Source organism: Triticum urartu, chromosome 6 (assembly GCF_003073215.2).
Source record: "Triticum urartu cultivar G1812 chromosome 6, Tu2.1, whole genome shotgun sequence".
NCBI classification, from domain to species: domain Eukaryota; kingdom Viridiplantae; phylum Streptophyta; class Magnoliopsida; order Poales; family Poaceae; genus Triticum; species Triticum urartu.
Window position 1 is genome coordinate 280,984,517 of NC_053027.1, and position 144,179 is coordinate 281,128,695.

Consider the following 144,179-nt stretch of genomic DNA (forward strand, 5'->3'; position numbering starts at 1 on the left):
GAGCACTAGTCGGCGTCGGTTAGGTGAAGCGAGAAGAAATGGCGGAACAAGGCCACGGAGGGGACAATGCCCACCATGGCCTCGCAAACAAAGGCGAAGATGGCGAGGAGAAGGATGGAGGTGCAGCGCGTGGACTTGGTAATGCGAGATTATGGCATTGAAGAAATCGGGAAAAGGGGGAATCAATCCTGCCAAGAGGGCGTGGAGATGAATGGGGATCTCAGTGGCCGCCATGTCGACCATGGTGCAAGAAACAGGCCAAGCCACCGTCGCGTTCCACTCGTTGGAATTGGCGGCGAGCGCCGGACGAACCTTGTCCAACATCTCCCGGTTGACCATTGTCGACCGCTCGAGGGCAGGCTCGAAGGCCGGCGGAGATTCGGCTGGAGCGTGGCTCTTCACCTTCTTCTTTGCCAAATTCGGCGCCATGTCTACAAGGGAGAGCTGAGAAGGTGGAGGAGCCAAGGAAGCACACGGCAAGCAACGAAGAAGGAGCTGAGCCGGTGGCAGCGGCCGCTGAGCCCGACGAATATCAAGGGTGCATGGGGAAGTGGGGGCACCCACGTCCCATTGATCACCACGCGTCAACCGAGGCCACAGGCGGTTGGGGCCCGTGGTGCTCCGCACTTGCCCTTTGGCTTCGCCTTGAAGCCAAGTTCGAGCACACCTTGGGCCCCGGGGCTACTGTCGGCGTCCTAGGAACGGGGGTACCCAGACTAGCCTGCCTGCGGCCCACGATGTGGTTCAATCGACGGCCCGGTATGGCCCAATTTCAGCAACAACAATCCAAGACCCTCGCGAGGTGGATGACACCAAGACCTCCCTGAGGGCGGCCTCACTAGGCTGGCTCCCGAGGAGCGGAGATATCAATGCAAGGTGCACATCGTGAGGTTCACATGACGTGAGCCATGACGACCAAGGCAAGGTGGGCGCCAGCGGGCGTAGTGTACTAGTTTCCCTTTTGGTGCCAAGGAGGCAAGCACAGGCGCGGATTCCCAAGGAATCAAGCAAAGGTTTCCATATTGGTGCAACGAGACCAGGACCGCCAGGACGGAGGTCATCGCAGAGCCCATTGCAGCGTCACCACCAGAGCCTTTGCAGGAGAACACTACTTTTGTCAGGATAGCTTGTACTAGCTGTCTCCCTTCAAATTTGGCCATTGTGGGATCCCTTCCCGCCAACATTTGGGAAGAGGAACAAAAGCCACTATAAATAGGACTTAGCTACCACCATAAGGACGAACCATTCAGGTCATCCTCTCACCCACCAGCTCATCGAGCTCAAGAACACCTCACCTCCCGAGGCTATTGAACCTCTGTACTAGCTAGTTCACCGTCAGCCCCCCGAGGCAATCCACCACAAAGCTGGAGTAGGGTATTACACTGCAAGGTGGCCCGAACCAGGATAAACTACTGTGTCCCTTGTCACTCGGGTTCGTGGAGCTAGGTTGTGGAATCGTTGAGCCGACAAGTTGGGAAGAGGGAGTTCTTCGCACACACACCCCAGTGTTCGAACCTCACAAGGGTCCACGGAACACCGAATCCGACAACCTATGGGACCAGAAGGCCCCTTGCTTGTTCGGCAGGGGGCGTCGCATTGCACAAAGAGCAAACGAGCGAGGGGCAGCATGGCAGAGATCACGCAGGCATTTTTACCCAGGTTCGGGCTGCCGCGAGGCATAAAACCCTACTCCTGCTTTGGTGGATTGATGGTGGAAAGGTGGTGGTGGACCGTGGTACACTTGCCAGGCAGGGGTTGCCTCAGGGCGGCAGGGGCTACACGCGTATGGGGGTGTGAGTTCTCCAACCTTCTAACCCTTTCTACTGTTTCCATGGGCCTCCTTTTATAGATCAAGCGGTTACCACAATGGCAAAGTAGTCATTATGCACTGATAAGGTAGCAAACAATGCTATCATACCTAACTCTATGGGCTGATAGGGTGCATTAAATGCACCGCTCAACGTCACATCATTGGTTTCCCGACAAGTCTTGTCGGGCTATCTCGCCAGCTCCATACCTGCTCGCTTGACACGTCGCAGGAAGGGTGTCATCTACAGGTATTTCCCGTAGGGAGAGGCTGCCATGTGGCGAATGGCTGCCATTTAGTCACTTCGCGGCTCGACACCGCACTGATTGACGACGTGGGTCGTGGCAGGGTAGTTGGTGAGGTGGTTTTGCTTCCGTGTGTCCTGGCAGGCCGTGCCGGGACATCTTGGACGTCTTCCTCCGGGGGTGGCCTCGCCCCTTGCTGAGCTCGCCTACCCGGCAACGGAGGCCCTTCTCCTAATGGTGTCTTGCTTCTCTGGCTTGATCTTGGTCCCTCTAATCTGCATGCTGGTCCTTTGGAGATCTTGGTATCTTGTACTCTGACTTGGGTTGGTGCTTCAATCTCGTCTCTGTGCCTGTGCACAGTCTGATCAACAGACCCATGGTCTGTTGCACTGACAGAAGCCCCCGGGCCTACCCGAAACACGCTGCTGAGCATCGTCGGGGTAGGGCCTAATAAGTGCACATGCGGGGTTGCCGAAGAGGCTGGTCTCTTGAGGTCTTCTTCGCTTCTTCATTAGCATTGATTCCAGGCTAGTTTCTAGTTTCTTCGCGCGTCGTGTAAAGCCAATAGTGGTGGGGCCGCTCCAGTAATGGTTCGTGAATGAGTTTAAAGCACGGGGTAGACACTGCCAATTCACTCTTCCCACCACGCCCTTATCCTTAGCCACGTATGCTGCATGCATCACGCGGGGTAGGTAATGGAGGCATGTGGCGTGGGAGAGCATCAAGGCGAGGGCCCGATCGTCTTGAATTGGAAGAGGAGGACGGTGGCCGCCCATTGAGGGAGCGGCTCCCCCAGCCCTCCTATAAAAGGAGGGACAGAGGGAGGTCAGAGTCATCCACCCTCGCATTCTTCCTCTTTCTGTCTTCTACTTAGGCAGGTTATGTTAAGAAAAAGATCCTCGGGCCATGCCTCGGGCCCCATCTTGAAGCCTTTCCTAACCTGAAAGGGGAACTCGGGCGGCGCGGCGACAAAGCTGGAGGTGCCAACTCCGACGTGCTCGCCGCTGGGCCGCCCGTGGCCTTGACTTCAGTGGGAGGGGAGGCGAACGACACCATGTCGAGGCTTGAGGCGGGCATGGTGCGTGGTAGTCGATTGCTCCTCATTCTTCTTCCCTTTGCGGCGCTGGGGAGGAGTCATGGAAGAGAGTCTCCTTTAGCAAAGGTGAACCCGACTCCTCCTGGGCACCGTCCTCTTGCCGTGCAGGAGGGCTCTTTGATCGTACTCACGTCCTCTGGGAGCATGGTGGCTTCCGATAGCATGGTCATTGGGGACGGCCATGCTCTTTGTGGGGAGTCCCTTGGAGAGCATGGCGCCCGGCACGGCTGCCGCGATGGGGTCTTCGAACGGCAGCGGTATGGGAGGTAGCAGCGACCCACGACATGCGGAGAACAAGGGCGGCTGTTCTGACGGCTCGTATTTGCCGGTGACTCCGCTACCCCCGTCTAGGCTCCATTAAACGCCGTTGTCCCTCCTGCCCTCTGGTTCCTCCCTCCCAGCTAGAGGGTGGCATCGTCTTGATCCTGGAGAGCTGCCGAATCCAAGATGGGTCCACCTCTTGCTTCTTTAGTCCCTCCCTGTAATACCCTGAAGGAGATGGACAAGGGCAAAGGCGTTGCTACCTCTTGAGCATGCGTTGGTTTTCCCTTGAAGAGGAAAGGGTGATGCAGCAAAGTAGCGTAAGTATTTCTCTTAGTTTTGAGAACCAAGGTATCAATCCAGTAGGAGACAACGCACAAGTAACCTAGTACCTGCACAAATAATCAAGAACCTTGCAGCCAACACGATAAAGGGGTTGTCAATCCCTTCACGGTCACTCGCAAAAGTGAGATCTAATAGAGATAGTAAACTAAATATTTTTGGTATTTTTGTTGTATAGATTGGAAAGTAAAGATTGAAAAATAGTAAACAAGATGCGATGTAAATAAAAGAGATGTAATATAATAGGAAAGAGAACCGGGGGCCATAGGTTTCACTAGTGGCTTCTCTCGAGATAGCATGTATTACGGTGGGTGAACAAATTATTGCCAAGCAATTGATAGAAAAGCGCATAGTTATGAAGATATCTAAGGCAATGATCATGAATATAGGCATCACGTCTGTGTCAAGTAGATCAAAAAAATTCTGCATCTACTACTATTACTCCACACATCAACCGGTATCCAACATGCATCTAGAGTATTAAGTTCATATGAACGGAGTAACACATTAAGCAAGATGACATGATGTAGAGGGATAAACTCAAGCAATATGATATAAACCCCATCTTTTTATCCTCGATGGCAACAATACAATGCGTGCCTTGCTGCCCGTACTGTCACTGGGAAAGGACACCGCAAGATTGAACCCAAAGCTAAGCACTTCTCCCATTGCAAGAAAAAGATCAATCTAGTAGGCCAAACTAAACCGATAATTCGAAGAGACTTGGAAAGATATCAAATCATGCATATAAGAATTCAGAGAAGAACCAAATAATATTCATAGATAATCTTGTTCATAAATCCACAATTTATCGGATCTTGACAAACACACCGCAAAAGAGTATTACATCGAATAGATCTCCAAGAACATCAAGGAGAACTTTGTATTGAGAATCAAAGAGAGAGAAGAAGCCATCTATCTAATAACTATGGACCCAAAGGTCTGTGGTAAACTACTCATGCTTCATTGGAGAGGCAATGGTGTTGATGTAGAAGCCCTTCGTGATTGATTCCCCCTCTGGTAGATCACCGGAAAAGGCCCCAAGATGGATCTGATGGGTACAGAAGGTTGTGGTGATGAAAAAGTGGTTTCGTGGCTCTCCCTGATGTTTCTAGGGTATAAGAGTATACATAGGAGAAAGAAGTATGTCAGTGGCACTACGAGGGGCCCACGAGGGTGGGGGCGCGCCCTCCTGCCTCGTGGCTTCCTCGTGGTGTTCCAGACTTCGACTCCAAGTCTTCTGGATTGCTTTCGGTCCAAGAAAGATCATCGCGAAGGTTTCATTCCGTTTGGACTCCGTTTGGTATTCCTTTTCTGCAAAACTCTAAAATAGGCAAAAAAATAGAAACTGGCATTGGGCCTTTGGTTAACAGGTTAGTCCCAAAATAATATAAAATAGCATATTAAAGCCCATTAAACATCCAAAACATATAATATAATAGCATGGAACAATCAAAAATTATAGATACGCTGGAGACATATCAGGCGTAACGGGGCACTTATCTTTTTTCAATCTTAAATCTGTAGGTACTTGCTAAATTTTAATTGAAATAATGTAATCTCTAGAGTCCATGTTTGTGTTCTATAATGCTTGTACTTGTATTAGCATATTAATGAAAAATATGAACCTTACCGGGAACTCGTACATGTGTATTTCCATGCAAAGGTGAGATGCCTCTTTAATGTAAATAAACGAGTTTTCCCCAGCAGGCTATCATCCGACACCCCTTTTGTCTGCCGGAGAGCTGCTTCTACCAGGAAAAAGACAAAGGGACCAGCCCCCCTCCAACTTCACCAAAGGCCACTGCGACCATCTTGACCGAAGAAACATTCGAGTCAGGGATGGGAGCACCTAAGTCTCAAAAGAGTGGCGAGGTTTTCTTATGCACAAGTTATAGCTTCATAGAACACTAACAGACAGGAGGTAGAACTTATATGTTTGGCTTGCCGGGGATCTTAGTGCCGGGAAATCTTCTCAACTCCTTGTCAAAGCCAAGTTCACGGCAGGAACCTGCAGCTTCATGCAGATGAGAATGAATGCAGAATGCGATCCTATCTATATGCATATGCAAATGCTCATGAAATGCTTATGCAGTGATCTTGGAATGCTTATGCATGCATGCAATCTTGGTCGCCCCCCCCCACAGTGCTTCTTTATTTTCTTTTGCACAGGGTCATCGCCCTGGCTTTGTACAAGGTGTTACATGCAGCTGAGGCAAGGCCTGTACAAAAGGGTGGCTGCCGGGCAGGGCCCGACAACCGCGCCTTACGGGGTAGAACTTGCGGAGATGCTCAATATTCCATGAGTTTTGCAACTCAATGCCATCTCTGGTCTCCAGACGGACTATGCCAAGTCTGGTGACTCGTACTACCCGGCAAGGGCCTTCCCACTTCGATGACAACTTGTTTGTACCCTTGGCGGACTGAACGCGCCAAAGTACAAGGTCACCTTCCTCAAAACACCGGGCGTGAACCCTGCGGCTATGATAGCGACGGAGGGCTTGCTGATAGCGTGCAACACGCGTAGCAGCCCAGAGACGGTTCTCCTCGAGTAGCACAGCGTCGTCACACCGGTGTTGATCTTGCGCTACTTCATCGTAGGCAAGCATTCGAGACGACCCATAAATGAGTTCCGTGGGGATAACTGCTTCTGCCCTGTAGACTAGGGAGAAGGGAGTCTGCCCGGTAGCTTGGTTTGGTGTAGTTCTGAAGGACCAGAGAACTACCGGAAGCTCCTCAATCCACTGCCTGCTATGCTTCTGCAGCGTATCAAAGGTTCTCAGCTTGAGTCCATGCAGCACTTCAGCGTTCGCCCTCTTAGCTTGTCCATTGCTCCGGGGGTGCCCCACAGAGGCAAATGAGATCTTGCATCCGAGGGCATGAACATATTGCATGAAGGCGCGGCTTGTGAACTGGGTGCCGCTGTCAGTAATGATCCTTGCCGGAACCCCAAAACGACACACCAATTCTTTCAAGAACTTGATAGCTGACTAAGCAGTCACCTTTCTCACGGCAGTCACTTTCGGCCACTTTGTAAACTTGTCGATAGCAACGAATAAGAATTCAAAGCCCTCGATTGCTCAGGGGAAGGGGCCGAGGATATCGAGCCCCCAGACCAAAAACGGCCATGATAGAGGGATTGTTTGAAGATCTTGGGCAGGCAGGTGGGTTTTCTTGGAATGGAACTGGTAGGCTTCACATTTGGTGACTAGCTCGACCGCATCTTGGAGGGCTGTGGGGCAATAGAATACTTGTTGGAATGCTTTCCCAACTAATGCCCTTGATCAAATGTGGGAGCCACACATGCCTTTGTGTATCTCAGCCAGCAGTTCCTTTCCTTCTTCTCGGCAGACACACTTCAATTTCACACTATTGGGCCTCCTTCTTTACAGAGTGTCATCGACAGACTGATACATACTGGCCCTCCGGGCTACTTTTTCAGCTTCATCTTGGTCAACAGGGAGCTCTCCGGTTTGGAGGAAGTGGACAATGTGCCTTGCCCAAGTTGGAGCCTGGGGCTCAGAAACGATGACTAGAGGCACCTCCTTTGCTGCGGGAGCACATGCCTCGTTCGCGGTGTCCATGGGCTGAGCTGGAGGGTGCTGTCCGGCAGGCTGCGAGGAGTTGTTTCTGGCAGGGTCTCTGCCAGGAGCGGACGGCTCTACCGGGAGAGGCTTACCGGAGTCAAACTTTCTCCTTTTCCAGGCCATTGTTGCTGGGGATACAGAGGGCTGAGTGAGATGGAGAACAAAAGTCCCTGGTTCCACAGGAAGCTTCTGCACAACACACTTTGACAGATGATCAGCTTTCACAGCCCTAGGTCAGCCCCTGTTGTCTTTGCTTGATCATCATGTCATCATGTTTCAAATTCAAATGAATTTGAATTGGGGATGATCAAACCCTAGTAGATAATTATTTCAACTAGGTTCAAGTTTAAATCTTTTCAATGAACCCATAATGCCCTTTATAAAAGTTCATGGTTTTTGATAAAGGTTAAAACCTCTGCCAAAAATGGTGCACATTTTTCTAGGCCATTCTGGATTTTTGAGCTAAATCATATTGTATTTGAATTGGAGCATTTAGTGACTATAAATATTTTAAATGCTTCAATAATTCTAAAATAATTGAGGGCTGTTGGAAATAATTCAAAAGATGTCCACAATTATTTTCAGGAGTTATGGAAATGGTTTAGTATTTTTGCTAAATCAGAAAACAAAGACTGAAAATAGGAAACAGAAACAAAATTAACAAAGAGAGAGAGAGAAGCCCCTTGGGCCAGCTTACCTGGCACAGCCACCTGGCCCAGCACAGGAGGCCCAGCCCACAAGGGCATCCTTGTCTTCATCCCCTGCCAAAAGGCAGAGGCGAACCAGCGCACGACGCCGAACATGCCAGCTCCTGCTTCACGCTGGCGAGCTCCCGTTCATTCCAACCGCGCCTAGAGAATGCGCTGGCCCCTCTCGCTTTCCCCTCCTCTCTCTGGACCTCCCTCCCCTCTCTGCTCTCTCTCCCACGCAACCACCTAGAGGTTGCCGGTGCCGCCGCTTGTCGTTGTCGTAGCCAGAGCCAGCTCCTCGCCCTCCATCTGTATCCAGAAGCACCGCCTCGTCTGCCCCATCCTCTCCGTTGACGTACGCGACGCCGAACGCCCCCAAGCGATGACCCCGAGCTCTCTTTCAACCTTGTGTCGCCGAGATTTCTCTCGCCACCCCACTCGCTCCGACACCTCCCCCGAGCTACTGACCTGCTCCTCAACCCCGCTATGAGATTCTTCTCCGGACCCCTCTTCTCCCTCTCTCGTTTAGGCCAGCTAGCCTCATCCCCAACCATGGCCAAAGCTCGCCTCCGCCCGAGCTCGTCGCCGGCGTTACTCCGGCGACCTATTGGTCACACCACCGTGTCCAACGGATTCGTGAGCATGCGTACGTCAAGCGTATGCCATTAGCTAGTTGATCTGCACGCTCTAGGAACAAAACCGCCGTCAACCGAACCACGGTAGCCGCAAACCTCGTCGCGAGCGTCGATTCCCAAAACCCCCGCGTCCAACTCGACCACTCCTTGATGCGGCGGAGCAAGGGCTATGCCCTGGTGCCCTCAGCGCTTGAACCTGCCGCCTGTAGCGCATTCCCGAGCGACACCGCCGCGTTTGTGTGCTCGCCAGTGTTCAACTCCGGCATGCTGATGTGGGAACGTCATTAGCCGCTAAGAGCCCCGCTAATTAACCCTGCTGACACTGATAGATGGGCCCCACTTCCTAACTAACCACAATTTAGTTCCTTTCTAGTTTTAATTAACCACAGTGGCCCCACGCGTCAACTTTGACCGTGCTGACATGTCCGTTGACCCGACCCCACCTTTTTGTGACCCTAGGCAGCGCTGAGTCACTGACTAGTGGGCCCAACTGGTCAGGTTTGACCTGGACCGGCTTCTGTTGACTTGCTAATGTCACACCGACGTCATGCTGACGCAGTAAGTAATTTATGTATTTAAAATAATTCAGAAATTCCAAAAAATAGTTAAAACTTCTAAAATTCATAGAAAATAATCTATAACTCAGATTGAAAAGTTTTATATATGAAAAATGATCAGAAAAATCCAATCTATCCATCTGTACCGTTTCCATGCATGTTAGAACAACTTATGACCATTGTTTAGGACAAATCAAATGAATGACATTTGAATATTAACATATGGAGTTTGAATTTGAACCTAGGGTTCAAACCAACTTCATTTAACATGTTTCTAGTTGCATTAGCTCAAACCACAACATATTGCCATGTCATGATCATGCATCATATTGTTTCATTGCATTGATTTTGTATCCTGCACTATAAAAAATACACTTCCGTGATGATACGTGTTTGTCATAGTAGGTCACATTTTCTGTCATGCATGTACATCAATGACAAATTTATGACAGAATGAAGATAGTCATACTTGTGTTGTCGTAGAAGTGTTCCATGACATTACCAAAATTATCATCACGAAAGTGTCCACTTCCATGACGATAAATCACGCGTCATAGAAGTGCTTTCGTCAAGGGTGACCGACACGTGGCATCCACCGTAACGGGACGCTGTTAAGCTATCGGGTCCGGTTTTGGATCCTATAACCCGCTAACAGCCACGATGAATGCCGATTTTCCATGTGTAAAATTCTCATTAGCCGACGGAACCACGCGTCATCTCTGCGTTGGCATAGGTGTCACTCATCCAACGGTCGAGATGGGCCTATGATATGTTGACACGTGGACGGGCCCAAAAGTGGCCCATAAAGTTTAAATGGGCCGGCCCAACTAAAGGCCCACAAGATTTAGCAGACCATAATGGGCCGGCCTAGCTAAAGGCCCACAAGCTTTTGCAGACCATAATGGGCCGGCCTAGCTAAAGGCCCACAAGATTTAGCGGACCACAATGGGCCAACCCAGCTAAAGGCCCACAAGATTTTGCAGACCATAATGGGCCGGCCCAGCTAAAGGCCCAACATTCTCAGTTAAGGCCCGTACGGCTAGTGTCAAATCGGCCCGTCAACGGCCTGTCCTAAACTTGTCATCATCGTGGCCCATGGTCACTTCTGGCCAGTTAACAGTCCGCTAAGTATATGGGCCGAATTATGGCCCGGTGTATTTCCGGCCTGTTAAAGGTCCTGCTTCATTTGGGCCCATTTAGAGGCATTGAAACTTTCGGCCCATAAATGACCGTGAAGGATCTGGGTCATATTCGGCCATGCCTGACATTCGGCCTGTTAGAGGCCCACTATGGATTTGGGCCACTTTCGGCCTGTTGTGATTTTCGGCCTATTAACGTCGGACGAAATCCATGGGCCATATGTGGCCCAATGTCACATCGGGCCCATTAACGGCCCATATAAAAATGATGATAATCTAGCCCGACCGAACTTCCGGCCTCTTAAAGGCCCGTGTATTAGGTCGGCGCATTTACGGCCCGTCTGAATTTCGGCATGTGAAAGATTTGCATCGTAAATGGGCCACCATTTCGGCCTACTAAGACCAGTGGGTTATTTGGCACAATCAGGGCCCAATATCACTTTCGGTCTATTGAAGGCCCATGTTTTTTATGGGCTCGAGATATTTACACTTGTAAACAGCCTATTGTTACTGAGGGTCCAAATTATGTTTAGGCATGTTAAAGGCCCACTATGGGCACATGCCTACCAGAAAAATATGAAAGCTTATGCTGATTTAGGCCCATATATTTTTAGTGGGCTAAATGCAAATTTTGGCCCATAATCGTTTTTATCCCAATTGGAATGGGATCTACGAATGTTGGCATGTTGGGCTCCTATGAAGCTTTCGGCCGAATACATCACTAAGATAAACCTACACTATACAAAAATAGCATCGTAATTACTGCAGCCTTTGGCAGCATCATAAATGCTGTATCACAACAAAATAAATCCCAACCATACAACAAAAGGCATGTTGGCATAAAGTTTACAGTCCTTGCAGATAAAAGCACCATCAGGTGTATAGAGGCACATATCATTTGACCTGAGTGCCAATGTTTCAGGCTGTAGAATCTGATGGAGCAGCACGATCTTCACCTTTTTCCGCCATTGCTCTTGAACAACGAAGCGAATGTCTGATAGTCTGGTTTCAAAACCATTCAGATCTTGACGACATTTTTCAACCACTATTCTTGTTTCCAAAACGACGTCCATTAGGGATTGGACTGGTGTCTGGAGCACATATATATCACTCTGTCTAGCAGGAAGATTTTGTTCAGTAGGCAATTTGGACGAGGTTACCTTGATAACCAACCCAGAATTACGCAGGAAGGTGCTTTTTGCACTGTTAGTGGAGAGATACTGAGGCACTGCAGCAAGAGGTGACATTGTGCCTGTGGTAGCCTCGTCACCTTCAGGTGGTTGTGGCTGTTCAATCATTTGTTCCATAGCTTCCTGAAAGTTTGAACTTGTAGATTAGTGTACCAGATAAGTTACTAATGAGACAAAAACAAACAAAGTAGGTTACACGTTTATACATAACTTATTTTGGTGAACTACTATAATACATTAGCATGTATTGTAGTTTCAACTACATAATAAAATCACTTTCGGAACATATGTCCATGTAGCATGCCTATTGTATTGTCTATTTCCTCACATTCATTGATATCTAAGGATAAAGAGACATGGTTTAAAGTAGGATGAACATAGTATGACATCATTCATATCATGGGCAAACAAATATAAAACAAACATGCTATTTTATCATTGTGTGCGCACATGAACATAACAACTAGATTACAGATCAAGACCAAAAGATTCATCTCTTTTAAACCATGTAAGGTGAAATGATACGTTAAGACAACTGTGTATAAAAGTGAACAGAATAACTGACATTGGCTGCAAACCAAGTAGTTAAATGAACACATCACAGTACCAATCAGTTCAAAGGCAGGAGGAGTAAGGACTTACAACAGCGGCTTGAACTGGTGTGCTCATGCCCTTCATCTTACTGGTGTGGCAATCCTTGCAGATTTGCACTGCATTCGGTTCAGGTTCTTTTTGGTCCGCACAGGCTTTCCTCTGTATTTGGAACAAGTCAATATAGATACAATAATATGGCACAAAAAAAGAATGAAGTAGCAGCTATTTACAAGAGCCTCGCATTGTGCAATATAGCTACGAGATCCTGTTGTCAGTTGGAATTTCACTTTAGAATGGTTGGTCTTATTATTCAAACAGTTAGCCTAGAAGAAGATACATTTGTAAGGCACATACATAAATACAAGTTCAATACGTGGTCTGATCAAATACTGAAAGTGCGTTATATCGACTAGAGGGGGGGTGAATAGGCGATTTTTATGGAAGTCTTCAAAACGTAGAAGTTTCGAAGACAAACGATAGAAATAAACCTATTACCATGCAACGGAAGGTAGACTACACTAGGCAAACCATAGTCAAGTATTCAATGAAGTGAAAGCACAATGACTAATAGCAGCTAGGTAGTAAGGATCAGGTAGGAAGATATTATGAAGCCAATCAGAACAAGCAGTCACTCAGTGAAGACAAAAGATAATGCAATCATACAATGACTTCACAAGGACCATCAGTAAGTAAAGGGAAGGGAAGGATGAAAACAGTGACTCGTTGAAGATAATGATTTGTTAGACCAGTTCCAGTTGCTATGACAACTGTATGTCTGGTTAGGGCGGCTAGGTATTTAAACCTGAGGACACACAGTCCCGGACACCCAGTCCTGAACACGCAGCTCAGGACACCCAGTCCTCACCGTATTCCCCTTGAGCTAAGGTCACACAGACCTCGCCCAATCACTCTGGTAAGTCTTCAAGGTAGACACCCAAACCTTCACAGACTTCGTTCACCGGCGATCCACAATGACTCTTGGATGCTCAGAACGCGAGGCCTAACCGGCTGAAGGATTCACAGTCCTCAAGTGTAATAAGTCTTCAGATCACACAGACAGGAAGACTTAAGTGATGCCTAACACTCTTTGGCTCTAGGTGGTTAGGGCTTTATCCTCGCAAGGAATTCTCTCTCAAAGGCTTCGAGGTGGGTTTCTCTCAAACGACAAAAGCCGTACTTTAACTTTGAGCAGCCAACCATTTATGGTTGTAGGGGGTGGGCTATTTATAGCCACTAGGCAACCCGACCTGATTTGTCCAAAATGACCCTGGGTCACTAAGGAACTGACACGTGTTCCAACGGTCAGATTTCAAACACACACGGCAACTTTACTTGGGCTACAAGCAAAGCTGACTTGTCCGACTCTGGACAAGATTTGCTCTCATAGTCTTCACTCGAAGACATAGGTTTTGGTTAAGCATCACTTCAGTCATTCTGACTGGTTCTCTTGGACCCCACTTAACAGTACGGTGGTTCATATGACTCAATAAAGAAGAAAAAGAACTATGAAAGATCTGAGTCTTCGAGCTCCATAGGCTTCATGCGATGTCTTCTCTTGTCATAGTCTTCAATGTGAATATCTTCACATACCACCTTTGATATCAATGTCTTCATACATTTTTAGGGGTCATCTCTGGTAGGAAAACCGAATCAATGAGGGACTTCTACCTGTGTTATCCTGCAATTCTCACAAACACATTAGTCCCTCAACTAGGTTTGTCGTCAATACTCCAAAACCAACTAGGGGTGGCACTAAATGCACTTACAATCTCCCCCTTTTTGGTGATTGATGACAAACTAGTTGAAGTTTTCAACGGGGAATATAATATGTGAAATTGTAAAGGATAAGGAATTGTCTTCATAAGTTGCAAGGGCTCCCCCTGAAGATGTGCATATAAGTAATTTGCTTTTGGAATGCAAATGCACATGGCAGGTTGTACTCGTGGAGATCCTCTTCAACTTATGATGACAATTCATTATGCATGTGAAGGTATGTGAAGATAATGACATGAATAATGGAAAATGGACGTCTGCAAAATGATCTAAGTGCGGAATTTATCGTCGCACATGTGGAATTTATCATCGCATCACAAAGTATCAAATAAGTAGCAGACGACCATCGAGTTTAGGTGTTACAACTCAACGAACCAAGTGTATCAAAACGAGAGTTGTAAACACTAGGAAAAATATAAAGCAACCGCCCATGTGGACCCGCTTGAAGACTATCAAACTCATATGCTTCTCCCCCTTTTGTTAGTAAGGACCAAAAAGGTTTGAAGACATAGAGCATCTACTCGTTCCCATGAAGAGTAGGTGAAGCAGCAGGGTCGTCGGTGGTGTTCGGCGGTGCAGAAGAACTTGGAGCAGTGTCGAAGCATGCTGAAGGAGGGGGCGGTGAAGTAGCATCGTCTTCGTCCTCAATCACTCGGGCATTCACAATTTTTGCAGAGGAAGAGAACTCAGAGTCTTCAAGAGATGGAGTTCGTCGCAGCACTGCCTGTCGGGGAGGTGTGGAGTCAAACTTGAAGCGTTCAGAGAAGCCATCCTCTTGAAGATCATCTTCAGAGCACATAAGCGTCAGCCCTTTCCATGTGCCTCGAGAGGTTTCATGGGCAACAAAGGCATTCTTGGTGGCAAGATTGCGAATGCGGTTGACATCCACCAAGAGGCTTTGCATTTGGCGCTTCAGCCAGTCATGATGCCTATCCTGTTTCTGATGAAGAGCCACCAGAAGCTCTCGGTCATTGAGAACCCGAGATCGCTTCTTGGGTCATTGGGCAATAGTGCTTTCGGTGGCTTCAGTAAGGGCATGATGAGGTGCACGTGTAGTTCCAGCCAGAGGATAAACACGAGTGACTGCTTCAACTCCTTCAATGTTCTGAGAGAAACTTTGATGCTCCGCATTCTGAAGACTAAGAGGCTCCTTGGCAGGCTCAGGATAAATGGCTTCAACGGACATATCCACATCAGGCAGAAAGATCCGATGATTGCGAGCAGATGGCTGATATGAGATAGCGTAGTGGAGTTTAATCAGCCGCATTATCCATGGAGCGTAGAACTTCAAGCCAAAAAGATTAGAGCCTGATGCAGCAAGTTGGCGGATGAAGAAGTCTTGTGCATTGAAGCATTTTCCATGAAGAATATAGAAGACCAAAGTCTTCATTGCACCTTCCAGCTTGGCATGTGGAGAATGTCCTTTGATGGGCCAAAGAGTTCACCTTATGATGTGATAGATAGTCCTTGAAAGATACTCAAGGTCTTCAACAAAGAACTCCTTAGGATATGCAGCATCTTGTGGCAAGGGCTTCATCATACTGAGCATCTGACTCATGTTCAGTTCAGGCTTCTGAAAGATGTTCTCCATAGCTTCACTGTGAAGCTGACAGCCAGGTTCATAGAGATCGCCAGGAGTGGGCAGACCAGTGAGCTCAATGATATCAAAGGCTTTGGCTTCGTGATGAACATTTCCTGTCATCCACTCTAGGACCCAAGTCTTCGGATCTCTGTTGTACCCACGGATGTGAAGTGTGGCATAGAATTGGAGCAGCAACTCTTCATTCCAGTGCTCTTGGTCGGTGACTAACGGCAACAATCCAACCTCTTTGAAGCAATCCAGAGCTTCTTCCAGACAGGGCAGACCAGCTATTGCTTCAGTGTCAAGATGCTTATGTGGGAATATGCGACCTTGATTGTACAGAATGCAGGAGTAATAGCTTCGCTGCGGATAGCTCCAGAACCGATCAGAAGATATTCTTTCCCTTGAGTAGGGGTTCTTGGAGCTATTGAAGAAAGTGTTTTCTGCTTTGAAGCCATTGACATTGAAGGATCTAGGTGCTGATGCAGGACCTGGAAACCTGGGCAACCTTGGAATTGGCTTCTGTACCTAAGGCCTATGCTCAACATGATAGTCAAACTGAGGACCAGCAGCAGGCGCAGGAACAGGAGTAGTAGCATCATTTGCTTCACTGACTTCTGGTTCTTGGGTTGGTGGAGGCTCCACATTTGCTTCTGCCATGACTGCGTCAGTGGCTTCATTGGTGTTGGTGGTGGCAGCCTCAAGATTTTCTACCTCCACTTGACGAGCTGGAGGGTCGGGCACAGACACGTTCTCCGTGAGAACAACTTCGTCAGTAGTTGGGGGAGTGGGGACATGTTCTTCTTCTTTGGTGTCGTCGGCTGATGCAGCCAGAATGTCTTCAACAGCTTTAGCTTCAGACTCGGAGACTGGAGGCCTTGGTCCTTTGCGAAGCCTGCGTAACGCTGGCGATGCCTGTGGAGTTGGAGTTGGCTGGGCCTCAAAGTCATCTTCCTCTTGTGCTTGTGGGTGATCAGCCCATGATGCATCCTGAGCAATTGGCGTCAGAGGATGACCAATGCTGATGAGTTCGCTATGTGTAAGCACAGGTGATGATACCTGTTGGTGCTTGATCTGAGGAAGAACTGCATCATCTTCAACATGGTCATGGTGACCAATGTCTTCAGCAGTGGTGGGATCAGCTGCTGGAAAGTCTTCAGCTTCATGAGCCTCTGTGAAAGCAGGCTCATGGACAGTCAGTTGGCGCTCTTGATGTTCAGTGGCAGGGCGAACCATGGAGATGGGTTCAACAATTAAGGGCTCTGTGGGAGCAGCCCGTTCCTTCTTGGTCTTCCGCTTCTTCTTGGAGGGAGCAGCAGCAGAGGCTTCAGGATGTTTCCTCTTTCTGGCTTCAGCCTCAACAGTCCTCGTCTTCTTCAGTTCTGAAGCGGTAGACCTGGCTTTTGGCTTCGAGCCAGTCATGCTGGTTGGGAAGACAATGGGATGTGCTTCCTGCCTTGGTGCTTCGGGTTCGGCCATAGAGGGCTTCTTCTTCTTCTGCTTTGTAGCCATCCTGGGGTCGATGCCAGGACGACCAAGGGCCTTGCGCTTCTCAGCCTCATTGTAGGCTTGCACACTCTTGTCAGCCAGGACCTTCATGCGCTCACGAGAACCTTGAGCTTCTGCATGTTTCTTGAGAAAGGCTTCTTTGAGCTCGTGCAGCATAATCTTGAAGTTTTTCACCTCTTGCATGCTGAGCTTGGCCATATGCTTCTTGAACTGAGCTTTCTCAAAGTCAATCTTTTGCTTCAGTTCGACGATGCGCTGAGCTAGAGCTAGCTTTGAAGCAATGGCGCCATGGAAGGCGACACCGAGGCCAATTGGAAGTTGCAGATCTTCGAAGCTGAGGTTGGGCGTGTCAAACCACTCATCAATGAAGTTGTGGATGATTGCCATGTCAAAGAGAGGCAGATCATTGAAGATTTCTGCTTCTTCTTTGCTCTTGATCAGTTGCTCAAGAGCATCATCTGCCAGATCTTCATCACTGGACAAATCAATGGCATCCTTGCGCAGAATGGCAGCAGCAGTCAGTTCTTGGCTGGTGTGTGGCAGAGGCATCTTGACTCTCTAGGGCTTGGAGATGCGTGACAGATCTTCAGACTACACACTGTCTTCAGGAGGTGCAGTAGCCAGTGGCTTCGCCCGTGATATTTTTGGTGCTGAGGCAGGCTTTGAAGCTTTAGGCTGCTTCAGTTTCTTTGGCTTCGGTGCTGCAGGTGCTTCATCTGATTCAACGTCATCTGCAGGCTCATCCACGGCTGTCCCTTGAACCACGATATGAGTGATGAGACCTTCCAGGTTGTAGAACAGACCGATGACATTGGGTTCTGCATCACGTGTGCCGTTAGTACGGGGAGCAGAGGGACCAGGGTTGAAGTCTAGTCCCAAAGACTTCTTGTTCTTCTTCGCTGAGTTCTTGGCAAACTGGAAGTTGCGCTTGAACAGATTGTCGTCACGACACCATAGTAGTGATGATGGATGTGCATCTGCAGGCTGTGGTACACGGACCATGCAGGGATAGAAGCCTTGTTCAATGGCTTCAGCTCTGGACCTGGGTTGAAGATTTTTGTATAGGATGTCTCCCCAAGGTCGCTTGATGGTGTTTTTCTCAGCATATTCCTTTGTCACAAATCTGTACTTGAACCACTGTTCTGCCCAATATCGTCGAATCCATTGGATTCGTGTCTTGCGCTGATTGTAATCCTCTTCAGGATCTGTCTTGTAAAGCTCTGAGAGGTCATCAGGCAAATCTCTTGATGTTCCCCCATGACGCTGTCTGCCACCCTTCCTTGCTGATTTCTCTACAGCCATGAACTTCAAACTGAATGGCTTCAACACGTTCAAAGGCTTTCGCTTGCTGGACAAACAGGAACTGGCTTCGGGAGAATTTATATGATACTGTAAGAATTCTGCAAATGAATGCAGACTATGAGAACCAAGGGATTCTCCCACGGACATGTACCTGTGACAGCATTAAGGTGCGAGGGAAGGGGAAGAGGTCATATGCATTCTCAGAAGATTTTGAAGATAAATCAATTTAGAAGACATTGACCTCATCGTGCGAAGACATTCACTCATAGATAAGGAGTTGGTTCCAGATTTGTACGAATCCACGGATCAGTACAAGTGAGGAATCTAACTACTTTGTGAAGCATAAGTGAATATACTAGGCATATTATGAGATGCAGTATGAAGTGGATCCAACATGTGTGAACAAAAACTACTTGTGGTAGAAAGTGACGAATCTGTAGGATCAAAGGGGCCGTAAAAAGGAGGTTTTTATTTACCACACAAGGAACTGCTAGACGGAGTGGAAGAGGAGGCCGAGCAGTTCAATCGTCCGTGCCCTAACTTGGCGCCGGAGGACACCTACGGCGACGGCGGAGAAGACGATGTCCGCGGTCGGCGTGAAGACGGCGTCGGAGAGGTTGCGGCAGCTAAGCGCTTCGTCGCCGGCATCATCGAGGGCTAGCGGTGGCGCTAGGGTTCGTGCGAGAGTGGAAGAAGAGATAATGACTATGGTGTGGCGTGTATTTATAGGGACAGGGGCGGCTCAGTGTTATTACACAGGTGCCCCTGGCGATTCACATCTGAGGAACACGTGGCCATCATGCAGCATACCGGAGGTTGTTCCACGTCCCACGCACGCCTGGATTGTCGGGTGGTCGTTCCCACTTCTTCGGGTTTCAGGTGAAGGAATTAGCATTGAAAGCGGACTTAATGTTTGTCTCTGTATCTTCTGCTGACAAGGACGCAGAGAAGACATTTGACAGTTTCAAAAGAATGCATATGATTTGGAGAGATAGAGTTTGAGATAGAAAGCATAGAGAGGTTAGGGTCCGATCACATTCACTTAGTTCAAAAGATTCAACAAGAAGACATAGCTATAAGTGAATGCTGTAGAGGACAGAACACTAGTATATATATATAATCAACATAGTGAAGATAATCATGAAGACATGTTGAGATTGAAGCCAAACCAAATGTGAAGACATAGCAAATGTAACGCCACGAGTGAAACACTTCAAAAAAAACATTTGGTGGTGGCGTTACCCACCGTATAGAAAGTATTAGACCCAGACACGGCGCATAATTATCGTGGCGCTCCGAAGTCAAATTCCTCATTAATGTATTCACACTTAGAATGCATGTCTTCATTGATTGAAGATATACTTTACTTCGTGTGTTGCACATCTAAGTCATCAATATGCATAAGTGTTAGGATGTGTGCCTGATCACAGGACATTTGAGGATTCCAAGATATTTAGCTCACACCGTAACTTGCAAAATCTCTTCTCATCCAAGGGCTTGGTGAAGATATCTGCCAATTGCTCTTTAGTGTTGACGTGTATGATATCAATATCTTCCTTCACAACATGATCTCTGAGAAAGTGATGACGAATCTCAATGTGCTTTGTCTTCGAGTGCTGAATTGGGTTGTTGGCAATCCTGATGGCGCTTTCGTTATCGCAGTAGAGTGGCACTTGCTTCAGATGAATGCCATAGTCTTTGAGTGTTTGCTTCATCCACAGAAGCCGAGCGCAGCAAGATCCAGCAGCAATGTATTCAGATTCAGCAGTGGAGAGAGATACACAGTTCTGCTTCTTTGAAGACCAACATACAAGTGATCGTCCCAGAAAATGACATGTGCCTGATGTAGACTTGCGATCCACCTTGTCACCAGCATAATTAGCATCTGAGAATCCAACTAGATCAAACTTTGAGCCCTTTGGATACCATAATCCTAGAGTTGGGGTGTAAGCCAAATATCGAAGAATTCGCTTCACAGCTAAGTGATGCGATTCCTTTGGTGCCGCTTGGAATCGAGCACACATGCAAACACTAAGCATAATATCTGGCCTAGATGCACATAGATAAAGTAAAGAACCAATCATGGAGCGGTATACCTTTTGATCGAACTCTTTACCATTGTCGTCGGGACCCAAATGATGTTTGGCTGGCATTGGCGTCGTGAAGCCTTTGTAGTCTTGCATACCGAACTTCTTCAGGCAATCTTTGAGATACTTATCTTGAGATATAAAGATGCCGTTGCGTTGCTGTCGTATTTGAAGACCAAGGAAGAACGTCAGCTCTCCCATCATGGACATCTGGTATTGCTCTTGCATCATATATCCAAATTTTTCACTGTATTTCTGATTGGTGCAGCCGAAGATAATGTCATCCACATATATTTGGCACACAAACAGTTCACCATCATATGTCTTCGTGAAGAGAGTGGGGTCGAGGGAACCAGGTGTGAAGCCTTTGCTCTTCAGGAAGTATTTGAGTGTGTCATATCAAGCCCGAGGGGCTTGTTTGGGGCCATACAGTGCCTTGTTGAGCTTGTATACCATGTCAGGATGTTTTGGATCTTCAAAGCCAGGCGGTTGTGCAACATACAATTCTTCTTCAATCTTGCCATTGAGAAAAGCGCTCTTCACATCCATTTGATATAGAAGTATGTTATGATGATTTGCATAGGCCAGCAGTATGCGTATGGCTTCAAGTCGAGCCACAGGAGCAAATGTTTCATCGAAGTCAATCCCTTCAACTTGAGTATATCCTTGAGCAACGAGACGAGCTTTGTTTCTGACAACTTGACCATGCTCATCTTGCTTGTTGCGGTATATCCATTTGGTGCCTATTATTTTGTGCTTCGAGGATCAGGACGCTTAACCAGTTCCCATACATTATTCAGCTCAAACTGTTGAAGCTCTTCTTGCATAGCTTGAATCCATTCAGGTTCCATGAAGGCTTCTTCAACTTTCTTGGGTTATGTTATTGAGACGAATGCAAAGTGCCCACAGAAATTTGCTAGCTGTGTTGCCCTTGAACGAGTGAGCGGACCGGGTGCGTTGATGCTATCAATTATTCTCTCAATCTGCACTTCATTGGAAACACGAGGATGTATAGGGCGAAGATTTTGCTCTTGCTGATCATTGTCATTGTTAGAGGGATTGTCTTCAGGCTGAGCATTGTCTTCAGGTTGATCAGGTGCGGAGATGATAAGTTCCTCTTCAGGTTGAGCTTCAGAGGGTATGATTTCTCCAGTTCCCATAAGTTTGATTGATTCACTAGATGGAACTTCATCTAGCACATTTGGCAGGTGCTCTGTTTGTGAACCGTTAGTCTCATCGAACCGCACATCCACTGTTTCAACCACTTTATAATGAAAGAGATTGAAGACTCTGTAGGAGTGCGAATCCTTTCCATATCCAAGCATAAAACCCTCATGTGCTTTTGGTGCAAATTTTGAAGTGTGATGTGGATCCTTGATCCAGCACCTGGCGCCAAATACTCTGAAGTAACTGACATTTGGCTTCTTGCCAGTAAGGAGCTCATAAGATGTCTTGTTCAGAAGCTTGTGAAGATAAACACGATTGATTGTATGGCATGCAGTATCAATGGCTTCAGGCCAGAATTTTCTTGGAGTCTTGTATTCATCAAGCATCGTTCGGGCCATCTCAATGAGTGTTCTGTTCTTGCGTTCGACGACGCCATTCTGCTGTGGCGTGTACGGTGCTGAGAATTCATGTGTGATGCCCAAAGTATCAAGATATGTATCAAGGCCAGTGTTCTTGAATTCAGTGCCATTGTCACTTCTGATGTGCTTTATCTTGGCGCCATAGTTGTTCATTGTTCGATTGGCGAAGCGTCTAAAGACATCCTGCACTTCAGTCTTGTAGAGGATTATGTGCACCCAAGTATATCTAGAATAATCATCAACAATGACAAAGCCATAGAGACAAGCAGTAGTAGTAAGAGTTGAGTAATGAGTGGGACCGAAAAGATCCATGTGGAGCAGTTCGAAGGGTCGAGTCGTTGTCATGATCGTCTTCGAGGGATGCTTGGCCCTTGTCATCTTTCCTGCTTCACAGGCACCGCATAAGTGATCTTTCTTGAACTTGACGCCCTCGATGCCTATGACATGCTTCTTCTTTGCAAGGGTGTGGAGATTCCTCATGCCAGCATGCCCTAGCCTCCGATGCCAGAGCCAGCATTCTGAAGCTTTTGCTAGAAGACATACGGCAAGCTATGGTCCTACTAAGAAATCTACCACGTACAAATCATCTTTCCGATACCCTTCAAACACTAGAGACTTCTCAGATTCCATTAGAACAAGGCAACGATGTTTTCCAAACATCACAATCATGTTTAAATCGCAAAGCATTGAGACAGACATTAAGTTGAAGCCAAGGGATTCAACAAGCATGACGTTATCCATGTGTTGATCCTTTGAGATTGCAACTCTACCTAGACCCAATACCTTGCTTTTACCAGTGTCAGCAAATGTGATGTGACTTTTGTCAGATGGACGTAAAGTTGAGTCCATGAGAAGGCTTCGCTTGCCAGTCATGTGATTGGTACATCCACTATCAATAATCCATTCTGAAGCTGCTGGTGTCGTACCCTACAGTGCAGTTAGGGGGATAGGCTTCATGAAGAGAATTGTGAAGCAAAAACATTTGACGAACTAGTGGATTATTAAAGCTTAGATCGAGATTAGGACTGATAGGGCAGGTAGCAAGCGACTCAGGAACAAAGTACATAATAAGACCATTTGTGCATTTGATCTTGCGCCCTACAAGATGTTTAAGGTCCCCAGCAATAGCGTCAGACGATTCTGGTTTTCGTCTGGAGACCTTTCCCTGCAAAAGAGAGTTAAGCTTTCTTAGCCACCCACATCTTCAAGGGTGGCTTCGAAGCAATGAGTCTAAGTGCAGCATCTGAGAACTTTGGCTTCGCAGCCCTAGCGAAAAGTCTTGCAGGAGGACAATAGTATTCATAAGAATAAGCAGAATAGTTCTTGGTCTTATGAACATGGCGGTTTGATGAACTGCGCTCATATTCACAGGCCTGAGTATGGCTTCCCTGCAAAACATTTGCGTTAGTTTGACTCCGGTGAGTCCTCTGTCTGTATGAAGCCTTTGGACCGTATGAAGACTGTGGTCTGGGGTTTGTCTTCTTCACCTGTGGTGTCATGATGACATTCACAGGAAGATTCTCCAAACACTTTTTGGGCACCCAGATCTTCTTCATAGGCGGTCCATTCCTGCAGTTAGTACCAATATACCTGGCAAACACTTCACCATTCTCATTCTTAAACAGTTTATAGTTTGCATCAAAGGATTCATCAATGACAATGGGGTTAGCACAAGTGAAGCCAGATAGAGTGGATGGATCTGCTGAAGGTTCCTTTGCAGCAACCCATGTGGTTTTGGGGTATTGCTCAGGTTTCCAGTAAGAGCCATCAGCATTCATTTTCCTTACGAACCCAACACCCTCTTTCCTAGGATTTCGGTTCAGGATCTGCCTTTTGAGGACAACACATAGTGTCTGATGCCCTTTGAGACTTTTGTACATCCATGTTTCAAGCAATGTCTTCAACCTAGCATTCTCATCAGCAATAGCAGTGGTATCCTCAGCAGAGGGGTTAGTTCCCACATCAACAGTTGAAGATATTGCAACAGTAGCAGCAGTAGAACATTCAACAACAGAAGTAGCATTATCACGCTCAATGCATTTAAGACATGGTGGTTCCAATCCTTCCTGAGCTGAACTGATCTGTTCGGCGCGAAGCGACTCATTTTTGTTTTTGAAGATCTTCATGAGCGGCTCTCAATTTCTCAAGATCTTGCTTCCTTTGAAGATAATCATAGGAAAGCCTTTCATGAGCTGTTGAGAGCGTTTCATGACGACTTTCAAGTTCCTCGTACTTAACGTGAAGATTTTTATGTCTTCAATTAAGGACCGAGATCGAGTCATTTCAGCGTCTAACAGATCATCGCTTTTGTCTAACAGTTTTTGAATGTGTTCCATGGTTTTCTGTTGTTCAGTTGCAATTTTAGCGAGTGTTTTGTAGCTGGGTTTGGAACCACAATCAGAGTCATCGTCACTAGATGTTTGATAGTGAGTAGTGCGTGTGTTTACCTTGGCACCGCGTGCCATGAAGCAGTAGGTAGGAGCGGAGTGGTCCTTGTCATTTGCATCAGTGTCGGTGATGGAGTCATTGTCTTCAGTGTTGAAGATGGACTTGGCAACGTATGTTGTAGCCAGATTCGCAACGCCAGAATCGGACTCCTCCTCAGACTCCACCTCCGCCTCCTCAGAAGCGGACTCCTCCTCTGAATCCATTTCCTTGCCAACAAACGCACGTGCCTTACCAGATGAGCTCTTCTTGTGTGATGAAGACTTTGAGGAGGACTTGGAAGAAGACTTTGAGTATTTCTTCTTCTTCTTGTCATCAGAATCATACTCCTTGCTCTTCATTTTCTTCTTGTTCTCAATGTCCCACCGCGGACACTCAGAGATGTAGTGGCCAGGTTTCTTGCACTTGTGGCATGTTTTCTTCTTATAGTCATGAGCAGAAGCTTCATCATTCCTTGAGCTTGATCGTGAAGACTTTCTGAAGCCTTTCTTCTTGGTGAATTTTTGGAACTTCTTCACAAGCATTGCAAGCTCCTTTCCAATGTCTTCAGGATCATCAGAACTGCTGTCAGATTCTTCTTCAAATGAGGAGATAGCTTTTGCCTTCAAGGCACGAGTTCGCCCATAGTTGGGACCGTAGATATCTCTTTTCTCAGAAAGCCGAAACTCATGTGTGTTGAGCCTCTCAAGTATGTCAGACGGATCGAGTGTCTTGAAATCAGGACGTTCTTGAATCATCGGGGCTAGGGTGTCAAACGAACTGTCAAGTGATCTCAGGAGTGTCTTGACGACTTCATGCTTGGTGATCTCAGTAGCGCCGAGGGCTTGAAGCTCATTTGTGATGTCAGTAAGTCGATCAAACATGAGCTGGACATTCTCATTGTCATTTCTCTTGAAGCGGTTGAAGAGGTTGCGAAGGACACTGATTCTCTGATCTCTCTGGGTTGAGACGCCTTCGTTGACCTTGGAGAGCCAGTCCCAGACTAGCTTAGATGTTTCCAAAGCACTCACGCGGCCATACTGTCCTTTGGTCAGATGACCACAGATGATATTCTTGGCAGTCCAGTTGAACGAACTTCTTGACATCAGCAGTAGTGACACCTTCTCTAGCCTTGGGAACGCCGTTCTTGATGACATACCATAGGTCGACATCAATGGCTTCAAGATGCATGCGCATCTTATTCTTGTAGTATGAATATTTAGTTCCATCGAAGACGGGGCACGCAGCAGAGACTTTGATTATCCCTGCAGTCGACATAGCTAAAACTCCAGGTGGTTAAACCGAATCACACAGAACAAGGGAGTACCTTGCTCTAATACCAATTGAAAGTGCGTTATATCGACTAGAGGGGGGGTGAATAGGCGATTTTTATGAAAGTCTTCAAAACGTAGAAGTTTCGAAGACAAACGATAGAAATAAACCTATTACCATGCAGCGGAAGGTAGACTACACTAGGCAAACCATAGTCAAGTATTCAATGAAGTGAAAGCACAATGACCAATAGCAGCTAGGTAGTAAGGATCAGGTAGGAAGATATTATGAAGCCAATCAGAACAAGCAGTCACTCAGTGAAGACAAAAGATAATGCAATCATACAATGAGTTCACAAGGACCATCAGTAAGTAAAGGGAAGGGAAGGATGAAAACAGTGACTCGTTGAACACAATGATTTGTTAGACCAGTTCCAGTTGTTGTGACAACTGTACGTCTGGTTAGGGCGGCTAGGTATTTAACCTGAGGACACACAGTCCCGGACACCCAGTCCTGAACACGCAGCTCAGGACACCCAGTCCTCACCGTATTCCCCTTGAGCTAAGGTCACACATACCTCGCCCAATCACTCTGGTAAGTCTTCAAGGTAGAGTCCCAAACCTTCACAGACTTCGTTCACTGGCGATCCACAATGACTCTTGGATGCTCAGAACGCGACGCCTAACCGGCTGGAGGATTCACAGTCCTCAAGTGTAATAAGTCTTCAGATCACACAGACAGGAAGACTTAAGTGATGCCTAACACTCTTTGGCTCTGGGTGGTTAGGGCTTTATCCTCGCAAGGAATTCTCTCTCAAAGGCTTCGAGGTGGGTTGCTCTCAAACGACAAAAGCCGTACTTTAACTCTGAGCAGCCAACCGTTTATGGTTGTAGGGGGTGGGCTATTTATAGCCACTAGGCAACCCAACATGATTTGTCCGAAATGACCCTGGGTCACTAAGGAACTGACACGTGTTCCAACAGTCAGATTTCAAACACACACGGCAACTTTGCTTGGGCTACAAGCAAAGCTGACTTGTCCGACTCTGGACAAGATTTGCTCTCATAGTCTTCACTCGAAGACAAGTTTTGGTTAAGCATCACTTCAGTCATTCTGACTGGTTCTCTTGGACCCCACTTAACAGTACGGTGGTTCCTATGACTCAATAAAGAAGAAAAAGAACTACGAAAGATCTGAGTCTTCGAGCTCCATAGGCTTCATGCGATGTCTTCTCTTGTCATAGTCTTCAATGTGAATATCTTCACATACCACCTTTGACATCAATGTCTTCATACATTTTTAGGGGTCATCTCTGGTAGGAAAACCGAATCAATGAGGGACTTCTACCTGTGTTATCCTGCAATTCTCACAAACACATTAGTCCCTCAACTAGGTTTGTCGTCAATACTCCAAAACCAACTAGGGGTGGCACTAGATGCACTTACAAATACATATAGCCTACCTAATACTTTGGATCAGACCAGTGTTTAATGAGGGCTGTCCAGTATTCATCTGTAATATATTCCACTGGAGATGTTTGGGCGATTTCATTGTTAGCCCTGCGTTCAAATGAGATTTTCTAAGGTGGTACCGATACTGTCGCAGAGCAGACTGAAAAACATGAGTGCATGTTTGTTTAGTTGCATCATCTTTCGGATCCAACTTGAACCTCATCTGTTGAAAAAAGAATGTGAGTCTTATTAGGAGGAAGCTAGAAAGTATGGGACAGAGCAAGACAATATTACCAATTGCGATGAATAACATTACTTACAGATAAATGGTCAAGGAAGGTGTTAAACTTGGTATTGTCTTTCTCATTCCTGTACTGGATCCATGTTGGGAGGATACGTGCATGACGCCTAACGGCAACGACTGCCTCTGATATAATAATGATATCCCAACAATATCCATGTCCGGATGGCGACTCCCACCTCTCGCCCCTCCCCTAAACCCTATCCCACCCACCGCCGGCGATCTCCATCTCCCCACGTGGGTTTTGGTTTTTGGATCCGGCCATCATGTCCGGCGTAGTCTCCTTTTTCTCCTGGTGGGCATCTCCATGGTTGTTCATGCGGCCATCTCCCTGGGGTTGGATTTCTCCCCTGGGATTGACATGGCTAAGGCGATCTGGCACTCCCTCCATCACACAGTGCATCCCTCGGATAGATCTGGCCACTTCATCATGGTGGTGTCTTTTGCACGCCACAACTTTCGGCTAGATGAGGAGAACGTGTCTTTGGCTCTGGAATCTGCGATTGGAGGATATTGTTCCTCCCTCAAGGTATCTTGTCTGCGTGATCAGGTTTTTGCCTTTAATGTTTCTTGCAAAGAAGTGGGGTTTTTCATCTTGCATCAACGATCTTTTGTCTGCCCTCAATTCAAATGTTATTTTCATCTTTGGGGCCATGGTGGCCCAGATTGGGAGAAAGAGTTTCGTCTTTGGCAAGTTGAATGCAAGGAGGAATGGACTCTAGTTAGTCCCTCCAAGCGCCGAGCACGTCTTGGACTGGAGGCCATGAAACAAGCACCAGCCAAATCCTCTTTGGGTTCATCTAAGCATGCTGTTAAGAAATCCCTACGTTTTGCCACCTTTCTGAACTATGATGCCTGCAAAGGTTATCGTTATCCGGCCACTGCTGAGGAAATTAAAGTTGTTACTCTAGATGCTGGTTATTCCGTTGATCCTCAAGAGTGTGCTGATCTCCCTTGGATGGATTCCATAACACCTCCGGCGCCAACTCCGGCCACCTCGCCGACGAGGAGTTTGCTATCTCTGGATGTCACGTTTGGATCAATATCTCCCTGTGATCTTCTACCGGAGTTTTCGGGATCAGGTACGTCACATGGTTTGGCCTTTTCCCATGCAAGTCATGTTGGGCCTATGTCACGCCTGCAGCCCAGTATATTAGGAACGGCCCAGCACCCTTTGGAGCTTTCGGATGATGATTCTGACCAAGAACAATATTCTTTGATCCGAACACATGAGTTAGTAATGTCTGAGGACTCTCCGCCTAAATCACCAGTTGAGATAGTGCGTGATTTACAAGGACTTGATCTTGTTGTGGAAGAGATGGCTGCTAGATTTTGGGATTGTTCAAAATGCCTTGGCATGGGACATGTTATGGAACATTGCACCAATTTGGTTAGATGCCGTAATTGTTTCCGGTCCGGTCACGTTAAGAAAGACTGCACCCGGTCTCCTCCAAATATTAAACTTTGGGTTCCCAAAACCAGAGCGCCTACCATCGAACCTCGTGCCTTCAGCAGGTATCTTGATGCTTCGAGCTCCACCGTCCCCTCCACCACCTCTGACATATCCCCACCAAAAACGCCAGCCTCCTCCGCTTCCCCAACAAAACCACCATCTCCATCGCCGCCACGTAGCCCAGTGCTAAGTCCGTCACCGATCCTAGCTCCAGCGCCACCTCCATCCATGGCAGTCTACGAGCTTGACCCCCGCCGCTTCCTTCCGGCGGGGCATGACATTGTCGATGGTGGGCCTTTTCGTGTCCCGCGGACTTTCTACACGCCGGCTCAGGCTCCTCCCTGGCGCCATGAGTCCTTCATGGTCGGCGTTGTTGACCCACCGCCACCACCTGAGGATGTCGCTATCCGTCAGCAGCAGGTCCATGCCTTCATCACCAACCAACTTGAGCTTCCGGTACGATCTACACAAACTTGGTTTCAGGGGGTAGGGCTGTATGAGATGCAGGATCCTGTCATCTGCGCTGCTTTAATTTCACACCCCCCTTGGCCACTTGGATTAGATCAGCATGGCAATGAGTTGTTTCTCAGATTTATCAGACATGATCATGGAGAGGGTTTCCGTGCTTTGCAAGGGCATAGAACGGGCTGGCTTATGTTTGTTGGAGTGCCTTTGGATTACCATAATGAAGTCAACTTAGCTGAGGTAGTGGGCACGTTTGGTCAGTTTCATTATTGGAATCATCAAGATGATAGGCTTGTCAGAGCCCTCGTTTATGCTTCTTTCCCTGATAATCAGTTAGTCCCACGGGATGTTGTTTTTCGTCAGTTTGCGAATATTGGTGGAGCTGTGATCTCATGGACTGCCTCAGTCTCTATCCTCACGGCTGACTTCGCTGAGCAATTGCCGCCTGATGAGGATGTAATGCCGGTCGATGGAAACCCACACCCAATGCCAGGGGAGTTGCACCCACCTGAGAACTTTTGGGTTTTGCCACCCTACCCTGCTCTTGGGTGGAATGATATCCCACAACCAGCTGAACCAGAGGAGCCACCACAGCCCAATCCGCAGGATCTGCATGGCTGGGGGTAGGAAAACAACGAGGAGGAGGTTCAACAAGTACAGCCACAAGTCCAAGAGGCTAATTCCATGGTTTTAAACCCTTCCATGGGTTCAAATGAGTCAGATGCTTTGGGCCCATTGGAGCCTGTTCCCCTTGTCGATGAGCCAAATAATGTTGTACATGGCCCTATACTGGTTCAGGATCATGCCATGGAAGGACTTCAACAAGAGCAGTTTCCTCATGACCAATCAGAACAGCAGCACATTCATGTCCAACAGGAGCATCACCATCTTCTGGAAAACCCTGACAATGATGTTGTGCCTGCAGATGTGCAGGATCCGGGCCACAACAATCTTGCAATAGTCCCATATAACCCAATTGTGGTTCAGGCACCCCCTCTACATGTTGGGCTTGTGAGAATTGTCATGGGACCGGCTCTGCCGCCCGATTTCATCTGGCGGAGGTCTTTCGAATCACTCATGCCTACTTTTCTGGCTGCCAAGATCCCTAAGGCCATGCCTCCACCTGGTTTGTCCCAGTATAAGAGATCTTGGACAATGGCTTTTGAGACAACGCTGTTTTTCTGCTTCCCACCTCCTGACCAGCCTCAGCGCACGGCTAGGAAACTTCTCTTGGAGAGCCCATGCACCAAGACTGCTGCACAGGTGTCAGAGGACAATGTGCCCTTCTCTCAAGCATCTGCTCAGGAAAGTCAAGCAGACACATTGGCTTGCACTTTCTCCTCTGCAGTGCAACCAATCAGAAAAGCTCGTGCCAGAAAGAGTAGACCTTCAGTTGTTCAGGCTGCTTCTGATTTTTCTGACAGAAGGGTGACCAGGAGTGCTGCCAAGTCCCAGGGTTTCAAACCCATATCTCCGATGTCTCCTAAGCCCAAGCCTCTCAGGAGGCCCAGAGCCAAGAAGCTAAAGACTGACTCCACTCCAGCTTCGCAGGCCAAGTCAGATGATAATGCACCTCAAGACCAGGCCCCTCCTCCAACCCCAATTGCCACACTGCAGATGATTGGAGCAGCTCTTGGTGTCCCGGCTGAGAAGCTGACTGCGGAGAAGCTTATGGCTTCTTCTGACACTGCCCCCACGCCAGCAGTTTCCCATGATGATTGAGACTCTTATTTGTTTTACAGGGAGGCATGTCCCTTGTCATGCCAGTTATCTGAACATTGTCTTTCTCTTGTTTGCCGTCTGCGCTGTGGTCTGCACTTTGGTTTGTGTGGATGGTTTTATCTATGGCCTTTTGTTTCACTGTTACGCAGTGAACTATTATCTCTGTCTCCTTTTATTGTCTCCTCATGAATGCACACCAAACTAGAGATTGGAAGGTTCTCTGTTGGAATGTGAGAGGTTTAAATTCTGAAGATAGGCAGAGAAGTGTTAGGGCGAAAATTGAAGAAAGCCAGTGCTCTATCATCTGTCTACAAGAAACTAAATGTGATTTCTTTGATCAACGTGCGATTAGAAAGTTTTGCCCGCGAAGGTTTGACAATTTTGTTTTTTCACCCTCTTCTGGTGCCTCTGGTGGAATTCTTGTGCTGTGGTGTTCCAACATGTTCACTGGCACATTAGTGGATATTAAGCCGTTTGGTATTATAGTATCATTCACTTCTGCCCATAATGCAAGTCGATGGACCTTGGTTAATGTTTATGGGCCTTGTCAAGGACAGCCTAGAGATAATTTTGTTCAATGGTTGTATGATCTGGATATTCCTCCTGATGATAAATGGCTTCTTGTGGGAGATTTTAATTCCATTAGATCTCCTGAGAATAGAAACTTGCCAGGAGGAGACTTAAATGATATCTTCCTCTTCAATGAAGTCATCGGTCACCTTGGTCTTCTTGAGTTACCTTTAAAAGGAAGATCATACACATGGTCTAACATGCAAGAAAACCCGTTGCTGGAGCAATTGGACTGGTTTTTTACTTCCTCCACTTGGATTAATGATTATCCTAACACAATGGTCTTTCCTTTAGCAAGAACAGCCTCGGATCATGTACCTTGTGTTGTCTCCATTGCAACAACTATCTCCAAGTCCAAGATTTTTCGGTTTGAAAACTATTGGGTGGATCTGCCAGGTTTCTTTGACTGTGTGGAACAATCATGGAGTGCCCCAACCAAGAGAACAAATTCTGCAACTCGTTTGACAGAAAAGTTCAAAAGGCTTCGAAATGCTCTTAAACACTGGTACATCAGCCTCTCTAAACTCAAGAAAGCCATTGAAGTGTGTAACAAGGTGGTAATCTTTTTTGATGATCTTGAGGAGTTAAGGCCTTTAACGAGACCTGAATTTAATTTCAGGAAAATAGTAAAACTTCATATTGAGGAAATTCTCCATCTACAGTTTTTATATTGGAAACAAAGGTGTACCGTTCGGTGGATAAAAGTTGGGGAAGAAAACTCTAAGTTTTTCCAAGCAATGGAAACTGAACGTTTCCGGAGAAACTCAATTTCCTCTCTGCAGAATGAAGATGGTACTATTGTCTCTGACCACCAGCAGATGGCTGGCATGTTATGGGGTACATTCAAGGACAGAATGGGTGTTTCTAAAGAGATTCATATGAAGTTTGACTTAGCTTCACTGATTGAACGAGTGGATAATCTGGATAGCTTATCTGCTCCTTTTTCTGAAGAGGAAATAAATGAAGTGCTAAAGTCTCTGCCTACTGACAGGGCACCTGGCCCTGATGGTTTTACTGGTTTGTTTGTCAAACGTTGCTGGCACATCATTAAGGATGATTTCTTGCAGTTATTTCAGGATTTCTATGATGGCAAGATCACTATTAGCAGCATCAATGGGTCTTTAATCACCCTAATTCCAAAAAAACTTTCACCTGAAAGTCCTAATGATTTCAGACCTATTTCCTTGACCAACACTTGCCTGAAGTTTTTGACGAAGCTGTTGGCCAACAGATTACAGGGGGTGATCCTAAAGTGCATTCACAAAAATCAATATGGGTTCCTTAAGTGTAGATCTATACAAGATTGTATTGCTTGGACTTTAGAATATATCCATCAGTGCCACAAATCCAAGAAACCCATTTTGATTCTCAAGTTGGACTTCGCCAAAGCCTTCGATACTGTTGAGCATGATCTAATTCTCCGACTTTTGCATCACAAAGGATTTGATAGCAAATGGATTGGTTGGATGAGAGAGCTACTATCCTCGGGTACTTCCTATGTCATTTTAAACGGGGTGCCCGGAAAGCAATTTACCTGTAAAAGGGGAGTACGGCAAGGTGATCCACTGTCACCCCTTTTGTTTGTTCTTGCAGCAGACCTGTTGCAAACCCTGGTAAATCATATGCTCAGATCTGGTGTTCTCTCCCTACCTATTGAATCACATGATCCAGATTTCCCTATAGTGCAATATGCTGATGACACTCTGCTCATTGTACCTGCGGTGGATTCGCAGCTTTTAGCTCTCAAGGAGATGCTCCAAGACTTCCATGCCTCCACAGGTCTTCGAGTAAACTTCCATAAATCTTGCATTTTGCCTATTAATGTGGATGATGTAGAAACTGCCCAGTTGGCTGCTGTTTTCGGCTGCCAAGTTGGAACCCTCCCCTTTACTTATCTGGGGCTTCCTGTGGGAACAACTAAACCCACAATCCAAGACTTGTTTCCTGTGGTTGATAGGGTTGAAAGAAGGTTATCTGCCAGTTCAAGTCTTCTCAATCAGGGTGCTCGGTTACAACTCCTCCAGTCAGTACTGTCTTCTTTGCCTATTTACTTTCTTTGTAGTTTAAGTTTGCCAGCTGGCATTATAAAGCAACTTGAAAGGATTATGAGGCAATGCTTATGGAGAGGAAATTCTGATACTCCTAGGCAATCACTTGCAGCTTGGCCCCTTGTGTGCAGACCCAAAGATAAAGGTGGCATGGGGATAATCAATCTCAGCATCCAAAACAGAGCTCTTTTGTCCAAGCACCTATCCAAGTTTTATAACAAAGCAGATATTCCATGGGTTACTCTCATCTGGAACACTTATTATGATGGTGTTGTTCCTCATGGCACAGTTTTATGTGGTTCTTACTGGTGGAGAGATATCCTTAAGCTCAATGATGTTTTCAGACTCCACTCAGAGGTAATCATCAACATGGGGGACTCTGTTCTTTTTTGGTATGATGCTTGGGTATTCCTCGGCTCATCTACTCCCCTCAGAGAGAGATTTCAGAGACTATTCTCTTTTGTCATTGATGACAAGGTGTCGGTACGTGAGGTTCTCAGCACACCTAATATGGTTGATCTTTTTCATCTGCCCTTGTCGCTAGAAGCAATGGATGAACTGAATGTTGTCCAGTCTGGTCTTTTTGACCTTCATGCTGATGTACAGATACCAGATTATTGGTCATGGACACCTGGTAAAGGTGTTTTCTCTGCAAAGAGTTATTACACTGTAATGCATTCTCATATGGCCACAGATACTCCAACCAAGTGGATTTGGGAAAGTAAGGTGACAATGAAGATAAAGGTTTTTGCATGGTTGATGCTGAATGATCGACTCAATACAAGAGACATGCTAGTGAGAAGGCACTGGAGATCCACTCAGGATGATAACACCTGCTCGTTATGCTTCGCCCATTCCCATGAAGATAGAGATCATCTCTTCTTTACATGCCAATTCAGCACAAGAGTATGGAACTACTTGGGCATCCAATGGTTAGCTGGTTTAACACCGGCCCAATGTTTATTTGCTGCAAGGAAAAGCTTTGGCAAACCTTTCTTCAGGGAGGTTGTTTTTCTAGCAGCTTGGAATATTTGGCTCCTCCGAAATGGCAGAATATTCAGACATGAAAGGCCATCTATTGCTGCTTGGAAGAGAAATTTCATTCATGATGCTACCCTGCACTCTCACAGATTCAAGTCTACTATTAGACCTCTACTGTTAGCTTGGGTTAATTCTTTGCCTTAATTGGTTGTATGTATCCATGTATATATTTGTGTATAGGATGTAAATAGCTCAGTAGGTAAGTAGGCCTCTCATCCTTTAGTTGGATTTCCTTTACAGAACCTTTTGTTATGCTTGGCGGTTGGGTTTTAGTAAAGTGTTGTGGGGCTGTTGCCTCACAGTTTCCAGTCAAAAAAAAACGACTGCCTCTGATACTTACTTGGCTGACTCTGTAGCATCACGTGGCCTTTTTAAACCTACCTCAAAATGGATCTCCATTCTTCGTCCTTTAGATTTTGTTAATTTGTCAAGCATTATCCTTGATGTCTATTTCCGCTTGCACCGTGGTGCTAGTTCAACAACGAATATGGAAAGTGTTAGTGTACATCGAACTGTGAGAGTACATATAAAGGAGCATGCAACTGCAACTTGACTCGGTCAGGTACCATCTTGGTGTTGATGCTCATGAGGTTCATCTGATCTTGCCAAGTCCTGTTGTGCCAGCAGTGCGTCGGAAGTAGTGTTAGGTGTGAAGGCAGCTTGGGAACTGGTCAGTTCCGGAGCAAATGAACGAGTAACTCGTTGAGATGCTGGTACAGTTGAAGCGGATGCTGCAGCTGGTGGAGCAGGTGATACTGTGTTTGTAGATTTAGCTGGTGGACTTGGACCTTCTACTTCACTATAAGTACCAGCAGAATCTAGACGGCAGATCCTTTTCCGTTTCTCCCTATGAGTAACACCACTCCCTACTATATTATTTTCCTTGCTCTTTTTTGACTTTGCCATGTCAAGCCGTACCCACAACACAAAAGAATGAAATCGCTCTTCAGAACTCATTGATGCATGATACAGACAAGCAATACTTTGATGTAAGACAACCGTATGAGGATGGAATATGTAAGAAAAACAGGACGTCATGACATATTCACAGCTACGATGTGTAAACGAAGCAGAAGGATTTGCAAGAAAATAGAAGTAATGCAAGCTAGACACCATATGAAAGATGCAACCAATATTACTCTGCCAAGTTAAAAGTGTCTTGTCATAAGTGGCAATTCGAAAAATTAGAAGTAGTACAACGTAGAAAGCAATGCAAGATGCAACCACTATCAAACTGCCATGTTAAAAGCATCCCGTAAGTGCATCTAGTGCCACCCCTAGTTGGTTTTGGAGTATTGACGACAAACCTAGTTGAGGGACTAATGTGTTTGTGAGAATTGCAGGATAACACAGGTAGAAGTCCCTCATTAATTCGGTTTTCCTACCAGAGATGACCCCTAAAAATGTATGAAGACATTGAAGTCAAAGGTGGTATGTGAAGACATTCACATTGAAGACTATGACAAGAGAAGACATCGCATGAAGACTATGGAGCGCGAAGACTTAGATCTTTCATAGTTCTTTTTTTCTTCTTTGTTGAGTCATAGGAACCACCGTACTGTTAAGTGGGGTACAAGAAAACCAGTCAGAATGACTGAAGTGATGCTTAACCAAAATCCTATGTCTTCGAGTGAAGACTATGAGAGCGAATCTTGTTCAGAGTTGGACAAGTCAGCTTTGCTTGTAGCCCAAGTAAAGTTGCCGTGTGTGTTTGAAATCTGACCGTTGGAACACGTGTCAGTTCCTTAGTGACCCAGGGTCATTTCGGACAAATCAGGTCGGGTTGCCTAGTGGCTATAAATAGCCCACCCCCTACAACCATAAACGGTTGGTTGCTCAGAGTTAAAGTAGGGCTTTTGTCGTTTGAGAGCAACCCACCTCGAAGCCTTTGAGAGAGAATTCCTTGAGAGGATAATGCCCTAACCACCCAGAGCCAAAGAGTGTTAGGCATCACTTAAGTCTTCTTGTCTGTGTGATCTGAAGACTTATTACACTTGAGGACTGTGAATCCTCCAGCCGGTTAGGCATCCCGTTCTGAGCATCCAAGAGTCATTGTGGATCGCCGGTGAACAAAGTCTGTGAAGGTTCGGAAGTCTACCTTGAAGACTTACCAGAGTGATTGGGCGAGGACTGGGTGTCCTTAGCTCAAGGGGAATAAGGTGAAGACGAGGTCTTCTGAGTTGAATCTCAGCCTCCCTAAAGAGATGAATAGTTGTCACAGCAACTGGAACTGGTCCAACAAATCATTGTCTTCAACGAGTCACTGGTTTCATCCTTCCCTTCCCTTTACTTACTGTTGGTCCTTGTGAAGTCATTGTACGATTGCATCACCATTTGGCTTCACTGAGTGATTACTTGTTCTGATTGGCTTTACAATATCTTCCTACCTGATCCTTACTGCCTAGCTGCTATTAGTCATTGCGCTTTCACTTCATTGAATACTTGACTATGGTTTGCCTAGGGTAGTCTACCTTCCGCTGCATGGTAATTGGTTTATTTCTATCGTTTGTTTTCGAAACTTCCATGTTTTGAAGACTTTTATAAAAATCTCCTATTCACCCCCCCTCTAGTCGATCACTTGCACTTTCAATTGGTATCAGAGCAAGGTACTCCCTTGTTCTGTGTGATTCGGTTTAACCACCTGGAGTTTTAGCTATGTCGACTGCAGGGATAATCAAAGTCTCTGCTGCGTGCCCCGTCTTCGATGGAACTAAATATTCATACTACAAGAATAAGATGCGCATGCATCTTGAAGCCATTGATAGATGCGCATGCATCTTGAAGCCATTGATGTCGACCTATGGTATGTCGTCAAGAATGGCGTTCCCAAGGCTGAGAAGGTCACTGCTGCTGATGTCAAGAAGTTCGTTCAACTGGACTCTACTGCCAAGAATATCATCTGTGGTCATCTGACCAAAGGACAGTATGGCCGCGTGAGTGCTTTGGAAACATCTAAGCTAGTCTGGGACTGGCTCTCCAAGGTCAATGAAGGCGTCTCAACCCAGAGAGATCAGAGAATCAGTGTCCTTCGCAACCTCTTCAACCGCTTCAAGAGAAATGACAATGAGAATGTCCAGCTCACGTTTGATCGACTCACTGACATCACAAATGAGCTTCAAGCCCTCGGCACTACTGAGATCACCAAGCATGAAGTCGTCAAGACACTCCTGAGATCACTTGACAGTTCGTTTGACACCCTAGCCCTGATGATTCAAGAACGTCCTGATTTCAAGACACTCGATCCGTCTGACATACTTGAGAGGCTCAACACACATTTTCAGCTTTCTGAGAAAAGAGATATCTACGGTCCCAACTATGGGCGAACTCGTGCCTTGAAGGCAAAAGCTGTCTCCTCATCTGAAGAAGAATCTGAGCAGTTCTGATGATCCTGAAGACATTGGAAAGGAGCTTGCTATGCTTGTGAAGAAGTTCCAAAAATTCACCAGAAGAAAGGCTTCAGAAAGTCTCACGATCTAAGCTCAAGGAATGATGAAGCTTCTGCTCATGACTACAAGAAGAGAACATGCACAAGTGCAAGAAACCTGGCCACTACATCTCTGAGTGTCCAGGGACAATGAGAACAACAGAAGAAGAAGAGCAAGGAATATGACTCTGACGACAAGAAGAAGAAGAAATACTCAAAGTCTTCTTCCAAGTCTTCCTCAAAGTCTTCATCACACAAGAAGAGCTCATCTGGCAAGGCACGTGTGTTTGTTGGCAAGGAAATGGATTCAGAGGAGTCCGCTTCTGAGGAGGCGGAGGTGGAGTCTGAGGAGGAGTCCGATTCTGGCGTTGCAAGTCTGGCTACAGCATACGTTGCCAAGTCCATCTTCAACACTGAAGACAATGACTTCATCACCGACACCGATGCAAATGACAAGGACTACTCCGCTCCTTCCTACTGCTTCATGGCACGCGGTGCCAAGGTAAACACACGCACTACTCACTATCAAACATCTAGTGACATGACTCTGATTGTGGTTCCAAACCCAGCTACAAAACACTTGCTAAAATTGCAACTGAACAACAGAAAGCTATGGAACATATTCAAAAACTGTTAGACAAAAGCGATGATCTGTTAGACGCTGAAATGACTCGATCTCAGTCCTTAATTGAAGACATAAAAAATCTTCACGTTAAGTATGAGGAACTTGAAAGTCGTCATGAAACGCTCTCAACAACTCATGAAAGGCTTTCCTATGATTATCTTCAAAGGAAGCAAGATCTTGAGAAATTGAGAGCGGCTCATGAAGATCTTCAAAAGGAAAACGAGTCACTTCGCGCCAAAGATCAGTTCCGCTCAGGAAGGATTTGAACCACCATGTCTTAAATGCATTGAGCGTGATAACGCTACTTCTGTTGCTGAATGTTCTACTGTTGCTACTGTTGCAATATCTTCAACTGTTGATGTGGTAACTAACCCCTCTGCTGAGGATGCCACTGCTATTGCTGATGAAAATGCTAGGTTGAAGACATTGCTTGAAACAGGGATGTACAAAAGTCTCAAAGGGCATCAGACACTATGTGATGTCCTCAAAAGCAGATCTGAACCGAAACCCTAGGAAAGAGGGTGTTGGGTTCGTAAGGAAAATGAATGCTGATGGCTCTTACTGGAAACCTGAGCAGTACCCCAAAACCACATGGGTTGCTGCAAAGGAACCTTCAGCAGATCCATCCACTATCTGGCTTCACTTGTGCTAACCCCATTGTCATTGATGAATCCTTTGATGCAAACTATAAACTGTTTAAGAATCAGAATGGTGAAGTGTTTGCTAGGTATATTGGTACTAACTGCAGGAATGGACCACCTATGAAGAAGATCTGGGTGCCCAAAGTGTTTGGAGAATCTTCCTGTGAATGTCATCATGACACCACAGTGAAGAAGACAAACCCCAGACCACAGCTTCATACGGTCCAAAGGCTTCATACAGACAGGACTCACCTGAGTCACTAACGCAAATGTTTTGCAGGGAAGCCATACTCAGGCCTATGAATATGAGCGCGGTTTCATCAAACCGCCATGTTCATAAGACCAAGAACTATTCTGCTTATTCTTATGAGTACTATTGTCCACCTGCAAGACTTTTTGCTAGGGCTCCAAAGCCAAAGTTCTCAGATGCTGCACTTAGACTCATTGCTTCGAAGCCACCCTTGAAGATGTGGGCTAAGAAAGCTTAACTCTCTTTTGCAAGGAAAGGTCTCCAGCCGAAAACCACAATCGTTTGACACTATTGCTAGGGACCGTAAACATCTTGTAGGGCGCAAGATCAAATGCCCAAATGGTATTACTATGTACTTGTTTCTAAATCGCTTGCAACTTGCCTTATCAGTCCTAATCTCGACCTAAGCTTTAATAATCCACTGGTTCGTCAAATGTTTTTGCTTCAGAATTCTCTTTGTGAAGCCTATCCCCCTAACTGCACTGTAGGGTACGACACCAGCTGCTTCAGAATGGATTATTGATAGTGGGTGTACAAATCACATGACTGGCAAGCGAAGCCTTCTCATGGACTCAACTTTACGTCCATCAGACAAAAGTCACATCACATTTGCTGACACTGGTAAAAGCAAGGTATTGGGTCTAGGTAGAGTTGCAATCTCAAAGGATCAACACATGGATAAAGTCATGCTTGTTGAATCCCTTGGTTTAAACTTAATGTCTGTCTCAATGCTTTGCGATTTAAACATGATTGTGATGTTTGGAAAATATCGTTGCCTTGTACTAATGGAATCTGACAAGTCTCTAGTGTTTGAAGGGTATCGAAAAGATGATTTGTATGTGGTAGATTTCCCAGCAGGACCACAACTTGCAATATGTCTTCTAGCAAAAGCTTCTGAATGCTGGCTCTGGCATCGAAGGCTAGGGCATGCTGGCATGAGGAACCTCCACACCCTTGCAAGGAAGAAGCATGTCATAGGCATCGAGGGCATCAAGTTCAAGAAGGATCACTTATGCGGTGCCTGTGAAGCAGGAAAGATGACGAGGGCCAAGCATCCCTCGAAGACAATCATGAAAATGACTCAACCCTTTGAACTGCTACACATGGATCTTTTCGGTCCCACTCATTACTCAAGTCTTACTACTACTGCATGTCTCTATGGCTTTGTCATTGTTGATGATTATTCAAGATATACTTGGGTGCATATAATCCTTTACAAGACTGAAGTGCAGGATGTCTTCAGACGCTTCGCCAATCGAGCAATGAACAACTATGGCGCCAAGATAAAGCACATCAGAAGTGACAATGGCACTGAATTCAAGAACACTGTCCTTGATACATATCTTGATACTTTGGGCATCACACATGAATTATCAGCTCCGTACATGCCACAGCAGAATGGCGTCGTCGAACGCGAGAACAGAACACTTATTGAGATGGCTCGGACGATGCTTGATCAATACAAGACTCCAAGAAAATTCTGGCCTGAAGCCATTGACACTGCATGCCATATCATCAACCGTGTTTATCTCCACAAGCTTCTGAACAAGACATCCTATGAACTCCTTACTGGCAAGAAGCCAAATGTCAGTTACTTCAGAGTATTTGGTGCCAAGTGTTGGATCAAGGATCCACATCACACGTCAAAATTTGCACCAAAAGCACATGAGGGTTTTATGCTTGGATATGGAAAGGATTCGCGCTCCTACAGAGTCTTCAATCTCTTTCATTACAAAGTGGTTGAAACAGTGGATGTGCGGTTCGATGAAACTAACGGCTCACAAAGAGAGCAGCTGCCAAATGTGCTAGATGAAGTTCCATCCAGTGAATCAATCAAACTTATGGGAACTGGAGAAATCATACCTTCGAAAGCTCAACCTGAAGAAGAACTTATCATCTCCGCACCTGATCAACCTGAAGACAATACTCAGCCTGAAGACAATCCCTCTAACAATGATAATGATCAGCAAGAGCAAAATCTTCGTCCTGTACATCCTCGTGTTGCAAATGAAGTGAAAATTGAGAGAATAATTGATAGCATAAATGCACCAGTTCCACTCACTCGTTCAAGGGCAACACATCTAGCAAATTTCTGTGGGCACTTCGCATTCGTCTCAATAACAGAACCCAAGAAAGTTGAAGAAGCCTTCATGGAACCTGAATGGATTCAAGATATGCAAGAAGAGCTTCAACAGTTTGAGCTGAATAATGTATGGGAACTGGTTAAGCGTCCTGATCCTCGGTATGGGAACTGGTTAAGCGTCCTGATCCTCGGAAGCACAATATAATAGGCACCAAATGGATATATCGCAACAAGCAAGATGAGCATGGTCAAGTTGTCAGAAACAAAGCTCGTCTCGTTGCTCAAGGATACACTCAAGTTGAAGGGATTGACTTCGATGAAACATTTGCTCCTGTGGCTAGACTTGAAGCCATACGCATACTGCTAGCGTATGCAAATCATCATAACATACTTCTGTATCAAATGGATGTGAAGAGCGCTTTTCTCAATGGCAAGATTGAAGAAGAAGTGTATGTCACACAACCACCTGGCTTTGAAGATCCAAAACATCCTGACATGGTATGCAAGCTCAACAAGGCACTGTATGGCCTCAAACAAGCCCCTCGGGCTTGGTATGACACACTCAAAGACTTCCTGAAGAGCAAAGGCTTCAAATCTGGTTCCCTCGACCCCCACTCTCTTCATGAAGACATATGATGGTGAACTGTTTGTGTGCCAAATATATGTGGATGACATTATCTTCGGCTGCACCAATCAGAAATACAGTGAAGAGTTTGGATATATGATGCAAGAGCAATATCAGATGTCCATGATGGGTGAGCTGAAGTTCTTCCTTGGTCTTCAAATATGTCAGCAACGCAACGGCATCTTTATATCTCAAGAGAAGTATCTCAAAGATTGTCTGAAGAAGTTTGGTATGCAAGACTGCAAAGGCTTCACGACGCCAATGCCAGCCAAACATCATCTGGGTCCCGACGACAATGGTAAAGAGTTCGATCAAAAGGTATACCGCTCCATGATTGGTTCTTTACTTTATCTATGTGCATCTAGGCCAGATATTATGCTTAGTGTTTGCATGTGTGCTCGATTCCAAGCGGCACCAAAGGAATCACATCACTTAGCTGTGAAGCGAAATCTTCGATATTTGGCTTACACCCCAACTCTAGGATTATGGTATCCAAAGGGCTCAGAGTTTGATCTAGTTGGATTCTCGGATGCTGATTATGCTGGTGACAAGGTGGATCGCAAGTCTACATCAGGCACATGTCATTTTCTGGGACGATCACTTGTATGTTGGTCTTCAAAGAAGCAGAACTGTGTATCTCTCTCCACTGCTGAATCTGAATACATTGCTGCTGGATCTTGCTGCGCTCAGCTTCTGTGGATGAAGCAAACCCTCAAAGACTATGGCATTCATCTGAAGCAAGTGCCACTCTACTGCGACAACGAAAGCGCCATCAAGATTGCCAACAACCCAGTTCAGCACTCGAAGACAAAGCATATTGAAATTCGTCATCACTTTCTCAGAGATCATGTTGTGAAGGAAGATATTGATATCATACACATAGACACTGAAGAGCAATTGGCAGATATCTTAACCAAGCCCTTGGATGAGAAGATATTTTGCAAGTTACGGTGTGAGCTAAATATCTTGGAATCCTCAAATGTCCAGTGATCAGGCACACATCCTAACACTTATGCATATTGATGACTTAGATGTGCAACACACGAAGTAAAGTATATCTTCAATCAATGAAGACATACATTCTAAGTGTGAACACATTAATGTGGAATTTGACTTCGGAGCGCCACGATAATTGTGCGCCGTGTCTGGGTCTAATACTTCCTATACGGTGGGTAACTCCACCACCAAATTCTTCTGTTTGAAGTGTTTTACCCATGGCATTACATTTGCTATGTCTTCACATTTTGTTTGTCTTCATTCTCAACTTGTCCTCATGATTATCTTCACTATGTTGATTTGATTGTCTTTTTCACATATATATATACACATAGTGTTTTGTCCTCTACAGCATTCACTTATAGCTATGTCTTCTTGTTGAATCTTTTGAACTAACTGAATGTGATCGGACCCTAACCTCTCTATGCTTTCTATCTCAAACTCTATCTCTCCAAATCCTATGCATTCTATTGAAACTGTCGAATGTCTTCTCTGCGTCCTTGTTAGCAGAAGATACAGAGACAAACATTAAGTCCATTTTCAATGCCAATTCCTTCACCTGAAACCCGGAGAAGTGGGAACGACCACCCGACAATCCAGGCATGCGTGGGAACGTGGAACAACCTCCGATAGGGTGCATGATGGCCACATGTTCTTCAGATGTGAATCGCCAGGGGCACCTGTGTAATAACGCTGTGCCGTCCCTGTCCCTATAAATACACGCCTCACCACAGTCATTATCCTTCTTCCACTCTCGCACGAACCCTAGCGCCACCGCTAGCCCTCGATGACGCCGGCGACGAAGCGCTTAGCTGCCGCAACCTCTCCGACGCCGTCTTCACGCTGGCCGCGAACATCGTCTTCTCCGCCGTCGCCGTAGGTTTCCTCCGTCTCCAAGTTAGGGCACGGACGATTGAACTACTCGGCCTCCTCTTCCACTCCGTCTAGTAGTTTCTTGTGTGGTAAATAAAACTTCCTTTTTACGGCCTCTTTGATCCTATAGATTCGTCACTTTCTACCACAAGCAGTTTTTGTTCACACAAGTTGGATCCACTTCATACTGCATCTCATATTATGCCTAGTATGTTCACTTATGCTTCACAAAGTAGTTAGATTCCTCACTTGTACTGATCTGTGGATTCGTACAAATCTGGAACCAACTCCTTATCTATGACTGAATGTCTTCGCACGATGAGGTCAATGTCTTCTAAACTGATTTATCTTCAAAATCTTCTGAGAATGCATATGACCTCTTCCCCTTCCCTCGCACCTTAATGCTGTCACAGGTACATTTCCGTGGGAGAATCCCTTGGTTCTCATAGTCTGCATTCATTTGCAGAATTCTTACAGCATCACATAAATTCTCCCGAAGCCAGTTCCTGTTTGTCCAGCAAGCGAAATCCCTTGAAGCCTTTGAACGTATTGAAGCCATTCAGTTTAAAGTTCATGGCTGCAGAGAAATCAGCAAGGAAGGGTGGCAGAAAGCGTCGATGTGAGACATCAAGAGATCTGCCCGATGACCTCTCAAAACTGTACAAGACAGATCCAGAAGAGGATTACAATCAGCGCAAGACACGAATCCAATGGATTCGACGATATTGGGCAGAACAGTGGTTCAAGTACAGATTTGTGACAAAGGAATATGCTGAAAAGAATGCCATCAAGCGACCATGGGGAGACATCCTATACAAAAATCTTCAACCCAGATCCAGAGATGAAGCCATTGAACAAGGCTTCTATCCCTGCATGGTCCGTGGACCACAGCCTGCGGATGCTGACCCATCGTCACTGCTCTGGTGTCGTGACGACAATCTGTTCAAGCGCAACTTCCAGTTTGCCCAGAATTCAGTGAAGCAGAACAAGAAGTCATTGGGACTAGACTTCAACCCTGGTCCCTCTGCTCCCCGTGCAGATGGCACCCGCGATGCCGAACCCAATGTCGTCGGTCCGTTCTACAACCTGGATGGCCTCATCACTCACATCTCTATTCAAGGTGCCAAAGTGGATCATTCTGATGATGATGATGACACTAATGAAGCCCCAGCTTCTACTCCAAAGCCGCCGAAGCCAAAGCTGCCTAAAGCTTCAAAGCCTGCTTCAGCACCAAAAATCTCACGGGCAAAGCCACTGGCTACTGTACCTCCTAAAGACAGTGTGCAGTCTGAAGATCTGTCACGCATCTCCAAGCCCCCGAGAGTCTAGATGCCTCTGCCACATACCAACCAAGAACTGACTGCTACTGCTATTCTGCGCAACGATACCATTGATCTATCCAGTGATGAAGATCTTGCAGATGACGCTCTTGAGCAACTGATCAAGAGCAAAGAAGAAGCAGAAATCTTCAACAATTTTCCTCTCATTGACGTGGCAATCATCCACGACTTCATCGATGAGTGGTTTGACATGCCCAACCTTAGCTTTGAAGATCTGCAACTTCCCATTGGCCTCAGTGTCTCTTTCCATGGCGCCATTGCTTCAGAGTTAGCTATAGCCCAGCGCATCTTTGAACTAAAGCAGAAGATTGACTTTGAGAAAGCTCAGTTCAAGAAGCATATGGCCAAGATCAGTGTGCAAAAGGTCAAGAACTTCAAGATCATGCTGCACGAGCTCAAAGAAGCCTTTCTCAAGAAGCGATCTCGTGTTCTCAATGACCGAGAGCTTCTGGTTGCTCTTCATCAGAAACAGGATAGGCATCATGACTGGCTGAAGCGCCAAATGCAAAGCCTCTTGGTGGATGTCAACCGCATTCGCAATCTTGCCACCAAGAATGCCTTTGTTTCCCATGAAACTTGTTGGCGTACATGGAAAGGGCTGACGCTTATGTGTCCTGAGGATGATCTTCAAGAGGATGGCTTCTCTGAACGTTTCAAGTTTGACTCCACACCTCCCAGAAGGGCTGTGCTGCGACGAACCCCATCTCTTGAAGACTCTGAGTTTTCTTCCTCTGCGGCAACTGTGAATGCCAGAGTGATCGAGGACGAAGATGATGCCACTTCACTGCCCCCTACTTCTACATGCCTCGACACTGCCCCAAGTTCTTCTGCCCTGCCGAACACCACCGACGACCCTGCTGCCTCACCTACTCTTCGTGGGAACGAGTAGATGCTCTATGTCTTCAAACCTTTTTGGTCCTCACTGACAAAAGGGGGAGAAGCTTATGAGTTTGATAGTCTTCAAGCGGGTCCATATGGGCGGTTCCTTTATGTTTTGCCTAGTGTTTACAACTCTCGTTTTCATACATTTGGTTCTTTGAGTTGTAACACTTAAACTCGATGGTCGTCTGCTACTTATTTGCTATTTTGTGATGCGATGATAAATTCCGCATGTGCGACGATAAATTCCGCACTTAGATCATTTTGTAGACGTCCATTTACCATTATGCATGTTCATTATCTTCACATACCTTTCATGCATGATGAATTGTCATCATAAGTTGAAGAGGATCTCCACAAGTACAACCTGCCATGTGCATTTGCATTCCAAAAGAAAATTACTTATATGCACATCTTTAGGGGGAGCCCTTGCAACTTATGAAGACAATTCCTTATCCTTTACAGTTTCACATATTATATTCCCCGTTGAAAACTTCAACTAGTTTGTCATCAATCACCAAAAAGGGGGAGATTGTAAGTGCATCTAGTGCCACCCCTAGTTGGTTTTGGAGTATTGACGACAAATCTAGTTGAGGGACTAATGTGTTTGTGAGAATTGCAGGATAACACAGGTAGAAGTCTGTGAAGGTTCGGAAGTCTGGGCAAGGACTGGGTGTCCTTAGCTCAAGGGGAATAAGGTGAAGACGAGGTCTTCTGAGTTGAATCTCAGCCTCCCTAACCAGACGTACAGTTGTCACAACAACTGGAACTGGTCCAACAAATCATTGTCTTCAATGAGTCACTGGTTTCATCCTTCCCTTCCCTTTACTTACTGTTGGTCCTTGTGAAGTCATTGTACGATTGCATCACCATTTGGCTTCACTGGGTGATTACTTGTTCTGATTGGCTTTACAATATCTTCCTACCTGATCCTTACTGCCTAGCTACTATTAGTCATTATGCTTTCACTTCATTGAATACTTGACTATGGTTTGCCTAGGGTAGTCTACCTTCCGCTGCATGGTAATAGGTTTATTTCTATCGTTTGTTTTCGAAACTTCCATGTTTTGAAGACTTTTATAAAAATCGCCTATTCACCCCCCCTCTAGTCGATCACTAGCACTTTCACGTCCAATCATGAGTGACTGATGCGGGATACACAACAACAGTACTTTGATGTAAGAACATGGTATGATAGATAGATGAAGTGTATTCTAGACACAGAACGCCATGTCATATGCACATGTATAACGTATAAACTCAGCAGGTGCAATTTAATCAAAATAGAAGAAATACAGGCTAGACGACATATGCAACACGAAACCAATTATCACACTGTCAACTTAGAGCAAGCACCTGCGATGGTGGAGTACGGGAGATGAACTCATCATGTAGACTTGATACTTCAACTTCATTAGCAGTAGTAGTGGAAAATCTAGAGAGTCTCTGTTTGCGTCAGTGTGGAGGACCACCAACATCCCCTAACTTACTCTTTTCCTTCCTATTTTCTGATATTGCCTTATGAAGTCAAAACCACAAGAAGATGAATAAAATTAGCTCTGCATAACTGGTTGATGCATGATACAGACAAACACCACTTTGATGTAAGGCAAGCGCAGGATAGGAGGATGGAATATATACAAAAAAGATAGCGTTTCATATTCACACGTACGATAGGAGGATGGAATATGTATGAAAAAACAGTAAGCGGAAGGCATTTAAACAAAATTAGAAGAAATGAAAGCTAGGCACCATATGAACAAGCAACAAATATCAGTCTATCAGGTAATAAGTGTCTCATCGTAAGTGCCAATTCAAGAAATTAGAAGCAATACAAGCTACAAGACAATGCAAGATGCAACCTACATCACAGTCCCAAGTTAAATGTGTCGTATGGGTAAGTGATTGTTGCCGGTATAAGTTGTAAGCTACGCAGATGCAATTCAATATAATCAGAAGCAATACAAACTAGACATCATATGGAAAATGCAACCACATATAACAGTTCCAAGTTAGACCAAGCACCTGTGATGGTGGAGTAGGGGAGATGTGCTCATCATGTACACGTATGTTCTAGAAACAGGAACACGTGTCATATTCACAGGCATTATGTGTAAAGTAAGCAGATGCAATTCAACAAAGTTAGAAGCAATAGTAAGAGCTAGACATCATACGCAACATGCAACCACATATAATAGTGCCAAGTTAGAGCAAGCACCTGTGATGGTGGAGTAGGGGAGATGTGCTCATCATCTACACAGCTACGTTGACTGTCTATCCTTGCGTTGTCTTGCGAATCTTGTTGGGAGGATGGCTGAGTAGAATCTGTAGAGAACCTCCATTTCAGTTGCTCGGAAGGACCACCATCATCCAATGCCTTGCCAATTTCCTTCAACTTTATTGATTTTGCATTGTGAGGTCAAACAGATAAGAAAAAGGAATATAATTCGCTCTTCAAAACTCATTCATGCATGACACTGACGAAAACTACTCTGATGAAAGGCAAAGTCATGATATGAGGATGGAATATGTATGAAAAAATGGACGGCTTGACATATTCACACCTATGATGTGGTAACTAAGCATAAGGCACTTCAAAAAATTAGAAGCACTTCAAACTAGACACCATATGAAAGGTGCAATCAATATCACTCTGCCAAGTTAAAACTGTCTCGTCATAGGTGGCGTTCATCAAACTAGAAGCAATACATGCTAGAAATCATATTCAAGACGCAAACCAATATCACACTGCCAACTTAAAGGTGTCCCATCATGAGTGACTGATGCTGGATACACAAGAAGAGTAGTTTCATGTAAGAACATGGTGCGATAGACAAATATAGTATGTACCAAAAACAGGAAAGCGTGTCATATTCACACGTATCATGTGTAAGCTAAGCATATGCAGTTTACACTAATTAGGAGCAATACAAGCCCATATGCAACATGCAACCAGATATCACACTGCTAAGTTAGAGCAAGCACCTTGGATGGTGGAGTAGGGGAGCGGAGACTTGGACCTTGTAATGTAATGCACTATCAGTACAAGGAGAATCGGCACAGATGCTCCGTTTATGTTGCTGCAAAGGACCACCATCATCGCCTTCCTTACCTTTTCCTTCCTCTTTCTTGATTTTGCCTTATCAAGTCAAACCCACAATAAAAAGGAATAAAATTTGCTCTTAAGAACTCATTGATGCATGATACTAGCGAACACTACTTTCATGTAAGGCAACCGCATGATAGGAGGATGGAATATGTATGAAAAACAGGACGGCGTGACATATTGACATGTATGATGTATAAAGTGTAAACTAAGCACAAGGTGCTTGAACTTGTTAGAATCAATGCAAGCTAGAAACCATATGAAAGATGAAACCAATATCACTCTGCCAAATTAAAAGGGTGCCCTAACAAATGTATTTGACCAAATTAGAAGCAGTACATGGCAACAGGCTAGAAATAATATGCAATATGCAACGAATAAAGGTGACTCATCATAAGTGATTGATGCAGGATACAGAAGAGAGGTAGTTTCATGTAAGAACAAGGTTAACACATAGATGTAGTGTGTACTAAAAATAGGAAGGCATGTCATATTCACAGGTATAATGTGTAAACTAAGCAGATGCAAATTACCCTAATTAGAAGCATTACAAGCTAGACATCGTATGCAACATGCAACCACATATCACACTACGAAGTTAGAGCAAGCACCCATGATGGTGGTGTGGGGGAATTGCGGTCATCAACTAGAGAGCTACGTTGACTATCTTCATTTAGCCTTGTTGTTTCTTGAGAATCATGTGGGGAGGATGACTCTGCACTCTTTAAACGAGTATGGCGTCTCACAGTAACCCACTGGGGTGACTGGCTCATCATAAGTGATTGACGAGGGATACAAAAGAGCATTACTTTGATGTACGAACATGGTTATTAGACATATGTAGTATGTATCAAAAACAGGAAGGCATGTCATTATGAAAGGTATAATGTGTAAAGTAAGCAGATGCAATTTAACCAAATTGGAAGCAATACAAGCTAGACACCATATGCAACATGCAACCACATTTGACAACGCGAAGTTAAAGCAAGCACCTGGGATGGTTGTGTGTGGCAATTGAGATCATCAACTGCAGAGCTACGTTTACTGTCTCCAACTGCTGACACTACACCCTTTATAGCGCTGAAACACTTAGTGCTTATCTTCGAATTACACTGGAGCGACTTCTGTCTTTTCTTTTCTGCATTCATCAACACTGCGTTAGAGTCTGAAATACCCATGCATAAAAAAACAATAGTGTGAGTATGGGTGAAGTGTGTGCACAAATAGTACAATGTAAAGGTAGTAGATAGCAAGTCGGTGAGAATAAATGATGGGAGACATATGATAGCTCTACAACATGCATGGCACACTAAATTGCTACAAGATTCTATAAATATAACAGTCGACTAAAAACAAATAGGTCAGCCCATTTTTTCTGCACCGTCCGATGTACAAAGAACAGGCAGATCGCCTTCATCTACGTCCAGCCAGTCAGTGTTGACTATCTTCCTCAAAACGCTAGCGACCACCGGCCCAGTCCCCTGCCTGCGCCCTCCCCTCGACCTCACCGCACCGTCGTGCTTGACACCGCCCCCGGCCATCCATTCAAGCCCCGCCAACCTCCAGACCGGGCGCAAGCAGCTCCTGCGCACCACATCCCTATGATAGACATCGATGCGTCGCTTCCCCGGCGAACAGGCAGACTAGGTGCTTCACGTGCCTAAGCGGGTGCTACTCCTTTTAATTGCGGTTCAACTGACCCTGAATTGAAATCCAGGCGGGCTCCTGACCTCTAGCAAAGGTGAAATAGTAAAGGGAGGAAACCTTGTGCATTTAGTATCACGAAGAAGATGCAGTAAGAAGCGCCCAACTAGTTTCCTTCATGGGATGAATATGGTGTGAGCAGAGACGTACGGTTTGCATGAATAAGGGAAGAGGAGTACCTCTTTCTACCGGCAGTGATGTGTCCTCCTTCTGTTTTTCCAACGATCTTCTTGTGGTTCGCTGGAAACGAGAAGTTGTGGAGGACGGTGGAGCCTTGGACGAACCCATTGCCAAATTGTTGGGTGTGGTGCGGTGGCTGTCTATCAGTGGTAGGGAACCAGATCCGAGGCGGCGAACGACAGCGTAGCGGGAACAGCTCTGGTGTGGTGGACGGTTGCGACAGTGGAGCGGCAGCAGTGAGGCACGGCATGGCGTGGTCGGAGTGGTTCTGGTACGGCGCACGTCGGCGTCGGCGTCGTGGAGGCAGCTCTACCTCGGCTTCAGCTGCTAAGTCCTTGAGGGCGTTGCGGTTGCGTTGGACGACGACGTCGGGGTACCGGCTCCGGCGTGATGGAGGAGGGCGGCGGTTGATTGGGTGCTATGGGGTGGAGGACGGAGGAGGCTGGGGTTTCACGGCTGGTGGGGAGGGCGTTTTGGCAGCCACAGAGTATGAATGGGGAAACAGAGGGAGGCGAGGAACTAAGGGGGAACAATGTTTCGGTTTGGGACGCGCTTGTTTGAAATTTGGGGAAAGTTACAAACTTTGCCCCCATCTAAAATTCCGGACATATTGCGGGTTGGGGGTAGGATAGTAATCTCAGGTGTCCCAAATGTGGGCGGGATAGATTTGGGCCGAGCGCATGGGTGTTTAGGTGCCCACGGCGTATGAATGCTTCTCGGAGGCGGTTGAGACTGGATCATGGTGAAGTTACAAACCTACACAGGTTTAGACCTTTGGACATTGGGCTGATAGCCTACACGGGCCAGAGTCAGGACAGTAATTTCCCACCACCAAACATTAGTCTCGCGTGGTTTCGGGTGACCAGAGGCCTATTTGGCGCTTCGTTCAATATTTGGGAGCAGAAGCATTAACGTTTTCGGTTCTCTTGAATTGAACTTTCAGGATTTGTCAAACTTCACAAATCTTTACTCTTGAAAATCCTAAAGCTACGATTATTTTGGAATGGAGGGGGTACATTTGAATATACATTGTACACGAGTATATATTAAAAAATATGCAACTTACCTCAGTTCATGCATGGTTCCAGATATAATCTCCTTGGTTGCAAAAAAAAGTTAGACATGCATATGAATATATATATAGCATGTTGAAACGCACAACAAAGATTGATGTCCCCTTTTACATCTGATTTACAAATGCCATTATCTCAGGTTCAAATAGATGAATGCACTTCCTATGAATTCGAATCTTCGAAACCCCCTTTATGTTGAATTCGAAATGTATTCTATTTCGTAGCTAGCAATTTGGAATGTATCCATGCAAGTGACAAATGTATAAAGTGCTTCACACTAACAACATGGAGTGCACTAATTAATGTTTATATATGAATTGCAAAAGCATCCATTTCCTGTATTTCAAACCGCTCTCACTCTATGGATCGATAATATGAAATAAATACATGCACATGCTAGAATTCAATAGAGTATGGGTGTCTGATAGACCAATTTTCGTCCATACGCAATTTGCAAAATTGATGATCTCATCCACAAATAATAATGCCATTTATATTTAATTTAATGTGTAGAACCACCTTTTACACGTAGATGCACTATGCCTCGGCCCGTTCCTAGAAACGCGCTATATATCTCTCTATCTACCACATAAGTGCATACACTTTATATGCATCGGCATTTCTCTTTCATACATGCTCACAATCTCTCTCATGGTGTCAGGGAGTCTCATGCACATGCTCTCTCTGTATCTCTCTCTCTTTCTGACTACTATGTACCAATCTCAGTTGGAAAACAGTATTTCTCTCACAAGCATATATACACACACACGGTCTGTACTAGCCCTCTACATGCACATATATGTGCCTACGTGTCTCCCGCACACACATTATCTTTAGGCCTCTCTTGCACACATTGCCCCCCCAGACACACCTCTCTCTTAGTAGTTGGCAGATATGATTCCATCATATCATTCGGTAGGATATCCCTGACTATTAGGCTGGATGGTAATATGAAGCAAAGTTTTACCCTAGTTCAGACCCTTGCAGTTGAGGAAAAAGCCTACTCCTGGTACTGTATATTAGTGATAGGGGTGTGTACAAAGTACACGTGAATACCAGGCATTGTGCATGTGTGTATACTATCGACGAACTAGCCCCAAGCTTCTATAACATACTGGGGGCCTAGGGTTACAAATCATATATAGTCGGCTTATCACCAGTGAGGATAGAGCCCTCCGCGACTCTGGTAGCTAGCTTCGTGTGGTACGCCGAGTCCCCCACATGGGTCTTCGTATAAAGTGTCTCGGTCCATCCTATGTGGCGCAGGATGGAAGTGACCCATGAGTCCTCATGTTGACCCACCACAACTAGAAATGATGTGCCCACCACACCACACACGCAATCGGTCACTAAGAAAATAAGCATATACAACAATACAATGTTATACATGGAAGTTAATTGCATGGTGCATCCAAAAATATTTGTTCTGCATTGTGAATGTTTATATATTCTCCTAAAATATTAGTCACGGGAAAGAGAAACGAAGGGCATATCTCTCCTTGTCTCCACCGGACACCCCCTCTTTCTACACCACTTTCATGTACACACACAAACTATCTCTCGGCCCTCTAAAAGTATGCATGCCCACGACACATTCACGCGTGATGGTCACTATATTTCAAGCTAAGGCACTATACGGTCACTGGACTTCAGAATATGCTCATTACGATCACTGTATACATTCTCGTGGTGATCATACGGTATCTAGCTCATGATACGTCTCCGTATTTTCTTGATGACACTGACGGACTTTGCATTTGATGCGTGTTCCATATTTTGTTGACGACACTTACGGTCATTGTATTTGAAGCGAAAGCACAATATGGTCATCGGACTTCATAATAAGCTCATCACGGTCACCACATATATTTTTTCGTGCTAACCAACATGTGGTTGGATGGTTAGGAGGACAGTGGTTTCTCGAGCCCACCAGGGTTAAACTCCCGGTGCTCACATTTATCCTGTGTTAATTTCAATATTTTCTGGCGATGTGCGTTCAGTGGGAGGAGACGTTCCACTCGACTATGAGGCACCTATGGTGACTTCGTAAAATCTCAAGATCATATGCTGGCTCACTCTCTCGAAGGTGCTCATAGGGGTAGGGTCTGCGTGTGCGCGCTTATAGCGGTGAGTGCTTGTGCGTATATATGAGCCCTTGCGTCTGTACAGTGTTAAAAAATACATTTCATGATTATACGATCACTGGCTCACCCATACAACTCCGTATTTTGTTGATGACACAATCAATTCACCAGTCAAACATTCCGCGTGGCGCAACACTATACGATCACTGGCTCACCCGTACAACTCTGTATTTTGTTGATGACACAATCAATTCACCAGTCAAACGTTCCACGTGGCGCAACTAGTGTTGCACCATCGGGGCGTGTAACCATGGGGCCCACCCGTCAGCCCGTATATGAAAGAAAGAAATGGTAGTTTGAGTCTGTACTGTGTTAATAAAATACATTTTAGGGTGGTCATACAGTCACTGGCTCATCATACATCTCCGTAATTTGTTGATGACACAATCGATTGACCAGTCAAACGGTCCACATTCAGCAGCGCACATTACCATAGGGCCCACCCGTCAGCTCGTATATGAAGGACAGAAATGGTAATAAATTAGGGGTCGGTGGGTACTCGAAGTCGTGAGACCTCTGGTTGGCAGTCGCTGGCGGTGGGGGGGCGTTGATTGGGCAGTGGGGTGGGGATCGCCAAAGAAAAAGCTCGGCGTGGGGGGGGGGGGCTATATGGATGGACGGTGCGGTGGCGGACCGACGGTGGGGAGTGGTTTCGGAGCGGGCGGGGCGGCGCGGGCCGGTGGTTCGGCCGGTGGTGGCTGGCGGCTGAAGGGGGTGGAGTTTGATGATAAACCACACGCCCTTGATTTCGTATCCAACAGCTGGAAAATCTAATGACCATAGATGAAAAAGTCAGTCATCTGACATGTAGCTTCACCCCGCACGTACACATGCACGCACGCAAGACACGCACGCATGCAGGCGTGCAACACTGACATGTACACGTAACAAACACACGCACGCATGCAGGCGTGCAACACTGACACATACACATGCACTCATGAATACACGCACGTACGCACACATGCATGCAACACTGAAACGTACCCTTGCATGCACGCAACACTCGCACGCCTGCATGCACACAACACACGACGCAAGACACACGCTCAACCTATACGTGCATGCACCCTTTGTTAAGGACATGGATTGTTACGGGTATTAATCAATCTTATCTGTGATAAGCAGAACATTAATGTTTGCAGCGGTCTTTATGAATCACAACATATCGAATGGGCTATCAACATAATAGGCTTACCTACATGAAAAGGATGATGTCACACTCAATGAACAATCATCGGTTTATGAAATGCCCGCTTCTGACCGCCCTGGCCCACCAAAGGTTCCTCTGCTATGCGCTGCCTGCATTGGGTCACTGACATGTAGGCCATGTACCAAAAGATCCCACATGTCAGTGGAAGAACAGTGTGGTGTCCTACGTCAGAGTCGAGGGCGCCACTCGCTGCACGCCTGGCTGAACACGCCTCCTTGCCGCATTCAAACGCCTCCATGAAACCCGCCCATGTGGAAGCCGAGAAACCCACTCTGGACACACGTCCGGCATTAAATGCAACGTTGGCCGAGCTCCTCCCGCCCGCCGTCTATTTAATCTCTTATTTAAACGAGGCCAAATGCCAGCCAAGAATCGCACACCTCCGCCGCTCCCCTATCTCCTCCTTCACCATTTTGTCCACTCTTACAATGGCTTACGAAGAGTAGTTATTCCGCACAAGCCATTTGTCTAGGTTTGTATCTCTCACACACACCCACGTAGGGAGAAGAGGTGCACGCACGGCGCACGTACTCCCGTCTCTTTCCCAACCACACCCGCGTGGGTACACAGTGGAGCTCATTTCTGTACGAAAAGGCAGCCCACGTGGTAATTTGACTGTGTACTAGTTGTCCACTTGGTGGAGGGAGGATCGTCTACCACGGGTGAACAAACAAATTGCGACTTGACGCGTTATGTTAAAAAAGAGGCAAACCATGTGGGACCTACCTTAGAGGCAAGGCTCTATACACTGGAGTACTTTTGATGTGTTCGGTCAACTTGCAGAATGAGGAGAAGCTTGATTAGTACGCCGTCTTCCCCGCCCATGGGCGCGGTGGCTCGCAGGATGAGGTGAAGCTTGCTTGCTAGTAGTAGTATTGTACGCCTTACGCCCGCTCCCTCGCCCACACGTGGGGTGGCTCGCACGACGAGGATAAAATTTTACTTCTCCCTCCGTTTACTCCTCGTCCCTACTACCTTGGTTAGAGAGATTATCATATTGTTTGGAATATATATGTCCTTTAGTACTCCCTCCATTTATTTATACAAGGCCACTATATAAAAAATACATTTTGCATCTATACAAGACCACAAATAGTAATCGAGACAAAAGTTACTACTCCCTCCTTTCCAGTTTATGGCTCAATTTCAAAATCTCTCCAACCAAGGTAGACGGTGAGTGGTCGAATTAATTTTGTACTCCTAGTTTGCACAGGTAATTAGTACGCTCGTTTTTCTCAAGAAGTTATGTTTGCCGAGGCATTAATTATAATGAATGCATGAATGACCACTAAATTTCCATGAACTTCTATATGCATTGGTGAGTTTTCTCTTGACACTGCTTGCATTGGGTGATCTAACGCACCTCAAAATCCAACATGTGATGGTACTACTACTAGTAGTAGAATTGAGACTTATAAAATGAAAAAAATGGATGTTTTTTAGATGAGCCCCATAAACCCTAGTGGGTACGTACTCCATAAAATCAGATTTTCCCAAAACTAAGTCGCTCAACCTTTATTTGCTTCTTTCCCTTCCAGCCCTCGCCTTTTTTAGTCCGAGTTTCTATCGATGGATCGCACGAAGCAGCAAAAACACAACCCGTGGCTTGTACTCCTCCGTCGATGCTCGCTTTCATGAATTATGTACTTCCTTTCGCCGACATGTGGGACATATCGCAACCGGGTCGACGTGTCAAGCACCAAATAACAGTGCAGAACAGCAGGGGGACGCACCCCAGTCGTACCGCCCAGTAGTAGTAGTAATGAGCAATGAGACGTCAAATCACAATGCCGCACCTTCCCAGACGGACGAAGCAACCATTATTTCACACTTCAGTTCGCCATCATCTCAAACCATGTAATATTGCTTCTGCCTCAAGAGGGACACGCGTATCGCCTTGGTACATCATGACACGTGGGACCGCATGACCGGCCATGCTCCCCCGCCGATCGCTCGGTAAAATCACCTCATTTTTACTACTATACTTCCTCCGTACCGGTTTACATGGCATGCACGTCGTTCTAGGTTGAGAATTTAACTGGTTATATATGTGATGAACAGTATATGTTTAGAAACTACATCCGCTTAATAATCCAATGATATACTTTTTGTGACATAGTAACTCATATTTAGTTAGTCAAATGGATGACCTAGAACTATCTGCACGCCCTATAAACCGAGACGCCTAAAAATGAGACGGAGAGGGTAGTTCAGTACGTATCTTTTTAGATCAATATAGTCAGGATTCACCAAGGAGCTGTAACGCCCTCGATGCAGCTATATCTCCCACGTGTCAAAGCACGACTTAGAGTCATAACTGCATTGAAAGCAATGTCGCAAGTGAGGTAATCTTTGCAAACAACCCATGTACATAAATAAAGGGGAAAAGTACATAGTTGGCTTACACTCGCCATGTCACACAAATACATAAATAAGTCATTACATTCATCCAATACACTTAGGGTCCGACTACGGAACCAAAATAAAGATCAACCCCCAAATGCGACAAAGTCCCCAATCGCCCCAACTGGGCACCACTACTGATCATCTGGGAAAGACACGTAGTAACGAAGAGAGTCTTCATCGAACTCCCACTTGAGCTCGGTCATATCATCTGGAGCGGTATCATCGGTCCCTACATCTGGTTTTGGAAGTAATCTTTGAGTCACGGGGACTCATCGATCTCACACCCTCGCGATCAAGACTATTTAAGCTTAAAGGAAAGGTAAAGGTATGATGTGGAGCTGTAGCAAGCGACTAGCATATATGGTGGCTAACATATTCACAAAAGAGAGCGAGAAGAGGAGGCAAAAGCACGGTCGAACAACTATGATCAAGAAGTGATCCTAGAACAACCTACGTCAAGCATTACTCCAACACCGTGTTCACTTCCCGGACTCCGCCGAGAAGAGACCATCACGGTTACACACGCAGTTGGTGCATTTTAATTAAGTTAAGTTTCAGGTTATCTACAATCGGACATTAACAAATTCCCATCTTCCCATAACCGCGGGGACGACTTTCAAAAGTTCAAATCCCTGCAGGGGAGTCCCAACTTAGCCCATCACAAGCTCTCATGGTCAACGAAGGATATTCCTTCTCCCAAGACAATCCGATCAGACTCGGCATCCCGGTTACAAGACATCCTCGACAATGGTAAAACAAGTCCAGCAACACCGCCCGAATGTGCCGACAAATCCTGATAGGAGCTGCACATATCTCGTTCTCAGGGCACACTCGGATTGTCCAAACTTCCGGTAGGACAGCCCAGAGTTGCCCCTGGTGGCCACCGGCGGCTGACAAGGTGGACCAACACTCAGAGGAGCACTGGCCCGGGGGGTTTAATAAAGATGATCCTTGGGCTCCGGAAACCCCAAGGGAAAAAGAGGCTAGGTGGCGAATGGTAAAACCAATGTTGGGCATTGCCGGAGGAGTTTTAATCAAGGCGAACTGTCAAGGGGTTCCCATTATAACCCAACCGTGCAAGGAACGCAAAATCCGAGAACATAACACCGATATGACGGAAACTAGGGCGGCAAGAGTGGAACAAAATACTAGGCATAAGGCCGAGCCTTCCACCCTTTACCAAGTTTATAGGTGCATTAAGATAAACAAGATAATATTGTGATATCCCAACAATAAACATGTTCCAACAAGGAACGATCTCCAAATCTTCACCTGCAACTAGCAACGCTATAAGAGGGGCTGAGCAAAGCGGTAACATAGCCAAACAACGGTTTGCTAGGACAAGGTGGGTTAGAGGTTTGACATGGCAATTTTGGAGGCATGAATAAGCAAGTGGTAGGTACCGTAGCATAGGCATAGCAAAAGAGCGAGTATCTAGCAAGCAAAGATAGAAGTGATTTCGAGGGTATGGTCATCTTGCCTGCAAAGTTCTCAGAGTTGACTTGATCCTCGTAAGTGTACTCAACGGGCTCCTCGTTCACGTACTCGTCTCCCGGCTCTACCCAAAGCAAGACAACAAGCAAAAGGGAACACAATCAACCACGTGCAATGCTCAAACAACATGATGCAAACATGGTATAATATGCGGGATGCGATATGCGATGCAAATGCATGATTTGCAAAGGAATGATAGAACCTGGCCTCAACTTGGAAAACCAAGAGTGCCACTGGAAATATGAGTTCATTTCGGTTCAAATCGATATAAAGATCACCGGAATCGGATGCACGGTTTGGAAATGGCAAGCAAAACAAATATGGCACCGGTCTGTGATAAACAGCAAGTAGCCTCCTAAATGCATCAAGATAAATATGCTACAGCACTCAAACATGGCAACAAAATACATGGCAGGGATCCACTCGTGATGCTTGACAAAAGATGAACACTGAGCTACGGCTAATTCACTCATTAACAGGTTTAAACAAGCATGGCAAAAGTGCAAAAGATTACTGGTTCAGACTTAGTGAAATTAATAGCATGTCAGGAATTTATCATCAGGAAGAAAAGTTTAGAGCACAATAACTACATACTACAGGAACATATCATGGCAAAGCAAGGCATGGTATAAAGCTACTCTAAGCATATAACAAAAGTCCCTTAGTGACCATGAGCCAATAGGGATCAAAAAATACAATTGCAAGCATATGAACATAGCAAAAACATTAACAGATTCAGACTTGGTAAAAAACTGGAGCATGGCAAAACAGTTAACAAGTAGGCATGTTTACGAGCTCGATGCACTCACTACGAGGCATTGCATCACAAACTAAGCATACACCCAGCAAATAGACATGGCATAGAAGCTAGACATGGCAAGAACAACAACATAGCATGCAGGGATCAACAACAACAAGCTTGGCAAAATTGCTAAACATGTTAACAATCTGCCAGGAACATTTTATAGCAAAAGTAGAGCTCGATTGACTCAAGCTAGGGTACTCCATAATTGTAAACAAAGACATGGATGGATAGAGCACAACATTATCAACAAAACATCCTTACTGATCATGCTCAAAAGAGGCACGGATCACTAGGAAACAACATGAACATATGGCATAAAAATAATGACACAGCAAGGACTTAGTGAAATTCTAAGTCCCTGAAATCAGCATCATTGAGTAAGCTACTTTGCATGCTTGTGCTAGTCACCACAAAGATCACAAAAATACAAGCATACACCCCTGTAAAGATGGCATGACATACTTCAAAACACATGTAGAGTTCAGGATCATAGCATGCACACATTAATAATGGCAAAAATGACAAAAGTGCATTTGCGGAAACAGATCTGAAATAATCATCACATAGCCCTCTTCCAACAGCATTTAGGGCATCAAGATGAGCTCAAATGAAAATGATGCAATGATATGAAATTATGTACTCGTCGAGACGAACATTTTGATATGCTACACGCACGAATCGGAGCTACGATGAGGAAGTTATGGCATGTGGAAGAATGCAAAAATGCTAGGTTAGGAGGGAAAAAGTCAACCGTCTCGTCCAGATCCAGATCCGGTTGCACGTGAACCGAGGAGATCATCGGAATCACTATAGCAGCACGACGAACGAGGATGGCCGGAGTCGGGGTTCACCGGAGCGGAACTTGCCGGATGAGGACCGGGGACTTGGCGCGCGTCGGGCTTCGGGTCGGGGCGGCGCTTCGTGGAGTCGACGGCGAGCTCCAGCGGCTGGGCGCCACCGGCAATGGCGCGAGGCGGCGGCGCCGGAGATGGTGCGGTGGCCGGCGCGGCGACCTTGGCGGCGGAGACGGCGGAAGGAGGTGGCGGGGCGTGGGCGAACGAGGCGGGCGGCGGCGCTCGCGGGATGGGCCGCGGGGGCCGGCGATGGGCTTCCCGGGCCCTGGCGGCGTGGCGATCTGGGGACCGGGCGGCGGCGAATAGGGCGGCGACACTTGGTGGCGGCGGTGTGTTCGGACGTGTCCGGCCGGACGAGAATTTGTCCGCGGCGCGTGGAGAGGGAGGGGTCTAGGGTTTGCCCGAAAATTTCGGGGGTGATCTATTTATAGAGGTAGGAGGAGCTAGGAAGCTCGAAATGAGGTGCGGTTTGCAGCCACACGATCGTGATCGAACGCTCTAGATGATAGAAGGGGTTTAGGTGGGTTTTGGGCCACTTTGGAAGGGTGTTGGGCTGCAACACACATGAGGCCTTTTTGGTCCCTCGGTTAACCGTTGGAGTATCAAACGAAGTCCAAATGGTACGAAACTTGACAGGCGGTCTACCGATAGTAAACCAAGGCCGCTTGACAAGTATCAGTCCAATCCGAAAACTTTTAACACACACACACACGAAAATAGGTAGAAAGGGACACCGGAGGACATAGGAGCGCCGAAATGTAAAACGGACAACGGTGGAAATGCTCGAATGCATGAGACGAGCACGTATGCAAATGCAATGCACATGATGACATGATAAGAGATGCATGACAAAGACAAAACACACGGAGACAAAAACCCGACAACGAGGAAATGAAATAACTTAGTGCCGGAAACGGCAAGAGTTGGAATACAAATAAGGTAAATTACATCCGGGGTGTTACAGGAGCAAAATCAAGTGGTAGGCTGCACCTGTCGTGTTGGCGTAGCAACTCAAGCAGGGTCAGTCCGCACATGAAATGGTGACACACTTAACAGGACCCCTTTGGCCGACATGTGGCTCATCCACCATCTTGTTCCACGTGCGATGCTCCAAATTATAGTTCGGAGCAGCGGTTGGAATTGGAGGCACCCCGGTCGTAGTGCCACAGTAGTAGAAAATGAGCGATGAGGGGTCAAATCACAAAGCCCCACCTTTCCCGCATTAGGCTGGACGGACGAAGCAACCATCATTTCACTCTAGGGCGCAAGAGCATAAGGAAAAGGGAAAACCAATGATGCGTGCGGCAGCTACCAAGGCCACCCTAGGGTAGGGGTCTCTAGTACATATCATTTTTTCTTGAAAGCGCGTCCACTACAAATCGGCTTCTCCCTCGTCCTCTTGAAGAAAACCAATGATGCATGCGGCGGTAGGGTTTGTAGGAGCACTGCTACAGCGTGCGGGGCCATGTCATAGTAAACGGGAGAGGGATTGAGTTCGAGTCGATGCCTTAAATATGTGTGGGCCGCTTGGTTTTAGGGGAACGAGGCAGCATTTTGGGTTCAGGGACCAGTGAAGATATAGTACGTACAAAAAATTGTGGACGTAGGTTCGACCGAAAGGCAATGATGCATGGGCCCTGCATTTTGATATACCTGGGGCCGTGTGAAATTTGCTACTCTACTCAAAACTAGTAAGGTGCACATGCATTGAACGCATGAGATTTCGGAACCAAATTATGAATAAATACACACTATAGCATGTAAAGCTTTGAGTCATATATGCATGATGTAGATGTTCGTTTAGTTCTTATAGTTCATCTCATTCAAAATCAATTAGTTTTATAAAAATGATAAGATTTATGGGGTTGTGCATTGTAAAGGATAATGTAAAAAACAAATAATGGCAATTCATTTAGAAAAAAAATCAATTATGATATTATGATACATAAGATTCTAGAACAAAGGAGAAGTGCTTGTGCTTTGAGGTTTGTGCGCTTAAGTTCAACCATGGAGTCTTCTAAATTGTACATGTGGCAGATCTGGTGGAATGTTGATGATATCCAACGGCTAGTAGTGCTTGGATTTGCCATCTCTGCACTGTCGGATTAGCTTCATCCAGCGACCATCTTTCAAAGTTATTCGCACACTATATAGTTCTTGTGCCATAGTTGCATGTCTTGGAAAAAAGCTACTGGTGGGTTGTACTAGCTATTTAGGAATAGAAGATGTATACATGGAAGTTGTAGGGAAAGAGATGACATGGAGTATCTCAATTCCTATGAGTAGGGATTGGAAAAGAGATGTCATTTGGTTCACATCATAGGAACTTCTCTATTGAATCTAGAAATGACATGTATCTCAATTCCTATGAGGAGGGATTAGAAAAGAGATGTAATTTGGTTCATATCATAGGAACTTTTCTATTCAATATACTCTAATGTTTTTTTAACTTTGAAATTATGGGAGTATAGGAACCCATTCATATGAACCAAGTGGCTTTAAAGCTACAGAAATGATATCATGTTTATTTCCTTTGAAATGTGGAGTATAGGAATCTATTTGTAACTACCCACGATGCGGCTATATCTCCCACGTGTCGGAGCACGACTTAGAGGCACAACCGCATTGTAGGCATGTCGCAAGAGGGGTAATCTTTACACATCCCATGTACTGAATAAGAAAGAGATACAGAGTTGGCTTACAATCGCCACTTCACACAATACATAAATATAGCATTACATCATCCAGAATACAATCAAGGTCTGACTATGGAACCAAAATAAAGACAACCCCAAATGCATAAGATCCCCAATCGCCCCAACTGGGCTCCACTACTGATCGTCTGGAAAGGAAACATAGTAATGTCCCAAGTCCTTGTCGAACTCCCACTTGAGTTCGGTAGCATCACCTGGAATGGCATCATCGGCACCTGCATATGGTTTTGGAAGTAATCTGTGAGTCGCGGGGACTCAGCAATCTCAAACCCTCGCGATCAAGACTATTTAAGCTTATGGGTAGGCAAAGGTAGTGAGGTGGAGCTGCAGCAAGCACTAGCATATACGGTGGCTAACTTACGCAAATGAGAGCGGGAAGAGAAGGCAACGCACGGTTGAGAAGCTACAAAGATCAAGAAGTGATCCTAAAACTACTTACGTTCAAGCATAACACGAGACCGTGTTCTCTTCCCGGACTCCGCCGAAAAGAGACCATCACGGATACACACGCTGTTGATTCATTCTAATTTAAGTTAAGTGTCAGGTTTTCTACAACCAGATAATAACAAATTCCCATCTACCCATAACCGCGGGCACAGCTTTCTCATGTTCAAATCCCTGCAGGGGTGTCCCAACTTAGCCCATCACAAGCTCCCACGGTCAACGAAGGATATTCCTTCTCCCAGGACGACCCGATTAGACTCGGAATCCCGGTTACAAGACATCTCGACAATGGTAAAACAAGACCAGCAAAGCCGCCTGATGTGCTGACAAATCCCGATAGGAGTCGCACATATCTCGTTCTCAGGGCACACCGGATAGGTCAAGCTACGAGTAAAACCAACCCTCGAGTTGCCCCGAGGTGGCCCCGCAGGCTGCCCGTTTCGGACCAACACTCAGAGGAGAAGTGGCCCGGGGGGGTCAAAATAAAGATGACCCTCGGGCTCGCGAAAACCCAAGGGAAGGTTATAGGTTGTTAGGCAAATGTAAAAAACCAAGGTTGGGCCATGCTATAGGAGTTTTATTCAAGGCAAACTGTCAAGGGGTTCCCATTATAACCCAACCGCGTAAGGAACGCAAAATCAAGGAACATAACACCGGTATGACGGAAACTAGGGCGGCAACAGTGGAACAAAACACCTGGCATAAGGCCGAGCCTTCCACCCTTTACCAAGATATAGGTGCATTAAAGTAAACAATATATAATAATGATATCGCAACAATAAAAATGTTCCAAAAAGGAACAAACTCCAATCTTCACCTGGAACTAGCAACGCTATAAGAGGGGCTGAGCAAAGCGGTAACATAGCCAAGCAACGGTTTGCTAGGACAAGGTGGGTTAGAGGTTTGGCATGGCAATATGGGAGGCATGATAAAGCATGTGGTAGGTATCGCGGCATAGGCATAGCAATAGAGCAAGCAACCAGCAAGCAAAGATAGAATTGATTTCGAGGGTATGGTCATCTTGCCTGCAAAGTTCTCCAAGTTGACGTAAGCTTGATCCTCGTAAGCGTACTCAACGGGTTCCTCGATCACATACTTGTCTCCCGGCTCTACCCAAGGCAAGAACACAAGCAAGGGAAAACACAATCAACCATGGTGCAATGCGCAAGCAACATGATGCAAAACATGGCATGATATGCGGGATGTAATATGCAATGCATTTGCGTGCTCTAGAAGGAAAAGATGGAACCAGGCCTCAACTTGGCAAACCAAGTGTGGTTCTGGAAAGATGAGTTGATTTCGGTCGAAATCGATATAAAGATCACCGGAATCAGATGCACGGTTTGCAAATGGCAAGCAAAACAAGAATGGCACGATTCTACGATTAACAGCACGATGCCATCTAAAATGCAACAAGAGAATAAGCTACTGCACTCTAACATAGCAACAAAGCACATGGAAGTGATCTACTCAAGATTCTTGACAAAAGATGAACACTGAGCTACGGCTAAATCACACAATAGCAGGTTCAAACAAGCATGGCAAACGTGCAAAAATAACATGTCAGGAATTAACACCAGGAAGCAATGTTTAGAGCAAGATAACAACATGTTACAGGAACAGAACATAGCAAACAAAGGCATGACAAAATTTTACTCAAAGAATATAACAAAAGTCCCTTACTGACCATAAGCCAAAAGGGCACAAAAAACATGATGGCACCCATGTAAACATAGCAAGTTTCGTTAACAGATTCAGACTTACCAGAAAACTGGACATGGCAAAAACAGAGTTATGTAGGCATGTTTGCAAGCTCGATGCACTCACCACAAGGCATTTCATGAAAAGCTAAGCATACACCCAGCAAGAATACATGATCAAGAAGCTAACCATAGCAAGAACCATCTCATAGCATGCATGGATCAACTACAACATCCTTGGCAAAATTGATTAACACGTAAACAATATGCCAGGAACATTTTATAGCAAAAGTAGAGCAAGATTCAGTCATGCTAGTGTACTCCATAAATGCAAACAAGGACATGGATGGATAGAGCACAACCATATTCCCAAATCATCCTTACTGAACATACCCAAAAGAAGCATGGATCACTCTGTATCTACATGAATACATGGCATAAAAATAACATCAGGGAAATGACTTAGAAGAATTCTAAGTCCCTGAAATCAGCAACATCACGAGAACTACTTTGCATGCTTGTGCTAGTCACCACATTGATCACAAAAATACATGGCATACACCCCTGTGAAGATGGCATGGAATAGCCCAAAACTCATGTAGGGCTCAAGCTCATATGCAGCACACACTAATCATGGCAAAAATGACAAATGTCCATAATCTGATAAAAATCAGGAACTAACATTTTATAGCACTCTTGCAACAACATTTTAGGCATCAATATGGACTCAAACAAGCAAGGTGCAATGGAACAAAATGAAGAGGACATCTTAACGAACAATTTGGAATATGTCACGCCCAAAACGGAGCTACGAGCACATAGTTATGGCATGATGAAGATTGCACAAAAAATGAACAGGTACGAAGACTTAGTGAAAATAGACCTCTCCGGACAGATCTAGGGTTCGATGGGTCCGTGAACCGAGGCGGGCGTGAGCTCGCCGGAGAGGAGGTGGAACTCGCCGGAGAGGTGGGGGTCGCCGGAGATGGCGGGGTCTAGGCCGGATCTCGCCGGATCCGGCCGGATCTGGCGTGGGGCGCCGCTGGGCGCGGCGGAGGGCGGCGCCGGGCGGTGAGGCGAAGCCGGCAACGAGCGACGGGCGAGGAGGTGGCGGCCGGCGAGGCGAGCGGCGCGGTGGAGCGGCGATGGCGGTAGGCGGCGCGCGCAGCGGGCGGCGACCGGCGCGGGCGCCGGGAGGACGCGGGCGGCGGCGCGGAGGCGATGGGCCTCGCGGGCTCGCTTCGGGCCCGGCGGGCCGGCGGCGGTGGGAGCGGTGCGGGGACAGGTGACGGCGCGCGATTCATCCGGGCGTGGCGGCGATTTTCGTCCGGTGCGGACCGGACGTGTCCGGCGGCGGCGGGGGTGGATCTATGGTTTTTGGACCACTAATTTGGACGAGGAGAGCACATATTATACGTAGAGGGAGCTAGGAGAGTCCAAATGAGGTGCGGTTTTCGGCGACGCGATCATGATCGAACGGCCAAGAGGATGGACGGGATTTGGATGGGTTTTGGACTACTTTGGAAGGGTGGTCGGCTGCAACACACACGAGGCCTTTACGGTTCCCCGGTTAACCGTTGGAGTATCAAACGAACTCCAAATGGCACGAAACTTGACAGGCGGTCTACCGGTACTGTACCAAGGCCGCTTGGCAAATCTCGGTCCAATCCGAGAACGTTTAACACCCGCACACGAAAAGAGGCAAAAGGAAGCATCGGAGGACATAGGAGTGCCGGAATGCAAAACGGACAACGGGAAAAATGCTCGGATGGATGAGACGAACACGTATGCAAATGCGATGCACATGATGACATGATATGAGATGCATGACATGGACAAAAAGCCAAACGAAGGAAAAACCCAACCACGAGGGAATATCACAACTTAGAGCTGAAAATGGCAAGAGTTGGAATACAAATATGGTAATTACATCCGGGGCATTACAACACTCCACCACTACGAAAGGATCTCGTCCCGAGATCTAGGACTGGAAAACTCCGGATATTCGGAATGGAGGTGGTCCTCGCGTTCCCAGGTGGCTTCTCGGTCGGAATGATGTGACCACTTCACTTTCAGGAATTTGATAGACTTGTTGCGAGTCTTGCGCTCAGTTTCTTCAAGAATAGCAATGGGATGCTCATGATAAGACAGGTCTTCTTGGAGATCAATCTCCTCGAAGTTGATGGTGCGGTCAGGAGTCTTGAAACACTTGCGAAGCTGAGACACGTGAAACACGTCGTGCACATTTGCAAAGTTGGATGGAAGCTCAAGTTGATAGTCGAGGTCGCCTCTTTTGCCAATGATCTTGAAACGACCCACGTATCTAGGGGCAAGCTTTACTTTGATACCAAAGCGACGAGTACCTTTCATTGGAGAGACGCGGAGGTAGACATGGTCTCCGATCTCGAAAGCCAACTCACGATGTTTGCTATCATAGTAACTCTTCTGGGGCGATTGCGCGGCTTTGAGATTTTCACGAATGACTTTGCACATTTCTTCAGCCTCTGTGATCAAGTCATTTCCATGAAGTTGGCGTTCACCAGTCTCTGACCAATTAAGAGGAGTACGACACTTTCTGCCATAGAGAATCTTGAATGGGGCCTTGCCCGAACTCGCTTGGAACCTGTTGTTGTAGGAGAACTCGGCATATGGAAGACAATCTTCCCACTTCATGCCGAAAGAAATGACACAAGCCATGAGCATATCTTCAAGAATTTGGTGCCCATGGCCTTCTAGAAGGAATCCCAGAACTTAGAAGTAAAGATGCTTCCACGATCTGAAGATATCAACTACGGAATGTCGTGCAAAGAGACAATCTTGGAGGTATATAGCTCTGCCAACTGAGCTGCTATGATAGATTCTTTGATCGGAAGAAAATGAGCCACTTTAGTGAGCTTGTCGATGACGACGAAGATAGCATCATTGCCACGCTTGGACTTGGGAAATCCAGTCACGAAGTCCATCTCAATATGGTAAAACTTCCATTCTAGAATAGCAAGAGGTTGGAGGAGACCAGCTGGCCGTTGGTGTTCTGCTTTCACTATTCTGCAAACATCACATTCATTCACGAACTGAGCAATCTTGCACTTCATTCGAGTCCACCAATACGACTGCTTGAGGTCATGGTACATCTTTGTACTTCCAGGAGGAATAGATAGGAGTGAATTGTGAGCCTCATTCATAATGACTTTACGGAGTTCACCCTTAGGAACAACAATGCGATCCTCGAAGAAAAGAGTATCTTTGTCATCAAGGAGATAGCACTTGTACTGGGGTTGGCTCTTGGCAATCCCATTCTTCACCTTCTTCACCATTGCATCGAGAAGTTGTGCCTCACGAATCTAATCTTCCAAAGCAGGAGAGACTTGGAGGTTGGCAAGGAATCCTTGAGGAACAACTTAGAGATTTAATTTGCGGAAAGCTTCACAGAGATCCGGTTGGAAGGGCTTGAGAATCAAACTGTTGCAGTAAGCCTTCCTGCGCAAAGCGTCAGCAATGACATTGGCCTTGCCTGGAGTATATTCAATACTCGGATTATACTCTTGAATCATTTCGACCCAACAAGTTTGCCTGAGGTTGAGGTTGGGCTGAGTGAAGATGTACTTGAGGCTCTTATGATCAGTGAAGATGTCCACTTTTCTTCCCAACAAGAGATGTCTCCATGTTAAAAGAGCATGGACAACTGCCGCCAACTCGAGGTCATGAGTGGGGTATTTCTTTTCGTTGGGCTTCAACTGGGGAGAGATATAGGCTACAACTTTCTTCTCTTGCATTAACACAGCACCGAGAGCTTGTAGGGAAGCATCACAGAAGACCTTGAATGGTTTGGATTCATCAGGAGGAGTCAGAACTGGAGTTGTGAATAACTTCTCTTTGAGGGTGTTGAAAGCGATTTCACATTCAGGCATCCAGACATACTTCACATGCTTTTGGAGGAGATTCGAAAGAGGCTTCGCAATCTTAGAGAAATTCTCAATGAATCTTCGACAATAGCTTGCGAGCCCAAGGAAACTACGGAGTTGCTTCACATTCTGAGGTGGTTCGCAATTCACAATTGCAGACACCTTCTCAGGATTAACAGCTATGCCCTTGGCGGAGATGATATGCCCAAGGTAGAGAACCTCATCGAGCCAAAACTCGCACTTTGAAAACTTCGCATAGAACTGATGTTCTCTGAGTTTGTCCAGCACCAATCTCAAATGTTTGGCATGATCCTCCTTGTTCTTGGAAAATACCAAAATATCATCGAGATAGACCAAGACGAAGTCATTTGTGTAGGGGTTGAAGATGAAGTTCATCATGTGAGAGAATGTTGGAGGAGCGTTGACATGGCCGAAAGACATGACAGTGTATTCATAGGAACCATAGCTTGTTCTGAATGCTGTCTTGGGGATATCTTGTTCACGAATGCGAATCTGATGATAGCCCATACGAAGGTCGAGCTTGGAGAATACTTGAGCACCTTTGAGTTGTTCGAAAAGCTCATTGATGTTGGGAAGTGGGTAATTGTTCTTTATGGTCTTCTTGTTCAATGGACGGTATTCGACACAAAGTCGGTCCGTTCCATCCTTCTTCTTGACAAAAAGAACATCACAACCCCAAGGAGAAGAACTTGGTCGGATGAGACCCATACGCTCTTGTATATCGAGTTGTTTCTTCAACTCCATCAACTCTTCTGGTCCAAGCTTATAAGGACGTTTGCAAACAGGTTCTGTGCCAGGCTCAAGATCGATGAAGAATTCAACTGGCCGGTGAGGAGGCATCCCTGGAAGCTCTTCTAGAAAGACGTCATGATATTCACAAACGACTAGAATTTGAGAGATGGCATTCAACTCGCCCTTCTCATTGAGAGAAAATAGTCGAATGGTATCGTCATGAGCGGCAAAGACAATCACATCCTCAGACGAGTGTGTCAATTGAATCTGCCTGGCAGCACAATCCAGTTGAACCTTCTGCTTAGAAAGCTAGTCCATGCCGAGAATTAGGCAGTATCCGAGTTACCAAGGACCATTGGAGAAGACATAAACTTATAGTCACCCATCTAGACAGAAACATCTGGAACCACCAAACTGGCACTCAACCGTTTACTCGGAGAAACGATATCCATGGATTTGCCCAAATGAGAAGAAGTGAGTTCGTTCTTGGCAAAAAAATGGTCTTGACATGAAACAATGAGATGCACCAGTATCAAAAAGAACTTTTGCAGGAATATCATTAACAGGAAGGTTACCCATGATCACTTCTGAAGAGTCCTGTGCCTGAGCTGCGTTTATCATGTTGACCTTGGCATGCTTGGGATTATGCTTGACCATTGCATTGTTGGCAGATCTCACAGGAGGAGGCGGAAGACGCCTCTGGTTGAAGCATTTGTTTGCATAGTGACCCTTCTGTTGACACTTGTTGCACGTAACCTCCGAGAGCGGACGGTGATACGGAGCACTTGACCTTGGAGCATGAGACGAAGCTTTGTTCTGAAAGCCTGGGTTGGGTGGGTCGGAAGTTCCATTGCCACCTTTGCTCTTCTCCTGATAAGGCTGACGGAATGGAGGAGGAGGCAACCAGTACTTTTGCTGCTTAGCTGCCACTTGAGTTGAAGAAGAAGAAGGAGTTGCATCCCTGACTCTCTTCTTAGAACCATCGCACTTGAGCTGAGCAGCCTCTTGCTTTAGTGCCATGTTGTAGAACTCATCATACTATTTCGGCTCAAAAAGCACGAGAGCTAGTTGCAGATCTTCTCTGAGGCCACCTCTAAACTGATAAATCATGCTCTTCTCGTCAGGGATGTCTTGTTTGGCAAAGTGAGCGAGCCTCTGGAACATGATGTTGTATTGGTAAACGGACATACTGCCTTGCTTCAGATTGCGGAACTCCTAACGCTTACTCTCAACAACACTTTGAGGAATGTGGTGAGCTTTGAAGTCTCGACGGAAATCATCCCAGGTAATCACACGACCTCCTCTGGAATCTTTGTATTGTTGATACCACTCAGCAGCTTGGTCTTTGAGATGGAACGAAGCAAACTTGACAAAGTCTTCAGGCCTGACGTTGCTACACTCAAAATGTTTGCAGATATCCACGAGCCGAACATCAGCGTCTATGGCCTCGACACAGTTACTGAAATACTTCGGCTGGTTTGCGAGGAACTAGTTGAGGGTAGCAAACTGAACTTGATTGTTGCCATGGCCTTGATTTCCTTGGCTGCGCTCTAGCAAGAGTTGCATAAGCATCTGCGTGTTGGCATTGGTGGAGGCCATCACAGCTGGCCATGCCTCCGGAGGTGGAGGTGGTGGCGGTGGTTCTGGATTCTGACCCTTTGGAGGAGCCATCCTGAAGAGGGTGACATCCGTTAGCATCTTGACAGACATATATTCCAGCTGAATCAAATGGATCGAAATTGCAACATGTAGCCTTAACATTCGAACAAGAATGAATGAATGAATTCCAAATTAAATGAACACATTTCCATAAATTGAGAAGCCACTTAGATGAAGATAGATGAATAAAACAACAAGGTATGGATATGAACAAATAATTGGTAAGGATTACTCAATCACAAACCAATTATCTGCAGAAGAAATACTAGAGCTACATGAATTCCCACCTATGAAACTCCTGAAATTTTCCGGTTATGCAATCAGGTGTTGGGGATACAAGGGAAGCATAATATCTCACCCAAAACTAGCAAATCCTACATCCAGTTGTATCCATCCTTCAACACATAACCAAGAAACCTTCGGAAATCATTTACCTCAACCTTTGAAAAGCATCCGTCATACGAGTTATGGAAATACTCCCGAACTCCCGCCCCAGTACTGGGTGGCGTTGAGGTTATCTCACCAACAACTGCATAAAAGAGATTTTCGATGTCGTCAAAACTCAGGTATTCCAGAACTGCAACGATAAAATTGTGACGACAACACCTTAGAGCTCAACTCCCCGGGACACTGCCACAATCCCTAAATGTCAGGAGGCACCAAGAACAATGTTCTCGTCACAAAACCATCAGAATGATTCCAAGATACCCGTGTGATCCTAATTTTTTGTGAAATTTGAGAAGAGAAGAGTCAAAACTCTACATCAGGATGCCTCACCAGAGCGACAAAGGGACTGGGAAGTAAAAAGAATCTTACTCTCCGACATATATAATCCTATGAGACTCAAAACATTTTTCTAGACTCAACAACGCCAGCGATTCGATCAAGCAGGGGGCTCCTAAGTCGGGGAAGGCTCTGATTACCAACTTGTAACACCCACGATGCGGCTATATCTCCCACGTGTCGGAGCACGACTTAGAGGCATAACCGCATTGTAGGCATGTCGCAAGAGGGGTAATCTTTACACATCCCATGTACTGAATAAGAAAGAGATACAGAGTTGGATTACAATCGCCACTTCACACAATACATAAATATAGCATTACATCATCCAGAATACAATCAAGGTCCGACTATGGAACCAAAATAAAGACAACCCCAAATGCATAAGATCCCCGATCGCCCCAACTGGGCTCCACTACTGATCGTCTGGAAAGGAAACATAGTAACGTCCTGAGTCCTCGTCGTACTCCCACTTGAGTTTGGTAGCATCCCCTAGAATGGCATCATCGGCACCTGCATCTGGTTTTGGAAGTAATATGTGAGTCGTGGGGACTCAGCAATCTCAAACCCTCGCGATCAAGACTATTTAAGCTTATGGGTAGGCAAAGGTAGTGAGGTGGATCTACGGCAAGCACTAGCATATATGGTGGCTAACTTACGCAAATGAGAGTGAGAAGAGAAGGCAAAGCACGGTCGAGAGGCTACAAAGATCAAGAAGTGATCCTAAAACTACTTACGTTCAAGCATAACACGAGACCGTGTTCTCTTCCCGGACTCCGCCGAAAAGAGACCATCACGGCTACACACGCCGTTGATTCATTTTAATTTAAGTTAAGTGTCAGGTTATCTACAACCAGATATTAACAAATTCCCATCTGCCCATAACCGCGGGCACGGCTTTCTCAAGTTGAAATCCCTGCAGGGGTGTCCCAACTTAGCCCATCACAAGCTCTCACGGTCAATGAAGGATATTCCTTCTCCCAGGACGACCCGATCAGACTCGGAATCCCAGTTACAAGACATCTCGACAATGGTAAAACAAGACCAGCAAAGCCGCCTGATGTGCTGACAAATCCCGATAGGAGTCGCACGTATCTCGTTCTCAGGGCACACCGGATAGTTCAAGCTACGAGTAAAACCAACCCTCGAGTTGCCCCGAGGTGGCCCCGCAGGCTGCCCGTTTCGGACCAACACTCAGAGGAGAAGTGGCCCGGGGGGGTCAAAATAAAGATGACCCTCGGGCTCGCGAAAACCCAAGGGAAGGTTATAGGTTGTTAGGAAAAAGTAAAAAACCAAGGTTGGGCCTTGCTATAGGAGTTTTATTCAAGGCGAACTGTCAAGGGGTTCCCATTATAACCCAACCGCGTAAGGAACGCAAAATCAAGGAACATAACACCGATATGACGGAAACTAGGGCGGCAAGAGTGGAACAAAACACCAGGCATAAGGCCGAGCCTTCCATTCTTTACCAAGTATATAGGTGCATTAAAGTAAACAAGATATAATAATGATATCCCAACAATAAACATGTTCCAAAAAGAAACAAACTCCAATCTTCACCTTCAACTAGCAACGCTATAAGAGGGGCTGAGCAAAGCGGTAACATAGCCAAGCAACGGTTTGCTAGGACAAGGTGGGTTAGAGGTTTGACATGGCAATATGGGAGGCATGATAAAGTATGTGGTAAGTATCGCGGCATAGGCATAGCAATAGAGCGAGCAACTAGCAAGCAAAGATAGAAGTGATTTTGAGGGTATGGTCATCTTGCCTGCAAAGTTGTCCAACTTGACGTAAGCTTGATCCTCGTAAGCGTACTCAACGGGTTCCTCGATCACGTACTTGTCTCCCGGCTCTACCCAAGGCAAGAACACAAGCAAGGGAAAACACAATCAACCATGGTGCAATGCGCAAGCAACATGATGCAAAACATGGCATGATATGCGGGATGTAATATGCAATTCATATGCGTGCTCCGGAAGGAAAAGATATAACTAGGCCTCAACTTGGCAAACCAAGTGCGCTGCTGGAAAGAAGAGTTGATTTCGATCGAAATCTATATAAAGATCACCAGAATCGGATGCACGGTTTGCAAATGGCAAGCAAAACAAGAATGGCACGATTCTGCGATTAACAGCACGATGCCATCTAAAATGCAACAAGAAAATAAGCTACTGCACTCTAACAAAGCAACAAAGCACATGGCAGTGATCTACTCAAGATTCTTGACAAAAGATGAACACTGAGCTACGGCTAAATCACAAAATAGCAGGTTCAAACAAGCACGGCAAAAGTGCAAAAGATGTCAGCTTCACAGATTTGGTGGAAATAACATGACAGGAATTAACATCAGGAAGCAATGTTTAGAGCAAGATAACAAGATTCTACAGGAACAGAACATAGAAAACAAAGGCATGGCAAAAGTCTACTCAAAGCATATAACAAAAGTCCCTTACTGACCATAAGAAAAATGGGCACAGAAAACATGATGGCACCCATGTAAACATAGCAAGTTTCGTTAACAGATTTAGACTTAGCAGAAAACTGGACATGGCAAAAACAGAGTTACGTAGGCATGTTTGCGAGCTCGATGCACTCACCACAAGGCATTTCATGAAAAGCTAAGCATACACACAGAAAGAAGACATGATCAGGAAGCTAACCATGGCAGGAACCATGTCATAGCATGCATGGATCAACTACAACATCCTTGGCAAAATTGATTAACACGTAAACAATCTGCCAGGAACATTTTATAGCAAAAGTGGAGCAAGATTCAGTCATGCTAGTGTACTCCATAAATGCAAACAAGGACACGGATGGATAGAGCACAACCATATGCCCAAATCATCCTTACTAAACATACCCAAAAGAAGCATGTATCACTCTGTATCAACATGAATACATGGCATAAAAATGACATCAGGGAAATGGCTTAGAACAATTCCAAGTCCCTGAAATCAGCAACATCACGAGAGCTACTTTGCATGCTTGTGCTAGTCACCACATCGATCACAAAAATACATGGCGTACACCCCTGTGAAGATGGCATGGAATAGCCCAAAACACATGTAGGGCTCAAGCTCATATGCAGCACACATTAATCATGGCAAAAATGACAAATGTCCATAATCTGATAAAAATCAGGAACTAACATTTTATAGCACTCTTGCAACAGCATTTTAGGCATCAAGATAGACTCAAACAAGCATGGTGCAATGTAACAAAATGAAGAGGACATCCTAACGAACAATTTGATATATGGCACGCCCAAAACGGAGCTACGAGCACAGAGTTATGTCATGATGAAGAATGCATAAAAAATGAACAAGGACGAAGACTTAGTGAAAATAGACCTCTTCGGACAGATCTTGGGTTCGATGGGTCCGCGAACCGAGGCGGGCGTGAGCTCGCCGAAGAGGAGGTGGAACTCGCTGGAGAGGAGGGGGTCGCCGGAGATGGCGGGGTCCCGGCCGGATCTGGCGTGGGGCGCTGCTAGGCGCGACGGAGGGCGGCGCCGGGCGGCGAGGCGAGCGGCGCGGCGGAGCAGCGATGGCGGCGGGCGGCGGGCAGCGGGCGGCTGCGCGGAGGCGATGGGCCTCACGGGCCCGCTTCGAGCCCGGCGGGCCGGCGGGGGTGGGAGCGGCGCGGGGACAGGTGGCGGCGCGCGATTCGTCTGGGCGCGGCGGCGATTTTCGTCCGGTGTGGACCGGACGTGTCTGGCGGCGGCGGGGATGGATCTAGGGTTTTTGGACCGCGAATTTGGACGAGGAGAGCACACATTTATACGTAGAGGGAGCTAGGAGAGTCCAAACGAGATGCGGTTTTTGGCCACGCGATCGTTATCGAACGGCCGAGAGGATGGAGGGGGTTTGGATGGGTTTTGGGCCACTTTGGAAGGGTGATGGGCTTCAACACACACGAGGCCTTTACGGTTCCCCGGTTAACCGTTGGAGTATCAAACAAACTCCAAATGGCATGAAACTTGACAGGTGGTCTACCAGTAGTGTACCAAGGCCGCTTGGCAAATCTTGGTCCAATCCAAGAACGTTTAACACCCGCACATGAAAAGAGGCAAAAGGAGGCGCCGGGGGACGTAGGAGTGCCAGAATGCAAAACAGACAACGGGAAAAATGCTCGGATGCATGAGACGAGCACGTATGCAAATGCGATGCACATGATGACATGATATGAGATGCATGACATGGACAAAAATCCAAATGAAGGAAAAACCAAACCACGAGGGAATATCATAACTTAGAGCCGAAAATGGCAAGAGTTGGAATACAAATATGGTAATTACATCCGGGGCGTTACAGTATTCCCATGAACCAATTGGCTCTAAAGGAAAAAAATCCTATAAAAGTCATATCATATAGAGTTCCTATGATATTCCTCCACACCAAAGGATGGTTTAAATTGCCGCAGGTGATACGATGGTCTTTCTTTGTAGACTCCTCCCCCATCTTTATAGTTGCCTCTCGAAGATGAATGAAATGATATATACATGGTATTCTACATGTGCAATTTGGTGCACGAAAACTTGGTAAAAAGTTTGCAAGGTTCGAATTTTCAATAAAGCTATATGCACTGCATTTTAGAACGGAGGGAACATACGACAGTTGCTAACACTCGTGTGGAAGATTTGTGTGTAGGAGGAGTGGTTGTTCTGTTAAATGACATGGCGAAACTGACACTGTCGGATGCCGATCTAACGGTTCTTACGACGTTCGTCAGGAAAAGGCTTGTGGCGAACGTTTGCCGGATAGTGATTTACGGACACATGCATTGCATTGATACGTGCCCCTGTCTCTCACGCACACGCACCCTCGCGAGTCACGACTCTCCCGAGTCCTCTCGCACCCACCGTCTATCTGCAGGTAGACGTCACACACACATGTGCTCTTCACACCCTACCCTCAGAACTTCTAAAAAACAAAAGACGCCCCGCAAATTTTATTTTAGCTCACACGTCACACACTTATACTATTACTCTTGTGGCGAACGTTCTTTGGTCATAGTATATTGTACTCTCACGAAGAGAAGCGGTGCACGCACGCACTAGTTCTCTCACACCCACTCGCTGGTACACATAGGAGCGCATTTTTTGAAGTTGGCACAACAAAATCACTCCACTATATATATAAGTAGGAGTCTTAGCGCTTGCTTTACTAGGGTTCCTCTCATTCACTCTCTCATGCTCTCCAGATCTAAGCAACACATAGGTGGCCACACTCTCTCTCAGCTCATGGCTGGTCACAAATCCGGCCGGATAACCTCGACCGGGGCAGGGGTGTAGGTGCATCGTTCATGCTGTCGTCGGCGGCGAGGGAGGAGACCAACGGCTGCCCGCGTGTCCCGATCGGTGGCCGTGCCATTCCATCTGAGAGAGCACCGGCTCGGGAGGGCCTCCGACCCCTTCTTCCTCCTTGCGGTATTGTGTCCAAGATGCGGCCTCCCGACGCCGTCTTTGCCACATGCCGACAACCCTCAGGTATATATTCCTTCGAAACCTGCCTTGCTCTACTGCCCCAGCTCCCCATTTGGCTTCGTGTGGATATTTTTCTACTTCCATACGCTGTTCCAAAGCCACCTAGACTTTCTCTATTATTAGAGGTAAAGCTAGTTCATACAGTCAACTCTAAGAGTTGGTTCAAACAAGGAAGAAAGTGGGAAAGCTGTACCATGAATCTAGGACTTGGTTCTAAGAGGGAACGGGGGAAAGTAGTAGATACTGGCTACCCAACCGGTCTCTTGGTTGAGAAGACAAAGAAAGCATGGTGGATGGCGAAGGGTGGGGGAAGTGGACCTATCTCTTGGTTGAAAAAGGAAAGAAAGTGACGGGTGTTGGGGGACAACGCAAATGAGAATGAGCAGGTCTAGATTTCCTGTGCTCACATAGGAAAATGTCGCCTAGGAGATAAAAAATGGGACAAATGCAGACATGCTGCCTGAGTGTTTGCCGCACTCGGCAGCCACATCTGCATCACCACTTTATGCCCCTGCTGTCCCTATATCGCTACCGTTAATGTAAAATCACATGAAGCATTAAGCAATGCCACCTAATGTCACTATAAGTAATGATCTAGTGCCGTCGATAAATTGAAGCAATTCGACCACCATTTTATGAAGTGCTTCCGTCTTGCTTTATTTCCCATGAATTGTGTTTTTGCAGTTACACTTAAATCTCACACCACTAACATTGCTTCATCCCAGTGGAACTGCACAAATTTGATTGCACATTTACTGACCATGTGCTACTCTCATGACAGTAATACTAATGCTATTGTTCTGCATGTTAATCTAGTGGCAGTGTTGATGTGATGTGATGCTACTTACTTAAGGACACTTTCATACCGTCAATTTAGTGCCAATTATAAGACAATAGATGCTTCTGTTAATCATACGTCACCGCAAATATTTGTCACTGTTTAAATAACCGTATTTCTTATTTGCACAAATAGGGATGTCTGTCTCCATATCGTTTCGGGATGTGTGTCTCCGCATCGTTTCTATCCGCGCAATCAAAAGCACACACCTCAGTTTTAGTAGAACTGCGCAAAATGAGATGGCTATCCCTCATTGTTGTTGTCTAACCACCCGTCTTCCAGGTATTCCTACATTGGTAGTTACTAGGTAGAATGACCAACGCAGTATAAAAGAAGTTGATTCATATGTTTTACTTCCTGATTGCAGTGTAGGGACGAGCGAAAACAACTGCATCCTAGTCCGGAATGCACTTTCTACCAGTTCATCCATGGACCGAGGACTAGCTAGCACGGCTGCACGGCGGTTTTTTGGACAGGTGCGCGGACAAGAGGCATTGTGGTCTCCTTATTTCTGCAAATAGCGGTGCTTAAATTTAGTGGAATGCACAAGAATTTCACCTGGTCAGTACACTACATGGTTTAGTTCAACATTCCAGCTGAGAACACAATTATAATTGGTTATTCTGGAATGAGAGAACCTAACCCTGGATGGTGGCAACAAGAAAAAACCAGAGTGAACTCCAGGAAATTTAAGCCTGCCGGGAGACCCTTTGCTCAGAGAAGCCTTTCTTGTTTTTTCCTGATTTGTAAACCTTATCAAAACTTTGTCTTTTGCTATGAACTAGTATATGTTTGTTATGTTCTATGAATCATTGAGATGTATAAAATTGCTTAACTTATGCTTTTCAAGTTCTTTATGAAGCCGAGTTTAATGTGAGTGTTCCACATGAACGCTGGATTAGCGTGTGAACATTAGGAATTTACATTGTGGCCTCAGTTAACTGCATGAACCACTGTAACAAGATACATAGTTGCTTATATGTCAGACAGCAGATTGTTGATTGTTAGCTGGTCGATAGCCTAGTGTTGAAGCGAGCTGAGCCAATGTGTCGTGTTTTGCACAACTGCTTACAAGTGGGGTAGCACCAACAGTGTTTACAAGTACTTATGTATACGTTGGCGCACAGTTCTCAAACGAGTACTCTATTTCATCAAAACACACACTGCTCGTATGATAAACCGTGACAACTTATGTCTTACCATGCCATATTCATGAAAAAACTAGTGAGGACGCATCTGTTTCAGCAACAATTACGATGGTTCTCACATGATTCACGGGCACACAAAAGTAGCAGCAGTTCCCATAGACGGATTCAAACAGAGTACTAGCCCCAGAGGGCTCGATAACAGGCAAGGTTCAGATAATTAGACACAATTCAAACTTCTATTAAACACTAGCTGGGGCAACTATTTCATGCCTCGATCTAATTTGGGCTGGACACAAGACGTACCTTGCCATGAACATCATCGAGGACGTCCGGCAGCAGCTCAATCCTGTGAACCTTCATGAAGACAACCTTGTGGCCTTACCACTAATAAACTTGTTTGTGGAGGCATGCCACATCATCTTCCTGTGTAAGCTTGACAAGAACAGTATGCCTCACAAAGGAAGGAGTAGCTTTGAACTTCTTGTGCTTCAGTACACCTTGGATAACACGCCTGACAACAGTGAGGCTGGAATACAACTCTTCATTGGTATAAGCGCAAATGGCTTCCAGGATCCAATAGCCTAAAAACTCTGTTTTCCTAGTGCATATATTCAGGTCATCCGCCTCATAGCGAGTGACATGTACAACCACACAATCCTTGTCTACATCAGGGCTCTAATTGAAACAGAAACAAATTCTTAATTACTTTCCAGTATAAGAAACACAAGTTATTTAAACCACTATGTATAGCATGGCATCGAAGCTAATAAAATTTTGCATTATTCATCACCACATACTTAGATGAAAAACCACAATCGAGATCGGTAAATAAGAAAATCACCTTGGGCAGCTCAGCGGGGGGGGGGGGGGGGGACACATCCTCGAAGGGGGAAAACTGCTCCTGCAGTGCCACGGGGGCTGTAACCTCAAATGGGGCGTTGACCATCTCAATAGTGGCCATGAGCGTATCTGGGGTTGGCTTGGTGGCTGCCTCCATCTTCTTGGAGCTTTCTGTCTCATGGGGATCAGCCTCCCGCGTCTGCTCCAATATCGGCAAATCTTTGCCTAGTTGTCCTTGGTCCATCATGAAACTGACGAATACTAGGAGACCACTGAAAGGAAAACACAATCACAATGACAATGAAACAAAAAAGAGAGTGAGGATCGGTTACTGCTTTGCAAAAGTTCTTTTTTTCCTCTGAACGAAAATATACCAACATCACGGATCCGCTTACCTTCCCTTCGTTGGGAGAGAAGAATAGTGGCAGATGCGAGTGTTGCCTTTCTTGAAGACGGTGAGGGAGAAGGGGATTCAGCGAAGAGTGAAATGATGGTTGCTTCGTCCGTCAAACTTTGACTACGGGGAGGTGGGGATTTGTGATACGACGGCTCGTTACTGCCGTGCTACGACCGGGGTGACTCTCCGCCTGCATACTGCCTTCTAATTTGGTGGATGGCATTTGGGCCCGTGTGCTGCATGGCCCGCATGTCAGTGAACAAAAGTATAACAGCATTCAGTAGAGGGAGACGTTTCGATGACCTAGGAGGAGCCAGAAGCGGTATTGTATCCACTATACTGGTAGTAATTGTTTTTCTGGGTAGCTGTAGAGTGTCTCCACTATACTAGTAGTAATTGTTTCTCTGGGCCCAAGACAAAACAGCCCATCCACCCTAGTAAATAGTAAAATCAATTCAAAAGTCCATATATTTACTGAATGAAAGGTGCTACCCACACCCAGCACACCGCCCCCCTACAAAAAACCTAGGTGTTCTTCTTCCTCCTCACTCCCACCCACCTCACGTCAGCTCGCTCCACTCGTACCCCCAAATTCCTCACCTCACTCCTACAGAAAACCCCAGCTCCCCTTCTTCCTCACTACTATAGAAAAACCCCAGCTCCCCTTCTTCTTCACTCGCACTACAACTAGGCCCGTCATTCGTTACTCTGCTCAAATCCGTGAACACGACGCCCTCGAGGAAAATGGAGTCAGCTGACCCCAACACCAAGAAGATGAGGCTCCCGCCAGCGGCGACGCCAGTTGTAGATCCCACACCCGGCAGCGCGGGGAGAAGCAGCGACCCCACCCCTATCGGATCCCAGGAACCCGTGGAATCTTGGGTGAAACGCATCAGCGATCTCCCAGACGCCGTCCTTGGGGAGATCATCTCGCTTCTCCCCACCAAGGATTGCTGCCGCACCCAAGTCCTCTCAATTTGGTGGCGCCCTCTATGGCGCGATGTGCCCCTTAATCTCAACTGTCATCAGCTATCTCTCTTCAATGATTTTGAAATCCCCAGAGCCATTATCTCCTCCCACCAGGGCTCCATTCAAAGCCTCTGCATCCTGTCATACTACCTGAGCAAGCATACCATGCCCTGCATGGTGGACGCCTGGCTGAAATCCCCTGAATTCATAGAACTACAGCTGCTTGAGTTCTACTATTCCCCTGGAAATCATCTACCAGATACCGAACGCCATCTACCTGTGCCCTCAGCACCGATGTCCATCTCGCGGTTTTCCTCCTCTCTCCACACCGCCACCTTTACGTTGTGCGACTTACCAGACAATCTGGTACTAAACCTTCGACTACCATTTCTCAAGAAACTTTCACTTGTGTGGGTTCGTATGTCATAGGCCTCATTGCACAACATCATCCACTCCAGTTGCCCTGCCCTGGAGTGCTTGGTGCTTGTTTTCACAGTTAGAATCGGTTGTCTCCAAATAAAGTCGCATAACCTTGTAAGAATTGGAATTTCTTTTGATGGAAGGCAGCTCATCATCCAAGATGCCCCTTCACTTCAAAGGTTGATCCTTGATTCTAGTTATTCACCGTTGCAAATAACCGTCCTCTCTGCGCCTAAACTGGAGACCTTGGGTGTAATACATGATCTTTTTGCTCATTTCAATATGGTGTTTGGCTCCACAGTTCTTCAGGTACTTCTAATTATCATCTACACTTGTAACCATAAGCTGCATTTTAAATTTCTGCGCATAAGTTATATGTCATCTTGGAGTTCACATTTTGTACTAAGATTATGTTCTATGCTCAATGAAGAGTTTCTCCATGGATGGCCTATCAATGGTGGTGGATTTTGTCAAGATCTTATATATCCAAATGAATAGTTTTGATCTGAACAAGATTATTGGCTTGCTGTAATGCTTTCCATGTCTGGAGAAGTTGTATATAAAGGTGATAATTTCACACACATTGGAAGCCCGCATATACCGTACTAGAATTAACCGTTCAGCTGTTGCTCTTTCGACACTCTTTTTTTAGACCTTAACTGTTTTCAATCTTCATGTCTATTTAGGCAACAACACGGGGTAAGAAAGTTATAACCAATCGGTGGATTTGTAAGCCTCGGGATTTTCTCACTTCTCATGAGATTATATTGAAGACAATAACGCTAGAACGATATGTAGCCCTCGTGCTTTTGTACAGTTTGTAAGCTGGAGTTAGATGTTCTTGCCTTTTTCAACTCGGCTGTGACTGTCATATTTTCTTTGAAGCAGTGCAAATGGCTTGCCAGTCGTTTAATTTAGAGTGAAATATTGTAACAACTAACAAATACCAACCAAGGAAAATAACATCACTCTCACCGGCTGCTTGAGCTCACTGTGCATTACAGAAGCCAAGTGATTAGCTCCCACCAGCACCCACAAACTTATTTCGAACTAGCACATCAAATGGGCTGTAAATTTTCATAGGAAAGGTTGCATGACCGTGACAGATTTGGATTCTGACATTTGGGACCCGCGAGGAAATAGCCTAGCCAAGGTGTTGTTGACTTACTAGCCAGTCAACAAATGATTCTGCCTACCAGCCGTTGGATTGACATCCAACATGTGTTGTGTATCTTCTATCTCTTGTCTTCTTCTTCCTCCAGCAACCCAAACCAAACCACCCCGCCGGCTCCGCCTGCTCCCGCCTCCCATGGCTGGCTGCGCCTCCGCAGCCCTACCGCACGAACCCTCCAACATTGGCCAGTCCCTCCCTCTATTCCCCCACATGTCCTGTTATTCTCCGGCGACGTCAGCCCCAACATGCACCCGCACCCGAACCAGTCAACCCTCGTGCTCCCCTCTGCCTGCAACTGGACCGGCGCATCTTCCACGGCTCCTGTTCGTTCTGTCCGAGGCCTCGCCGTCGTCCTCCGCCTTGCGGCCTTGGTTTGCTCGCCGTGCAAGGTGCGCCGCCCTCTTGCGTTGTCAATGTCGTCAACAACCGAGAGGAACAAGGAGATGACTGTATGTGGAGAGGATGACAGTAGGGATCCACCAGCATCATGGCAGTACGCAAGCAAGTGCCTTTATATTACAAGCCCAAAAATATGGTTCCTCCTAATGGTTGGACATCTGGGGCTCACACCATTGTCAACGTAGTCAATAAATGAGATAATTACACTACGAGCGGCTGAACTAGGGACCCAACAAGTCGCGCAGTTTTTTTGAGGAACAAGCAGTTGTTATTTATACTAGTTTTAGCAATGGATCAAGTAACAACGGGGCCGTGCGGGGGCTGTGGCCCGTCTAGCCAGGGTTTTATTTATGTTTACCACATCATGGGCCCAGTTGTGTTTTTTTCTTGCTGAAAATGGTCAGACCAGTTCTATTTTCTAAAAGAAATACCCAAACGAGGCCTACTTGCTTTATCAGCCCTGCTGGGCTACAAATCTTTCAAGACGAGGAGAGCTTCATTCGGCTGGCCGAGAAAATGGCCTATTAGTAATGAGAAATGGGTTGTACATTTTTAAAAGACATCAAACCGACAATGAGTTTCAAATTTCTTTTTTCATTTTGAGATATTAAATTGCATTATTTTTTATGCGTGGACAATTTGTTGGATTTTATATTGATATACATTTTTTTAAATCAGTTTGAATGTGACTCGAAATTTCGGGATTAAAAACAGTTCGGACCGCACCGAAATATGCAAAATTTCGTATAATTTGTTAACCGTGGCCACAATATGGGCTGTAATGCTAACAAAAAGAATATGGGCTCCAAAAAACCTTAAGAATTAGCAAATGGGCTGTAAATTATTAGAAATAATGGTAGATGGGCTGTATGCTGTTTTCCACAGATTTGAGGCTTTCCTAAAAAAAGGTTGACGCACAAGCAGTGACTGTTGGATGTCCATCCAACGACCGTCGTGCTTCTTCAATCTCTGCTCTTCCTGCTCCAGCCGCTCAAACAAGCGCCGGTGGGACTTCCTGTTCCCTCCTCCCCATGGCCGGCTGTGCTTCCACGTAGGCCTCACCGCCCCACCATACTACCACCGCTGGCCTAGCCATCCCTCTACTCACCCACACCTGCTGTTATTCTCGGGCGACGGTAGACGAACCAGTAAACCCTCGTACAGTCGTACTCCCCTCCACGTGGGAAACAACTGCTGACTCTTCCCTGGCTCCGTGTCGTTCCCTTCCTAGGCCTCGCCGTCGTCCACCACCCTGGTGCTCTCGGCGCGGCCTGGTCAACGACCCACATGCATCTGAAGTGGACTGTACGTGGAGGGGCCGACAGCTGGGTCCACGGCCGCACGCAGGGAAATGCCTCCTTATTATGCGCAAAATAATGATTCCTCCACCTGACATTTGGGACCCATCGAAAGGGCCTCGGTATTTCGCCAAAAAAACGTTACCACCACTGATAACTCGGACCCACCAGCTATATCTTCACACGCAAGGAAGTTCCTCCTTATTACGCACAAAAAAATGAATGCTCCCCCTCCTAGCTGGGACCTAGTATAGTGGCATGCTGACTTGTGGGCCTACTAAGTTGATGGGGGCGGAGGGCTTTGTCAACTTAGTCAATATGCACGATTCTAGCTCCAGTGACCGTACGATGTCCATCCAACGGCCGTAGTGCTTCTTCAACCTCTGGTCTTCTTACTCCAGCTGCCCAAACCAGCGCCGGTCGTGCCTCATGCTCCTGCCTCCCATGGCCGGCTGCGATGCGGCGGAGGCCTCACCGCCCCCTATTACTACCACCGCTGGCCAGGCCATACCTCTACTCACCCACACCCCCTGTTATTCTGCAGTGACGGCAGCCTCACACCGCAGCGAACCAGTGAACCCTCATACTCCTCTACGCGTGGGCATCCACTGTCACATCTTCCCCGGCTCCGCGTCGTCCCCATCCTAGGCCGCGCCGTCATCCACCGCCCTGGTGCTCTTGGCGCGGCATGGTCGACGTGGTCAAGGAATGGCTTGCATCGGACGTGGACTGTACGTGGAGAGGCTGACAACTAGGTCCACGGCCGCAGCAAGGAAGTGCCTCCTTATTACGCGAAAAATAATGATTCCTCCACCTGATAGTAGGGACCCACTGGACAGGCCACCGTATTTTGCGAAAAAACGTTTCCCCCTGACTACTGGGACCCACCGGACGGGCCACCGTCTTTTCCGAAAAAACGTTCCCCCCGCTGTCAGCTCAGACACACTGGAAGTGCCTCCTTATTATGCAAAAAAAATGAATACTCCCCCTGCTAGCTGGGACCCACCTTGGTGGGAGGCTGACTTGTGGGCCTACTAAGTTGACGGAGACGAATGGCTTTGTCAACTTAGTCAATATGAACGATTCTAGCTCCAGTGATCGTACGATGTCCATCCAACGGCCGTAGTGCTTCTTCAACCTCTGGTCTTCTTGCTCCAGCCGTCCAAACTAGCGCCGGTCGTGCCGTGTACTCCTGCCTCCCGTGGCCGGCTGTGATGCCGCGGAGGCCTCACCGCCCCCTACTACTCCCACCGCTGGCCAGACCATCCCTCTACTCACCCACAACCCCTGTTATTCTACGGCAACGGTAGCCTCACACCGTAGCCGAACCAGTGAACCCTCATACTCCTCTACGCGTGGGCATCCACTGCCGCGTCTTCCCCGTCTCCGCGTCGTCCCCTTCCTAGGCCTCGTCGTCGTCCACCGCCCTGGTGCTCTCGGCGCGGCATGGTCAACGTGGTCAAGGAACAGCTTCCATCGGACGTGGACTATACGTGGAGAGGCTGACAGTTGGGTCCACGGCCGCAGCAAGGAAGTGCCTCCTTATTACACGGAAAATAATGATTCCTCCACCTGATAGCTGGGACCCACTGGACGGGCAACCGTATTTCGCGAAAAAAAGTTTTCCCCCTGACTGCTGGGACCTACCAGCTACATCTTCGCATGCAAGGAAGTGCGTTCGGGCAAAAAAAAAACGATTCGCCTCCCTGACTGTTGGGACCCACCAGCTACATCTTCACACGCAAGGAAGTGCCTGACAGTCTGGACCCACCTGGTCGAAGCGTACATAGCGTTGTCATTCTGGTCACGAACGTGTACGTACATACTGGTTGATGTAGAGGCGCGCACGTGTCGTAGTAGAGGCACGCACGTAGCATGTACACGTACGTACAGCGACCAGTGTGCAAGAAAGAAAATACAGCCACGTACGTACATACGGGCGGGTCACGAACGCCTACTCGCGCATACGTACGACCAGGGCTCGTGTACATGGCTGGGTCGGAATGGAGAAACTGCGTCGTCGTCGTGTTCATGGGGAGGCAACGGAATGCGTCGTGTTCATTGGGAGGCAACAGAACGCGTGGGAGCCAACCGGCTTGGACGGAACAACCGATCGAAATGAGGCCTGGCGTACTGCACAACGGAGGAAACGGCCTTGTGTTTGACCGGCCGCGTTTGAAACGGGATCCTATTCATCGGGAGGGGTCTGGCGTACCGCAAAACGGAGGAAACGGACCTCCTATGGTCAAAACAGGGGTCATGTTCATCGAGAGGGGTGTGGCGTAATGCAAAACGGAGGAAGCAGACTTGTGTTGCAGCGCTACGGTCGAAACGGGGGTCCTGTTCATCGGGAGGGGTGTGGCGTACCGCAAAATGGGACTCCACGGGATACTGTTCATCTCCACCGTCGACTCCCTCTAGCCTCCACGGGCTACTGTTCATCCACCGTCGACCTCCTCCAGTCTCCACCTGTGACTGTTCATCCACGGGCTCCTGTTCATCTAGCCTCCACCGCGCGCTATTCCACCAGCTACTGTTCAACCAGCCCTCTCCATGGGCTCCTGTTCAAACACCCCTCCACGAGCTACTGTTCATCCAGCCCTCCACCGACTACTGTTCATCCAGCCCTCCACGGGGTGGTCCCGTTCATCCAGCCCTCCACGGGGTCCTGTTCATCCAGCCCCAACCGGCTCAATCGACCGGGGTCCTGTTCATCCAGAGGCAACACCACGGGGTCCTGTTCATCTACCCCCACCGGGAACTGTTCATCCAAACCCCCTAGCAACACTCACTGTTCATCCAGAGGCAGCATCGATCGGCTTCAGTTAGCAGCAGTAGCGAAGGAATCGCTCGATCGGGTTCAGTTAACAGCCATCGATCGATCGCTCGGGTTCAGTAACGCGTAGCCTGCAGTGCAATCGCTTGGGTTCAGTAGGCGAGCGCCTCGCTCGGGTTCAGTTAGATCCCAACGCCTCACACCCATGCACGTGCGTGTACGAGAAAAACGCGCAAACCTCCGAGCATCACTCGGCCCCGACCACCCACCATAACCGGGAAAACCCCGATATTTTCCTTGCCCTCGCTTCTACCACGGTTTCTGCTGTCATATATGGCCCAAGGAATGTCATGCAGCTGCGTCTCGCCACGCCTCGGACGAAAAGCCCATTTTCTGTCATGACTTTTTGTCATAGAAGTTGGAGCCCACCACATCTATGATGATATCGGGTTTTGTCACAATTATCGTCATAGAAGTGTCATAAGTATGACAAAAAAATTCGTTTTGCCCAAAATATCACGGATGTGTCTTTTTTTTGTAGTGCTTCTGTTTGCCGGTATTTGCCCCCTCTCAGTAGACGTGGTTCCGACGATGAGTTCGATTACACAGATGAAGAGCTATACTATCTTGAGAAGTGCTAGGCAAGCAAAAACCCCTTGTTCATTCCGATACAATCCCACTCTCTCACTCCTGCTCTCTTTTACTGCATTAGGACAACAACGATTCAACTATTACATGCTACGGTAGTTGAACCCCTTTCCTCTGCATGACCTGTCATTGCCACAGTAAATAGATGAAACCCACTAGCATGAGTAGGAGTTGTATGAGCCCTGATGTGCCTACTCATTCATGCTTGTTTGTCATGCCTGCTATTGCTTAGAGTTGTGTCAGGTTTGATTCATCGGGGATGAATTGGAAAGTTGTGAACATGTCATACTGTTGAGAACTAAGTGTGTGAACACGATTTGGTAAAGGTAGCGGTGAGAGGCCATGTAGGAGTACATGGTCGGTTGTCTCATTGAAACCATCCTCAGGAACTGAGTTCTGTGTTTGTGATCCATGAACAGCTACTACCACACACTGGGACCCTTAATTGACTCTCTCGACTTATTAACTGCCCCTGTCCTCTGTCCAGGAGTTGCATGTAGTTTCTGGTGTTTGTAGTATGCTGGAGGCCGTGCACAGCGCTGACCCGAGGGGTGGGCTGTGATGCCGTAGGCACGTGGCACGGTGTACCAGGATGCTCATTTGGTGGCTAGGGAACCCTGCACAAATCGTTAAGGGCCGTATGTGGAAACTTCGGTCAGACTCCCTGCGGATGGAACCTGAATAGGTGATAAACCTGGACTAGGGACTTGTGTGGTTAGTCAGATCATGGTCTACACCCACGTCGGCTTTCACTTGAAGTCTGCCGAGCACATGTCATGTGTAGAAGCTAGGCGGTGGAAACATGTGTGAAGAAGTACACCCCTGCAGGGTTATAAATGATCTATTCGAATAGCTGTGTCCACGGTAAAGGACCTCTGGGTTGCCTATACAATTCATGAGTGCTATGGATGGCCTTCTCGTAGGGAGACGGGAGCGGATCCATAGTGCTGTATTGATTGGGGAATATGTGGACTCGTGTGCGCCACCTCAAAAGAGTTACTTTCAGACGTAGTTCCGGATAGCCACTGAGTCAAAGCTGGCTTGCTGCAGTCAAACTCCACCACCCACTTTGTTGATACTGATGCATATGTAGCTAGTTCTGATGTAAGTCTTGCTGGGTACCTTTGTACTCAAGTTTTCCTAATTTTTGTTTTTGCAAAGAGACTTCAGTCTCACTAGCAGTTTCGCGTGGACTTCGATGTTTAGCTTGTTACCTCAACTACGATCTTGTGCCCTCGGCAGGGTTTTGTAGATAGTCAGGCTTCTCAGCCATTTTTATTTTGAGTTGTGTGCACTCATACAAGTTAAGCTTCCGCATGTGCTTACCGCTTGTATGACTTGAATGCTGGGTCATCAGACCCATGTTTGTAATATCTGGCTCCTCGGAGCCTAATGAATAAATACTTTGAGTTGTAGAGTTTTATTGTGATGCCATGTTGTATTTGCACATATCGAGCATATTGTGTGTATGTTATTGAAATGCTTGGTATGTGTGGGATCCGACAACCTAGTTGTTTATTCTTGGTAGCCTCTCTTACCTGGAAATGTCTCCTAGTGCTTCCACCGAGCCATGGTAGCTTGCTACTGCTCCGGAACACTTAGGATGGCCGGCATGTGTCATTATTCGTTCATGTGTCTGTCCCTTCGGGGAAATGTCACGCATTGTTCCTTTAAGTCCTTGTAGCTTGCTACGACTTGGGTTCATACGTTGATGACCGACACGTTCGTTTCAGGGTCATGTATGCCTGTCCCTGTAAGTTAGTGCCACTTTGGATTCACGACTAGTCATGTCGGCCCAGGTTCTTTGTCATATGGATGCTAGCAACACTATCATATACGTGAGCCAAAAGGCGCAAACGGTCCCAGGCCAGGTAAGGTGGCACCCGTGGGAATACTGTGCGTGAGGCCGCAAAGTCATATGGTGTGTTACATGCTAGATCGGTGTGACTTAAGATCGGGGGCCTGACAACTTGGATCCGACAACCTAGTTGTTTATTCTTGGTAGCCTCTCTTACCGGGAAATATCTCCTAGTGCTTCCACTGAGCCATGGTAGCTTGCTACTGCTCCGGAACACTTAGGCTGGCCGGCATGTGTCCTTCTTCGTTCCTGTGTCGGTCCCTTCAGGGAAATGTCACGTGTTGTTCCTTTAAGTCCTTGTAGCTTATTACGACTTGGGTTCATACGTTGATGACCGACACATTTGTTGCTGGGTCATGTATGCTTGTCCCTGTAAGTTAGTGCCACTTTGGATTCACGACTAGTCATGTCGGCCCAGGTTCTTTGTCATATGGATGCTAGCGACACTATCATATATGTGAGCCAAAAGGCGCAAACGGTCCCGGGCCAGGTAAGGTGGCACCCGTGGGAATACCGTGCGTGAGGCCGCAAAGTGATATGATGTGTTCCATGCTAGATCGGTGTGACTTAGGATCGGGGTCTTGACAGATTTGGTATCAGAGCCTGACTGCCTGTAGGATTACCAAGCCAAAATGGTCAAAGTTGAGTCTAGAAATGCTTTAGTTATATAAGGGAAATGATTGTGGAAGGGAACATAAGGCTATTTTTACTCCTTGTACCTTATGCCTTCTGATCTGGGTTATCCTGTCTTTCCTACGGGGTTAAGGAACTAGGCTTTCCCTTCTTTCTATAAGGATCACGTGTTACTAATCCGTAGACTTATAAGATTGATGGATTCAAGTCTCAGTTTAGTGCCTACTACTTCTGTGTGTTCATAGCTAGCCTCAGAACCTGGATATTGTGATGTTGAGTTGTTATGCCACCAATTTGTAGGATGTCTCAAATATTTTTGAGCATTTACAGTCATTACGCTGTCCGAGTCATCCTAGGTTTCTAAATAGTCTGATGCATTTGCAACTCCCTTCTTTCTGTTTCCGATGTTGTCAGGACCCCGATTCCAAGTCACATCGATCTAGTCGGTAACACCTCATATCACTTTGCGGCCTCACGCACGGTATCCCACGGGTGACGCCTTACCATGGCCCGGGACCGTTTGCGCCTTTTGGCTCATGTATATGACAGTGTCGCTAGCATCCATATGACAGAGAACCCGGGCCGACATGGCTAGTCGTGAACCCAAAGCGGCTCAGACCTATGGAGACAGGCATACATGAATCACATCGAACATGTCGGTCATCAACGAGTGATTCCGGGCTGTAGCACTGGGCTAACAGGACTCCGGGGAACCCCGGGCTGTAGCAGGCTAGGCAGGACTCCGGAAGTCACCGTGTGACATTTCCCCGAAGGGACAGACATAGGGACGAAGTGAAACACATGCCGGCCAGTCAAGTGTCCTGAGCAGTAGTGCTGGGCTAGCAGGACTCCGGTGAACCGGGCTGTAGCGGACTACTATGGCTCGAGGAACACTAGACTACATTTCCCCATAAGAAAGGCTGTCAAGGATAAACAACTAGATTGTCAGATCCCACTCATACCAAGCATTTCAATCATACACACAATATGCCTGATATGAGTACATACAACATGGCATCACAACAAAACTCTACAACTCAAGTACTTTATTTAAAGGCTCCAGAGAGCCATACATAACATGTTCATACAGATAGGGGTCACATGACCGGACACTCAAGTCATACAAACATACAAGCACATGCGGAAGCAACTAGTCTGGGTACAGACTCTAGAAAGAAAGAAGGCATCTCGAAACCTGTCTATCTACATAGGCCCTCCATGGCCAGGGTCACCACCTGGGTGGCTAGTCACTCGTCGACGTCAAGGTCTACATAGAACCCATCGGAGGGGGCAGTGTTGTCGTCTGAAAACAATAAATAAGCAAAACATGAGTACAAAGGTACTCAGCAAGTCTTACATCAGAACCTACTATACATGCTTATTCTCAAGAAGGCGGTGGGGTTGATGCAGCAAGCCAGCTTTGACTCTTGGCTAAGCTATCCTACGGAACTTCACCAGTAAAATAGTTTTCGCACACGAGTCCACTACTCAACAACACAATACTCCACCAGGGATCGTCCCTCGTCATCCTACGAGAGGGCCATCCTCGGTACTCACACTTTATCTTGAGTCTTTTAGTAGTATCCATTAACTTGTCTATGAACTGTATATGCAACCAAGTAGTCCTTTACAGCGGACGCGGCTATTCGAATAGTTTTATACCCTGCAGGGGTGTACTTCGTCACACATGTTTCCACCACTTAGCGTCTGCACACGACATGTGCTCGGCAGACTTCAAGCGAAAACCGACGTGGGTGTAGACCCGACCTGACTAACCTCACAAGTCTCTAGTCCAAGTTTATCGCCTATTCAGGTTCCATCCGCAAGGAAATCCGGACGGGGTGTCCTCAACGGCCCCAAACGATGTGAACAGGGTTCCCGCGACACCAAACGGGTGACTCGGTACACCGTGCCACGGTGTATCTACCGCAACATAGCCCACCCCTAGGGTCAGCGCTACGCACGGCCGCCAACACGTGTCCTACAAACACCAGAAACTAGCTGCAACTCCTGGACAGAGGCGAGAGGGGTCAGTAAGTCGAGCGGGGTCATATTTCAGGGCCCAATGTGTGGTAGTAGCTGAATCTTAAATCACGCATACAGATCTCAGTGCTTAGGGACGGCCTCAATGAAACAACCCACCATGTACTCCTACATGGCCTCTCATTGATACCTTTACCAAGACGTGTTCAACGCATCCCTCACATTACCGGCATAAGCATTTCACTCTAGCCCATCTCCCAGATGAACCAAACCTGACACAACTCTAAGCATAGCCGGTAGCAAGGTAAGAATCACATACATGGCTCAATCAACTCCTACAGATGCTAGTGGGTTTCATCTAGTTACTGTGGCAATGACAGGTCATGCAGAGGATAAGGTTTCAACTACCGTAGCACACAGCAGTTTGAATCGCGTTGTCTTAATGCAGTAAACAAGAGCAGAAGCGAGAACATGGGTTTGTATCGGAATGATCAATGGTTGCTTGCCTGATGGAGTGGTAGTGGGATACTGCCCTTCAGTTGGATACTCATGGATATCATCGGAGGCAGAACCTACCACGAAGAACACATCGTAATACAATCAACACATGACGATATGCAACAATATGATGCATGCTATGACATGGCAATATGAATGTGTCTTGGCCTAATGCAAGTTATATTAGAAAGGAATGAACTTATCTGAATCAAAGATTCAAATATTAGCTCATTAAACATGGCCTTAATAGTGCTTTTCCTTATTCTGCCTAAACAGCAAGGTAACTTGTTTTGTCATGCATGAAACCATTACAGTTGGATAGATTGAATTTTCTGAAAATTTTTCATATATAATTTATCTCATTTGGAGCTATGGTTGAATTTCTATGAATTTTTGAAGTTTGAACTATTTTCTGGAATTTCCTGAATAAGAATAAATCCAGAAAATCAATTACTACGTCAGCATTGCGTCAGGGTGACGTCAGCAGGTCAAAGGCGCCAGCCCAGGTCAAACCTGACTGGTGGGCCCCTTCTGTCAGCCTCTCAGCTAATTAGCAAAATTAGCTTAACACTAATTAGTTGTCAGTGGGGCCTGGGCCCACATGTCAGTGACTGATTTAATTAAAATTAATTAAGACTAATCCTAATTTAGTTAGCCGACCGGCCCCACCTGTCATAGACTCAGGGGGGCTTCCTGGGCCCACACAGGGGTCAAACTGGGTCAACTCGCCGGCGGCTCGACGCCGGCGAGGCCCGAGACGGCGGAGGGCTTCGGATTTGGTCCTCCGGTGACCAAATCGACGGCGGAGACGTGCTACGCGTAGCTGGGGCTCGTGCGCATCTAGTGGGGAAAGTGGGAGGAGCTGGGGTGGCGCGAGCTCGCCGGAATCGAGCTCGTGGCGGCGGCCGGAGTTCGGGCGAGGTCGGTTTCGAGGCTACGGTGCATGGGAGGAAGAACTGGTGGTGGCTACGGGTCCCTGGTGCTGCGCTGAGCACGGTGAGGCGCTCGGACGCGTGCTTGCACGGCCGTAGCCACGACGGCGGCATGGCCGGCGGCGAGGAGCGCTCGGGCTCGGAGGGGGCAGTGGCTACGAGGCGTAATCGAGCACGGGAACAAGGGGGAAAGGAAGAGGAGCTCACAGCGGAGTCGGAGAGGGGGTCAGCGGGCTCGGGGAGGTCCTGGCGGCGGTGAATTTGACCGGAGATGGCTCGGGTGCCCGAGGTTGAAGATGAGGGCGAAGGCGGCGATGCAGGGCCTCCGGCGATGCGTGGCTCGGTGGGGAGGACGAGGGAGTCGAGGCGGAGCTAATGGGCTCGTCGGAGGGGCGAGGGGGTGTCTGTGGTGGCAACTACGGCGATCGGCGGCGAGGTACGCGCTCGGCCGTCGCGGGAGAGAGAGAGGGAGACGAGGGGGAGAGTGAGCGAGTGCGAGAGGGAGACGTGGGGGGTCGCGTGGCACTTCAGGGCGTCTCCCGGGCGTCGGCGGAAGCAGGAGGTGGCCGGCGTGTGGCAGCGGGCGCCGGCCACGCGCTCCGCGTCCTTCTGGCGCGAGGAGGACGACGACTGGCAGCGCCAGCAGGCTGGGCCGAGCCAGGTGGCTGGGCCAGCACAGGTAAGGCCCAGGTGGGCTTCTTTCTCCTCTTTTTTTTATTTAGTTTCTGTTTTCTATTTAACTACAACTGTTTAGCTTTAAATAAAATACTAAAAGATTTCCAAAAATCCTGAAAATAAATGTGGCCTCTGTTTAGATTATTTCCAACAGGAAACATTTATTCCCAGAATTATTTGAGCATTTAGATTATTTTATAGCATTTAAATGCCCAAATTCAAATACTTATGATTTAATTCAATGACCTTCTGTTGACCTAGAAAATTGTGCACCAATTTTGCCAGAGGTTCTAACCTAAGACAAAGAGGGTGAACTTTTTAGAAGGGCATTTCAGGTTCATTGAAAATATTTTTAGTAAACCCTAGTTGTTTCCAAGGGGGGTGTGTTGGGGGTTCTGTCTTCCCCAATTCAAATTTAAGAGGAATTTAAACATGATGCACATTCTAATGCTTGAACTAGCTATTGTGTGACAACTCACCCCCACTCAAAAGAGTCTCGTCCCGAGATTTAGGATCCTCCGGGAAGAAGGTGGGGTACTCAAGTCGAAGACGATCCTCCCTTTCCCAAGTGGCTTCTTCCTCGGAATGGTGTGACCATTGAACCTTGAGAAACTTGATATTATGACGTCGAGTGGTACGCTCGGCTTGATCAAGGATACGAACGGGATATTCCCGATAAGAAAGGTTATCTTGTAGATCAAGCGTTTCGTGATCCACTCCACGGATAGGATCCGCGAAGCAACGCCTGAGTTGTGAAACGTGGAAGACATCGTGAACTCTGGAAAGATGCGGAGGTAGTTCCAATTGGTAGGCAACTTCTCCTCGTTTGGCAAGAATGCGAAAGGGTCCAATGTAACGAGGAGCCAATTTGCCTTTGATACCGAAACGATGGGTTCCCTTTAACGGAGTAACCCGAAGGTAGGCCTTCTCGTCGACTTCATAAGTCATAGGTTTATGTTTACGATCATATTGACTCTTTTGACGAGATTGGGCTGTTTTCAATTTCTCACGAATAACATGAACCTGCTCTTCTGCTTCCTGAATCATATCCGGGCCAAAGAGCTGTCTTTCCCCGGTTTCTGACCAGTTAAGAGGCGTTCGACATTTTCGTCCATAGAGAACTTCGAAAGGAGCTTTCCCCAAACTAGCTTGATAACTATTGTTATAGGCAAACTCCGCGAATGGAAGGCATTTCTCCCAACTCATTCCGAACGAGATAACAGAAGCTCGGAGCATATCTTCCAGAATTTGATTGACTCGCTCTACTTGACCACTTGATTGAGGATGGAAGGCGGTACTAAAAGAGAGACGAGTTCCCATAGTATTTTGGAAGCTTTCCCAAAATCGAAAGGTGAAGAGACTCCCACGGTCTGAGTTAATTTCCAATGGAACACCATGAAGAGATACTATTCGGGAGATGTATAGATCAGCTAGCTGGCTAGCAGTGATACTCTCACGAACAGGTAGAAAGTGGGCTACTTTGGAAAGTCAGTCGATCACAACAAAGATGGCATTATTCCCTCTCTTGGTCCTGGGAAACCCAGTGATGAAATCCATACTGATTTTATCCCATTTCCATTCAGGAATAGCCAAAGGTTGAAGGGTGCCAGCAGGCCGTTGATGCTCTGCTTTAACACGACGACAGACGTCGCAGCTAGCAATGTATTGAGCGATTTCTCTCTTCATCCTAGTCCACCAAAACCTCTGGCATAGGTCTTGATACATTTTAGTACTACCGGGATGAATGGTGAGAGGGGATTCATGAGCTTCCTTAAGGATCAACTGGCGTAGATGTTGTTTCTTGGGAACCACCAAATGGTTCTCAAAAAAGATAGCACCTCGCTCATCCATGGAGAAACATTTAGCAACTCCGCTAGCGATGTTTTCCTTAATCTGGGATATGCCCTTATCACGCTTCTGGGCAGCTATGATTTGATCCATAAGGGTAGGTTTCGCCACCAGGGTGGATAGGAATCCTTGAGGAACAATGTGAAGATTAAGCTTACGAAATTCCTCATGGAGAAGTGGTTGACTTTGTTGTAACATCAGGTTGTTACAATAGGACTTACGGCTTAGCGCATCAGCCATGACATTGGCTTTGCTTGGGGTGTAAGTTATTCCTAAGTCGTAATCCGAGATCAACTCGACCCAACATCTTTGCCTGCAATTCAAATCTGGTTGGGTGAAGATATATTTCAAACTTTGGTGATCGGTGAAGATCTCGCAACGATTACCGAGAAGGTAATGTCGCCAGGTTTTAAGTGCATGGACTACAGCTGCAAGCTCTAGATCATGTGTGGGATAATTTTCCTCATGTGGGTGTAATTGCCGTGAAGCATAGGCAATTACCTGAAGATCTTGCATGAGTATGCAACCTAGTCCTTGTCGCGAGGCGTCGCAATAGATAATAAAGTCCTTGGAGAAATCTGGTGGTACCAGTACGGGAGCAGATGTCAGGCGTCTTTTCAGTTCTTGAAAACTGAACTCGCACTGTGGAGTCCACTCGAACTTTTTATCCTTCTTGAGGAGTTCAGTTAGAGGTTTAGCAACCTTGGAGAAATTTTCGATGAAGCGGCGGCAATAGCTCGCTAAGCCAAGGAAGCTCCGAACTTGCTTAACCATCTCAGGTGGAGTCCAATCAAGGACGGCTTGAACTCGCTCAGGATTGACAGCAATACCCTTACCAGAAATTACATGGCCTAGATAGGTCACTTCTGGCAACCAAAATTCACACTTGGAGAATTTGGCATAAAGGCGATGCTCTCGAAGTTTCATCAATACCAGCCTTAGATGTTCGGCATGTTCTTCATTCTTGGAGTAGATGAGTATGTCATCGAGGTATACTACGACAAATTTGTCCAAGTACTCCATGAAAACCGAGTTCATTAACCGGGAAAAGGTGGCTGGGGCATTGGTTAAACCGAAGGACATTACGGTGTACTCGTATTGGCCATAATGAGTAACAAAGGCCGGTTTGGGAATGTCCCCGTTTCTGATTTTGATTTGATGGTAGCCCAACCTCAAATCCATCTTGGAAAAGACTGAGGATCCAGCGAGCTGATCATACAGATCGTTGATCCTGGGAAGCGGATATTTGTTCTTGATGGTGACCAAATTGACAGGTCGGTAATCCACAACCATTCGATCCGTTCCATCCTTCTTCTTGACGAAGAGGACGGGGCAAGCCCAAGGAGAGGAACTAGGACGGATGGAACCCTTTTTCAAGGACTCATCGAGTTGGTTCTTAAGCTCGGCTAGTTCTAAGGGTGCCATCTTGTAGGGTCTTCTAGAGATTGGAACGGTTCCTGGGACAAGGTCTATCATGAACTCAACATCCCTGTCAGGTGGAACACCTAGCAGTTCTTTTGGAAAAACATCCGGAAAGTCTCGGACTACCGGAACATCCTCAAGGTCTGGAAGAGGGTTAGCATTTAGAGAGTAAAGCTGGCACTTGGCCACTCGAGTTAAGACATTGACTGTCTTGCCCGATGGGTGAGTAAGTTGAACGGTTCTAGTGGCACAATCGATCTTAGCATAATGAGCTGACATCCAGTCCATACCCAAGATGATATTTATGTCGGAGGACTTGAGAGCTATTAAGGATGCAAGGAAGACAAGTCTGTCGACAAGAATTTCGTTCCCATGGCTTACTCTAGAAGTTTGCCATTTGGAACCCGGGGTTTGAATTACCATGGAAGTGGGCATGTCACAGAATGTCGTGTTATGCAATCGAGCATAGCTCTCGGATATGAATGAATGAGATGCTCCAGTATCGAAAAGAACGGATGCCGGATGGCAGTTAACAAGGAGCGTACCAAGGACGACGTTGGGATCGTCATGAGCCTCCTCGGCTGAAACATAGTTGACATGGCCACGTGCAGTGGTGGCCGGCTTGGCGTAAAATGTTTTCCCCGCTGGCTTACCACGGCCAATGGACCTCCCAGTTTGATTGGAGTTGTTGTTCTGGGGACACTCTCGGCTATAGTGACCCGGCTCTCCACACTTAAAGCATGTCACCACATTGGGGCGTGGAGCAGCATTAGCAGCGGGGCCACCATAGGGCTTGGGCGGTGAAAATTGCTGGTTGGGACGAGGCGCCTCAAAGGATGGCCTCGGGATGAACCTGGGTGGCAGTGCCGTGCTTGGGATCCACACCCGGCGCTTCTGAGCTCCCGAGCCAGATGAAGAGCCAAAATCATGGGAGTGCTTGTGTGAAGCGTCATAATTAGTCTGGCCTGTCTCAGCGCTGATGGCTTTATTGACCAGCTTTTGAAAAGATGTGCAGACGGAGATCGCGGTGAAGCTCAGGGCTAAGTCCCTTGCGGAACCTTGCCTGTTTCTTAGCGTCAGTAGAAACCTCTTCAGGGGCATGGCGTGCCAGATTCCCAAATTCACGACTATATGCATCCACAGTCAGTCTTCCTTGGGTGAAGTTGCAGAACTCCTCCCTCTTGCGATCCATGAGACCTTCCGGAATGTGATGCTCACGGAAAGCCTCACTGAATTCAGCCCAAGAAGTGATTTGGCCGACCGGGCGCATAGCTTCGAAGTTTTCCCACCAAAGGCTAGCATGGCCTTTGAGGTGATAGGCAGCATAGGTAACCTTGTCGGCTTCGGCTACGTTGGCAGAACGTAGCTTGTGGGTGATGCTGCGAAGCCAGTCATCCGCGTCGAGGGGCTCGACGGAGTGATTAAACTTTGGCGGGTATAGCTTGATAAAGTCATTGATTGACACCAAGTCATTTCGCGGGTGGCATGCAGTGTTCTGCTCAATCCGCTCTAGCAGGCGGTTAGTCTCACGCTTGTTTCTTTCCGCCTCTAGCATCACTTCGGCCAGAGAAGGCGGGTGAGGAAGATTCTCACCTCTAGCTGCACTGGCTTCCCCCTGCTCCGGGGCAGCAGGGTTGCTGCGGGTGTTGACCATCCTAAGAGGAAACAAGACAACGGTTTAGACAAGGATGGCTCAAACTTAGCAAGGAAGTGCAGAATGTAATGGATAACACAGAATGCCGAGATGTTCATCCGTATGTCATGGTAATATAAAACTGCCATATATATACCAACGGTCATACACATCATACATAGTTCAGTACAAGCCCAGGCTACAGTACAACTATGATGAAAGACATTACATCTCATTAGAGGCATTCCAAGCTCCTATACATTATTTGTCTACACCTCCGGAATTGATTACACACAAAGTCATATTCCACAAGTCACATAGGACAGTGGAGATACAACTACTACAATACTAGTGGTACTACTACTAACTCAGACAGCTCCGTAGTAGTTCTCATAGAAGTCGCCTCCATAGCCTGGAAGTTCAACATGACCATCCGGGAACAGACAGTCCTGAGGAGCCTATGGACCAAAGGGGCTAGGATGAGGTCTTGGACCAACAAACGGTGGCCTGCGGGGACCACGGGGTGGGGTGATGCCTCCCACATCACGCCAATCCACCATGTCTGGCAGAGCTGATCTCACAGGATATAGATCCCTTGTATCCATACATCCAGCTTGCACCGCAGGTGCAAACCGAGTCAATGTGGCCCAATGATCAGCACGGGTATTAAAAAGCTCCAACCTCAAGGCCCGATTCTCTCGGTCCTTAGCTTCGAGCATCTCGGCAGTGGTACGAGTTAATGAGTCCTCCTGAGTGGAGTCAGCATAGATAGCCTGAAGATACCCTTGCGCTCCCGGAAGTGAAGCTGGCATGTAACGGAAGTCGGTGTTCCGAAGCAGGCCAGTCCGGACTCGCAAGATGGTCATCATGGAATAGGCAACATCCTGCACAGCCATCTCAACAGTAACCCCGAGTCCATAGGAACAGTGAAGGGGCTCGGTAGATCCAGGATAAGAAGGAAATATCCTGACGGTGCAGAGATATTGGCTTTGATTAAAGTCGCGGAACTGCTCTTCGACGGTGTATTCGGGATACCAACGGTAGCCCGTCTCGATCATTACGCGGACTAACATAGCAGTATGACCGGGCACGTCGAGGCACCGGGTCAGGCGAACCACTTGATTTTGAACATGGTTGGCCATCTGAAAGCACAACCACAATGCAAAGGCATTAGAATTTCTAGGGAAAATTGGACAGCATAACAGCTGTAAATGCTCAGAAAAAGATTTGAGTCATCCACAACAGTTCGCAATACCACTCAACAACATCATATCAAGATTCTGATCCAATTAGCAACATACTAAAGTAGTAGAACTGAACTGGGGCTTGTAACAACAATCCTATAAGCTACTACGGATTAGTAACACATGAACCTGATAGAAGAAGAGAGCCTAGTCCTTAACCCACGTTGAATGAGAAGAGAATGACTCAGATCAGAGGCATAGGTAAAGGAGTAAAAGAACCTTACGTTCCCTCCCACAATCAATTCCCCTACATATAACTAGAGCATTTCTAGACTCGACATCGACCAGTTTGGCTCAACGAACCTACAGGCAGTCCGGCTCTGATACCAACGCTGTCAGGACCCCGATTCCAAGTCACATCGATCTAGCCGGTAACACCTCATATCACTTTGCGGCCTCACGCACGGTATCCCACGGGTGACGCCTTACCATGGCCCGGGACCGTTTGCGCCTTTTGGCTCACGTATATGACAGTGTCGCTAGCATCCATATGACAGAGAACCCAGGCCGACATGGCTAGTCGTGAACCCAAAGCGGCTCAGACCTATGGAGACAGGCATACATGAATCACATCGAACATGTCGGTCATCAACGAGTGATTCCGGGCTGTAGCACTGGGCTAACAGGACTCCGGGGAATCCCGGGCTGTAGCAGGCTAGGCAGGACTCCGGAAGTCATCGTGTGACATTTCCTCGAAGGGACAGACATAGGGACGAAGTGAAACACATGCCGGCTAGTCAAGTGTCCTGAGCAGTAGTGCTGGGCTAGCAGGACTCCGGTGAACCGGGCTGTAGCGGACTACTATGGCTCGAGGAACACTATACTACATTTCCCCATAAGAAAGGATGTCAAGGATAAACAACTAGATTGTCAGATCCCACTCATAACAAGCATTTCAATCATACACACAATATGCCTGATATGAGTACATACAACATGGCATCACAACAAAACTCTACAACTCAAGTACTTTATTTAAAGGCTCTAGAGAGCCATACATAACATGTTCATACAGATAGGGGTCACATGACCCGACACTCAAGTCATACAAACATACAAGCACATGCGGAAGCAACTAGTCTGGGTATAGACTCTAGAAAGAAAGAAGGCATCTCGAAGCCTGTCTATCTACATAGGCCCTCCATGGCCAGGGTCACCACCTGGGTGGCTAGTCACTCGTCGACGTCAAGGTCTACATAGAACCCATCGGAGGGGGCAGTGTTGTCGTCTGAAAACAATAAATAAGCAAAACATGAGTACAAAGGTACTCAGCAAGTCTTACATCAGAACCTACTATACATGCTTATTCTCAAGAAGGCGGTGGGGTTGATGCAGCAAGCCAGCTTTGACTCTTGGCTAAGCTATCCTACGGAACTTCACCAGTAAAATAGTTTTCACACACGAGTCCACTACTCACAACCACAATACTCCACCGGGGATCCTCCCTCGTCATCCTACGAGAGGGCCATCCTCGGTACTCACACTTTATCTTGAGTCTTTTAGTAGTATCCATTAACTTGTCTATGAACTGTATATGCAACCAAGTAGTCCTTTACCGCTGACGCGGCTATTCGAATAGTTTTATACCCTACAGGGGTGTACTTCGTCACACATGTTTCCACCACTTAGCGTCTGCACACGACATGTGCTCGGCAGACTTCAAGCGAAAACCGACGTGGGTGTAGACCACGACCTGACTAACCTCACAAGTCTCTAGTCCAGGTTTATCGCCTATTCAGGTTCCATCCGCAAGGAAATCCGGCCAGGGTGTCCTCAACGGCCCCAAACGATGTGAACAGGGTTCCCGCGACACCAAACGGGTGACTCGGTACACCGTGCCACGGTGTATCTACCGCAACATAGCCCACCCCTAGGGTCAGCGCTACGCACGGCCGCCAACACGTGTCCTACAAACACCAGAAACTAGCTGCAACTCCTCGACAGAGGCGAGAGGGGTCAGTAAGTCGAGCGGGGTCATATTTCAGGGCCCAATGTGTGGTAGTAGCTAAATCTTAAATCACGCATACAGATCTCAGTGCTTAGGGACGGCCTCAATGAAACAACCCACCATATACTCCTACATGGCCTCTCATCGATACCTTTACCAAGACATGTTCAACGCATCCCTCACATTACCGGCATAAGCATTTCACTCTAGCCCATCTCCCAGAAGAACCAGACCTGACACAACTCTAAGCATAGCAGGCATAGCAAGGTAAGAATCACATACATGGCTCAATCAACTCCTACACATGCTAGTGGGTTTCATCTAGTTACTGTGGCAATGACAGGTCATGCAGAGGATAAGGTTTCAACTACCGTAGCACACAGCAGTTTGAATCGCGTTGTCTTAATGCAGTAAACAAGAGCAGAAGCGAGAACATGGGTTTGTATCGGAATGATCAATGGTTGCTTGCCTGATGGAGTGGTAGTGGGATACTGCCCTTTAGTTGGATACACGTGGATATCCTCAGAGGCAGAACCTACCACGAAGAACACATCGTAATACAATCAACACATGACGATATGCAACAATATGATGCATGCTATGACATGGCAATATGAATGTGTCTTGGCCTAATGCAAGTTATATTAGAAAGGAATGAACTCATTGAATCAAAGATTCAAATATTAGCTCATTAAACATGGCCTTAATAGTGCTTTTCCTTATTCTGCCTAAACAGCAAGGTAACTTGTTTTGTCATGCATGAAACCATTACAGTTGGATAGATTGAATTTTTCTGATAATTTTTCATATATAATTTATCTCATTTGGAGCTATGGTTGAATTTCTATGAATTTTTGAAGTTTGAACTATTTTCTGGAATTTCCTGAATAAGAATAAATCCAGAAAATCAATTACTGCGTCAGCATTGCGTCAGGGTGACGTCAGCAGGTCAAACGCGCCAACCCAGGTCAAACCTGACTGGTGGGCCCCTTCTGTCAGCCTCTCAGCTAATTAGCAAAATTAGATTAACACTAATTAGTTGTCAATGGGGCCTGGGCCCACATGTCAGTGACTGATTTAATTAAAATTAATTAAGACTAATCCTAATTTAGTTAGCCGACCGACGCCACCTGTCATAGACTCAGGGGGGTCTTCCTGGGCCCACCCAGGGGTCAAACTAGGTCAACTCGTCGGCGGCTCGACGCCGGCGAGGCCCGAGACGGTGGAGGGCTTCGGATTTGGTCCTCCGGTGACCAAATCGACGGCGGAGACGTGCTATGCGTAGCTGGGGCTCGTGCGCATCTAGTGGGGCAAGTGGGAGGAGCTGGGGTGGAGCGAGCTCGCCGGAATCGAGCTCGTGGCGGCGGCCGGAGTTCGGGCGAGGTCGGTTTCGAGGCTACGGTGCATGGGAGGAAGAACTGGTGGTGGCTACGGGTCCCTGGTGCTGCCCTAAGCACGGTGAGGCGCTCGGACGCGTGCTTGCACGGCCGTAGCCACGACGGCGGCATGGCCGGCGGCGAGGAGCGCTCGGGCTCGGAGGGGGCGGTGGCTACGAGGCGTAATCGAGCACGGGAACTAGGGGGAAAGGAAGAGGAGCTCACAGCAGAGTCGAAGAGGGGGTCAGCGGGCTCGGGGAGGTCCTGGCGGCGGCGAATTCGACCGGAGATGGCTCGGGTGCCTGAGGTTGAAGACGAGGGCGAAGGCGGCGATGCAGGGCCTCCGGCGATGCGTGGCTCGGTGGGGAGGACGAGGGAGTCGAGGCGGAGCTAATGGGCTCGTCGGAGGGGCGAGGGGGTGTCTGTGGTGGCAACTACGGCGATCGGCGGCGAGGTACGCGCTCGGCCATCGCGGGAGAGAGAGAGGGAGACAAGGGGGAGAGTGAGCGAGTGCGAGAGGGAGACGTGGGGGGTCGCGTGGCACTTCAGGGCGTCTCCCGGGCGTCGGCGGAAGCAGGAGGTGGCCGGCGTGTGGCCGTGGGCGCCGGCCACGCGCTCCGCGTCCTTCTGGCGCGAGGAGGACGACGACTGGCAGCGCCAGCAGGCTGGGCCGAGCCAGGTGGCTGGGCCAGCACAGGTAAGGCCCAGGTGGGCTTCTTTCTCCTCTTTTTTTATTTAGTTTCTGTTTTCTATTTAACTGCAACTGTTTAGCTTTAAATAAAATACTAAAACATTTCCAAAAATCCTGAAAATAAATGTGGCCTCTGTTTAGATTATTTCCAACAGGAAACATTTATTCCCAGAATTATTTGAGCATTTAGATTATTTTATAGCATTTAAATGCCCAAATTCAAATACTTATGATTTAATTCAATGACCTTCTATTGACCTTGAAAATCGTGCACCAATTTTGCCAGAGGTTCTAACCTAAGACAAAGAGGGTGAACTTTTTAGAAGGGCATTTCAGGTTCATTGAAAATATTTTTAGTAAACCCTAGTTGTTTCCATGGGGGGGGTGTGTTGGGGGTTCTGTCTTCCCCAATTCAAATTTAATAGGAATTTAAACATGATGCACATTCTAATGCTTGAACTAGCTAGGGTGTGACAGATGTTCCTTTGGGTCAGATTAACCACACTAACCAGTGAGTTGAGGTACTTCATTGCCTCAGTGTATATGTTGGAGCTATTATTATGACCCTAGGTATCTTAGAGAACCACCTAGCAATCTAGCCATGTTTCCTGTTCCCAGTGTGATGATTCTAGCCGTCATTCTTGCAAGCATCCCGTGATGCCTGTCGGTGTCAAAACCGGCGGATCTCGGGTAGGGGGTCCCGAACTATGCATCTAAGGTCGATGGTAACAGGAGACAAGGGACACGATGTTTACCCAGGTTAGGGCCCTCTCTATGGAGGTAATACCCTACGTCCTGCTTGATTGATATTGATGAATATGAGTATTACAAGAGTAGATCTACCTCGAGATCGTAATGGCTAAACCCTAGAGGTATAGCTTGTATGGCTATGATAATGAATCTCCCCTATCCGAACTAAGTCCTCCGGTTTATATAGACACCGGAAGGATCTAGGGTTACACTAGGTCGGTTACAAAGAAAGGAATCTACATATCCGGTCACCAAGCTTGCCTTCCACGCCAAGGAGAATCCCATCCGGACACGGGTACAGTCTTCGGTATTCATATCTTCATAGCCCATCAGTCCGGCCCACGGCTAACAGGACGGACGCCCGAGGACCCCTTAGTCCAGGACTCCCTCAGTAGCCCCTGAACCTGGCTTCAATGACGAGGAGTCCGGCGCGTAGATTTGTCTTCGGCGTTGCAAGGCGGGCTCCCTTCTTTCCGAACTTCAAAACAGTCTTCGGTCGTACCGATGTATTCGGACCTGTAACTCACACCACACACAATCGTAGAGAGAATATAATATTTTACGAATCCAATCTGCTGATAATTTTTTACAATATGATATCACGTCTGCCCGGTCACTATATCGAACTGTTTTGTCTGCCATCCCGTGTTTCGAGATGTGGTTTCCATTGGCACGTCTTGTCAAAGCATAGATCGTGTCCCCTTATTATGGGATTCTCATCAATACGGGCGTGGGTAACCCAACCGTGCCGTTTACCCAGCCCTCGAGAATAGGCGAGTTTTAAGGCGAGCAGGAAGGCATTTGATATTCGCGGCTTTTATAAGGGGATAATGATTCATCCTCACTCACCCCTGCCTTCTCCTTCCTCCGCCCATCCATTCGAGAACTCCAACACCCAAGCCTTAACTTCCCGCGCCAGAGAAAACACTCCAACCATGTCCTGATCCGGAGCTTGTGGCAAGTGGATGGCTTCTTCTGTCAAGAAGAAAGACATCAAGGAGGTTCGAGAGGCCGGATACCTGTCCAAGGAGATCGTTCACCGTCTCCCGGCCGAAGGACAGATCGTCCATAACCCAGAGCCCCATGAGAGGGTTGTATTTCTCGCACATTTCGTCCATGGGCTGGGATTCCCTCTCCACCCGTTTGTCCGTGGACTGATGTTTTACTACGGGCTGGACTTCCATGATCTAGCCCCCAACTTTATCCTCAACATCTCGGCATTTATAGTCATTTGCGAGGCCTTCCTCCGTATCCCACCTCACTTCGGACTATGGCTGAAGACTTTCAATGTAAATCCGAAGGTGGTGAGAGGCCAACAAGTAGAGTGCGGAGGCGCCATGGTGGGCAAGATTCCCAACGTTACATGGCCCGAAGGCTCCATCGTGAAGACGGTGAAGGGGTGGCAGTCGGGGTGGTTCTACATCACCGAGCCACGCGACACCAACTGCGCGGCGACCCCCGAATTTCGATCCAGAGCTCCGCTGCGGCTTTCCTCCTAGCAAGAGAAGGGCCTCGCCTGGGGTCTTCGAGCGAGCTGACCGGGCTCCAGACATGCGTTCAGAACATGATAACCAAGAGGATCAAACTCGTCAACGTGATCCAGGTTATGCTCATTCACCGGATCCTTCCATGCCAACACCGGACTTGCTATTTGTGGGAGTTCGATCCGGCCAAGCACCAGACGCAACTAGAGCTCTTAGGCACAATGCACGAAGATATCTGGAAAGTGTTCTTTAAGGTCGGCGAGACACCACCGTCGACGACCGAAGATTGTGGGCTTAGCTTAAAGTGCCAGGACAATTCGGTAAGTTCTTTCATGTATTCAAGGTATAGCCTTAATGACATATTTTGAGAAGGAGTCTAAGCCTTCCTATCAATTTTCAGGCCTGTATCGACATAGCGGGGCGGATTAATTGTCCAGCTCCACTTCCCGAAGATGAGGAAACCTCACTCCTAACGAAGATTCTATTTCCGGCGCCTTATGATGTAACGGAGAAGAAGGCCAAGAAGACGGCAAAAGGGAGCAGGAGTGGCCTTCGCCGAAAGGGTGCTTCAGACATGTCGTCCAAAGACGGGACTGACTCTTCGGTCGCCGAAGACGACAGCGAGGAGGAAGAAGAAAGCGGCTTCCCCCCGGAGGGGGGAAAGAAGAAAAGAGAAGCCTCCATGAATCTGGAGGCGAAGGCACCCAAGAGGGGGAAAGGCCCCCTTGAGGATAAACCCGCATGAGATGTCGAAAGCAGTCCGGAGCGAATGCCCTGGACCAAGCCTTGGGCTGGCTCGTAAGTACCAAAACCCTATGCACCTCCCAATACCTGGCCTCTCCAATTTATAATATTAATATGTTTAAACTATGCCATTACAGTTCGGCCCGCGATGGCTCCCCGTGATCCTCGAAAGAGGGTTCGCTAGACTCAAAGGAGATGGTTAGCATGTCTCTGCTGCCCGCTCACTCTGCCTCACCCAAGTGTGATGATGAGGTGGCGTCCCAAAGGACCTTCCCAGACCAGGGGGAGATTCCAGAAATCATCAAGGCGATGCCCCAGGATGACTCATCGGTTGTCGGACACATGGGGGAAAAAGGCCCCATGGGGACTGCTACCTCTTGAGCACTGCGTTGGATTTCCCCGAAGAGGAAGGATGATGCAGCAAAGTAGCGTAAGTATTTCCATCAGTTTTTGAGAACCAAGGTATCAATCCAGTAGGAGGCTACGCTCGAGTCCCTCATACCTACAAAAAAACAATAGCTCAACGCAACCAACGCGCTTAGGGGTTGTCAATCCCTTCACGATCACTTACGAAAGTGAGATCTGATAGAGATGATAAATAATATTTTTGGTATTTTTGATATAGAGATGCAAAGTAAAAAGTAAAAACAAAGTAAAAGCCGAAGGTGGTGAGAGGCCAACAAGTAGAGTGCGGAGGCGCCATGGTGGGCAAGATTCCCAATGTTACATGGCCCGAAGGCTCCATCGTGAAGACGGTGAAGGGGTGGCAGTCGGGGTGGTTCTACATCACCGAGCCACGCGACACCAACTGCGCGGCGGCCCCCGAATTTCGATCCAGAGCTCCGCTGCGGATTTCCTCCTAGCAAGAGAAGGGCCTCGCCTGGGGTCTTCGAGCGAGCTGATCGGGCTCCAGACATGCGTTCAGAACATGATAACCAAGAGGATCAAACTCGTCAATGTGATCCAGGTTATGCTCATTCACCGGATCCTTCCATGCCAACACCGGACTTGCTATTTGTGGGAGTTCGATCCGGCCAAGCACCAGACGCAACTAGAGCTCTTAGGCACAATGCACGAAGATATCTGGAAAGTGCTCTTTAAGGCCGGCGAGACATCACCGTCGACGACCGAAGATCGTGGGCTTTGCTTAAAGTGCCAGGACAATTCGGTAAGTTCTTTCATGTATTCAAGGTATAGCCTTAATGACATATTTTGAGAAGGAGTCTAAGCCTTCGTATCAATTTTCAGGCCTGTATCGACATAGCGGGGCGGATTAATTGTCCAGCTCCACTTCCCGAAGATGAGGAAACCTCACTCCTAACGAAGATTCTATTTCCGGCGCCTTATGATGTAACGGAGAAGAAGGCCAAGAAGATGGCAAAAGGGAGCAGGAGTGGCCTTCGCCGAAAGGGTGCTTTAGACATGTCGTCCAAAGACGGGACTGACTCTTCGGTCGCCGAAGACGACGGCGAGGAGGAAGAAGAAAGCGGCTTCCCCCCGGAGGGGGGAAAGAAGAAAAGAGAAGCCTCCATGAATCTGGAGGCGAAGGCACCCAAGAGGGGGAAAGGCCCCCTTGAGGATAAACCCGCATGAGATGTCGAAAGCAGTCCGGAGCGAATGCCCTGGACCAAGCCTCGGGCTGGCTCGTAAGTACCAAAACCCTATGCACCTCCCAATACCTGGCCTCTCCAATTTATAATATTAATATGTTTAAACTATGCCATTACAGTTCGGCCCGCGATGGCTCCCCGTGATCCTCGAAAGAGGGTTCGCTAGACTCAAAGGAGATGGTTAGCATGTCTCTGCTGCCCGCTCACTCTGCCTCACCCAAGTGTGATGATGAGGTGGCGTCCCAAAGGACCTTCCCAGACCAGGGGGAGATTCCAGAAATCGTCAAGGCGACGCCCCAGGATGACTCATCGGCTGTCGGACACATGGGGGAAAAAGGCCCCATGGGGACTGCTACCTCTTGAGCACTGCGTTGGATTTCCCCGAAGAGGAAGGATGATGCAGCAAAGTAGCGTAAGTATTTCCATCAGTTTTTGAGAACCAAGGTATCAATCCAGTAGGAGGCTACGCTCGAGTCCCTCATACCTACAAAAAAACAATAGCTCAACGCAACCAACGCGCTTAGGGGTTGTCAATCCCTTCTCGGTCACTTACGAAAGTGAGATCTGATAGAGATGATAAATAATATTTTTGGTATTTTTGACATAGAGATGCAAAGTAAAAAGTAAAAACAAAGTAAAAGCAAAGCAATAATAAAGTAATGGAGATTGATATGATGAGAAAGAGATCCGGGGGCCATAGGTTTCACTAGTGGCTTCTCTCAAGAGCATAAGTATTCTACGGTGGGTGAACAAATTACTGTTGAGCAATTGACAGAATTGAGCATAGTTATGAGAATATCTAGGTATGATCATGTATATAGGCATCACGTCTGAGACAAGTAGACCGAAATGATTCTGCATCTACTACTATTACTCCACTCATCGATCGCTATCCAGCATGCATCTAGAGTATTAAGTTAAAAAACAGAGTAACGCCTTAAGCAAGATGACATGATGTAGAGGGATAGTTTCATGCAATATGATAAAAAAACCATCTTGTTATCCTCGATGGCAACAATACAATACGTGCCTTGCTGCCCCTTCTGTCACTGGGAAAGGACACCGCAAGATTGAACCCAAAGCTAAGCACTTCTCCCATGGCAAGAACAACCAATCTAGTAGGCCAAACCAAACTGATAATTCGAAGAGACTTGCAAAGATAACCAATCATACATAAAAGAATTCAGAGAAGATTCAAATATTATTCATAGATAGACTGGATCATAAACCCACAATTCATCGGTCTCAACAAACACACCGCAAAAAGAAGATTATATCGAATAGATCTCCACAAGAGAGGGGGAGAACATTGTATTGAGATCCAAAAAGAGAGAAGAAGCCATCTAGCTACTAGCTATGGACCCTTAGGTTTGAAGTAAACTACTCACACTTCATCGGAGGAGCTTGGATGATGATATAGAAGCCCTCCGTGATCGATGCCCCCTCCGGCGGAGCTCCGAAACAGGCCCCAAGATGGGATCTCATGGATACAGAAAGTTGTGGCGGTGGAATTAGGTTTTTGGCTCCCCTTCTGATCGTTTGGGGATAAGTGGATATATATGGGAGGAAGAAGTACGTCGGTGGAGCTTCGAGGGGCCCACGAGGCAGGGGGCGCGTCCTAGGGGGGAGCCCTCCACCCTCGTGACCACCTCATGGCTTTCTTGACGGAGGGTCCAAGTCTCATGGATCTTATCTGATGAGAAAATCACGTTTCCAAAGGTTTCATTCCGTTTGGACTCCGTTTGATATTCCTTTTCTTCGAAACCCTAAAACAGGCAAAAATAGCAATTCTGAGCTGGGCCTCCGGTTAATAGGTCAGTCTGAAAAATAATATAAAAGTGGATAATAAAACCGAATAATGTCTAAAACAGTAGATAATATAGCATGGACCAATCAAAATTATAGATACGTTGGAGACATATCAAGCATCCCCAAGCTTAATTCATGCTCGTCCTCGAGTAGGTAAATGATAAAAACAGAATTTTTGATGCGGAGTGCTACTTGGCATAATTTTAATGTAATTCTTCTTAATTGTGGTATGAATATTCAGATCCGAAAGATTCAAGACAAAATTTCATATTGACATAAAAATGATAATACTTCAAGCATACTAACTAAGCAATTATGTCTTCTCAAAATAACATGGCCAAAGAAAGTTCATCCCTACAAAATCATATGGTTTAGTCATGTTTCATTTTCGTCACACAAGAATGCTATCATCATGCACAACCCCGATGACAAGACAAGCAATTGTTTCATACTTTAGTAATCTCAAACCTATAAACTTTTACGCAATATATGAGCGCGAGCCATGGACATAGCACTATGGGTGGAATAGAATATAATTAAGGGGGGTTATGTGGAGAAGACAAAAAAGGATAAAGTCTCACATCAACGAGGCTAATCAATGGACTATGGAGATGCCCACCGATTGATGTTAATGCAAGGAGTAGGGATTGCCATGCAACGGATGCATTAGAGCTATAAATGTATGAAAGCTCAACAAAAGAAACTAGTGGGTGTGCATCCAACTTGCTTGCTCACGAAGACCTAGGGAACATGAGGAGGCCCATTGTTGGAATATACAAGCCAAGTTCTATAATGAAAAATTCCCACTAGTATATGAAAGTGATAACATGAGAGACTCTCTACTATGAAGATCATGGTGCTACTTTGAAGCACAAGTGTGGTAAAAGGATAGATACATTGTCCCTTCTCTCTTTTTCTCTCATTTTTTTGGGCCTTTTCTTTTTTTATGGCCTTTCTTTTTTTGGGCCTTCTCTTTTTTTGGCCTTTATTTTTTTATATATACCTCACTTGGGACAATGCTCTAATAATGATGATCATCACACTTCTACTTATTTACAACTCAATGATTACAACTCGATACTAGAACAAAGATGACTCTATATGAATGCCTCTGGAGGTGTAACGGGATATGCAATGAACCAAGAGTGACATGTATGAAAGAATTATGAACGGTGGCTTTGCCACAAATACTATGTCAACTACATGATCGTGCTAAGCAATATGGCAATGATGAATGTGTCATGATAAACAGAAATGGTGGAAAGTTGCATGGCAATATATCTCGGTATGGCTATGGAAATGCCATGATAGGTAGGTATGGTGGCTGTTTTGAGGAAGATATAAGGAGGTTTATGTGTGAAAGAGCGTATCATATCACGGGGTTTGGATGCACCGGCGAAGTTTGCACCGACTCTTAATGTGAGAAAGGGTAATGCACGGTACCAAAGAGGCTAGCAAGGTTGGAAGGGTGAGAGTGCGTATAATCCATGGACTCAACATTAGTCATAAAGAACTCACATACTTATTGCAAAAATCTACAAGTCATCAAAAACCTCGGCACTACGCTTGCTCCTAGGGGGATAGATTGGTAGGAAAAGACCATCGCTCGTCCCCGACCACCACTCATAAGGAAGACTATCAAATAACACCTGATGTTTCAAATTTGTTGCATAAAGTTTACCATATGTGCATGCTACGGGAATTGCATACCTCAACACAAGTATTTTCTCAATTTCACAACTACTCAACTAGCATGACTTTGATATTATTACCTCCATATCTCAAAACAATCATCAAGCATCAAACTTTTCTTAGTATTCAACACACTCATAAGAAAGTTTTATTATTAATCTTGCATACCAAGCATATTAGGATTTTAAGCAAATTACCATGCTATTAAGACTCTCAAAATAATCTAAGTGAAGCATGATAGAACAATAGTTTCTATAAAACAAATCCACCACCGTGCTCTAAAAGATATAAGTGAAGCACTAGAGCAAAACTATAAAGCTCAAAAGATATAAGTGAAGCACATAGAGTATTCTATCAAATTCCAAATCATGTATGGCTCTCTCAAAAGGTGTGTACAGCAAGGATGATTGTGGTAAACTAATAAGCAAAGACTCAAATCGTAAAATACGCTCCAAGCAAAACACATATCATGTGGTGAATAAAAATATAGCTCCAAGTAAACTTTACCGATAGAAGTAGACGAAAGAGGGGATGCCTTCCAGGGCATCCCCAAGCTTTGGCTTTTAGGTGTCCTTAGATTATCTTGGGGGTGCCACGGGCATCCCCAGGATTAGGCTCTTGCCACTCCTTGTTCCGTAATCCATCAAATCTTTACCCAAAACTTGAAAACTTCACAACACAAAACTTAAAGTAGAAAACTCGTGAGCTCCGTTAGCGAAAGAAAACAAAAGACCACTTCAAGGTAATGTAATGAACTCATTATTTATTTATATTGGTGTTAAACCTACTGTATTCCAACTTCTCTATGGATTATAAACTATTTTACTAGCCATAGATTCATCAAAATAAGCAAACAACACACGAAAAACAGAATCTGTCAAAAACAGAACAGTCTGTAGTAATCTGTAGCTAGCGCAATATCTGGAACCCCAAAAATTCTAAAATAAATTGCTGGACATGAGGAATTTATCTATTAATCATCTTCACAAATAATTAACTAAATAGAACTTTCCAAATAAAAATGACAGCAGTTCTCCTGAGTGCTAAAGTTTCTGTTTTTTACAGCAAGTTCAACAAGACTTTCCCCAAGTCTTCCCAACGGTTCTACTTGGCACAAACACTAATTAAACACAAAAAACACAAAAAAAACAGAGTCTAGATGATTTATTTATTACTAAACAGGAGCAAAAAGCAAGGAATAAAAATAAAATTGGGCTGCCTCCCAACAAGCGCTATCGTTTAACGCCCCTAGTTAGGCATAACAAGCAAGAATAGATCTAGGTATTGCCATCTTTGGTAGGCAATCCATAGGTGTCTCTCATGATAGATTCATATGGTAATTTTATTTTATTTCTAGGAAAGTGTTCCATGCCCTTTTTTAATGGAAATTGGAATCTAATATTCCCTTCCTTCATATCAATAGTTGCACCAACCGTTCTAAGGAAAGGTCTACCAAGAATAATAGGGCAAGAAGGATTGCAATCTATATCAAGAACGATAAAATCTACGGGCACATAGTTCCTATTTGCAACAATAAGAATATCATTAATTCTTCTCATAGGTTTCTTAATAGTGGAATCCGCAAGATATAAGTTTAGAGAGCAATCATCAAAATCAGGGAAATCTAGTAAATCACACAAAGTTTTGGGAATAGTAGAGACACTAGCACCCAAATCACACAAATCATAAAACTCATAATTTTTAATTTTAATTTTAATAGTAGGTTCCCACTCATCATAAAGTTTTCTAGGGATAGAAATTTCCAATTCAAGTTTTTCTTCATAAGATTGCATCAAGGCATCAACGATATGTTTAGTAAACGCTTTATTTTGACTATAAGTGTGAGGAGATTTTAGCACGGATTGCAACAAGGAAATACAATCAATTAAAGAGCAATTTTCATAGTTAAATTCCTTGAAATCCATAATAGTGGGTTTAGCAACATCTAGGGTTTTAATTTCTTCAATCCCACTTTTATCATATTTAGCATCAAGATCAACAAATTCCAAATTCTTAGAACGCCTTCTAGGTAAAGGTGGATCATATTCAGTCCCATCATTATCAAGATTCATATTGCAAAACAAAGATTTAATAGGGGATACATCAATAACTTTTAGATCTTCATCATTATTTTCATAGGAACTAGAAGAACACGCTTTTCTAAAGGCATCTTTCTTAGCACGGATCCTAGCGGTTCTTTATTTGCACTCGTCAATGGAAATTCTCATGGCTTTGAGATACTCATTGATATCATGCTTAGGTGGAATAGATCTAAGTTTCAAAGAATCAACATCAAGAGCAATTCTATCAACGTTCCTAGCCAAATCATCAATCTTAAGCAATTTTTCTTCAATCATAGCATTACAATTCTTTTGTGAAGAAATAAATTCTTTAATATTAGATTCAAAATCAGAGGGCATCTTATTATAATTTCCATAAGAATTGTTGTAGGAATTACCATAATTATTAGAGGGATTACTAGGATAAGGCCTAGGATTTAAATTTCCTCTATACGCGTTGTTACCAAAATTGTTCCTACCAACAAAATTCAAATCCATAGATTCGTTATTATTCTCAATCAAAGTAGACAAGGGCACATAATTAGGATCAGAAGAAACACTCTTATTAGCAAATAATTTCATAAGTTCATCCATCTTTCCACTCAAAACATTAATTTCTTCTATCGCATGCACCTTTTTAGTAGATCTTTCAGTATGCCATTGAGAATAACTAACCATAATATTATCTATGAGTTTAGTAGCTTCTCCCAAAGTGATTTCCATAAAAGTGCCTCCCGCGGCCGAATCTAAAAGATTTCTAGAAGCAAAATTCAATCCGGCATAAAAATTATGAACAATCATCCACAAATTTAAAACATTAGTAGGGCAATTACGTATCATTAATTTCATTCTCTCCCAAGCTTGTGCAACATGTTCATGATCAAGTTGTTTAAAATTCATAATATCGTTTCTAAGACAGAGGATCTTAGTGGGAGGAAAATACTTAGAGATAAAAGCATCTTTGCACTTGTTCCATGAATCAATACTATTTTTAGGCAAAGACGAAACCAAGCTTTAACACAATCTCTAAGCGAAAAAGGAAATAGCTTCAATTTAACAATATCATTATCGACATATTTTTCTTTTGCATGTCACACAAATCAACGAAGCTATTAAGATGTGCAGCGGCATCTTCACTAGGAAGGTCGGAGAACGGATCTTTCATGACAAGATTCAACAAGGCAGTATTAATTTCACAAGATTCAGCATCGGTAAGAGGAGCAATTAGAGTGCTAAGGAAATCATTATTATTGGTATTGCTGAAGTCACACAACATAGTATTATCTTGAGCCATCGCGACGAACAAGCAATCCAACACACGAGCAAACAAAAAGCAAACGGGCAAAAAGAGGCAAATAGAGAAAGAGAGGGAGGATAGAGAGAGAGGGCGAATAAAATGGCAAGGGTGAAGTGGGGGAGAGGAAAACGAGAGGCAAATGGCAAATAATGTAATGCGGGAGATAGGGATTGTGATGGGTACTTGGTATGTTGACTTTTGCGCAGACTCCCCGGCAACGGCGCCAGAAATCCTTCTTGCTACCTCTTGAGCACTGCATTGGATTTCCCCGAAGAGGAAGGGATGATGCAGCAAACTAGCGTAAGTATTTCCCTCAGTTTTTGAGAAACAAGGTATCAATCCAGTAGGAGGCTACGCTCGAGTCCCTCGTACCTACACAAAAACAATATCTCAACGCAACCAACGCGCTTAGGGATAGTCAATCCCTTCACGGTCACTTACGAAAGTGAGATCTGATAGAGATGATAAATAATATTTTTGGTATTTTTGATATAGAGATGCAAAGTAAAAAGTAAAAGCAAAGCAATAATAAAGTAATGGAGATTGACATGATGAGAAAGAGACCCGGGGCCATAGGTTTCACTAGTGGCTTCTCTCAAGAGCATAAGTATTCTACGGTGGGTGAACAAATTACTATTAAGCAATTGACAAAATTGAGCATAGTTATGAGAATATCTAGGTATGATCATGTATATAGGCATCACGTCCGAGACAAGTAGACCAAAACGATTCTGCATCTACTACTATTACTCCACTCATCGACCGCTATCCAGCATGCATCTAGAGTATTAAGTTAAAAACAGAGTAACGCCTTAAGCAAGATGACATGATGTAGAGGGATAGTTTCATGCAATATGATAAAAAAACCATCTTGTTATCCTCGATGGCAACAATAAAATACGTGCCTTGCTGCCCCTTCTGTCACTGGGAAAGGACACCGCAAGATTGAACCCAAAGCTAAGCACTTCTCCCATGGCAAGAACAACCAATCTTGTAGGCCAAACCAAACTGATAATTCGAAGAGACTTGCAAAGATAACCAATCGTACATAAAAGAATTCAGAGAAGATTCAAATATTATTCATATATAGACTGGATCATAAACCCACAATTCATCGGTCTCAACAAACACACCGTAAAAAGAAGATTACATCGAATAGATCTCCACAAGAGAGGGGGAGAACATTGTATTGAGATCCAAAAAGCGAGAAGAAGCCATCTAGCTACTAGCTATGGACCCGTAGGTCTGAAGTAAACTACTCACACTTCATCGGAGGGGCTTGGATGATGATGTAGAAGCCATCCGTGATCGATGCCCCCTCCGGTGGAGCTCCGGAACTGGCCCCAAGATGGGATCTCGTGGATACAGAAAGTTGCGGGGGTGGAATTAGGTTTTTGGCTCCCCTTCTGATTGTTTGGGGATAAGTGGATATATATGGGAGCAAGAAGTACATCGGTGGAGCTTCGAGGGCCCACGAGGCAGGGGGCACACCCTAGGGGGGCGCCCTCCACCCTCGTGACCACCTCGTGGCTTTCTTGACGGAAGGTCCAAGTCTCCTGGATCTTATCTGATGAGAAAATCATGCTTCCGAAGGTTTCATTCCGTTTGGACTCCGTTTGATATACCTTTTCTTCGAAACCCTAAAACAGGCAAAAACAGCAATTTTGGGCTGGGCCTCCGGTTAATAGGTTAGTCCCAAAAATAATATAAAAGTGGATAATAAAGCCCAATAGTGTCTAAAACAATAGATAATATAGCATGGAGCAATCAAAAATTATAGATTCGTTGGAGACGTATCAGGGACTGGCAATGGAGGCCCAGTTCCCTTCGGCCCTCGGCCGGATACCATTCCAGAGACCTACATGGCTCCGGAGTCCAGCGAACGGCCTTCCACGAAAGGAGGAGGTGTGCCTGTTCCATCCGTGACCTCTGTCCAACCAGAGGCACCAGACAATCTGCTGGAAGCGCTGCGAGGCGCCTCCATTGTGGATGAGCACTGTGTCCTTATGGGTACGGTGATCGAAAAGGTTATGTCCGCCAAAAGCGGACTGACCGAGGCCTGCACTAGCCTTTTAACAGGCTTTGAGGTAACAATTGTAGAAAAAAAATATCACAATGTGGACAACAGCCCATGATGCTCTGTTCGGTGTCCGGAAAGGAAAAGCCGAACAGGGGATCAAAATAATTTTCGCAGGAGTCTAACATAATATGTCTATGTGAATAAGCAGGCGTCGCTGCTGGCTGCTGCCACTCACACTGCGGAGGTCTCCGGACTGAAGCAAAACCTGGAGTGGGCCGAGAAAGAGCTCAGCCTCGTGAAGAAGCAGCTAGAGGGTAGCAAAGGTATGCAGTAACCTGCGTGTATTTTTAGGAAGGATGAATGGTTCGTGCTGACTAAAGTGCCATGAACTTTAGTAGGGGCCACGACCGAGGTGGCGGCCCTCAAGAAGGCATTAGAGAAGGCCGAGGACAAAGCATCCATGGAACGCGCCGCGCGCGAGAAGCATGAGGCCCGGGTCGGCGAGGTTCAGCAAGAGCTCCAGGACGCCGTCAAGAAGTGCGAGTCCTTGGAGCGTGATTCTAAGATGCAAGCGTCCAAACTTGCGAAGGCCCTCCAGAGTGCGCAAGAGGCTCGAGCCGAAGCCCAGAGCACCCTTAAGGAAATCCAAGCGGCCCGGAAGATCGCGGCGGGTAAGGCTTTCATTATGCAAAGCAAGTTTGTGAAGGAAGCGTTCTTTTTACTGACCCGAATTTGGAGCTCTCCAAGGGCGTTTACGGATTTGCCGCGCAGCGTATCAGACGCTGCCGAGTTCTATCGAGCCGAGGAAGGGAGTTCTACGGAGAAGCTGTTCTGGTCTCAATATGTTGGACCCGAACATCCGGTGTCCTTCAATGACTAGCTGAAATAGTTGGTCAAGCTGCACAAGGCGGACGAGCTAGCCATGAAAGAGCTGATAGTCCAACTATGGCCTGCTGTGCCGATACCGAGCAGCTACTTTGGACTTGTGAAGCGGCTTGTTGATGCCTGCCCCCGGCTTGAGGTTATAAAGTGGTCGATCTGTATCGAAGGTGCACGGATGGCCTTTGCTCGTGTCAAAACGCACTAGGCGAAGATGGATGCCAAGAAGCTAATGACCGAGGGGCCACCTGAGGGTAAGGAGCACCGCCGACCCGAGTTGTATTTTGATGGTGTCCTGGAGGGATCCCGCATTGTTGCTGATTACTGTGTGAAAAACACTACCTTTGAATGAATCTATGCGAGCTCCCCCTGCCTTGTATGATGAAACAAAGATTTTATGCAATATAATGCTTATTATGTTTTTAAATTTTTACTTCCTGTGCGGCCGTGTTGTATGAAATCTGAGGGTTAACCAGTCATCGGCTTCTGCCCCCATGTAGGTAGTACGGGGGTGTTCGGGGTGGAAACTAAACAATCTTGATCCAATTAGATGGTCCTTGAAGGAGTTGTTTAGCGCAACGAACCAGACAACCAGACTATGCGGCTGTAACGCCCTCACTTAGCCATAGGAGTGCGACAATGAAAACATGGGCGTAGCCCCTAGTATCCGAACTAGAGTGCTATAAGCGTATGATCAGGAAGTACCAATCCTTCACGTAATGCGGAAGAAATCTCTAACGATTTGCAACCTCTGAACAGCTGACCGGCTCTCGCCGCATCATGGCAGTCAGTTTTCGGCTTTCTCTACTGAGGTGCTCCTTTGGATAAACCAAGGCACAATCGCAATAGTTCTCCCTTTACTACCTTAGCCGATATAGCGGAACGTAAGGTAGCAAGCACAGGAGCCGGGAACCCAACTATTGACCAAAGACATGATTCGGAGCCAATGCAAATAATGCTAAATTCGGGGTGCTGAACTATACTTATAAAAAGTGTTCGGACTTTTGTTGCCGTGATGTGGGGTGCTATGAAGCCCCTGGCAGACATCAAGCGTACCAAAGTGTACGGGTGCTACCTGATAGGATTATCCACAGGGGAGCTGAAGAAAAAAAAGAAAATAGAAGGGGTGCGAAGGTAAAAAGATGGAGTCATACAACTCCAGCCGCAAACTATTCTCATTGTAATTTAATTAGTATGTCGGGGCGCATTGATACAGGTAGTGCGATAAGCAACATGTTATTTGACATGTCGAAACCAAGGGAGAGCTGAATGTGGGTCCTGAAAAATAGGTAAAGTTATCGTTAATGGAATCACCTAAAAAGTCCCCCATATGTCTGCGTTTCTCGCCGTCTTGGTGTGTTTATCCTTCAAGAGGACCGATGACCAGACCATCAGATGGTGCCTGTGGGATTGAGACCTGAAAAGGAAACAAGTAAAAGTGAAAGTATGTGTGTATCCGATGTCAGTTGAGCCGTACTACGGACCACGATCTAGCTATGCCTCCGTCGATGCCCATGGGATTTTGAGTGTGTAGTTATGTACGCGCAGCACAAGTGCCATCACTTGATCGGAACTGTGACGGAGGCCGGATTGCTAGTCGAGCTCCTGACGAGCCGAGCTCTCCTACTGCAGAGTAGTTCGGACCCTCTTAACGGTCTCCGTGGGCTCGGCACCCGAATTAAGGTTTTGCTTGAGAAGGCCGCTCTGTACTTCTGCTGCTAAGGCAGCGGTGTGCTCTTCTGTACGAAGGGAGCATTCCGTATTTCCATTGACTGTTATGACGCCGCGTGGACCGGGCATCTTGAGCTTGAGATAAGCATAGTGTGGCACTGCTTTGAATCGAGTGAACGCGGTTCGTCCGAGCAGTGCTTGATAGCCGCTACGAAAGGGGACGATATCGAAGATTAACTCCTCGCTTCGGAAGTTGTCCGGAGATCCAAAGACAACCTCTAGTGTGATTGAGCCCGTACAGCAGGCCTCTACACCTAGTATGACTCCTTTGAAGGTAGTCCTGGTGGGCTTGATCCGAGATTGGTTAATGCCCATTTTTTGCGCTATATCCTGATAGAGCATATTGAGGATGATACCTCCGTCCATAAGGACGCGAGTCAGGTGGAACCCATCAATTATTGGGTCTAGGACCAATGCGGCTGAGCCACCGTGACGAATACTGGTCGGATGATCCCGGCGATCAAAAGTGATCGGGCATGACGACCATGGATTAAATTTTGGGGCGACTGGCTCTATCGCGTAGACGTCCCTAAGCGCATGCTTGCGCTCCCTCTTGGGTTTGTGGGTAGCGTATATCATGTTCACCGTTTTGACCTGAGGGGGAAACTTCTTCTGTCCCCCTGTGTTCGGTTGCTGGGGCTCTTCGTCATCATCCTCGCTTTGTGATCCCTTTCCCTGTTTTCGGCATTTAATTTGCCGGCCTGTTTAAAAACCCAGCAATCTCTATTTGTATGATTGGGTGGTTTGTCTGGGGTGCCATGAATCTGGCACGGATGATCAAGTATGTGGTCCAAGATGGATGGGCCTGAATTGTTCTTTTGGAACGGCTTCTTACGCTGACCGGACTTAGAGCCCCTGAATCCGGCATTGACTATCGTGTCCTCGGTGTTATCACTGTTGCTTCAACGGTTGTATCTGTTGCGTCGAGACTTGTCTTTGCTAGTTTTAGCTTCAGGGGTGCCGGCATCGCTTGCATTGTTTTTGCTATGGGCCAACCAACTGTCCTCGCCCGCACAAAAGCGGGTCATGAGGGCCGTGAGGGCCGCCATGGATTTTGGCTTTTCTTGGCCGAGGTGGCGAGCGAGCCATTCATCGCGGATGATGTGTTTGAAGGCTGCTAGGGCTTCGGCATCCGGACAATCGACGATTTGGTTCTTCTTAGTTAAGAACCTAGTCCAGAATTTCCTGGCGGACTCTCCGGGCTATTGAACTATATGTCTTAAGTCATTAGTGTCCGGAGGTCGAACATATGTACCTTGGAAGTTATCGAGGAAGGCCTCTTCCAAGTCGTCCCAGGTGCCAATAGAATTTGCAGGCAGACTGTTGAGCCAGTGTCGAGCTGGCCCCTTGAGTTTTAAAGGGAGGTATTTGATGGCGTGGAGAATGAAGTCTCCGATCCACACCACAGGGTCCGTGGTTCCATCGTATGATTCTATATTCACGGGTTTGAACCCTTCTGGGAATTCATGATCCAGGACCTCATCAGTGAAGCAATGAGGGTGTGCGGCACCTCTATATCGGGCTGTATCATGACATAGCTCTGATGGAGTCCATATGCGTTTTTCAGCCCGCGCATGACCTAATTTGTCACGTCCGAATTGGTGGCTGTCGTCGCGTGTCAAGGCACGTCCTCGCGCTCCATAGATTGATCTAGTATGTCCTGCTTTATTGTTCAGGTTTTGCCGGAGGTCATATGTATGACCGTGGGCTAATTTACCTCTGCCCGTGCGATGAGGCAGTGCCGGCTGGTGCTCGGCGTGAGGTGTCATTTTTTCCCGACCACGTGGTGGTCGGTCAGCCACATTGTACGATGGAGGTATGTATTCCGGTGCCTCCTTGTCAAATTGAGGTAGCAATTTGCACTTTGGGTAGCTTTTGGTTGGCCGCTTGAGGCCGTATTCTTCGGCTGCTAGGACATCGGTCCATTTATCATTGAGCAGACCTTGGTCAGCTTGAAGCTGCTGCTTCTTTTTCAGGCTCCTTGCCATGGCGATTAGTTGGCACTTGAAGCGCTCCTACTCCAGAGGTTCCTCAGGCACGATAAAATCATCGGTGCCGAGGCTCACCTCATCCTCGGAGAGCGGGAGATAACTTCCGTCCTATGAGTCTTCGTGCATGGCCTGCTTGCCAGGGCTAGCCTGCCCATCTTCCTGTTCATCTTGTTCATTAGCTATTTCAACGGGGTCTTCATTGTCTTTGGTACCTTCTGGAGTATTATCTTCTCCTGTGCCGGTGTTGGTGTCTTTACTACGGCGTGACTTAGAGCAGCGCCACTGACGCCGACGCTTGGATTGTATTTCGGAAGGTTTATCATCGGCTGGATCTTCCTTGTCATCACCGCTGTTCTCCTTTGGTGCATCCACCATGTATACATCATACGAGGAAGTGGCCATCCAGCGTCCGGTGAACGACGGGTTCTGGGCCCCTTCTTCTCCGGCATCGTCGTCCAAACCGTCGATGTCCTCAGAGTCATAATCAAGTGTGTCGGTCAGATCCTCGACCGCGACGATGAAGTGGGTGGCAGGTGGGAAGCAAAATTCTCCACCATCGGCCCCTAGTTCGAATCGAATATAGTTCGGTTGTGAGTCATCTGCCAAGGACAGGTTCTTTAACGAGTTTAGCACATCGCCCAAAGGCGAGTGCCAGAAGATGTATGCGGCGCTGAACTCGAAGATCGATAAATGATCAAGTTCGGCATCCGCGGGCTCACGTGGTTCGGAACTTACAACCGGAGACGAGCCCTGAGTTTCGGTGACAAAAATGTCGTGAGAGGTTAAGTCTATGTGCGGCTCCAACACCGTGGAATCCGTGGCCTCCGTGGTGGGGTTTATCCTCCCATCCTCAAATGGCGAAGTCCGCTCCGGCTCTAAGGCCAGAGCGGCTATAGGAGCGATCTCCTGGATGCGATCTGATGATAGATTTAGGTCATGATCATCGGGGTGACCGGGGGTGGCAGCCGCGGTCTCGAATCCGGCGACGATCAAGTCTCCACGGATGTCCGCAACGTAGTTCAAGCTCCCAAATATGACCTGATGGCCAGGGGCGTAGCTTTCGATCTGCTCCAGATGGCCAAGCGAATTGGCCCGCAATGCGAAGCCGCCGAACCCGAAGATTTGTCCAGGGAGGAAGGTTTCTCCTTGGACAGCGTCATTATTGACGATTGAACGGGCCATCAAACCTTTTGGCGACAGCATAGTGGAACTTTCAATGAAAGCACCAATGTCGGTGTCAAAACAGGTGGATCTCGGGTAGGGGGTCCCGAACTGTGCGTCTAAGGTCGATGGTAATAGGAGACAAGGGACACGATGTTTACCCAGGTTCAGGCCCTCTCTATGGAGGTAATACCCTACGTCCTGCTTGATTGATATTGATGAATATGAGTATTACAAGAGTTGATCTACCTCGAGATCGTAATGGCTAAACCCTAGAGGTATAGCTTGTATGGCTATGATAATGAATCTCCCCTATCCGAACTAAGTCCTCTGGTTTATATAGACACTGGAAGGATCTAGGGTTACACAAGGTCGGTTACAAAGAAAGGATTCTACATATCGGGTTGCCAAGCTTGCCTTCCACACCAAGGAGAATCCCCTCCGGACACGGGTACAGTCTTCGGTCTTCGTATCTTCATAGCCTATCAGTCCGGCCCATGGCTAACAGGCCAGACGCCCGAGGACCCCTTAGTCCAGGACTCCCTCAATGCCTTTTAGTTGGTAGGTATTCTACTCATGGGTTTTTGAACCCGAGAATCACTCTACTTCATGTTGATAGTGTTTGCTCGTTCCTTTAGGATGTTAGTAACCTTTGTGATAGTCTTCGAGGTCTGTGGTATATCGTTCTTCCAATAACATGAACCATTAAGGCAGAAGTTCTTTGAACCAAAAGATCACAACTAGAGTCCTCTTGATGAGTTCTCCATTAAATTTGTGACTCTGCCAGTCCTACCTTTCTGCATGGGTTATCCGGAAGAAATGTTGAGCCTTGTTCGACATACTAATCTATGCATCCACAACTCAGAAAACCATATGTTCCTTTGAGTTGTCCCTCTTTAATTGTATTCCGACCTCCGTCTATCAATTGATAGTTAGGAGTAGTTGTGCATTCGTGTTCGTCGATGCCTATTATTTTTATGGTCCGTCGGTCCGTTCTATTCCAGAATGACTAGGAGCAACAAACTCCAGTACCTTATCCATTTCTAGGATTGGGTCAAAGTAGTTGTATTCCATAGATCAAATGCCAAACCAGCTTTTGTTCTGTTCTACCTTGGAGTATTACCCTATTTATGTCAAGAATATCATTGGAATTGCACCATCTCTTATGAATTCTTGATGCAGTGATACTTCTCACCATCATCATTCATTCCTCGGTCCTCTCATTGTTGTAACCAGAATGTCGACAAGTGAATTGTGATGTGTGAAATCAATACTCCGAGCAACTCGTTGCTTGGTAGTAAATGGACATTATTCTTATTCGTAGCGTGTTGGTTGTTGAATCATCATCCTAAGATAGGTTATGCTACCTAGTCCTTATTTCTGGTGCACTCTCTGATCAATGAGTTAGGATTATTCAATCCCTTGCTTATTTGATCATATCGTCTTGCTCTTAAAATCAAGATTCTTCTCGAGCTTAGCAACATATCGGTGGTTTGTGATGTTCCGAATATCTTCTCGGAAGTATTACAAGGTTGTCACCTGACCGCTATGTTGAGTTCGTGATCATGTTGGTTTTCCTCCAAACCACCCATTCTCCAAGATTCTGTATTGGATACCCTGAACTAGTCGGTTGAGCTAAACAACAACTTGGAGAGTTGGAAGATGGAAGCTTTGTCTGACTTAGTTCATTATTAAGGGATATCTTTATGTGTGTATGTTGAAGAAAGATGATATCTTTATCGATTGGTCCTCGTGATCAGTTCTTGGATCTATTGTCTTGTCATACTTTGATTTGAGTGTGGGCTAACGTCAAATCAAATAAGAATGAACGGTGTTCGTAATGTTGTCTTACTCGTGGTTGATCCCTCGAGCATATACCATCATATCCTTTGGTCTGACCAATGCAATCGCCTTGTTCACATAGTTATGGAATTCCATCTATATGGAAAACCCTGGTGACTTGTTGTTGAGCCCCTCAACAACATTTTATCTCCTCCAAGATTCGTGTTGAACATCAAATTAGTTTTGGAAACTTCTGTAGGCATTATCTTCATGTCCCGTTCATGAAGTATATGTTTGGTGTAAGAAGTGACTTTCTCCAGTTCACATGCATTAGGTGAAAATTGCCGTCGTGAAGTTGAGAAATATTGTTTTTGCTTCCTCCGGAATCATCCCAAGTCAGTTAAGCATGTGTGAATGTACTCTATGGTTTGGTAGATTAATTGCCTCCACTCCATACGTATTCCCCAGCACACCAAGCCACTGCCTGATTTGTTCAAGGAGACAAAGCTCCTTATTAAGAGCAAGACTTATGTAAGGACTTCAATATCCTCGATGGTGGTTCCCCACCTGAACTCGATAGTGTTTTATTATAAGGCCTCTACGTGGCATGCATGTCTTGGACAGTGTGTTCACATGTATGTAGCAGAACCAGCTCATGTTTTGGAGCTTGCTATCGTAGCTCATTTCCCGAGAATCTCGCAATGTCATCTCGTCAGTTTGTGTTGCAAACTTTCTTTTCCAAACATGTTGTCTGAAATATCCTGTTACCAACCAGATCTGAATCTCAAGCAGATATGATGGTTGGACCTTTTCCAAGATCTATGATGTAGGTCCCGGTAAGGTTGATGTTCTGGCCGGCACACCTAGCCGGAAGATCTATCATTGTAGTATCTTGATTGAGATATTTGACCATCTTCTCAATGACGATTTCATGTGACTTATTCTAGAAGTTGTTTCTTATGGATCCTTTGTATCCCGAAGTCCAACCTTTACTTGATCGCTATATTGATGCTTTTAAACATGATCGTGGTATCTAGTACATCAAGGAGAACATTAGAAGCGGAATGCGAAATGTCTCTCGGTAGATCATCTAGATTTCGTTTCCTTGGCGTCGCTAAGGTGAAACCTGAGAAAGTGTTGTCTTCCTCTGTACCTGCATCATCCACCCCTATTCATCATGGTAGTATGGAGTGTTGCCAAGTTCTTGTTCTAGATGTTGGTAAACCCCTGATGGATATGGAAATGCTCAAGTTCTTGAAAGCACACTCAGTCACTAGGTTATATCATCGGCATCATCTGGAATGTGCTTTCCGTTTGCTGAGTTGTCTTATAACTCTAGTTTCTTTCCAAACTAAGTATTCCATTTCTCCAAACTCCTGCAAACGGTCGTTTGTGATTTCCTTGGGTTGGTTTAGAGAGTTTCAATGATTTCTATATCAAAAGTAATTCTTTTGCCACTTAAGGGAATATTTATATGAGTCACCTCCCCCAAGGTGTCCCATTATGGAGTCATGGCAATTGACTCCCCGCTACCTTGAAACCGCTCACCATCTTACTTTACTGTGGAATTGTTGCTTACCAAATTAAACTTTTGACATCTGTTACCTTCCATCTCTCTCGATGTGTGTTTCGACTCTCAACTCAAGAGGTGTCCCTACGTCTCATTCCGTGAGTTGATCATGAGTTGCTCGATCTCCAAGAAGATAGATTCATGTAGAGTTTCCTTTTGTCACCATAGTGTTGGCATGAATCTCTCGAAAGCAAAGATGTTAAGATCAAGATGATGCAATGAATCAACATCTACGAGGAGAGCAATTGGATTATGAAGATTGTGTTAGCTTTGTGTCCCCTCTGTCTTCTTACCTCACGTCTTGAATATCGGGACGAGATTCTTGTTTAGTGTGGGTGAGTTGTCACAGCCCTAGCTCAGCCCCTGTTGTCTTTGCTTGATCATCATGTCATCATGTTTAAAATTCAAATGATTTGAATTGGGGATGATCAAACCCTAGCAGATAATTATGTCAACTCGGTTCAAGTTTAAATATTTTCAATGAACCTAGAATGCCATTTAGAAAAGTTCATGGTTTTTGATAAAGGTTAGAACCTCTACCAAAAATGGTGCACATTTTTCTAGGCCATTCTGGATTTTTGAGCTAAATCATATTATATTTGAATTGGAGCATTTAATGCTATAAATATTTTAAATGCTTCAATAATTCTAAAAATAATTGAGGGTTGTTGGAAATAATTCAAAAGATGTCCACAATTATTTTCAGGAGTTATGGAAATGGTTTAGTATTTTTGCTAAATCGGAAAACAAAGACAGAAAATAGGAAATAGAAACAGAATTAACAAAGAGAGAGAGAGAGAGGCCACTTGGGCCAGCTTACCTGGCACAGCCACCTGGCCCAGCACAGGAGGCCCAACCCACAAGGGCATCATTGTCTTCATCCCCTACCAGATGGCAGAGGCGAACCAGCGCACGACGCTGGTCGTGCCAGCTCCTGCTTCGCGCTGGCGAGCTCCCCTTCATTCCAACCGCGCCTGGTGGCCCCTCTCATTTTCCCCCCTCTCTCTGGACCTCCCTCCCCTCTCTGCTCTCGCTCCCATGCAACCACTGAGAGGCTGCCGTTGCCGTCGTTTGTCGTTGCCGTAGCCAGAGCCACCTCCTCGCCCTCCATCCGTATCCAGAAGCGCCGCCTCGTCTGCCCCATCCTCTCCGTTGACGCACGCGACGCCGAATGCCCCCAAGCGAAGATCCCGAGCTCTCCTTCATCCTCGGGTCACCGAGATCTCTCTCGCCGCCCCGCTTGCTCCGACGCCACCCCTGAGCTGCTGACCTACTCCTCGACCCCGCTGTGAGATTCTACTCCGGACCCCTCTTCTCCCTCTCTCGTTTGCGCCCGCTAGCCTCATCCCCAACCATGGCTGAAGCTCGCCTCCGCCCGAGCTCATCGCCGGCGTTACTCTGGTGACCTATTGGTCACACCACCGTGTCCAACGGATTCGTGAGCACGTGTACGTCATGTATCTGCCATTAGCTAGTCGATCTGCACGCTATAGAAACGAAAGCGCCGTCAACCGAACCACGGCAGCCGCAAACCTCGTCGTCGGCGTTGATTCCGGCGACCCCCGCGTCCAACTCCACTACTCCTTGATGTGGCGGAGCAAGGGCTATGCCATGGTAGCCTCAGCACTTGAACCTGCCACTTGTAGCGCGTTCCCGAGCGATGTCGCCGCGTTTGTGTTCTCGCCGGTGTTCAACTCCGGTGTGCTGACGTGGGAACGTCATTAGCCACTAAGAGCCCCGCTAATTAACCCTGGCCACACTGACAGCTGGTCCCCACTTCCTAACTAACCACAGTTTAGTTCCTATTTAGTTTTAATTAACCACAGTGGCCCCACGCGTCAGCTTTGACTGTGCTGACGTGTCCGTTGACCCGACCCCACCTGTCTGTGACCCTAGGCAGCACTGAGTCACTGACTAGTGGGCCCAACTGGTCAGGTTTGACCTGGGCCGGCTTCTGTTGACTTGTTGATGTCACACCGACGTCATGCTGATGCAGTAAATAATCTATATATTTAAAATAATTCAGAAATTCCAGAAAATAGCTAAAACTACTAAAATTCATAGAAAATAATCTATAACTTAGATTGAAAAGTTTTATATATGAAAAATGATCATAAAAATCCAATCTATCCATCTGTACCATTTCCATGCATGTTACAACTTATGACCACTGTTTAGGACAAATCAAATGAATGGCATTTGAATATTAACATATGGAGTTTGAATTTGAACCTAGGGTTCAAACCAACTGCATTTAACTTGTTTCTAGTTGCATAGCTCAAACCACAGCATATTGCCATGTCATGATCATGCATCATATTGTTGCATTTCATTGATTGTGTATCCTTTTATTTGCCGGTATTTGTCCCCTCTCAGTAGACGTGGTTCCGACGATGAGTTTGATGACACCGATGAAGAGCTATACTATCTCCAGAAGTGCCAGGCAAGCAAAACCCCGTTGCTCATTCTGATACAATCCCTCCCGCTCTCTTTTACTACATTAGAACAACAACGATTCAACTGTTACATGTTGCGGTAGTTGAACCCCTTTCCTCTGCATGACCTGTCATTGCTACAGTAAATAGATGAATCCCACTAGCATGAGTAGGAGTTGTTTTAGCCCTGATGTGCCTACTCATTCATGCTTGTTTGTCATGCCTTCTATTGCTTAGAGTTGTGTCAGGTCTGATTCATAAGGGATGAATTGGAAAGTTGTGAACATGTCATACTATTGAGAACTAAGTGTATGAACACGATTTGGTAAAGGTAGCGGTGAGAGGCCATGTAGGAGTACATGGTGGGTTGTCTCATTGAAACCGTCCTCAGGAACTGAGTTCTGTGTTTGCAATCCATGAACAGCCACTACCACACATTGGGACCCTTAATTGACTCTCTCGACTTATTAACCACCCCTGTCCTCTGTCCAGGAGTTGCAAGTAGTTTTTGGTGTTTGTAGTATGTTGGAGCCCATGCGCAGCGCTGACCCGAGGGGTGGGCTGTGACCTGTGATGCGGTAGGCACGTGGAACGGTGTACCGGGACGCCCATTTGGTGCCTCGGGAACCCTGCACACATCGTTCGGGGCCATATGTGGAAACATCGGCCGGACTCCCTGCGGATGGAACCTGAATAGGCGATAAACCTGGACTAGGGACTTGTGTGCTTAGTCAGGTCATGGTCTACACCCACGTCGGCTTTCGGTTGAAGTCTGCCGAGCAAATGTCATGTGCAGACGCTAAGTGGTGGAAACATGTGTGAAGAACTACACCCTTTTAGGTTATAAATGATCTATTCGAATAGCCACGTCCGCGGTAAAGGACCTCTGGGTTGCCTATACAGTTCATAGACAAGTGAAAGTGGATACTCAAAAATGCGCAAGATAAGCGTGAGTGCTATGGATGGCCTTCTCGTAGGGAGACGGGAGCAGATCCATAGTGGTGTATTGATTGGTGAATATGTGGACTCGTGTGAGCCACTTCAAAAGAGTTCTTGCAGATGTAGTTCAGGATAGCCACTGAGTCAAAGCTGGCTTGCTGTAGTTAAACTCCACCACCCCCTTTGTTGATACTGATGCATATGTAGCTAGTTCTGATGTAAGTCTTTTTGGGTACCTTTGTACTCACGTTTGCCTAATTTATGTTTTTGCAGAGAGACTTCAGTCTCACTAGTAGTTCGGCGTGGACTTCGACGTTTAGCTTGTTACCTCAGCTACGATCTTGTGCCCTCGGCAGGGTTTTGTAGATAGCGAGGCTTCTCAGCCTTTTTCATTTGTAGTTGTCTGTACTCAGATAAGTTAAGCTTCCGCATGTGCTTATCGCTTGTATGACTTGAATGTTGGGTCATCAGACCCATGTTTGTAATATCTGGCTCCTCGGAGCCTAATGAATAAATACTTTGAGTTGTAGAGTTTTGTTGTGATGCCATGTTGTATTTGCACATATCGAGCATATTGTGTGTATGTTATTAAAATGCTTGGTATGTGTGGGATCCGACAACCTAGTTGTTTATTCTTGGTAGCCTCTCTTACCAGGAAATGTCTCCTAGTTCTTCCACTGAGCCATGGTCGCTTGCTACTGCTTCGGAACACTTAGGCTGGCCGACATGTGTCCTTCTTTGTTCCTGTGTCTATCCCTTTGGGGAAATGTCACGCGTTGTTCCTTTAAGTCCTTGTAGCTTGCTATGACTTGGGTTCATACGTTGATGACTGACACTTTCATTGCTGGGTCATGTATGCATGTCCCTGGAAGTTAGTGCCACTTCGGATTCATGACTAGTCATGTCAGCCCACTTTGGATTCACGACTAGTCATGTCGGCCCACTTTGGATTCACGACTAGTCATGTCGGCCAGGTTCTTTGTCATATGGATGCTAGCGACACTATCATATACGTGAGCCAAAAGGCGCAAACGGTCCTGGGCCAGGTAAGGTGGCACCCATGGGAATACCGTGCGTGAGGCCGCAAAGTGATATGATGTGTTACATGCTAGATCGGTGTGACTTAGGATCGGGGTCCTGACATCAGCTATGTTGTTTTCCGCACGGGGTACGTGCTTTGTTTGTGTTGGAAATATGCTCTAGAGGCAATAATAAAATGGTTATTATTATATTTCCTTGTTCATGATAATTGTCTATTGTTCAGGCTATAGTTGTTTTATCCGGAAATCGTAATACATGTGTGAATACATAGAACACAACATGTCCCTAGTGACCCTCTAGTTGACTAGCTCGTTGATCGATAGATGGTTACGGTTTCCTGACCATGGACATTGGATGTCATTGATAACGGGATCACATAATTAGGGGAATGATGTGATGGACAAGACCAAATCCTAAGCATAGCGCAAGATCGTGTAGTTCGTCTGCTAAAGCTTTTCTAATGTCGAGTATCTTTTCCTTAGACCATGAGATTGTGCAACTCCCGGATACTGTAGGAATACTTTAGGTGTTCCAAATGTCACAACGTAACTGGGTGACTATAAAGGTGCACTTCGGGTATCTCTGAAAGTGTCTGTTGGGTTGGCACGAATCGAGACTGGGATTTGTCACTCCGTATGACGGAGGGGTATCTCTGGGCCCACTCAGTAAGACATCATCGTAATGAGCTCAATGTGACTAAGGATTGGTCACGGGATGATTTGTTATGGAACGAGTAAAGTGACTTGCCGGTAACGAGATTGAACGAGGTATTGGGATGCCGACGATCGAATCTCGGGCAAGTAACGTACCAATTGACAAAGGGAATTGTATACGGGATTGCTTGAATCCTCGACATCGTGGTTCATCCGATGAGATCATCGTGGAACATGTGGGAGCCAACATGGGTATCCAGATCCCGCTGTTGGTTATTGGCCGGAGAGTTGTCTCGGTCATGTCTGCATGGTTCCCGAACCCGTAGGGTCTACACACTTAAGGTTCGATGATGCTAGGGTTATTAGGAAGTTTTGTATGTGATTACCGAATGTTGATCGGAGTCCCGGACGTCACGAGGAGTTCCGGAATAGTCCAGAGGTGAAGATTTATATATGGGAAGTCATCATACGGTCACCGGAAATATTCGGGGGTATAACGGTATTGTACCGAGACCACCGGAGGGGTTCCGGGGGTCCACCGGGAGGGTCCACCTGTCCCGGAGGGACTTATGGGCTGTAGGTGGAAGGGAACCAGCCCCTAGTGGTCTGGGCGCCATCCCCCCTAGGGCCCATGCGCCTAGGGTTTGGGGGAACCCGAAAGGGGGGCGCCCCCTTGCTTGGGGAGCAAGCCCCCTCCCCCTTGGCCGCCGCCCCCCCTCTAGATATCATCTAGAGGGGCCGGCCCCCTTCCCCCTTCTCCCTATAAATAGAGGGGTGAGGGGAGGGCTGCAACACAACATCCAAGGTGCAGCCCCTCCCCTCCCCAACACCTCTCCTCCTCCGCGTGAGCTTGGCGAAGTCCTGCCGGAGAACTGGCACTGCATCACCACCGCGTCGGCATGCTGCTGTTGGAGCCTTCTTCCTCAACCCCTCCCTCCTCCTTGCTGGATCAAGGCACGGGAGACGTCACCGGGCTGCACATGTGTTGAACACGGAGGCACCGTTGTTCGGTGCTTAGATCGGATTCGGCCGCGATCTGAATCGCTACGTGTATGACTCCTCCAACCGCGTTCTTGCAACGCTTCTGACTCGCGATCTTCAAGGGTATGAAGATGCACTCCCTTCTCTCTCGTTGCTAGTTACTCCATAGATTGATCTTGGTGATGCGTATAAAAAATTAAATTTCTGCAATGATCCCCAACAGTGGCATCATGAGCTAGGTCTATGCGTAGTTTCTATGCACGAGTAGAACACAAGTTGTTGTGGGTGTCTATTTTTTCAATTTACTTGTAGTTACTAGTCTTATCTTGATTCAGCCGCATCATGGGATGAAGCGGCCCGGACCGACCTTACACGTACGCTTACGTGAGACTGGTTCCACCGACTGACATGCACTAGTTGCATAAGGTGGCTAGCGGGTGTCTGTCTCTCCCACTTTAGTCGGATCGGATTCGATGAAAAGGGTCCTTATGAAGGGTAAATAGAAATTGGCATATCACGTTGTGGTTTTGGCGTAGGTAAGAAACGTTCTTGCTAGAAACCTATAGCAACCACGTAAAAAACATGCAACAACAATTAGAGAACGTCTAACTTGTTTTTGCAGCATATGCCGTGTGATGTGATATGGCCAAAAGGATGTGATGAATGATATATGTGATGTATGAGATTGATCATGTTCTTGTAATAGGAATCATGACTTGCATGTCGATGACTATGACAACCGGCAGGAGCCATAGGAGTTGTCTTAATTTATTTATGACATGCGTGTCAACATAAACGTCATGTAATTACTTTACTTTATCGCTAACCGTTAGCCATAGCAGTAGAAGTAATAGTTGGCGAGACAACTTCATGAAGACACGATGATGGAGACCATGATGATGGAGGTCATAGTGTCATGCCGGTGATGATGATGATCATGGCGCCCCGAAGATGGAGATCAAAAGGAGCAAAATGATATTGGCCATATCATGTCACTATTTGATTGCATGTGATGTTTATCATGTTTTACATCTTATTTGCTTAGAACGATGGTAGCATAAATAAGATGATCCCTCATTAAAATATCAAGAATGGTGTTCCCCCTAACTGTGCACCGTTGCTAAGGTCTGTTGTTCCGAAGCACCACGTGATGATCGGGTGTGATACGTTCTAACGTTCGCATACAACGGGTGTAAGCCAGATTTACACACGCAACACACTTAGGTTAACTTGACGAGCCTAGCATGTACAGACATGGCCTCGGAACACGGAAGACCGAAAGGTCAAACATGAGTCGTATAGAAGATACGATCAACATGAAGATGTTCACCGATGATGAATAGTCCGTCTTACGTGATGATAGGACATGACCTAGTTGACTCGGATCATGTATCACTTAGATGACTAGAGGGATGTCTATCTAATTGGGAGTTCATTAAATAATTTGATTAGATGAACTTAATTATCATGAACATAGTCTAAAAATCTTTGCAATATGTCTTGTAGATCAAATGGCCCATGCTAATGTTGCCCTCAACTTGAACGCGTTCCTAGAGAAAACCAAGCTGAAAGACGATGACAGCAACTACACGGACTGGGTCTGTAACCTGAGGATTATCCTCATAGATGCCAGGAAAGCATATGTCCTTGATGCACCGCTAGGTCAAGCACCTATTTTCCTAGCAGAACAAGACGTTATGAATGCTTGGCAGACGCGTAGTGATGATTACTCCCTAGTTCAGTGCGGCATGCTTTACAGCTTAGAATCGGGGCTCCAAAAGCGTTTTGAGCAACACGGAGCATATGAGATGTTCCAAGAGCTGAAAATGGTTTTCCAAGCTCATGCCCGGGTCGAGAGATATGAAGTCTCCGACAAGTTCTACAGTTGCAAGATGGAGGAGAATAGTTCCGTCAGCGAGCACATACTCAAAATGTCTGGGTTGCACAACCGCTTATCTTAGCTGGGAGTTAATCTCCCGGATGATGCGGTCGTTGACAGAATCCTTCAGTCGCTCCCACCTAGCTACAAGAGCTTTGTGATGAACTTCAATATGCAGGGGATGGAAAAGACCATTCCTGAGGTATATTCAATGCTGAAATCAGCGGATGTGGGAATCAAAAAGGAACATCAAGTGTTGATGGTGAATAAAACCACTAAGTTCAATAAAGGCAAGCGTAAAAACAACTTCAAGAAGGATGGCAAGGGAGTTGCCGTGCCCAGTAAACAAGCTTCCGGGAAGAAGCCAAAGAATGGACCCAAGCCTGAGACTGAGTGCTTTTATTGCAAGGGAAACTATCACTGGAAGCGGAACTGCCCCAAGTACTTAGCGGATAAGAAGGCCGGCAATGCCAAAGGTATATGTGATATACATGTTATTGATGTGTACCTAACCAGCGCTCGTAGTAGCGCCTGGGTAGTTGATACCGGTGCAGTTGCTCATATTTGGAACTCAAAACAGGAACTGCAGAATAAATGGAGACTGGCGAAGGACGAGGTGACGATGCGCGTCGGGAATGGTTCCAAGGTCGATGTGATCGCCGTCGGCATGCTACCTCTATATTTACCTACGGGATTAGTTTAAACCTCAATAATTGTTATTTAGTACCAGCTTTGAGCATGAACATTGTATCTGGACCTCGTTTAATGCGAGATGGCTACTCATTTAAATCTGAGAATAATGGTTGTTCTATTTATATGGGAGACATGTTTTATGGTCATGCCCCGCTGGTCAATGGTTTATTCTTATTTAATCTCGAACATGATGTTACACATATTCATAGTGTGAATGCCAAAAGATGTAAGGTTGATAATGATAGTCCCACATACTTGTGGCACTGCCGCCTTGGTCACATTGGTGTCAAACGCATGAAGAAACTCCATGCAGATGGACTTTTGGAGTCTCTTGATTATGAATCATTTGACACGTGCGAACCATGCCTCATGGGCAAAATGACCAAGACTCCATTCTCCGAAACAATGGAGCGAGCAACCAACTTATTGGAAATCATACATACTGATGTGTGCGGTCCAATGAGTGTTAAGCCTCGCGGTGGCTATCGTTATGTTCTCACCCTCACTGATGACTTGAGTAGATATGGGTATGTCTACTTAATGAAACACAAGTCTGAGACCTTTGAAAAGTTCAAGGAATTTCAGAGTGAGGTTGAGAATCAACGTGACAGGAAAATCAAGTTCTTACGATCAGATCGTGGGGGAGAATATTTGAGTCATGAATTTGGCACACACTTAAGGAAATGCGGAATTGTTTCACAACTCACGCCGCCTGGAACACCTTAGCGTAATGGTGTGTCCGAACGTCGTAATCGCACTCTATTGGATATGGTACGATCTATGATGTCTCTTACCGATCTACCGCTGTCATTTTGGGGTTATGATATAGAGACTGCCGCATTCACTTTAAATAGGGCTCCGTCGAGATCCGTTGGGACGACACCGTATGAATTGTGGTTTGGTAAAAAACCTAAGTTGTCGTTTCTGAAAGTTTGGGGATGCGATGCTTATGTCAAGAAACTTCATCCTGAAAAGCTCGAACCCAAATTGGAAAAATGTGTCTTCATAGGATACCCTAAAGAAACTATTGGGTATACCTTCTACCTCAGATCCGAAGGCAAGATCTTTGTTGCCAAGAATGGATCCTTTCTAGAGAAAGAGTTTCTCTCGAAAGAAGTAAGTGGGAGGAAAGTAGAACTTGATGAAGTATTGCTGTAACGCCCTCAATGCGGCTATATCTCCCACGTGTCGAAGCACGACTTAGAGGCATAACCGCATTGAAAGCAATGTCGCAAGTGAGGTAATCTTCACACATCCCATGTAATACATAAGGGAAAGACATACATAGTTGGCTTACAATCGCCACTTCACACAATTACATGAATAAAGCATTACATCATCCAGATACAATCAAAGGTCCGACTACGGAACCAAAATAAAAAGAAGACTACCCCAAATGCTACACAGATCCCCGATCGACCCCACCTGGGCTCCACTACTGATCAACAAGAATGAAACAACACAAAGGACAAGATCTTCATCGAGCTCCTCCTTGAGCTTGGTTGCGTCATCTGCACGGTTCAACGGCACCTGCAAGCTGGTTTTGGAAGTATCAATGAGTCACGGGGACTCGGCAATCTCACACCCTCGCGATCAAGACTATTTAAGATTATAGGAAGGGTAAAAGGTATGAGGTGGAGCTGCAGCAAGCGACTAGCATATTTGGTGGCTAACATATACGCAAAAGAGAGCGAGAAGAGAAGGCAAAGCACGTTCGAGAAATCTATGATCAAGAAGTGATCCTAGAACAACCTACGTCAAGCATAACTCCAACACCGTGTTCACTTCCCGGACTCCGCCGAGAAGAGACCATCACGGTTACACACGTGATTGGTGCATTTTAATTAAGGTCAACTTCAGGTTTTCTACAACCGGACATTAACAAATTCCCATCTGCCCATAACCGCGGGCACGGCTTTCGAAAGTTCAAATCCCTGCAGGGTGTCCCAACTTAGCCCATCAGAAGCTCTCACGGTCAACGAAGGATATTCCTTCTAGAGGGAACACACGATCAGACTCGGAATCCCGGTTACAAGACATTTCGACAATGGTAAAACAAGACCAGCAACACCGCCCGAATGTGCCGATAAATCCCGATAGGAGCTGCACATATCTCGTTCTCAGGGCACACTCAGATGAGCACTACCTACAACCAAAACCAACCCTCAAGTTTCCCCAAGGTGGCGCTGCAAGTGGCTCTGTTTGGACCAACACTCAGAGGAGCACTGGCCCGGGGGGTTAAAATAATGATGACCCTTGAGTCTGCAGAACCCAAGGGAAAGAAAAGGCTAGGTGGTGAATGGTAAAACCAATGTTGGGCATTAATGGAGGAGTTTTATTCAAAGCGAACTGTCAAGGGGTTCCCATTATAACCCAACCGCGTAAGGAACGCAAAATCCGGGAACATAACACCGATATGACAGAAACTAGGGCGGCAAGAGTGGAACAAAACACCAGGCATAAGGCCGAGCCTTCCACCCTTTACCAAGTATATAGATGCATTAATTAAATAAGAGATATTGTGATATCCCAACAAAATATCCATGTTCCAACATGGAACAAACTCCAATCTTCACCTGCAACTAACAACGCTATAAGAGGGGCTGAGCAAAGCGGTAACATAGCCACACAACGGTTTGCTAGGACAAGGTGGGTTAGAGGCTTGGCTTAACAATATGGGAGGCATGATAAGCAAGTGGTAGGTATCGCAGCATAGGCATAGCAAAAGAGCGAGCATCTAGCAAGCAAAGATAGAAGTGATTTCGAGGGTATGATCATCTTGCCTGAAATCCCGCAAGTCAGAAGAACGAGTCCATGAAGAAGACAAACGTACGTAGTAAACAACTCCGGAACCAAGTATGATCCTCACAACTCCGGAACGAAACCGAAGCTAACACGAGAAGCAACCCAGAAAGAAGCAAACAACATAGTAAACAAACATCACATAAGCATGGCACGATGCACAACCAAGTATGATGCATGTCCGGTTTAAAGAGGGCATGCCATGGCAAAGTGCACAAGCAAAGCTACAAGTTAAGTGGAGCTCAATATGCAACGAGTTTCATATTGACGAAACACCACGGGACTTATTTAGTTCTCTCTTGTTTAGGTACCCAACAATATTAAATGTTGTTAAACATGGCAAGAGGTGAGGCATAACAAAACTATACCATCTAAACAATTTAAATGGGGCCGGATATAAGAAACAACAAACCCGGTAAATCCCCATATGCATTAGTAATTTAATGCAAACAACAATTTTAAACATTTAAATGTTATTATCATGATGCGAATGACATGTGCAAGTTTTATGCAGTATTTATGGAAACATGAATAAGAGCATATTAAGAAGCATTTGTCATCGTGGCGGAAAAGAAAAGGAGTGCCACGGCAACGATAACGAAACGGTGTCACGGCAACGTCCCGGTTTCCGGTAACTCGATTGAGATGCCGGTGCAAAAGGAAAAGTGACGGGTGTGTCATGCAAGGATGGTGGGGTGCTCCCGGATACCGGGTCACCCCACGGGTTAGCGGCAAAAGAGGAGGACCGAGCAAGTGACAACTCGGACACAGTGCAGACAACGGGTGCATCTCATACAACACATGCAAACGTTCTCGGACGGTCATCTCGGGGTTATACCTTCGAAGCGTGCATTATCGGAGGGGTTCGAGTTCGAAGCGGTGTAGGGGAAGTAGACGTTCTCGGACGTCGAGGGAAGTAGTGGTTCACGCGACGGTAGCCGAAGTAGTCGTTTCAGGGTCATCGGTAGTAGAACTTGACGGAAAGCACGTCGATGGTAGCAGTACAGACGTTCTCAGGGTACTTGTCGGTCCGGTCTTGGTGTATGATGTACATGGCAAACGTAGTGGTACTCGGTGTCTTGTCGAACCCAAGTGACGGTAGTCATACACGTATCGACGAGGTACTTGACGTTTCGTTCTGTAGTTGTTCGAGCATCCGTGTGGTCTTGCCGGTGGTGTACTTGGCGCTTGCGGTCCGACTCCGAGGTCATAGCCATGTAGTCGAACTTGACGAAAACGAATCTCGCTGGGGACTTGGCGCATCCATCAGGAACTTGGTGGTACTTGGCGCCTTCGAACTTGCCGGTTTCGTCAACTCGAAGGGGTACTTGGCGTTCTTAGCGATTCCGAAGACGGCGGTAGAGGTATACTTGTTGCAGGGGTACTCGACCATGGGGTCGAACTTAACAATTCCACACGCTTCGAGGTCACCAACAGTTTTGCGATTACACGTCGATGTATTAGTGCTTGTGGTCTTCGAAACCAGCGATCGTCGAGGTACTTGCAACAAAACGACAACGGTGACCCAAAGGCCAAAATGAACCAATTACACCAGAAAGCCACAGAGTTGTGGTCATCTTGCTCCGGGTGTTTCAACGATGGTGGTGGTCATCCATGGAGGGGTGCTAGTTGCCGAAGAAGGGCCACGCCACGAGGCTCAGCAAGGAAGACAGCGTGCAGGGAGAGCAGCTGCAGCAGCACAATGTCGCTGCAAACACAGGAGGAGGAAAGCCATGGCAGAGGAGGGGCTTGTGCACGGGAGGGAGCAGCAAGGCGGCGCTGGAGGGAGGAGGCGCTGGACTTGGGCTCCGGCGGGAGGGAGGAGGAGGCACAAGAGCGCGGCGGACGAGCGGGAGGTTCGCGGGGTCTCGAGCGCGGCGTGCAGAGGAGGCAGCGACGCGGAGGATGTAGGAGGGAAGGACGAGGCGTGATGGAGGAGGAACTAGAGGCGGGGATGGGGTCCTGTCGACGAGGTTCGACCGAAAACGGGCAGGGCGGTGGAGGCTGGCCTGATCTGGTGGTGGAAGAGGCAGCAGGAGGTCGCCGGCGCGAGGGAAGGAGAGCAGGGGAACGAAGGGAGAGGGAGGTGGATCGAAGAAGGGAGCGGCGCTGCTCTCCCTCTTTGATGGCGCGTCGAGGGATGACTTGGTCTCTGGCGCTGCGGCGGGAGAGATGGGATCGAGGGAGAGATCGAGAGGACATGGGTCGAGCAGATGGCATCGGGCACGGGCGCTCCTGGCGGCGTGAGGAGGGAGACGAGGGAAGGGAACGAAGGAGATGGAGACGGAGCGGCTGGGCCTAGGTTAGATCAGGGGAGAGACTGGGCCTTGGAGGCCGGCCCAGGGAGAGGGAAGTGGCCAGAGGCCGGCTGGAGCTGTTGGGCTCCTTTCACCCTCTCTCTTCTCCCTCCTAATTCTCATATTCTGTCTTTTAAAAAAGCAGATGTTACAAGAAAAAATTAGGGGGTTAAGGAGAAGGGTATGGAGTATATAAGAACATCCCTCAGATCCTGGGTTTCTGAGATATTAGAATAAAATGCTTTGGCAAATTTTTTAGAGGTAGAAAAATGATCCAAGTTTGAATTAATTCAAACTAGACGCAATTTTGACCAAACCAAAACAACTCGGAAAAAGATGAGATTTGGCAGAGAGGTAAATGGCATGGTCCGATAATTATAGGAAAAGAATGAACATTTTTAGGTGACAGAAAATTTTCATTTGCAATAAATGGGTGAGAATTGAAAGGAAGAAACTAGTGATTAGGTGTTGCACTTGATGAGGGATTGCTGACAAGAGAAAGATGCAAGTGTGTTTTGGTTGATTCCATAAGAATGGAATATTTATTATAGCTCCTTAATGTATTGGGAGGATATGTTATATAGAGAAATCACCATGCGAGTTCCCTCAATTTAAATGGATCGAAGATCCATACGATTTGATTGTTGAGAAATAATGGCATGATGACATGATGCAATGCAAATGATGCAAAGAAGAAAGCAACGAACCAAACAAATCACATGATGAAACTCGAAAACCATGGAAGCCATCTGAGGCTCCGGTCTTGGGGCTTTACAACACTCCACCACTACGAGAGGATCTCGTCCCGAGATCTAGGATGGCACTGGAGAGAAAACGAAATAGGAAGAGAAGAGCTAAAACTAAGTTGCTTCTTTGACCAATGATTGAAACCACGAACCTTGAGAGGTTGAACAAATTTGAAAGAAAGAATACAACGAAGATGAACAGAGTTGAAAACACTCCGTTAAGAAAGAGGAATAAGAAAGAACTGATTTGGGTAACACTCCAGTTGAAAGGATAAGCACGAAAAGAATAAGGTCCTGACAAGAACAAGAAGAAGGGTTGAAGAGAGCAACATCACAATGCCTCCGGAAGAAAAGAGAGAATGAAATGGAATGAACGGAGGAGAAAAACAATATCTTTTATCTCGAATGAGCTTGAAAGCATCTTAGGAGAAGGGTCGAACGTAATTGTTAGAAAACCAACAACGAAAAGAGTAAGCTTGTAGTGGGCTTATGGAGAATATCTCAAAATTATGAGGTGAAATTCTGCCACAAACGGAAATAATGGATTGGATTGATATCAACAAGGAGACGGGAAACTTATTCCACCGGAAGGATAAATG